The sequence below is a fragment of the Aythya fuligula genome, chromosome 4, assembly GCF_009819795.1.
Source record: "Aythya fuligula isolate bAytFul2 chromosome 4, bAytFul2.pri, whole genome shotgun sequence".
NCBI classification, from domain to species: Eukaryota; Metazoa; Chordata; class Aves; order Anseriformes; family Anatidae; genus Aythya; species Aythya fuligula.
In genome coordinates this window covers 20,771,835-20,916,013 of record NC_045562.1, presented here as the reverse complement: position 1 = coordinate 20,916,013, position 144,179 = coordinate 20,771,835, and the positions used below count along the sequence as shown (strand labels likewise).

General features: G+C 40.2%; 3 protein-coding genes across 4 annotated transcripts; 1 reads left to right on the top strand and 2 right to left on the bottom strand.

Annotated features, from left to right (window-relative positions):
- The first annotated feature begins 22,876 nt into the window (after positions 1 to 22,876).
- WWC2 (WW and C2 domain containing 2) lies at positions 22,877 to 122,734 on the top strand. Of its 2 annotated transcripts, XM_032186397.1 has the most exons (23): positions 22,877 to 23,198; positions 57,083 to 57,192; positions 73,031 to 73,234; positions 74,247 to 74,323; positions 78,877 to 78,956; positions 82,252 to 82,381; positions 83,010 to 83,156; positions 84,107 to 84,180; positions 88,265 to 88,507; positions 92,905 to 92,994; positions 94,716 to 95,329; positions 98,605 to 98,728; positions 101,287 to 101,367; positions 101,451 to 101,537; positions 103,408 to 103,600; positions 105,303 to 105,467; positions 106,213 to 106,331; positions 107,105 to 107,297; positions 109,223 to 109,387; positions 111,795 to 111,887; positions 112,985 to 113,227; positions 118,749 to 118,876; positions 120,154 to 122,734. In XM_032186397.1, exons 1-23 carry the CDS (start codon positions 23,068 to 23,070, stop codon positions 120,218 to 120,220), a joined length of 3,558 nt encoding a protein of 1,185 aa, XP_032042288.1. In that variant the 5' UTR covers positions 22,877 to 23,067; the 3' UTR covers positions 120,221 to 122,734. The 2 variants fall into 2 exon arrangements, with proteins under 2 accessions (XP_032042288.1, XP_032042289.1); XM_032186398.1 differs by lacking the exon at positions 120,154 to 122,734 and having other exon boundaries at positions 118,738 to 118,859.
- Positions 122,735 to 123,621: 887 nt separating this feature from the next.
- On the bottom strand, positions 123,622 to 124,271 carry LOC116488574 (claudin-22-like). Its single transcript, XM_032186229.1, is given in 2 exon segments — positions 123,622 to 124,085; positions 124,088 to 124,271. Coding segments are annotated over 2 exon segments (648 nt in total).
- A 1,219-nt stretch (positions 124,272 to 125,490) lies between these two features.
- LOC116489176 (putative claudin-24) lies at positions 125,491 to 126,144 on the bottom strand. The gene has a single exon (XM_032187354.1). The coding sequence runs from the start codon at positions 126,142 to 126,144 to the stop codon at positions 125,491 to 125,493; it is 654 nt and encodes a 217-aa protein (XP_032043245.1).
- Positions 126,145 to 144,179: the final 18,035 nt, after the last annotated feature.

Sequence of the window (144,179 nt, the reverse complement as noted above, 5' to 3'; positions counted from 1 at the left end):
GCAGCGTGGGTAACAAACAGGAGGAGCTGGAAGCCATCGTGCGGCAGGCAGGCTACGACTTGGTTGCCATCACGGAGATGTGGTGGGACCACTCTCATGACTGGAGTGCTGCAATGTCTGGCTATAGGCTCTTCAGAAGGGACAGGCAGCACAGAAGGGGTGGTCATGTGGCTCTCTATATTAGAGAATCTTTCGATGTTGTGGAACTCGAGGCTGGGAATAACAAGGTTGAGTCCCTTTGGGTTAGGATCGGCGGGAAGGCCAACAAGGCAAGCATCCTAGTGGGGATCTGTTACAGACCGCCAAACCAGGATGAGAAGATGGATGAGGAGTTCTACAGGCAGCTGATAGAAGCTGCAAAATCATTAGCGCTTGTTCTTGTGGGGGACTTCAACTTCCCAGATATATCCTGGAAGCACAACACAGCCCAGAGAAAGCAGTCTAGGAAGTTTCTGGAGAGCATGGAAGATAGCTTCCTGACGCAGCTGGTTAGTGAGCCTACCAGGGGAGGTGCCCCACTAGACCTTCTCTTCACAAACAGAGAAGGACTGGTGGCAGATGCGGTGGTCAGAAGCTGTCTTGGGCAGAGTGACCATGAAATGGTGGAGTTCACTATTCTTGGTGAGGCCAGGAAGGGGACCAGTAACACCACTGTATTGGACTTCCGGAGGGCTGACTTTGAGCTGCTCAGGACACTGGTTGGTAGAGTCCCTTGGGAGGCGGTTCTGAAGGGCAGAGGAGTCCTGGAAGGCTGGGCACTCTTCAAGAAGGAAATCGTAATGGTGCAGGAACGGTCTGTCCCCATGTGCCCAAAGACGAGCCGGCGGGAAAGAAGACCAGCCTGGCTCAACGGAGAGTTGCAGCTTGAGCTTAAGAGAAAAAAAGAGGGTTTATAATCTTTGGAAAAAAGGGCAGGCCACTGAGGAGGACTATAAGGACGTTATGAGGCTGTGCAGGGACAAAATTAGAAAGGCCAAAGCTCATCTGGAGCTCAATCTGGCTACTGCCGTTAAAGACTACAAAAAATGTTTTTACAAATACAGCAACGTAAAACGGAGGACTAAGGAGAATCTCCATCCTTTACTGGATGCGAGGGGAAACCTTGTTACAAAAGATGAGGAAAAGGCGGAGGTGCTTAATGCCTTCTTTGCCTCAGTCTTTAGCGGCAATACCAGTTGTTCTCTGGATACCCAGTACCCTGAGCTGGCGGAAGGGGATGGGGAGCAGGATGTGGCCCTCACTACCCATGAAGAAATGGTTGGTGACCTGCTACGGCACTTGGATGTGTGCAAGTCGATGGGGCCGGATGGGATTCACCCAAGGGTACTGAGAGAACTGGCAGAAGAGCTGGCCAAGCTGCTTACCATCATTTATCAGCAGTCCTGGCTATCGGGGGAGGTCCCAGCTGACTGGCGGCTAGCAAACGTGACGCCCATCTACAAGAAGGGCCGGAGGGCAGACCCAGGGAACTACAGGCCTGTCAGTTTGACCTCAGTACCAGGAAAGCTCATGGAGCAGATTATCTTGAGAGTCATCACGCGGCACTTGCAGGGCAAGCAGGCGATCAGGCCCAGTCAGCATGGGTTTATGAAAGGCAGGTCCTGCTTGACGAACCTGATCTCCTTCTATGACAAAGTGACGCGCTGGGTGGATGAGGGAAAGGCTGTGGATGTGGTCTACCTTGACTTCAGCAAGGCTTTTGACACCGTTTCCCACAGCATTCTCCTCAAGAAACTGGCTGCTCTTGGCTTGGACTGGCGCACGCTTCGTTGGGTTAGAAACTGGCTGGATAGCCGGGCCCAAAGAGTCGTGGTGAATGGAGTCAAATCCAGTTGGAGGCCGGTCACTAGTGGCGTCCCCCAGGGCTCAGTGCTGGGGCCAGTCCTCTTTAATATCTTCATCGATGATCTGGATGAGGGCATTGAGTGCACCCTCAGTAAGTTTGCAGATGACACCAAGTTAGGTGCGTGTGTCGATCTGCTCGAGGGTAGGAAGGCTCTGCAGGAGGATCTGGATAGGCTGCACCGATGGGCTGAGGTCAACTGCATCAAGTTCAACAAGGCCAAGTGCCAGGTCCTGCACCTGGGGCGCAATAACCCCAAGCAGAGCTACAGGCTGGGAGATGAGTGGTTGGAAAGCTGCCAGGCAGAGAAGGACCTGGGAGTGATGGTGGATAGTCGGCTGAATATGAGCCAGCAGTGTGCTCAGGTGGCCAAGAAGGCCAACGGCATCCTGGCTTGTATCAGAAACAGTGTGACCAGCAGGGCTAGGGAAGTGATTGTCCCCCTGTACTCGGCTCTGGTGAGGCCGCACCTGGAGTACTGTGTTCAGTTTTGGGCCCCTCGCCACAAGAAGGACATCGAGGTGCTTGAGCAGGTCCAGAGAAGGGCGACGAAGCTGGTGAGGGGCCTGGAGAACAAGTCCTACGAGAAGTGGCTGAGGGAGCTGGGCTTGTTCAGCCTGGAGAAGAGGAGGCTCAGGGGTGACCTTATTGCTCTTTACAGATACCTTAAAGGAGGCTACAGCGAGGTGGGGGTTGGTCTGTTCTCCCACATCCCTGGTGACAGGACGAGGGGGAATGGGCTTAAGTTGCGCCAGGGGAGTTTTAGGTTGGATGTTAGGAAGAACTTCTTTACCGAAAGGGTTGTTAGACATTGGAACGGGCTGCCCAGGGAAGTGGTGGAGTCACCATCCCTGGAAGTCTTTAAAAGACATTTAGATGTAGAGCTTAGTGATATGGTTTAGTGGAGGACTTGTTAGTGTTAGGTCAGAGGTTGGACTCGATGATCTTGAGGTCTCTTCCAACCTAGAAATTCTGCGATTCTGTGATTCTGTAATCTCTGCTATGCTGGCCTGTTCTAGGTGGCTCTTTGTAGATCCTCTACGTTATAAAACCTTTCAGAGCAGCAGTCAGTATGGACAGTCTTCCTGTTGTTGTTTTTTTTTTTTTTTTAATCATTCCCTTGAATCAGACTATGGGTGCTCTTGCTTAATTCTTTACATATCTCAGATATTTTCATCATCTTACTGGGTGACTGTAACACACAGGTGCTGTCAAACACTCCAATGAATCTTACATCTATGCTTCGTATTTAATATTTTCATAAATAATTTTTCCTCAAAGACATTCAGATATCCACCTTTGGTAGATTTCCAGATTTTGTATCCACACATTAAGATGCAAATTACTCTCCCTCTCTCTCCTTAGAGCAATCTCCTAATGCTTCTTTTCATAACATTGTCAGTTTTAAACTTCTGAACGTTCAGTTTTGCAATACTAATGACCATCTTTGGTAGAATATGCAAAATAGAGTAATCTGCTGTTAGCACCACTGGCATCAGTTGTATTATTCTTGCTCTTTGTGAGTACAGTGATGAATAGAAATAGGCCCAATGCACACAAGAATAGCTTCTCAGGATCCTCTTCTGGACAATCTTCTATTTAATTGTTTCTTTTACAAAGCTTTCAAGACATCCAGAATTTTTTATATGCCTTTCCACTAGATTGGAAGAAATGTAATAATGTTTTTAATAGGTATGTACGTGAATGAAGCTATGAAAATGAAATGAGGGTAGAAGCAGAAATTGAAGCAATCTTACTACTGTACTGTAGAAAAAAAGACAGTACAGTAGTAAGTTTGCTTGCTTTATCTTATTACGTGGAGAAGAATTAATATATCAAATATACTTACTGGTAGCTCATTTATAGCTAGATGGTCACCAGCTATGGTCTATATGGGGACCTCTACATACTATTTTATGTCCTCTACATTTATTAACAGGGGATGAATCTGTTTCATAATTGACAAAAATGATGTTTCATCCATGAAGTTTGTAATAAAAATAATATGGCTTCAGGCATCAGCTGACAACTTATTTTCTGAGCACAAGGGAATCATTAATTTTGAGAGACAATCAACTGCTAAATCAATTTAAAAATATAGGTGCTTTCAGTTAGCTTTAATTGTTCATTATCAGAAGAAACTCAAATGCTTGGTGTAGCTACCTAAGGTACCAGCTAACCAAACCTATGACGAAGTTTTAATAATTTGCATAAAAGTGAATCTGAAATATTTGGGTAAATCTTTTCCAGGAACATATTTATTAGAGCACAGGATGCCATCCCCATCATAGCTACACCCAACCTCTAATAGCCTCCTGATTTTCTTAATTCTACTGAAATTGGAAACACTGAAATGTGTGGTAGCTGCTATCCATAGCATTTACGGTAATGGTTTTCCATAGAGCTGCCTCCCTTTATCTTGTAGCCAACCTCCCGCCATTAGGAAAAACAAAACAAACAAACAAAACAAAACAAAACCCACAAACAAACAGAAATGCAAAGTAAGAAAGAATTAGCTCATGCCTGTGGGACTTTACCAAGTCCCTGTGAAATCCATTGGCTGTACCTCAGCCTGCTGAACAAGAAATTCTAGTTGCTAGAACTAGTAAAGGAATTTTTCCAAGTATTATTGCAAATCACAATATTCCCCTTAGATTATCACTGACAGAATTTTAAAATATTTACATTATTTATCAGCTCCTGCATCTCCTCAACTAAATGAAAGTTGTAATCAATAAATCATCAATATCTCACTTTTTCTTTCATTCTCTGGGATGTAAATTATGCAGCTTTCCATTGTTCCTATACATATACAGGTAATGCCCAGCCTTTCCAAACCCATCGGAAATAAACTTACTTCTAATCAATAAAGGTGCACCTATCATGGGAGTTGTAAGTACTTCTATATACTGAGTAATGAATTTAAATAGCACAGGATAAAATGGCAGAAGTTGTTTATGCATTCCACCTCTGCAACCTTACAGCTTCAGAGTAAAGATGAACAGAATTGGCTCCGATGCTTAGGCAGTTATTAATTTTATTGTGAATTGTGTGCTTATAGCTCTCCTGGTGTATCATGAGAAGTGAGAACGCTCAACATAACAGACACCATTCTACTATAGACAGAGCATGGAGCGGAGCAGGGAGAAGAGGGGAGTTCAGTCAAAAGGGCCCTACAAAATGGCGTCAGTGGCACAGCGAGGCGAGGTGAGGAACGTTCAGTCAGAAGGGATCTACAAAATGGCGTCAGCGGAGCGGAGAGTTCAGTCAGAAGGGACCTACAAAATGGCATCAGAGGAGTGAAGTGAAGAGGAGAGTTGAGGAGAGGTGAGGACAGTTGAGGCAAGGCGAGGCGAGGAGAGTTTAGTCAGAGGGGACTTAAAAATGGTGCCTGAGGAGTGGAGAGGAGCACAGTGAAGTGGAGAGGAAAGGAGAGGAGAGTTCAGTCAGAAGGGGCCTAAAAAATGGCGTCAGAGGAGCTGAGTGGAGCAGAGAGTTGAGGAGAGGAGAGTTGAGGAGAGGAGAAGACAGCTGAGGAGAGTGGAGGAGAGTTGAGGAGAGGAGAGCTGAGGAGAGGAGAGTTCAGGAGAGGAGAGGACAGTTGAGGAGAGTGGAGGAGAGTTGAGGAGAGGAACGTTGAGGGGAGTTGAGGAGAGTTGAGGGGAGAAGAGGGGAGGAGAGGGGAGGGGAGGGGAGGGGAGAGGTGATTTCAGTCAGAAGGGACCTACAAAATGGCGTCAGAGGCGAGGAGAGGTGACGCGAGGTGAGGAGAGTTCAGTCAGAAGGGACCTACAAAATGGCGTCAGCGGAGTGGAGAGAAGAGTTGAGGAGAGGTGAGGACAGTTGAGGCGAGGCGAGGAGAAGAGAGTCAGACGGGACCTACAAAATGGCGCCTGAGGAGTGGAGTGCAGTGGAGTGTATAGGAGAGTTCAGTCAGAAGGGGCCTACAAAATGGCACCAGAGGAGCTGAGCGGAGCGGAGAGTTGAGGAGCATTTAAGAGCATTGAGGAGAAGAGAGTTTAGGAGAGTTGAGGAGAGGAAAAGACAGTTGAGGAGAGGAGGGGAGGGGAGGAGAGGAGGGGAGGAGAGGAGGGGAGGAGAGGAGGGGAGAGGAGAGAGGTTTTTTTAAATAAAATACTTGCTTCAGGAAAGGTGAGATGGTTAATGAGGCAACAGTAAATGCTGAAGATAGAGCTGGCATGCTTTCTGTAACAGAAGTCATGTGGGGCTCAAAGTTGTCCTTAGACTGTTTTTTTTTTTGAGTACAGCTATACTTCACCCACAAACTTAAATAGGAGTTCAGTTTACTTAGGAATTTAATTAACTTTATTTCAAACCGTAGGGAAAAAAACATTTAAAACTTCTTGCCATTACCCCCAAACTTGTTTTGAAGGTGTCTTTTGATAAGAAAAAACAGCCCATTAATCTGAATGACAATTATTACTGTTCTCAAAACTAAACCACTTAAAGAGTCCAGGAGTTCTTATGGGAAAGTTTAAAACTATTATACTTCAAATTAAATTTGAAGGTATTGCATATTGAGTTGCTTTTTTTTTTTTTCTCTCCCATCATTTTTAATTACTAGTGTATTTGCATGAAAATGGAATCTTTATTTCTTGAAAGCTCATCTGCTCCTACTGCTTATTCTTTATTGAGGATGTCACATGCAAAGGGTTAGATCTTCAGGTGAGGTAAAAGCAGGAACAGATGTGCTTAGAAGAAAGTAAGTTTTTATGCAAATAGTATTTTTAATAAAAACAGATAAGGATAAAAAGTGAAAATATATGCTCTGAAAACTAAATCCCAGTATTTCTTTCTGGGAGATACAGTTGTCTCTCCAAACAAAAGTTACTTTGAACTTTAAAACTGAATACAGAATAGGAAAAAAAAAAATATATATATATATATATATAAAGAGAATATGAAATTATAAAAACTTAAAGATTCACTAGATCACTGTTTACTCAAAAAAATTCATGGTTCATTTGTTATTCATGGTTTATTTAAACCCTCAAATTAAGACTTGGTCTATAATAAAGGAAAAAAAATCTAATTTTTATGGTCCTCTCTGAAAAAAAATGACTGAATTCTATCTAAACAGAGGTGTTTGTATTGTAAAATTCTATCAGTTAAATGCTTACATATTAGTGTGAACAAACCACAAATAACACAAAGTGGGAACTACATATTGGCTCCTCCATGTACAGATCCAGTGAAAACACAGTGGTGCAATACTTTGAGAGAGGTTGCACACACATGTGTCTATGCTTTCAGAGAGAAGTGAAGATATTTAACACCTGGTGGTCCCTAATGTATGCCCCTCAGCTTCTATTTCTCAATAACATGGCTTGATTCCAGCTATCAACATAATCGAGTACATGAAAATAGTCATGAGAGCCTGTATTAGAAGTATAAGAAAAGCTATCAAAGTCTCACACAGTAAAATAAAACTGTTATTTGAAAGAGCTTATGAACTCTACCAGATGTTTTGAAGATTAACTGCTCTTTAGATAGCTCCGTGCAGTTCCATAAGAGATGTTGAGGTTAGGTTTGACAGCCATTGCACCTGTGTGCAGCCTATCAGGAAAGCATCCTGAAGTTCATCACACTCTGGGCGCCAGATTGGCGATGACAGAAGATGAGCTGCTACTCGTCGGGTATTACAAAACCACACACAACAACTTGGCTGCGTAAGTAAAGACTCAGAATGACAAAATGGCACCAATGGTTTCCATGGTCAGATTCCCATTCCAGATAGGGTAAACTAGAGGCAGTGCTGCCTCTCTGCTGAAAGGGGGCACCAGTTGATAGGGAAGGGAAGGGAAGGGAAGGGAAGGGAAGGGAAGGGAAGGGAAGGGAAGGGAAGGGAAGGGAAGGGAAGGGAAGGGAAGGGAAGGGAAGGGAAGGGAAGGGAAGGGAAGGGAAGGGAAGGGAAGGGAAGGGAAGGGAAGGGAAGGGAAGGGAAGGGGTTTGCAACATCAATCCTACTAGGAAAAATACAACTCTGTCCAAACTCCAGAAGCGATACCTGACCTCATTTCTTTTAGTACAGAAGTGCCACAGAGGCAGAGGCAAAGCCCACCAAGTACTTCACCTGCGGCCAGGAAAAATTGACAGTGCACTCAGATACTCAGATTCAAATCTACAATCCAAATGAATTGCTACTAATAAAAACAAAGCACAGAGCCCCTTTTACATTGTTTTATCCTGTTTAAAAGACAAACATTTGCACACTGCAAGCCTCAAATGGATAAAAGCTACCATGAGAACTTATAAGCCATCTGCTAGCTTCCTAATGAAGCCAGTAACTATTATTGTTTACAGTTGAACACCGGGGGTCATGTGTATTTGCTGTAATGAAAGAATCAATGCATCACTGCAGATGCTAAAAGAGAACTTTTTTTTTTTTTTTTCCAGACGGCTAATTATAAATACAATAAAATAACAAATTAAAAAAAAATCTGTTCATCTCCTTTGAGAAATAGTGCTTGGCACACCAAATACAAATTGCAGCACTTTTCTGTTTTCTAGTAGTCTCTACTTGACAGACTCAGCATACAGAAACAGAATCACAAAAAAGTTACTCTTCAATTCTTAATGAATAGCTGACCACCAAGGAATGTTTAGTCCCTAATTCTCTAATCTTTACAAACGTCCTGCATTACTTAATTGTATGGTTTATCTGAATGTAATGATGAAATGTGCATTAGCAAGCAGCCAGATAACTGTTGTTGTTTCACTCTGTTTCTCTTGCCTGAAGAAGACACCATGACATGTGAAAACTTGGCTCAGTCAGGCTATTAAACATGTCCTGAAGTTTCTTGGATTTTTCAAATGTTGGCTGAAGAGAAACTGATACACAGCAGTGAAGCCTCCCATTTCTGGCTTACTACATCATCACTCACACAAAAATACACTAACAAAAATACACAAAAAGCTATATAGCAATATGAATGCCCAACATCTAGCAAAAACAAACAAGCCATTCATTCTGAAACCTTGTCAGTGGCCATTACGTGTTTTAATTTCCTAAAGTCTGTAAGTCAAGAGAGCTGACTTGTTTTGCTGAGCTGAAACAGTGCAAATGACCCTTCCTGCTCTACATAGACCTCTGATACCATGGTCTATGGTGCAGCCCTCCTAGAGCCCATACTCTTCTCATTCCACCTATAGCATATGTGGAGGTGTATGTCTATCATGTGACTAAAATGCAGTATAACGTCCTAGCTAGATGGGCTGAGGTAGAAAGGAAAGCTGTATTATTGTATGTACCGAATCAGTAAATACATTAGAAAAGAAAGGGGGACAAACTATATTCCTCTTTTACAATGACGCATACTTGTACCAAGCTGTACCCACCCTGGAGACTGAAATAAAGGAAACTGTCAGCAGAATACCACTTCTTTTTTTTTAATTTTGTTTTCCTATCGTGGTGATGACCAGAGAGACAACACCTGGTGGATCAGCGTGGGCAGTTTATTACTGGCAGCCTGCTGGAAGCTGCTGGCCCTCACTGCAACCCTTTGCTGTGACCCCATCCTTCACCGATGACCAGTGTGCAAAGGCAGACCTACTGCATGAATTCCTACACGAGCACCATCACTGACAGAGCTGAGTGATTAGAGAATGGGAGAGGGTGAGGAGAATAATTTGGTTTCGGTTCCTACTCTGACAGTGTTTCTGTCTTTGTGGACTTAAGTGAATAACTTAATTTATATGTCTTAATTCTCTTGTTTCACAAAATGCCTCAGATAATACTTTCTTCCCTAAACTACATGCAAATGTATACGAATATGCTTGCATCCCCAAATTACAGGGGAGTTGCAAGAATTAATTAGTTAATGTTTGCAAAGTGCTTTGAAGGCAGAAAGCACTCTATAAATGCTAATTATTAAATCAAAGGTTTATCTGACTTTATTACCAAACCACTAATAAAATAAGTTACATTGCATGTACAGGCTGGAAAAGGCACTTCTACTGTCTAAAAGATATAAAGGTTTTAATTAGCAAATGTTTTGAAAGCACTTTGCTGATGAAAGAAATGCTAAATGTTAATAAAGGTTTTCCCTAATGAAAACAGCTACAAAATATGAACTCCTGGATGCTACTGTAACTTCTGCATATATTATCTAAAGTTTTGTCCCATGAGAACAACATTTTTATTTGAGGCACGGTTTTTGTAATATTGATGAAAAAAATTGTGGTTATGTTTGTCAAATGAATGTTCAGATGCAGCAAGAGATTAAAGGTATCATTCTTAGGAGAAAATAGCAAAACCTAATGTATTGTCAAATTATAAATGTACATGCATACTATTGTTCTTACTATTTAACTTCAAATGGTATTTTGCTATGCTTCCAAGCATCTGCTAATTTACAAAGTTCAGCTCCTCCAAAACACTCTGTATGCACATATATGACCTGTTATCCACATGCTATCTTAAAATCTAAGCATACAGACACATTTGAATCTGTTAGGAATAGGCTAGAAAGACTGAACTCTGAAACTTCCTCAGGCCTTCTGAAACACTGTGAATCCTTTGCTTCGCATGATTTTATCCTGCCAGGGGAAAACTTTTGTTCACCTGTTTGCAACACTTTTTTGCCCTCTGGATTTAATAGTATAAACCTGGATATTGTAATTTAAACATATAAATTTATTAGTATTAGTGTAATTAATGTATTAACACAATCGACTCTGATTCATTCCCTCCCTGCACCCGTTTTAAACTTAAACTTGATTTTAGAACCCTCTGGAATAATATTATTATTTTGAAATTATCAGATGGTAATCAGTACTTGTCAAAAGCTTAGGCTAGTGGTTTGGAAGGAAGTTTGAAAGTAGATCTTGGTATGCATAATACCTCTTGTAATGTCTGCAGAAAACATGAAACCTTGAGCAATGAGCAAAGCCCTATTAATCTGCTTTGCTAAGAGGGGAGAGGCATGCCAGCATCCTCCCTACTTAACACTGTGCAGATGGCAGCAGGATGAGAATGCAACCAGTCAGGCCTGCTAAGTGAAGCAATGGAGCCTGGCTGCCAAGGCAGAAGCTGCCCGTTTCCATGGTCCAGGAGGCAAAATATCTAGTGCTGTCCCTACTGCTTCCAGCAGGAAGGAGAGCTCCAGGTGCTGCTCCTCCAGAGACCAACAGGGTCTGCCGCTTTCTAACGTCACAGAATGCTGGCTGAAAAATTTCCCTCTAAAATCCTGTAATAGTACGTGTTCATTAATTTGAGACATAAAGCTCAAATAGGGCAGGAAAATGCCCAGAATCTGACATGCTACAGCAAAGGGTTGTGTTAATTTCTGTGCTCTTAGGATAGCTCTTCCGGGCAGACTGGGTGAGTCAGAGCAGCAGCATTAAGTGATAATCCTTTATCACTACATCTGTTTGTCAAGCCGGCCCTGAAGGAAAGGTGAGCAAGATTTTTGGAGAGGGAGGAGGGTTCAGAAAGGAAGGGTCATCTGGGAATAGATGGGAAATGAAAAGTCCTCAGATTTGGTAAAATGTCAAACAGGTCTTTAGCAGAAGGAACTCAAGATTAATGATTTTCTCTAAGCCCAGCTTTTTTATTATGTTTTCTTGGGTTCCGAAATTACCTTCTAGAAACATGATTACTGTATTTTTTACAAAACAATTCCAGACTAACCAATAGAAAGATAGACCACATTATTTTGCAGTTAGTTTAACATTACACATTGTGAAAAGCAGTACCAATGAGGTAAAGCAAGAGCAGCAGTGCTGAAGTAAGGTCTAAAATGGTATTCTTGATAGTATTATAGCAATTAGCCCTTATTTTTGAAAAAAAAAAAGGGAAATTTTGTGGCCTTCCTGGATAAATCTTGTGGATTTTAAAATTAATGGATGGTATTACACTAAACGTAGTGACAAAAGTAAAATAACCTTTTTAAAATTTTTATCGCTACATTAATTAAATCAGAATGGAATAACATAAAGGTATATACAAATCCTTGCTTGGAAAACCTTAAGACATATGTCAACTTGCACAGAATAATTTTGATGGCATTAGAGCTCAAAAAAATAGGTCCACTTTCAGTCCTGTATTTTGATTTTGTATAGGTCTGATATCACCAATGGTATGGGTCCATTCCTGGATGGAAGCAATAAAATTATAAATAATGCAGGAAAACGCAGGCGTGCTCATGGAATGCTTCTGTCTTGCAGCTGGGGAAAAGGCACATTAAGTATTAATAAATGATGCTGATAAAATACTTCCCATTCTAACAATAAATCAAAAAAACATTGTGATGGAACTGGGACTGGCACTAGAGCTTTGGAATACACTGGTCAAAAGTAAATGATACTGTACAAACATTAAGTCACACATCTGAGAAACAAGTATGCAGGCTATCCTTGGAGGATGGCGCGCTTAGACCTGAGAATCCATATCACAGACAAAGGGCTTAAATCACAGCAGTAATCCTTGGTGAGGTGCTGTGGCAGAAGTTAATCCAATCTGTGGACAAAAAAAAAAAAAACAAAAACATGGAATCTATAGTAGAAGAGGAGAGATGCCACATATCCCTATATTTGACACTAGTGTGACTGTTATTTATATTTTTGATAATTTAAACTGAAGAAAAATCTCCTTTAATTGGAGTGGAGTCAGAGAAGAGAAAATCATTAATGGACTGGAAACTGAGCTATAGAGTGAAATCTTACCAAAGAGAAGATTAGGAAGCAATTTGATCACATTATGTACATTTGTAAAATAGAAACAGTCAGTTTCACTTGTGAAAAAAAGAAAGCTTTAAATAGGTCTGACAAAACACAAAAGTGGAGAATTCTGACGTGGAAATGTTTACCTCTTTTCTACATCTATGTTTAATTCAGCTATGTATGAAGCAATGTAATTAAAATCCAATATTTGAAGATGATGCAAAAATCACTTGCTTGACTTGCTTCAAATAAAAATTCAAGTTAGTAGCATTTAGCTATTTGGGTTTCCTGCAGTCATTTGAAGGCAACCCTAAAAAAGACTTTTTCTATTTGGTTTGGTATTCCATTATCCTTATTTACTTTAGTAATGTAGTTTTCTTCCTAACTGACATGCGTCTCCTTTTGAGAAAACATACTTTTGCGATTTGTCCCGGAACAAGTTGCTCAAACAGATTCACATTAAAAATATTGATAAGCCTAGCTACACTTTGAGACAATCTCGTATCTCAGAAATCCCATGTAACAACCAACGTAGATTAGATGCCAATGCTAGTCTGGAAAAGAAAGGTTTTGCAGAGGTGATGAAACCCTGGCATATCCTGGCGTTGACAGCATTTGCCCTGTACCCAGCTAGATGGCGTTTGGCACGGGGAGTCACGCTAAGGATTTTAAGTCATTGGCCTGACTAAAAGAGGATTTCCCAATGGTGCTACAAAAGTATCAACTGTCCCATAAAGCTGGAGAGGAAATAGAAAGTTTTGACATACTAATTACAGGCTGTCTTACATACATAATTGTTTGACTTTGTTTTTTGCTTTTTTGTTTGTGTTGTTGTTGTTTTTGCTATTTCTTAGTTGTCTGCAGGTTCTTTAGTTCATTATTTGACATTGTTTCCAAAAATATGACATGACAAGACATCATAATTATTCTGTCAGGTTGATTTGGTATATTTGAACATATGAGTCTTCTGTAAATAAAGCAAAAGGGATATGAAAGAGAATTTTAGCTCTGCAGTCTGGTTTAAGGCCTTTGATTTTACTTTGATTTGGAAATGTCATGGTTCACTGAAAGCTTACCAGAGCGAGTTTAATGGATTAGAATATGTTATTAAAATGAGATGGCTAGAGAAGTGTATTCCACAGATGTGGAATATTGAGAAGGGAGATTAAACAAACTGACTTGCAAGAGGCCTCTGCTGCATTAAAAGGCAGTGTAGACTATTTTTTCTTTCATGGCTTTTAGGATGAAGGGCAGGAATAGCAGTAGAGGTTCATTACAGCAGTGTTCTGAAGCCATCAAGTTTTCTCTGTTTGTACCTTTTCTTCATTTACACTGAGACACCAAAAAAGATGTCTCAGAGATATATGCAGAAAAAAGTTAATATTTGATGTGGTGTTATGGACACATAAAATCTGCATATATGTGCTTCTCAGAATTTTCTATGTTCTTTTTGAGATTTTTTGTTTTTTGAAACATGTTTTCCTTCAGGGATTTCTTTGACTCACGGAAATCTCTTTTAATAAGCAACTCCTTACCTTCTTCTCCCCCGCCCCAGCATGTTTCTTTTCCTCCTCTTACCAAAACAAACAAAAGCTTGCATTAATCTGCTCATGACCTATGAAAACAACCTAAAAGTTTAAAAATATACATTTTTATTGTTCAGAACTTTGTTTTTTTTTTTTTTTTAACAGCATTTTGAAACCTATAGCTAGTGGTTACATATAACCTGAGTATAGCTCTTGCCCTGTAACTCTTTTTCTAATTGCCTAGCTAGACCAAAAAGGAAATCAGCACTAAGTCTAAACATCCAGGGGCTCACTTGCTGGGACACTTCTGCTCTAGAATTCAAGAAGCGTATTTGCAGCATAGCACTTTATTTGTTTTGGTATGTTTGAATTATGTGCCACTCTTTTTTGTTCTTTAAAGTAGGGCTAATAGGAACCTCGTGAAGCTGAGCAAAGGCAAGTGCAAAGTCCTGTACAGGGGGAGGAATAATCTCATGCACAATTACGTGTTCCAGGCCAGCTGGCTGGAACACAGCTCTGCTGAAAGAGACCTGGGGGTCCTGGTGGACAAAAAGCTGACCATGGACCAGCAGGTGTCCTTACAGCATCCTGGGCTATGATAGGATGAGTGTTGTCAGCAGGTCAAGGGATGTGATTCTTCTCCACTCAGCACTGGTGACGCCACGCCTGGAGTGTTGTCCCCAGTTCTGGGCTCCCCAGTACAAGACAGACCCGGGCATACTGGAGAGAGTCCAATAAAGGGCCATGAAGATAACAAAGAGACTAAAGCATCTCTCCTAAGAGGAAAGGCTGGGAGAGCTGGGACTGTTCAGCCTTGAGAAGGATCTGGGGGAATCTTATCGATGTCTGTAAGTACCTGAAGGGAGGATATTAAGAGGACAGAGCAAGGCTCTTTTCAGAGGTGCCCAGTGACAGGACAAGAGGCAATGTGTACAAACTCAAACACAGTAGTTCCCTTCTGAACATCAGGAAAAAATCTTTTCACCGTGAGCATCACCAAGCTCTGGCACAGGTTGCCCACACAAGCTGTGGAGTCTCCATCCTTGGAGATCTTCCTAGGCCACCTGGGCAACGTACTCCAGGTGCTCCTACTCGAGCAGGGTGGTTGGGCCAGATGACATCCAGAGGTGCCTTCCAACCTCAACCATCCTGTGATTCCTCAGCTGTAAGCATCAACTGTATATCCTTAGGTTTTACATTCACACCTTTACAAAACAGCTGATTATCAGCAACAGCTCTGATATTTCAGTGTAGTGGGTTTACGTGGCAAGGTTTTGGTAGCAGGGGGCTATAGGGGTGGTTTCTGTGAGAAAGATCTAGAAGCTGCCCCATGTTTGGGAAGGGCCCCATTGTTTTCCAGGTCTGAGCCAATAAGCGATGTTGTTTGCGCCTCTGTGAGAGCATATTTAAGACAGGGAAAAAAACGCTGCGCCAGACAGCAGCTGGGAGAGTGAAGGGAGTGAGAAAACAGCCTTGCAGGTGCCAAGGTCAGTGTAGAAGGAGGAGGAGAGGTGCTCCAGGCGCCGGAGCAGAAGTCCCCTGCGGCCTGTGGTGAGGACCATGGTGAAGCAGGATGTCCCCCTGCAGCCCATGGAGTACCACGGCGGAGCAGGGTTCCACGCTGCAGCCCGTGGAGGAGACCACGGTGGAGCAGGTGGCCCTGCACCGACGGAGGCTGCCGCCTGTGGAAGACCCCTGCCGGAGCAGATTCCGGGCCGGACCTGTAGCCCGTGGAGAGGAGACCATGCAGGAGCAGGTGATCTGGCAGGAGCTGCTGCCCGTGGGGGAGCCAGGCTGGAGCAGTTTTCTCCTGAGGGATGGACCCCGTGGTACGGACCCATATCTGGAGCAGTTCTGGAAGAGCTGCTGCCTGTGGGAAGCCCACACCAGATCAGTTCATCAAGGACTGCATCCCGTGGGTGGGACCCCACAGCACAGGGGACGAGAGTGATCGAGAAGGAGCGGCAGAGAAGAAGTGCTGTAGACTGACCGTAACCCCCATTCCCCCGTTCCCCTGTGCTGCTCAGGGGGAGGAGGTGGAAGAGGGTGGATGGGGGGAAGGTGCTTTTGTTTTTTTTTTCCTTTGTTTTCTCACTTCTCTCGCTTGTTAGTTGTAGGCAATAAATCTTACTATCTCCTTATGCCGAGTCTGTTTTGCCCGTTACAATAATTATTGCGTGATTTTCTCGTCCTTATCTTAATCCTTGAGCCCTTTTCACATATTTTCTCCCCATTCCTCTTTGAGGAGGGGGAGTGAGAGAGCGGCTGTGGTGGAGCTCGGCTGCCCACTCGAGCGGAACCACGACATTCAGTCCAAGGATTATGTTTTAATACTTCAATTTTGCAGACTTTGCCTAGCTTTGAATTATTTTCCTTGAATTATTATCTAATGTAATCTTTTACACTGTTAGAGGTTGTTTCTTTATTACTGCATTTCATTTATGAACACACAAGTATAGCGATTTATGCTTTTGTAATGTTGTTCCACCAAAAAATCCAAAGGAGAGAGCTGTAGGAATAGTGTAATGTGTCTTATATGTGGACATGGGTATTTCATAACATATGTTTTACCATATGGACTTTATAGCTTTTATACACCATATTTTACCTGGGAATTAGATACAAAATAAAATATGAATTATAATCTTTTCCTTGTGATAAGAAAGCTTATCCCAAGTATTTCTGAGACCACATATTGAAATAATAAAAATGACACAGTACAGTTCGACAGATTCAGCTCAGGAGCTGAAAGCATCGTATGTTCTCATTCCTATCCTATTTCGTTTAGGTATTTTTTACTCTATCAAGTCACTTAACACATTTCTTTTGGTATGTCCACCACAAAGTGAAGATAGTAATACTATGCCATGATCTTGAAAACTTTTTATTGGGATCCTGGGTTTTAGATACCAAACTGGAATGAAAATTGCCATGGGATGAATAGCACAACTCAGCAACACCTCTAGCAGTCCAGAAGTGCTAAATCTTGGTGTTGATGCATCAGTCTCATTCTTGCTACAGATTTGAACAAGCTCTGAGATTTCATTTTTGCAACATAGTTTCTAGCCTCTGTTAGCAATCAGACAGAATTGGGGTTTGCTTGGTGTCAGAACAGGACAGAAGTCAAAATACCTTGTATTCATGCAAAGGAACTGCACTTTTTGGAAGGGAAAACAAGAGGTGGGAAGTAGGTGGAAGAGAAAAGAAGCATTTTTTTCGTATAGAAGTTTGCTGGGTTTGTACTGGTTGTGTGTTTCGAAAAATATTTTCATTTGTTATGAAAACAGGTTCTTTAACTGTCTTAATCAGTCAGATCACTTTTTTGTAATGCAAATCTTAAATACTCAAGCAATTAATCCAGTCCACTTCATCACTGCACTATGTTCCTAGAAGTACACGGATGATATAGGAGAGAGTAACACTTGAGAATATTATTGATAAAACATTCCTTTTTGTATTTCATCCATTGCCTCCTTTAGATAACAACACAGCAGACATATGTGCTTTCTTCTTGCCGTGGTGGGAGCTCTTACTCCTTGCACCAGTAGAAAGGGACTGTTAAAAGCATTAGCTCTGTAAATCTTGTTAGAGTATCTTAAATACTTGAAGAAATTAATTGCTGTCCACCAAAGGAGCTGATGTTGGGAAACTTTTTCATTCTTCGTTGAGTCCCTCTACTGCTGGTCTATTTCTGCCCTACATGGCCAAAAGAGAAGGCCAAGCTCTTGAGAACCTCCTTGGCTGACTGGGCATGCCTTTGTGATTCTCCAAAGTCATTAGACAGCAGTGAAAGACACTGCAATTCCAGATACAATGAAATGTACGAAAGTTAAATTTGTATGCATGAGAGAGATCATTTTTAAAAAAATACAGAGATTATGAAGATATAACACCAAGAATATGTACCAAGACTGCATCAAGAAACTTTCATTAACCTCTCTGATTAACCTCAGAGGTTAATTTGCACCTCATCAAGCTTAGGGGCTTTGGAACAACCAAAATTATCCATCTTCTTTTTCCTTTGTCCACAGCAATATTGCTGATATTTCAGCAGCATGAATCAGAGTTCACAGAACTGAATGCTGAGTTAGTTTTAATGAGTGGTTTAAAGAGGGCTGAGTTTAAGATTTTTATCATGAAAACATTACTCACATTTCCATAGTTAAGCTTCGGGCAATCCTATTACCACATAATTTCTACTGTACCTACCCTAAACTTTTAATCTGACTAACAATCAGTTAAAATTCTTCTGTGCACTTATTTTCAGATGTATGGGATTAGAACCATGCCTTCAAGGGCTCAAAATGTGTAATTTCTTGTGATTTTCTTCTACGTCTACCTGAAAGCAAGAAGAAGGCCAAAGTTTTGAAAAAGCTCACATGTATAAATATATGATGAACATATATACATATGTATATATTAATTTGAAGAACCCTGTATGGGCTTTTTCAGTAATACTCTGGAAAGTCTTTGTAGGACATCCTATTTTAGCAGCAAGTGGTCCAATTGAAAATCAGGGGAAAGAGCAAGCTTTGGAGTAAAGAGAAAAACTGAATGAGCATAAGCATTATCAAAGCTGTTCACTGGCTCCACTGCTTCTGCAGAGTTTCATCATAAGTTCAACTAGAAACAATATTATTCAAAGATCTTTTACTCTCAGCTGTATCCATGCATAAGAAGCTGACAACAGTAAAAGTAGCACTCCGCCTTTCCTCCCTCCACCATGTACCCTGTTTTGCTTTACAGGACTTTTAAAACCATTATTAAAAATAAAAATCTTCTGGCACAAAGGAGTCTTAGTTGTTGGGTTTTTTCTTTCCTTTTTTTTTTGGTGGTAGTTTTTGTTTTGTTTTTGAAGATGTAGCCATCTTAGATAAAAATCACTGTGCTTATAAATAAATAAGTCACTATTTATAATGCTGAAAATATTGACCTTTTTTTTTTTTTTTTAACAATTTTATGATAGCTATATGTCAAGGAAGTCAGATTGGCTGTCCAAATTGGTTTGTACAGTGTTTAAGTGTCTAAAAAAAATAGCAACATAACTAATACATATATATTCAAACATTTTTGTCATATGTTTTCAGAGATTAATTCTGTCAGCATATTTCATAATTCATTCTGCATTCAAATTCTGTTTGAAATCAGCAGAGACTGAACTATGTAGATTTTCAGGGAGACAGCTGTGGCTCTTGATTCAGAGCCATTTATGGATAGTATGAGTTAGGGCTGTAACAGCTGTAAATTTCTTCAGGGACATCAGTTTGGAGAATCATCAAGTTAAGGGAGTCTTTTGTTATAGAGGGATAGGGTACTAACATGCCTTTTTTTTATAGTCACAGTTAGTCCCAGAAACAGCTTTACCGTGAATCAAGAAGTAAGCAGGGAACAGCAGGAGATTAACTACGCTAGTACAGACTGGAGTAGGGAATGCTTCTTGTTACATGACAGGGGCACAACCATTTACCCCTTTCTGGGTTCAGCAACCTCTGTTCTTGTGTTCCAAGTTTTCATTTTTTCTCCTTCTAGCTGACAAGAGTGAAGTAGAAAGGACACAAAGTGGTTACAAATCTAATTCCCTTTAACTCAGTCCCTTAACTATGTACTACTTTTAATGTTAACAGGTCTGAAGAAGTTCAACATGCATGCACAAAGCAAAACAGAGGAACAATTAGCTCCTTTTCATTGAGCCTATCTTGTTATTAATCATATTTACAAATAAATACTTAAGTCATGCCAAAGCTACATTACTCCGTGCTTTCAGACAACTCCTACATATGCACCCTTCTGTTTTGAATAAAGCATGCTTACATCTTCTGAACTATTCTGTCTTATGCAATTAAGCCAAACAATCTGTGGTATGCTGTCAGCTGACAATGTCAGCACAACATGCTAGGAAGGTTATCAGTTGAAATGTAGGAGGTATACTTGCAAATCTACTTTTAGTTAAAATTTATAGCATATTTTAGGCTAAAAAGGGTCATTATGAACTTTCTTCTACCTTCTTATATTAAATATAAGAAAGAATATTGAAGGATAGTGGAAGAAACTATTTTCCACCACTTCAAATTGAAAAAAAAAAAAAAAAAAAAAAGCAGGAAACAGGATGATAGTTTGTATCTGTTACCTACAACAAAATCAGACATTTAAAAAGCTAAATGTTCTTCTAAATGTTATGGTAACAATAAAGGTCTGGCATTTATTTACACAAATATTACCTACTTTTTGTCAGTATGACTTCAACTATTGTAATTTCTAAGTAGTTCTAAATTGATATCCTGGACTGTGGACTCCTAACTGCAAATATGATGAGGTACTCCAACAACAGAAAGTGAAGGGGGGACAGAGAACGCCTAACACTCACCATGTAACAGTTTGCATTTAAGTGTAAGCACATCTGTATATGCACCCACAAGCGTAGACAAGTATGCAGTGGTCTTAATACATTTATTCACAAAAATTAAGAAGTACCATTTCTACCTGTTTGTACAAATGAAAGTGTTGATGTTTTCTGATGAGAAGTTTTACTTCAAGGACAGTTAGAAATCAGCTCAACAACCATGTGGATCTCAACTGACCAATAAAAAAACAGATGTGGTTTGGACTGCTGTGGTGGTGACATAGAATAGGGATTAGTTACTACTTCAGATGTCATAATTAACTTTGGGGGAAATGACAGTTCAGTTTTGGCTTGATACTACAAATTTTCTAACTGCATGTGCTTTTTTGTGTGGATTGTTTAGAGGGTAGGAATATAGGAATGTTGCTGTATAACAGGCCTCCTTTTTCAGAATGAAAAAGGCTGTACCATTATAAAAGCCTCTTATTAATGCCAAAGATAAGTAACTGGCAGCTAGGTTCAGAGAAAAGAATATCCTCTGTAGCTTTTTTCAGCTTACATAACAAGAAACCTCATTGATAAAGCAAACTAAGCTTTAAAATGGAAAAAGAAATCCTGCTTATCCTGTCCCATAATTGCTACATGTACTTTCTCACTGCAGGATGTCACCTAAAAGCAAGTTTATAAAATTAGACTATTGGAAGAGACACAAACGTCAATGGATAGTAAAAGTGCTTCTTTACACTGATGGAAAAAAAGACTGGACTTTATGAACCAATCAGCTGACTGAAACTTAATACTCTCAATGAAAATGAATGAGTCTGTTACTTTAATAGGCAATGATCCTGTTACTTTCTGTAGCTGAACTCTGACAGAGATCCAGAGGTTAGGACAGCTCAGTTTTTCTCCACTGTTAATCACCAGGGCCTTATATTGAGTATGTACTTTCATTGCACATCACCTTAATTCAGCCGACGTGAAAATAAAAACTTTAAGATAGTCTGGGGCTTAACAAACACGTGTTTTTTTGGGAAGCATAGAAGCCATTTGCAGAGATAGAAGCGCAGATTAGTATTACAGAATAAAATAATTAGAATGACTAAAATTACATAGGTCTTTACCAGATTGGTAATTAGCTAAATTAAAGTCATATCTTAATGGTATTTTTTTTTCTATTTGGGAGCAGAACCAACAATGGGACTTAGATGCTTGCAAATTAGTTCCTGCAACGCCTAATGGTTAGGTATCTGGCCACTGAAGTGGAATCCAAAACCCTGTTAGGCAGCGGACAAGTCTGGTTCTTAATAAGTATAATTTGTATCAGAAGAATAATTCATAAAGCTGAGTGCTAAACGGAGCTATAATAGAGTAGGCAAGCAGATTTAAGAAAGAAGGAAACGAGAAGACAGATCTGGATTCCAGACCCCTCTCTCCCAGGAAAATTTTGTTTAATCCAGTAACAGCTAGGTGGAAAGAGACAACATATTCTGGAAAATAGAAAAAAAACTTGGGTTACCTAGGACTCCCAGACGCTAAACTACAGCCATACTCTACCACTGGTGTTCCACTTGTGGTACCAAATCTCAGGAATCAGATACACATGCAAATGAATAGAGCTCATTAAGTTACCTTCTATCAGCTGAGCCATGGTAACTAGCCTCACATGCTCTTCTCCTGTGGCAAACATGAGATAAACATAGAGTAACTCACACCTGCTTTCTATACTTAATGCAACATAGGCGGCTGCTTTGCAGGCCAGGATGGCTCTGTGCACACAGTACATAGATATTCTCTGCTGGTGTCTCTGTTTAAAAAGAAAGAAAAGTTTGGATTAAAGGGGAAAAGTTGAAAACTGAAATGAAAAAGAAAACCTTAGGTATTTTAAGCGTCAGCGTCCTCTCCTCAACCCTTGAGCCTTGGCACGGCTCAGAGCGAGCCCACCTGAACGCCCCCCAGGGCTGCGAAGCCCAGCTCGTGAGGCTCAGCACCTCTCGCCAGCCCCGACGGGAGGGCGAGGGGAGCTCCGTGGGGGCGGCCACGACCCGGGGCAGCGAGGTACGGGCGAGGCTGCCCCCAGACGTGCCCTGCGGGGCCGGGACAGCCCCCGGGGCCAGCCCCAGACGCGGGGCCGGCCCCCGGCCCTCAGACAAAGGGCTTGGGGCAGCCGGGGGGCAGAGGGCTCGGGGCGGCGGAGCGGTGCGGGAAGCCGGCCCGCTGGGGAGCCGCGGGGCCTCCCTCTCCGCCTCGCCCGTCCCCTGCCCCAGCCCCTGCCCCACGCCGGGCATTTTCCTGCCTCGCTCCTCGTCCCGCCCCGCTCGGGGCCCGGCGCGGTCTCGGCGGGCAGCGCCGTCAGGGTTAACCGCGAGGAATGCGGCGGGAGGAATGTGCATGCAGATGAGAGGGATGCTAATCTCATGCTAATGAGCGGCGGCCGCGGCCGCCCGGGGCTCAGCCGGGCTCCCCGCACCCGCGCCCAGACGGCAGCTGGGCTCCGCCGGGAAGCCTGACCCGGGCTGCCGCCCGCCCCGACATGGTGGACTGAGAGCCGGCGGCCCACCAGGCTTCGCCGGGCTCCCCCCAGCGCGTCCCCCGGCCTCCCCGGCCCGGGCGGGGGCTTTTCCCGCTTCCCTTCTTTCTTTCCGTCCCTATGGAGCAGCTACCCCCGCCCGCCGACCATGCCTAGGAAAGCGGGGAATGGGCAGCTCCCCTTACCCGATGGCTGGGAGGAGGCGAGGGATTACGACGGCAAAGTCTTCTACATCGACCACAACACCAAGCAGACCAGCTGGATCGACCCCAGGGACAGGTGGGTGCGAGGCCGGGGGGCACGGGCTGGGAGCACCCCCCTGTGCCTTCCTCCTCCTCCTCCTCCTCCTCCTCCCCATCGGCACGCTGTGTGCGAGCCCCTCGGTGCCTTGGTGTTGTCAGGCTTTTACGGACCGGGGGGGCCGGGGCACAGCACAACTCTTTCCGGAGGCAAGCGGGGTCGCTGGAGTTTGGGGAAACTCTGCCTGGATGCCTGGGTGGCGGGGGCCCGGGGACAAAAGGTGGCCCCGGGCGCGGAAAGCAGCCGGGCTTCCCGACAGGTACAAAACTTGGCGGCTCCCTCCCCAGCCCGAGGCGCTGCCCGGTCGCCATCCTTCCTTCCCCCGCCGCCCCCAGCGCGGCGGCGGCTGTGGGGCCGCCCCCCGGGCGCTGCCCCCTCCGGTGTCCCGGTGCCGTCCCCGGTCCCAGTTCTGTCCCGCCCGAAGGGGTCTCCGCTGCTCCCGGGGGGGGAGCCCGGGCTGCCCGAGGCCTCGTGTGTCCGCTAGGCCTCGGCAAGGCTCGTTCCTCTCAGCCCTCCTTGGCTGCTCTCAGCGCTAAAATCGGCAAAAGCTGCCCTAAAACGCGGCGTGAGCCGGGCGGGCAGCCTGCACGCTGCGAGCACATGAGTCGGTGGGGCAGGGCTTTCGGCTGGGGCTGGCTCCTGCCTCTACGGGGGGGCTTCAGGCTCCACAAGTGGCTGCCTGTTAACAGGGTGAGGCTGGGCGCCCCCGGTACCTGTGGTAAACCCATGCACTGTGGCCAAAGTGGTCCCGAAAAGTTCTTAAAAACCCAAACTTTGCCTATATGACGAAATCACGTGTATTCCCTATCACACATAACCTATACATATAACTACATACAAAATACAACACTGTGTGCCAGTTATCAAAACCTTCTAAAAGGCATTATAAATTTATGGGACAAGCTGTGCTGAATTATAAATGAAGGCCCGGCTTTGTATTTCGCTGGTGGAATTAGAAAAGGCCCTTGTGACAAAGTTTGCGGCCCGTGAGCTGCAAAGGGAGGCTTTGACAAGCATCCTCTGCTGTGTCAGGCCTGCTGCTTGTTGTACTCGGTATAACAGCAAATTCCAGCAATGGCAAACATAATGCTTAACGTGTTTTAAAGTGTAAGGGAGTTTAAATACCTTGTAAATATTAGTGAGCTGGTAAAGTATACAGGACAGTGGGTTTTATTACACCTGTAATAAACAGGCCTTTTGGGGTCACTGAGTTTATTTTTTCACTGCAGACAATAAGTCCTGTTTTTACTGTTTCTAGAAATAACATATTTAAAGTTTCGTTTTTAGACTTCTGTGTTTGCGAAGCAGATTAAAAGGTGGTATAACTGAGGTAAAGCAAAAAGAAAATTTGAGTCTACTCATTATAATACTGCCTCATGAGTATATCAGTTTATTTACTTTTTACACGTTCTGTAGCCTTCAATATTTGGTGGTAACATTGGTGGTAATATTTGGTGGTAACACTTGAGTCTTCACTTAACAGACTGTGCAGTTCAGTGAGTAACAATTGTCTGTTTGCCATCTTACAGGTATAGGATAAATAGTGTTTCATCAATACGTTGATTACAGGCGAAAGGGAAATCAAGTCCTGAGACCTGATAGCCTGTAATGAGAACTAAGGAAGTAAAAGACCTTGTTCAGAAAGTGTTTTGTGTGACTGACAAGGGTTAACAATTATTTCCAAACACCACAAACAGAAAGAGAGATTTTGTGCTCAGTGCTTGAGCAAATCTACAATTTAGTATACATGGCTCAACTGTGAAGCTGAATTGCCTGCACAGGAGCCTGACAAGCCCATTTAATCTGCAGTTTACACTGCTTGTATTTACAATATCTGTATTTACAATCTGTTTGTATTGGTGACCTGGTTTGGAAAAGCGTTTGAAATTGAATTGTTTGAAAGTCTCGTGATGACTTTGTTTGAGATTGCATTGTATTTTCCAGGTATTTGGAGAATGTATGTTCTGAAACCATGTAGGACAAAATGAGGGCTTCCTGTCAGAAAAACTGGAAAGTGATCTTCCAAGTTTGTTATTTCAGTAAAATCTGGAATTATGCTGTGTCTAACTTACCTGAAATAGTCAAAATGAAGACTATGGATTCTACAGGAAGACTAGAAACACATTACCTCATTTGATGATACTTGCAGACTTTGTTTTCAACTTTTGTTTTTTTCTGATGGAGTTTTTCATAAAGTTTTCATAATGTACTTGTGGAATATTACAGTACACAGGCTCCTAAAATCTTTTACTGGTAAAGCAAGTGTGGAATATGTATGTTTTTATGGACCATTTTTCTTCTGCTTTTATTGTACAGCATTCTCTGGATATTTTTACATAGAAAAGTGACACTTGAAATTTTAAAATAATTTTTTAACCTCTTTGATTGAGAAGATGCAAATAGTGGAGACAAGCACTGTGAGACGACAGCTGTATGTCTGTGGGTTGTCGGGTGTGTTTGGGCACAACTAGGAGTCCTTGTTACTGGTATAAAATACTCATGTCTAGAAATAACCTGACAGTTGAAAATAACATATTCCTAGGCTTCTTGGAAAATTTTGTGGGGTTTGTTTGTTTCCTAAACGTGCCAGTACTTGTTTCACTCACTTTTCTAGATGTTCTGATAGTACATGTAACTGTTACTGCTTATGTGGTGCAGGTTTGTTGACAATAATGATAACTTTGTGTACAGCTGTGAAGAAAATCTCACATCAGCTTCATGCTTGTGGCTTAGTTTTCAGTTTTGCCCACTTCATTTATCTGAGTAAACCCATTGACATTAGAGAAGCTCACACTAGCAAGGGCAAGAGTGACTTGGCTTGTGTATTTCAGGGAGTGCTGTGAAAGTTATTTGAATTGCTCTGTTCTTTAGATTCTTTTGTTTTCTTTTGTGCTGTTCAACAGTGATTTCTCTCTCTGAACACTTAGGTTATCATATTGGTTTGTTCTGAAGACTGGTGACCCAAGTGAGAAGGCACTCTGAGATGGAAGTGCGAGGAGGAGAAGATGTAATGACAAGAACATGGGAGTTGTAGTAACGTTTTCACTGGCTAAATATATGGGTGTTATTTCTTCTGACTCCTCCAAGCTATAGCAAACTGAGATCTCACTGATCTTATCAGTTCCTCTGAAAAAGATTTATTGTAGAAAGGGAAATAGCCAAAAATATCAATTGTATCATGCTGTTACTTGATAAATTTAGGAACAGACAGCTATGGACTGGAGAAAGTGAGCCAGAGGAAAAGGTGTAAAAGGGCTAGAGGAATTTATACTCTCTTTGAAGTTCCCTTGAAACTCTTGCAAGTTTCTAGGATGCTAAAATAATGTGTTTTTTTTGTTTGTTTCTTTCTTTCTTTCTTTGTTTTTTTTCATTGTTTCCTTTTGTTTGTTTTCTGATAGGCAATTAAGAAGGCCTTGCAGTTGAGACAGAAATTTAGAAAGGAAAACTACATTTTTTTCCATCATGTGGCACATTTTAAGTGGGCCTCATATTTCTTACAGTCCAAGGTGGAACCAACAGAGTAGAGCACCAAAGAGAAACAGAATAGGAGACAGGAATCTCAGTAACCTCAAATCTTCAGCAGTTGGATGATGTTTGTGTTTCTCATCAGGAATGCAGGGCTTCTTGTCTCCTGGTTTCTGCATAATAAATGGTCCATGCTCCACTACTCAGCATCACCGACTTTATATATATATTCTTTATTAATAGCTTACCTAAAATGAATTTTAGGCATAACTACATAAACAACAAGTGCTTGAGAAACATAGGATATGCAGAAACCAGAGAGCTTCTCTACTCAGAAATTGTGGAAGAATTTTCATAGTGCTGACATAAGAAGGTAATGCGGTTTCCATTGGTGCTTTCATCTTTTGGGGAGTTGAAGGCACTACAACTTCTACCATGGATTTCTGTAATTTGTGTGAGATTTGTCTGTCCGAATTAGCACTTTATTAGTTGGTGACAGTTAAACTTTGCATGCCTTTTTCCCTCAGAAAAGAAGGGCACATTTTTCTTTCTTTTTTACTGGAACTTGCTTTCTCTTGTCCTGTGAACATCAGAATCCCTGAGAAGGAAAGATACAGAGGCTGAAGCTACTTGAGCAGGAAGGCTGTCATCTTGTCTCCTTCCTGGACACTATAGTGGCTCAGGAGTGCTTGGTAGGAGACTTAAAGCCATTTCAGGTGGAAAGTTAGAGGAATGGGGCATATACTGTGCCATACTTCTACCTTACTGTGTTGATAGAAGTTAAGGGTAGCATCAGAAACAGGGAGGAAGTGGGAAAGGGAATAGCATGATGGGGATGTACCATTAGAGGTTGAAGAATACGTTTGGATCAGTTCTTTTTGTACAGACATAAGCTGTGTTGGGACAATAAGTAGAATAACTTACTTTCTGAGGTGTTCTGTGTCAGAGGTGCTAGGCAGGCACAGTTCTGTGGGACACTGGTGACTGTAGGTAAGAAACAACTTCTGGCACGTCTCCCCCCTGCCCCAGGAGCTGTAGTGGTGGTGGTGCCCACAAAATTGGGACAAAAATAGGAGGATGATTCACCTGTCCTTTGAAGAATTATGATGTTAAATTGAAGTGTTAGTCATTACATTTTGAAAGGGATGGTTCTTAATTCTCTTTTAAGTGCAAATTTTCACATTGCAGGTTTAAGGTACAACTGGAGCAATGACCTGATAAATCCTTTCTTCAGGGTCCTGATTGCAAAGAATGAATTTAATGGCAAACTGTCCCTGAAAGATTCACTTTCCCATTCCCTTTCTATTTCCCCTTGCTTCTCCCTTGTTGCTAGCAGTGGAGGATAGTGTGAGGCCTTCGCTTTTTGGTGGCATTGAGCTCTTGAGTGATTGCCTCACCGTACCTTAGGAAATAATAATCTTAATATGAAATAGTCACCTGTCTGTTCTGGAAAATCAGCAGAGGACCATTTGATGACACACTGAAGTGTACAACTTGCAATAACTGTGTAGTAAGATAGAACTATTACTTTTTTTTTTTCCCAGCTGTGTTTCCCAGTATCTTTTCCTGCCTTGTTTCAGCCTGTAGCATCTTTACTGTTTGTTCTTTATCCTCACTCCACATAATTCATAATTTGTTCATGTCTGCTTGTCTGTTCAGGAATGTGCATATTCCCTGTGAAACTGTCTGGTATCTTATTCTGGTTTCAGTGACAGGTTGGGAACTGCTTTTATTTAATTGCATATTTATTCAAAATAAAACCTGCGATGCAAGTACTGAACTCGCAATGAGAGACTAGCTGTGTCTGAACTTCTGACACCTTCATTTGTTTATCCGGTGTAAAGTAGCATTCCAGTATTACAGCGCTAATATAGCTGTGATAGCATCAGACAGTGTTAAAATACATAGTGATTGTGTCTGTGGGTTTTTTAACCAGTCTGTCATTTGCTTGAGGATATGTGTTGTTGGTTTTAGCATTAGTGAAAATGGCTGCGTAAATCTCAGATAACACTTTTATTCTTTATTTCTCTGGGAGTGATAGGGCTGCTCTGTATCTTTCATCTTGGAGCATGTAAAGTTAACAAGTCAGGAAATGCAGGCTATTTGCTTATGTGTGCAAAGTAAGTACCACTGCTAAAGCCAAGGACTGTGACCTGTTACGTAAAATGGGGCAAGTGGTCTAGACTGTGGTTTATCCAGACCTGTGTCTGTAGTGCTTACCTACCGGAGCTATGTTGATTAAAACCTATCTTGACTTGCAGGATAGCATTACTGTAGTTCTCACGCGCAATGTAAGCCATGCTCAATGAGAAATTGTATGCAAGAAGGAAAATACACCTTTTCTCAAATGGAGCAGAGCTGTTTGCTAGAGATGTTTTCCTACTACAACTAAAAAAAGGAACCCTTTGGAATTACCTGACACTTTCAGGAAAAGGAAACTGGCTTTACTTTGAAGTAATGGCTGAGAAAGAAGTTTTCATTGTATGGAGAAGTGTCAATAGAGATCAAATAGGACAAGTTATTTACAACTTTAAGGATTTGTACAGTTTTTGTTAGTTCTTGTCTTTTTCTAGCTACATAACTTCTGTTCAACTCTTTGGTTAAAATTCAATACTTGGACGTGTTATTAAGATTATTAGGAAGAATAAGCTTAGAGGATTCCCTGCTTTCACTTACTAATGTTTATAATGGATAGACAAGTTGAATTTTGTGAAATATGTTGTTGTTCTTGGCATTCTTTTTAGTCTAAAAAATGTTACAGATACTTGAGTTTTTATAATTTTTGTGTCACTCAGATGACTAGAAATCAGAAGAATACTAATGGAAATAATGGAAGATGTTGAAAATGGACCAGCATATGGCAATATTTACATGGTGACACATTTTCAGAAAGATACAAATAAAAACAATGCTGAGATTCCCAAACTATTACGCCGGGACATATAAATTCTTATTACCACAACCTGCAGGCAAGTAGAAGAGGTTTGTAGAGGGGTAATGCATCCTTCTGTCTGGATTGTCACGGTCCTGTTTACCCATCCCTCTCCTGACACTGAGTAGTGATCTAGGAGGCAAACAATAATTACCAGGAGGCGATTTGGCTCAAACAAGTTTTATAGGATTATTTTCCAGCAGAATCGACTTGTGTCATTGAATGTATACCAGTGCTGCTGAGAGGGAGGAGACGAGTCCAGAGCTGGGAACAAGAGGGGATGGCTGATTTCCATTGTCTATGAAGCAGATTAGAAATTCTTTGATTTTGGAGTATTTTTTTCTCATTTTTCATACAACACGTTATAAGCTCTGCTGCAAAGTATCACACCCTGCAGACATTGGTTTGCAGTAAAATTAGGCAAGAAGAATGACAATGTAACTCAAAGCTTTTGAGTGTTTTATTGGGTGAAGCATACTGGAGCTGTTTGTCTGTATGGACAAATTGACTTGCCCCTCATTTGGAAGGAGCAGCCAGTGGCTGGAAAGGAGAGTGATGTAGAAGTTATCTTCTCCCATCTGTTACTTGAGTTACTTACTACATGGTTTTGCTTTGTGGATGTGGGATTTTTGTTCTATTCTGTTTTGAAATAGCACATTTAGAGCTTTGCTGAATACTCTTCTCAGTGGTGTTTTCTGATTAAAACCACTGGTTTTAAACTGAAGTTCCTACCCAGTGAAGTCTGTCTCTGACTCTTGTGTTTTTAAAAAGACAATGAGAAGTTGGTTTCTTTTTATCTTATTTTCTTAAAATGTACATTTTTAAGGCTAATTTCCTTTTGGAATTTTTTTAAATTGTTTACGACTTCTGGGCCAAGGCAGTATGTCAGTGATATGAATGTATTCTGTCAACTGAAACAATCATTTGCATCTCATAGAACAAGATCAGATGCTATCCTTTGAACTTGAATACTGTTTGTACTTGAAGAAAGGCAACTTTATCTCATCAACTCTGAATGCATATTGTATTCAAAGTAACTGTTTGGATATGTAAAGACATGTATTGTCTTGGGACAGCAAACAAAGTCTGTCTGCTCTTGATTCATGCTATAAAGTACCGCAGGTTGGACATATTTTGGTGTATCTGTACTATTTTTCTCAACTCATTAAATCAAACTTCAGTCTTTATTTGAAAAAATAAAAAAAAGCTATACTGGAATGCTTTCCATAGTAAACTGTTTGTTCTTATAATCAGGATTTCAATGTCTAGAAATACCAGTCTTGCTTTTGCTTTCAGTATAGGGAAAAAGATCGAGAAGGATCTGTATTTTCAGCTAAATCCTTCTAGGACGTTCTATTTGTGTTAGCAACTTTCTCATGCTGTTAATGATGAAGAGTACTTTACACACCTATTGTTTCTTTTTAAAGTACATTCAAGTGTGAAACTGTAGTCTTGCCCAGATAAGCTTATCTATTTTATGGCCTGCGGATCTGGCTGGTGAAGAATTATTGCTCTGATTCAGTGCCGTGCCCTTCGCTCTTCAGAGCTTGCCTCGTGTAGCTGAGAATGTGTGACAAGGCTGCAGGTATCGCCAGGCAGATGGCAGGTGAACTTTTGGTGTTTGTCAGATTGAGCACAAGCCCATGGTGCTGCATGGCCCTTGTATGACGAACAGCGCCTGTCTTTTAGCTACGTGGCAGGTGTATGTCCTGGTAGCATCTTGTCAAGGAAGGGGACTTGCCTACAGCACAGGTACCCTTTGCCATATCGCTACGTGGCAGTGTCTGTTTTGATCACACGTTGGAGGATGCTCTGGATGTTTCTGTAGTGGTTCTGGAGGAGGAGGCATGGCCCACTTCAGCTGAAAATGCAGGCTTTGTAACCTCTCTTGCTGCCTGTGGTAGATTGCAGAAACATTGTCAGGGAAAGAAATTTATTTCCTCTTAATGAGGAAACAACGGGGTGGGATTTTTCCTTTGTTTAATGTTGTCAGCTGTTAAACTGTGGTCTTGTCCAGAAGCATCTGTCTCATGGCCTAATAATCTGACCAAGGAAGAGTAATTACTCTTACTCAAAGTCTTGTCCTTTCATTCTTAATTTACATTTACTTGATTAAGCTGAAAACATTTAGGAAGACTTAAAACTTTCTGCCTTTTCACTGGTGTTAACAAAATGTCTCTGTGAAAGCTAATTCCTGTTAGAAGTAACCACGTGCAAAGCTTCAGCTGGTTAATAAACAGTTACTGTGCATCAGCTAAAGATGTAATCCTGATTTTAAAACTACTTTGTAAAATGCAGTTATTGAACAAATGGTTACAGTTCCTGTCCTGTGATTTGATTCAGTTTCAGGAGCCAGTCTGGCTGCATAGGACATCCAGGTGGGTGCTGCTGTCCTCACTGTAGCCTTATCAGTGTGGAGCCTGAGCAGAGATTTTGCCTTCTGCTCCACGAAGACCCAGTGGGGACCACAGGCAGGGAGCAGGGTTTGTAGTGCAGTAAGGCTGGAGTAGTTGTGAGCCAAACAAGGGAGGGAATGTTTTGGTTTTGTTTGTTTTGGGAGGGCAGTGGGGAAGTGGGACATGTCATAGAATGTAATGCACTTTGCTCCTCCGATGTACTCTGTGGTTACAATTGCTTATAAAGCTCCTTTCAACTATGTTGTCTTCTGCGTTTTTGTCTGACATGCACATGATATAAACCTTCTTCATGAACTAAATGACGTCTCTTTTTCCTATGTAGTCTGTCACTCAGGTGCACTTCTACTTCTCTTGTCAAATATGTGTTGTTAATTGGAGTTTGAGTTCAATTTTCTAATGTTTTGGCTGCCTTTAGTTAACAGTGAATGTCTAGTTTCAGGTATTATTGTTTTGTATTTGTGCTTCCTTGGTGAAACGCTGACTAATGCAATATCAAATACATATATTTTTTTTATTATTATTTTTTAAGAGGTATGGCAAACATCCTATGAGATACTTGTGAGCTTTCAGAAGCTTAGGAGCTTAGTAGCCTATTTCTTTAGGATGTGATGGCTGTTTGGGAATGTGTTAACACATAGCTTCCCTTCCTAATTTGTCGCTTGTTGTTGTAACTTTGGGGGGAAAAAAAAAAAAAAAAAGTTAGGTCATAGTTCTGCCTTGAGAGCTGTATGGGGCTTAATTATGCTTTTTTGCACTCCTGGGGGATGTATAGCTGGGCATGCCAAAGCCCACTCAGTTCCATCCAAGCTGATCCCATATTCCCAAGACCTATATGGTGTGTATTCACCTTAACAAAGGGAAAAAAATCAAGTCCTTTTTAGCTCTTCCTATCAGTGGCTGTCTTAACACATTATGCCATTTATGATAAATTTTCAAGCATGACCTTGCAAACATTACGTATATATTTTATTATTTTTTTTGTCATTGATTAATTTTTCTCACATTTCCTGTAATGGAGAGTTTTACTGTCTGCAGGGTCTGACCCAAATGGCATTTTGTTTTGGTTTTTATTGTTGTTGCTTGAGACATTTAGTACAGGGTGTAGAGATTTGCATTTGCTTCCCCCTCTTCTCTGTTTTGTTTTGTTTTGTTTTCTTCAGTTTGGACACAACTGAAGAGTGGTGAGAGATTCTAATTTGGAGTGCTGTGGCCTTCTCTCCAAGAGAGATTTGCAAAATAAGCTATGATAGGAGTTTAAGGCACGAAACTATTCAGTACTAAATTCCAGAGAGCGCAGCGATAAACTGCCAAAACTGGAATTGGAATGTCCATAGTGTTGGAGTGAAAGAGGGAAAACAGAATGCTGCTGGGATGCTGCAGCCTCCCAAGGTCTGGCTTGAATTTTTCCCTCTGAAGTAAAGAGTAGCGTTCCCTTTAACATACCGGCTTGGAATGCAGACCTGAAGAGAAGCTCCAGCTACCGCTGTGTTACAGTACCTAATGTTCCTGTACAGGAGGAGGTTGGCTGAAGTGTTTCCTATTTCCCACGTTCTTTTGCAGTTGTCAGCTTTGTTTCGTACAGAAGTGGCAGGCTGAGGTGGTGCTTCAGTGAGTTACAGCATGAAGAAGGATCACTTGGAATGGGAGCATTAAATATTTAAAATACTTCTTTCTGAGACATCAAGTAGTAAATAATTGTTCATAAGAGCATGCAATGCAGGGTAGTCTGACAAGGAGCAAAGACCTTCCTTCTGTCATGTCCCGTGTATTGCAGTGTTTGAAACGAACTGTTAAAGTATTTACAATCATTCTGGTAAATGGGAGAACGCTATGGATGTGAATAATCATCTGAGACCTCTGCGGGACATTCCTGAAATACTGTTCAACTGACTAGGGAAATTATGGGATGCAGCAAAACACACAAACACTGCGTACTCTTTAGTCAGGCTCACGCAGTCAATGGTTCACTACTATACTAAGTAAGGCATAATACAACAGGAACTTAGGCATTAAACGTGATTTCTTCGAGTTTCTGCGCTTCAGATGTTCTTTACTGTTTTTTATTGTTGTTTTTTTGGCCCCCTCTGTTTTTCTATCTCCTCTTTCAGAGAAAGACTTCAGAGAACTAAAGTTTGAGGTTCGTAAAGGAATGTCTCTTAGTTAGACTGCTGTGTTAGCTCATTTACTGATACTACAGTCTAGAAGGTGAATTGCTCATAGCAAAGCAAATTATTATGGTGATGTGCATTAAGCTTTTGGGGTCTTGTTCATGTTGCTTGCTTGTTGTGGTGTTCGGCCTCACTTGCTAGCACTGCTTACAGTGATGTAAAATGCTGTGCTAAGGGAGGTTGTTGATCTGCATTCAGGACCTGGCTGGCCCATTTGCTCAGAATATGTGAAAATCATCAAAACTTTGTTTTTTTCCAGGCAAAATTTTGGCAAGAAAAATAAGCCTTGATGACAAATGTAGAAGAGTTAAGTATTTTTCCTTTAAATAAAAAAAAAAAAAAAACATAAAATCTTTAGAACCTCCTGAAGCCATTATTTCCTGTCCCTATTTGTATTCTGTGGAAGAGAGACCTGTAAGTGTTAAAACAAGTATTTCAGGGTTTTATAACTTGCCTTTTTTGCATTATTGACTGGGCAGAATGTGGCTTTATTGGGGGAGATCATCAAATTAACTAAACGTGATATTTTGGAAAAAAATCTTTGTTTCAGAGAAGTAATGTGTTGATCCTGTCTGGTTAAGTTCAGGGAAAGCACCTAGGACCATTCCTCCTATGAAGTCATTAATCCCAAACACACATACCTTTAATGGCAAAATTCAGTGATGACCAAGGAGTTACAAGAGAAGGACACTAAAATGTGCTGAACTGGAGGGGGAATTATGAGGGGAGAGGGAGGTTACTGGTGGTGCTTTGCCGTGCGATGACATTAACAGAATCATTACCTGCTTCAGCAGCATCCGCAAAATAATGTAGATCTTATTTTGTTCTTGCTATAAGTCCCATGAGCAAAAATATAGAAATCAGCTTTCTTTCTTCATTTGAAGACTCTTTCTGCACTATGTAATAGTGAAATAGATCTCTGACACCCAGCAGTTAGCGTGTACCTTGAATTTTAGAATTTGATGGGGAAAATGTAATATACATCTAGTGATTGGTTTATTAAAGGTACCTGTGTGAGGGCTATGTTATTTGCAGTGTAATCTTAAAATTAGTCCTAGTATATGTACTCAAAACATCTCATTATTATTTTTGTCAGTTCCTCCAAATGTGACTTTGGAAGGGACAACATTTTAAAGTTTGTTCCAGAAAGCACTTTGAGAGATACGGATGATTGAAAACAACTCTCCTGAATGGCACCTTGCTGTACTCCATAGATCATAACAGCTTTTATTCACCACTGTGATTGTTTTTTAAATTACTACCTGTGGATGAATACTTGAAAGAATTGCCCTGCTGGCTGCATATTTGGTTTGATTGGGGGCTATCTTGAAGTTGTCTTTAAATTACATGGGGTTCTTGATGATCCTAGCATTTTCTAATCTTCTTTCTTCTGCAGTTTTGTTTCATAGACTCTTGCAAGTTTAGGGAGAATAATAATTCTCTTTAATTTTTTTCGTCTTAAAAAAAAAAAAAGTCATTTTGAGCTAAGATATTCAGAGATGCTTCTTTCAAAAATGATAAACGGGCTGTTTATTTTGCATTATTCTTCCCCTGAAGATGTAAATTTTGTAATGAATGATTATTTTACTAATAGTTGCTGATGGACTGGAAACTGTTTAATTTATACAAGATGCATTTGTTGCAGGGAGAACGCCAAGTGACATCCATGAGAGCGGTGTACAAAAGCAATGCTGCTTTAATACTTTATTAAAGTATCAGTATGGCAGTAATGTGCTACATGTTTTTCAGAGATGGATGTTTCATTGGACTGTCACTAAAAAGGCAGAAGAAAAGAGAGGAAATGAATGTCACGAGACAAAGTGACAGTTGAAGTTAGCTGAAATATTTTGAATAAACAGCTTTTTTTTTTTTTTTTTTTTTCCACAAAACTTGCAGTGTTGATAAGTCCGTATAAAATGTTACATTTTTCTGTGTTGATGAAAATTTTGTCAGGGAGCTCTTTTGGGAGCATGAAAGGCTGGGAAGGTTTTATTGCTTGTTAGGCAGGGCGCTGCTCTGGAATGTGAAAGAATCAGATTCCAGTCCCCGGCTGGACTCAGAGCGCCTTGGTGCTGTGGAAAAGCCATCTCCCTGCCCCTGATGAAGGGGACGGGGCAGGTACCTGAACACCCAGGTCCGTTTCCTTCACAGCTGCAACCCGAGGCAACAGGGAAATCAGCCTCCAAGTCGGAAAATGGAGCATTGCAAATGTTTTTCTGGAGGGGAAAAGCAAACAGAGGAATAAAAAGAAACAATGCTGTAAAAATTCCTGTGAAACGTAATGGTTGTCCTCTCGATAGCAGTGAGGTGTGCCTATCACTGGAAATATTTAACCAGAGACAGTTCTCAATCTCCATAAATTCCTCTCCGATTTTTATCAACAGCCGTTTCCAGCTGCCGTGCCCCGTGTTCCCTCTGTTCCTGGTGCACGGCCTTCCTTCAGTCACTCAGGACATCACCCCAGCGAACGAGCAGAAGATAGGAGGGTGATGGAAAGAGGGGGCCGTAGCCCGCCCAGGTATATCACCCCGTCTGTGGGATGAATAAAAGGAGGTGAGGGTGATGGCAGCGGGGGAGAGTGACATTTTTCGTTGTGCTCAAGTCCACCGTCTGGCTGAGCATGGCAGCCTAACAGCACAGCTCAGGCTGCTGGTGGCTGGCAGGGAGAGCACGATTTGCTCTGTACAGTTCTTGTTAGGTTGGCTCCTTGGGCCCTGCAGACAGGCTGAGCCAGGCCTTCCTTCTGCAGATCCCTAAAAACCGAGTTCACGAGATTCTAGCTGGGTTTTGTGCTACCTTTGCCCTTGGAAATTGCTTCCCCCTTTCTGCTTTCTTTTTCTGAGGTATTATAGCAGCTGGAGGAAGCAAGACAGAAGGAAACAAGGACACAAAGGTCAGCGTTGAGGTGTTTCAGTCCTTGTATTGTCTTAGCAGGGAGTTCGGTTTGTTATGGCAGGCTGCAGATATCCCCTGTACCTCAGCTGAGGGATTTCTGACCCTTCTCTGCCTCATTCTGTATGCAGCAGCTGCAAACCATGCTCTGCAGGCCCTACTCTGTCCTGCTCTGCTCAGCTGACAGAGAGACTTAGTGGTCTTTCTGCCTAGAGTGACTTTCACAGGAACATCCCACCACATGGATCCCTTTGCCTGTGTCCTCACGGCCCGCAGCAATTACCCAGGCTTATCGAGAACACGGTCAGTCACAACACATCACTGTTACCTGGGCCACCCGTGAAGGCCTTTGGTTATGGCCTAAGCATAGCGTGTGACAGTACGGTAAAGGCCCTTTGGGCATTAGTTAAACTTCCCAGTCAGGTTAGCGAGAGGCTTCATCTTCTCAAAGCTTGCTGCAAGGATCCAAAAATGCCCCAGCCTGCTTCCTTCAGCTGGCACGGTGGATTACCATGCTCCATCAACTGGCCTAATTCTTCGGCTGCCGGTGAGGGTCACCAAGCACTGCTGCTTACCTGCCTATCTCCCCGCGGCTGGTTGCAGAGGGACAGCAGGAAGAACAATCCGGACTTGGACAAACAAGAAGACAAACTGTTTGTTTCTTCACAAACCCTATCTGTCTCTGTTGCACGAGGCCGTGCATTTCTTCTGTGGGCTCTGGTCAAGCAAAGCCAGGTGTCACTACCAAAAACCAAACGTGTTTTATGAAGGTTTTTGCAGGCAGAAGTCACTTCTGGACAGTGCTGACACAGAAATGCTGATAAAGGCTGAAATCCTGTGATGTCAAGAAATGAACTGTGCTTTTACTCAGGCTGTAGTTCTTTGAAGTGATGTTGCTATTTATATAAGCTACGTAAACCAAATTGGAGACCTTGCTACAATCCATTTATTGTTAATTTAAGTGCTAGAAACACGGTGACTTTAACACAGAGGAAACAGTAAAGTGAAGGAGAAAAGAAATGCGATGGGCAAAATGAAACATTTCTTGTCTCTTTGGCCTGAAGCAGTGATGTCAGCAAAAAGGACAGAGCCTAGGCCCTTTCGCCCAGACTTCAATAAAGAGCAGAGTTTTTCCACTATGTGACCAGTGTAAAAACTAATGACCACAGGATTTGGGGTTGAGAGAGGATAAAATTACCATATCCTGAAAAAGTGAGTGCAGAGCTATGCAAATCACCTTTAGGAAGAAATTTAACTGCTTTAGTTTATTGCAAACCCCTACTTTTCTTCCTTGATGTTTTTGCCTATAAAGTTCAGATCTTTACAGCATAGCACAAAAAGAGATGCTCAGTGTACTGACAACTGAAAGCATGAACAGCATGAACTGATCATCCCACAAGCGCATTAAAATGTTCAGAACTAAATGTGAAAGAATGGATTTTTCATTAAACAAGCATGCAGCACTGATGATTCCTCTTAACTTCTACCATTTCAAAGACTTGACAGAAGATCAAATCTCTCTTTTTATGGCTGATTTAAATCAATCATTGTTCTGTCCGGCAAAATTCCAAGCCCACATTTGAAAGCTCTTTTGAGAATTCTCCTTCCCCCACCCTAGGTTATATCTGCCAGATCAGGAAATTCCAGCTTCTTCTCTTAAACTTACTGTGGAATCCCCAGAGTCTGAAATGCAGAAAACAGATTTTTGCTGGACTGCAAATAATCACGATCCTCTTTTTCTTCCCTAACCTTTTCACATGCTCTCTAAAATAGAGCTTTAGCCATGCTGAGCGCTTGCAGATAAGCTAAAAAAGAATTGCACTGAGTGTCAGGAGTTTGGAAGTCTGTCCTCGTTTGGTCCAAGTCCGTGCTCGTACGCATTCTCTTTAAATGTTAATCTTCCTTGTATTTGTTTTAATTGCTTTACTTAATATACTGTAGGGCGTTGAAATGCATGCAGGCACTTAATGGCATTTTTAACAGATTAGAAGTTTGGCTCCTATTTAATTACACTGCTCCCATTTTTAAGCTTTCCAATCCTTCTGGAAATTGTTTTAGACGACTGATGTTTGTAGGAGGAGAGTCAGAAGTCTAGCCTCCAAGCAGATACATTTTATTTTAAAAGCTTGATACATTTTATTTTAAAAGCTTGAATGATACATGAAGTAATTTCCCAAAGGAACCTGAGGATATCATGTAGAATTGGAGGAAAAATAGTATCTCAAAGTATTAATATGTATGTTAAAGATTTTTCACAAAAGCAAGTGATGTAGATTGATTTATGAGAGATAGTATGAGACTTTCATTGAAAAGTTTAAAGAGATTACACAAGTAATTGGATAGTGGAGATTTGTATCTGGACTATCTCTTAAGAGCAATCTTCTCTGTTCAGTTTAAAAGAATAATAAATGGCAAATGGAGATGTAATGCTTATCTTGGCAAGGAGTGACTGCGTACTTCCAGCGTGTGAGCTATTGTTGAGGTTTTTCATTACTCAAACTGTGTAAAAACTTTACATCTAACACAATACTTAAGTGATTTTTATGGAGTAATCATTTAAAAATACAGTGCCTAAGAAATTCCAGAAGTCTGTGAAATCGCAGCTTTCCAGTCAGCTGAATTTACTGAAACATCGCTTATATGGCAACTTGCCTCTTCCAGTACAAAAGATATATACGGTGTGGGAGATTACTGTTTAATCAGTTGTTTATGCTCAGGTGGTGTTTTTCCATGAAAGTGCCTCTGCTCAGTGTTTGAGACAGTATTGTAGCTTTCAGTGTTGTTGGCAATCTTTGAAAACACTTCTTACTGGAGCCTCATTAAGGAACTAGTTTTGGCTTTAAAAATCAAAAAGCTAAAGCTTCTCACTGAAGGACAGAATGCTTCTTAGATTTGTTTTTGGCAAACATGATGGAAGTCAGGTAATATGCCTTTGGTGTAGAAGGAGGCTGTATGTGGAGCATTTCCTTGGCTTGCTCTGGAAAGGTGGGTAGCATTCACAGGATTGGGCTCTTCAGGGATTTACCTGGTTTTGCTTTGAAATTCAAGTAGCCAGGAGATCAAGGTATTGCAATGAGTAGCCATTTTCCTAATTGCCCAAGCAATTCCAGTTCATAATACTGTGGAAATCAAATGCCATTCTCAGTCATTTCTTCCTTTTTTTTTTTTTTTTTTTTTCAAAGCAGGACTTTGCAACCAGTTCCAGTTTGTTGTTAGCCCCAAAAAATCTTCACCTACCAAAAGCAATCTCCTAACTTTCACCACATAAAGACTGCACACTGTAATTAAACACCTCTCCAGTTTTGCATGCTTCATCTTATCTGTTTTAATAGCTTCATCTTAGGGAGTGTTAGTAGCAGTCATGCATATTACAGCATTGCATGCAATGTCCACGAAGGAGCAGGGTTTCAGAGGCTGCCCCATGACTTGTCCGTACCAACCCGAACTGGGGCTGCGGTTGTTCCACCCTTTAATGTAGCATGGGCATTTGTACCAGTGGTGAACTGGTTAGGCAGCTGAACTGGTGTGGAAATTAATAATCAAATCCCTCCACTCTTGCTAGTTTATTTCTTTGATCTGGCTTGCTCTGGAGTCACGTGTGTCAGCATGAGTGGAAGAGACGGGGCATGAACGTGGAGCTGGAAGTGGCAGGAGAGCAGAACCATGAAAGCCAGGTTAGAGCTGACTGAAGTGGTAGGGAGCTTCAGTATTTGGCATGGCACAGGCAAGCAACAAAAATAATTTTTCTTTAGGCAAGATATCTTACGGTGGGGTTTTTAAGCACCAAGACAAAGGCAGGCAGGCAGGAGTGAGTCTACTTGCCTATCTGCGTGCATGCTTTGGCGGCGTGGCGATAGCAAAGATTTAAAAACTACATGCAAAAAGCATGGCTAGCTGTGAGATCAGACCAAGGTACTTGGGCACCAGATCTCTGATAACATGTTCCACTGCCTGCTTGTCCTCATGGTGAGATTTTTTTCCTTATATCCAGTCTGACCCTGCTGTTTCAGCTTCTGCCCGTTTGCTCTCATCCTCTCGCCATGCCCACCCATGTAAAGTGTCTGACACAAGTGTCTTAAATCCCTCACAGGCTGCAGTTGGGTCACCCTGAGCACTCTGTTCTCAGGGCTGGAGAAACCCCAGTCCCTCACATTCAGCTCGCTGCCCACCACGACCCCAGGGCTGCAGAGCAGCTCTCCAGCTGGTCAGTCCCAGACTGTAGTGTTGCAAGGGATTTTCCTTCCTGCGTTCAGTATCTAGCAGTTATCCTCGCTGAATTTCATACAGTTCCTGTTGGCCCGTTCCTACGGCCTTCTGAATGGTGATCATATCCCTGATGGTGTTGATTGTTGCCCCCAGTTTGGTGTCATCTGCAAGGCTGATGAGATTGGGCTTGGATGTCACCTCCAAATTGTGGATATAGATATTACGCAGGACAGATCCCTGCAATAATTCACTTCTTCCAGGTAGACTACAACCCACTGACCACTAGCTCAAAAGAAGGCCAGCCTGGGCTGCAGGCTCCTATTACAGGACTGGGACAGACAAAGAGAACTGGTGCTGCACTTCTGGTCAAAAAGTGGAGATTAGCTATGCCTTCCTGCTTTCAAACCAAAGTGGAACATATTCATGGAAACTTTGTATAAGAGGTACTGCTGAATTAATTTGTAACTTCAACTTCTGGGAGGTGCTCAAGGCCAGGCTGGATGGGGCTTTGGGCAACCTGGTGTGGTGGGAGGTGTCCCTGTCCGTGGCAGGGGGTTGGAGCTGGGTGGGCTTTAAGGTCCTTTCCAGCCCAAACCGTTCTGTGATTCCATGGCTAGGTTAGCATTTAGCTTTTACTGAAATCCAATATTGGCCATGTATTACTTGCTAAAAATGTGATTAATAACAATCTAAGAAATTTGGATTTAAAGCAACATTTTTGTATTTAAAATAAAATGCTTTGTGTGACCAACTCAACAGAAGCTAAAAAAAAAAAGAAAAAAAGTGTCTTAGGAAAAGCTCAATTGGTGTATTGACTCATAAACTATTAAATAACTAAATGCTTATTAAGTAAGAACACATTACAGGGACTTAAAAGATAACTTTTCCTGTAAGTTTGCAGTTTCTCGTGCTGTAGTGTTTATAGTGAGGCAGTTCAAATAATCCTTTCTAACGGGGGTCCTGTTTGAGGTGTATGTGCAAGGTCAAAGTATTTTTTTATTTTTTTAGTCCCAGTGGGGACAATTCTTCCTTTTAATCATTAAGATTTCTCCATTTTTTTTGTTCCTTTACATTGCCAAAGAATGAAGATTGTACCACACTTGTTTTAGCTATGCTAATATATTGGTAGCTATCTTGGATCAGGTATTAACTTTCCTTTGGTCATTAATACAGAGGTCAGCAGCTTTTGTGTATCTTTGTTGATTTTTTTTGTTTTTGTTTTTCTTTAAGCTTACTTTAAGATAAGGTACTGCATCTGACATGGTTTCTGTCCTTGGAATTCTAATTTCCAAAGCTAACAGCCTTAGGAAGTAAAAGAGTAACGGGTTTAATTCATATGTCTGCCAGAAGAGTGAATTCAGAACAAAAATTCCAATAACAAAGTGGTTGCGTATGGATTTCATGTTTATTATCACTGTGGAGCTACTTTTTGCATTTTTGTAAAGTCTGTTTTTGAAAGCAATTACAGTTTTGACTTCAAAATCCTGTGGCAGTGGGGTTCAACTATGACTTTGTTGTACACGACTTTGTTTTGAACCTGCTCTTCTGTAATTTCTGTTTGTGCCTCCTTCTAGTGTGAGATACAGAGAATAATTGCTGCCTGTTCCCTTCCTTGAATGCAATATTTCTGCTCTGTAAGCAACTTTCAAGATGAGTAATTGTAATCTGTTCAGTTACATATGCATTTTATACCCTGATTGTTATTGCCCATTTTTTTCCATATCTTCATCTGTGGTTTTATGTTATAGATGTGTGTGTGTGTGTGTGTGTGTGTGTGTGTGTACAGGGCTGTCAGCACTTAACGCTGTGTTAAAGTGTAATCACAGTAACTTTGTAGAAATTATATGATGATATTTTCTGTTTGGTTTTATACTCCTTTCCTAGTAACTTGTAAATGAGCTGTTTGGCTTTTTGAATTCTGCTAAATGTTAGGCTGCTGCAAAACCATCTACGAGAAGCTGGATGCCTTCTTCAGCAGTATTGGCAAACATAGTTAATGTCTCTTGCTCCAATTAAAAGTGATTCAGGATACAAGATCTCTTTGCTGATTTTTGTGTCTAACCTCTTTTTTTTTTTTTTTTCCCCTATTTGGCGTTTCTAAGTGTTAGCTTAAGCAATTAAATTTGAGAATATGCAAAATAACCTCCTGCTGGTCTCCCCATCTTCTTTCCCCTTCTCACATACACTTTCACCTTGAAAGACAGGATTGGTAAAACATTACTTTTACCTACTCATGGGAGTATTATGAATATAGTTTCGATGTGTGTACACTTGTTTGAAGAAATGATGGTAATTTACTCTGTGCTGGTAGGGACCACAGCCAGGGAATAGGTTTTAACATACTTGGTGATCTCTGAAGTAATTCCTTAACCTGGATTAGAATTATCTTTGTAAACCAGTGATGCAAACTGCTAACAAACTTGAAGGGAATGTTTCCACATGTAGAAAAGGTAGACAGCCCTATTCCAGTCTGGTAAGTAGAGCATTAGCTCTTCTGGCAGGTCCAGGTTGCCTTTTATAATGTCTCGCAGAATTCCTAAGCTATCTTTGCAAATTACTGCCTTGGAAGTATTTCCTCTGCTCTGAACAGCTGTGTGTGCCAAATATACTCAATAAAGAGGGATAAGGGGGTAGAGGAAAGGCTTCTAAGGGTTCTGTGTTTTTTTTTCCTTCCTTTTTTTTTTTTTGAATTTTGCCTTTCTAGGAACTGAAAAGCATATCTGACCTTGAAAGATGTTTAGTCAGTTTGACACGAGAGGTAAAAGCTGGTTTCTTTCTTTATTAAGCGGAGAGCCATGCTGAAGTAAATTGAGTATATGTAGTACTCCTGCTAGTGAGTACTAGAAAGTTTGTTGCATTTGTTTAAGGTTTTGGTATAGCAGTTTTTCTTTTTTTTTTTTTTTTTTTTTCCTTTTTGAAGGCAGTTTCTGGGAGTGGGTGTGCGGGAAGGAAGTCAGAGCAGAACACTTGGATGTTTCCTGTTATATAATCGCTGCATATTTCCCATTCCTCAAATCGTATTGCCAGTGGGAATAAATTTCATCTAAAGCTTGAATTCAATTAATATTGTGAATAAAGAATGTAAAACGGTAGAGGTGCTGAAGGAACTCTATTTTATTTAATGGAATACTATTTTGGGTGTGTCTTGAAATATACAGAGGAAGGCAGTTTAATTTCACTAAATGTATTGATAACTAGAATTAAGTTTTTATTATTAATTATATATATATATGATATTTTTCTTTATCAATAAGTTTTATATATTAGCATCGTTGGAAGGTGGGGTTAAGTGTAGGCCAGGGCATATATCTGAAACCTTGTTGTAACTGTGATTTTAGAGTACTGTGACACCTTGGCACCATGTATTTGTAAGTTGTGTGATTAGATTTGTGAGAAGCAAGCACGTTTGTCGCACTCCTTATTTATTATTTCAGTCATGCAGTTTCACTCTTTGGTCAGGCTATGGTGTCCAGGCTTCTCGGTCAGCTGCAGGGTCCCTCGCTCTGCTCTCATGGATGTAAAGGTTTTCTAGAGGCTGGCTTCTGTGGAACCATAGCCGAAATGATTTAAGGCAGCTTTCTGAACCATTTGCACCAAAGGTTGTCAGACTTTTTTGGTCTGTTATTAATACTAAGATGCAAACGTATTCCCCTCTCTTTCTTTGTAGTAGTGTGCTGCTTGCAGTTGTATAAAACCAGTGGTGTGTTTGTTCCTTTTCTGTGTAAACAATTGTGAGTCCATTTTAAAGACTGCTACTACTCTTGTAGCTTCTGGAAAGAGAGTTCACCAATGCCAGAGGTTGGCCAAGTGTCCTTGGTACTGTTAGAGCTAGGGCAGACTTCTTGCAGCAGGAGCTGCAGGGATACCATCAAGTACCTAATGCTTTCATGAGGTCTGCGGCAAAAATGGCTACAAACCAAGTGATTGGGTGAGAAGCTAGAAATACAGCCACGAAGAGCTTGGTATTGAGAATAATGGTTAGAGACGGTGTAGTCTCCCCTAGGGTGCAGTTCGTAGGTCTGTGTCTGAATTGCGGTGACCTTGGGCAGTTAACTCAAGTTCGCTCTTCCCTGCTCCTGGAATGATTGGTGTACTTGGCTGAAGTGCCTCGCGGTGCTGAAGTCGAATGTTTGTGAGGTTATTTGAGATGTTCAGATGGATGGGACTTTTCAAAAGGGCTTGTCACAGATTTAAGTTTCGTGCTACTGAAATTGGTAACACTCCCGCTGACTTCAGTGGGAGCAGAGTTAGGCGAAGGAGGGTGATAAATACCCTCTCCGTAAATCCAAAGGTTCCTTGTAGTGCAAGCATTCGTCTGCAAGAGGAGTGAAGGGGAGTTCACGGAACAACATTTTCAGGATTATTTTCTGTAGAGCTCATTTGGACAAGCGTGTATATGAAATTACAGAAAGGAAGAAAGGGAAAGGTTAAGGAGAAGGAAGATCTGTTAATGCTGACATTACTGTCACGATTGTTTTCTGGTTTGGACTGTTTCTTCATTGAGTTTCTCTCTCCCAGACTTAATTTTCATGCTGCAGTAACGTCCTGTCTTTAACCCTCCTGTGGTTAGCTATCTGCCAGGAAGTGTGCTTTTGATACTTACTGCCTGACATACCCAAGCTGATAAATCATCCAAAATAGCAAAATAAAAGTTGTAATCCTTTATAATAAGTGCATCTGTCTTGATTTATTCAGATAAAGTATTTCAGCCTGCGGTCATTTTCCTCCCATTGTTTGTTATATCATGCTTCGGTTAAATGGTAAGCTTTTGGGGACAGATGTTGCTTGGTTTTGCTTACAGAAGCTCTTGCAGAGTTTTAATTTCACAAACCAATGCTTGACTTTTTTTTTAGCATGTATTTCTAAGGTAATGTCTTCCCATTGTAGAGAAATAGTTTGGTAATATATGAAATGAGAAGTGAAGTGGGAGAAGCCAGGTGAAGGAAGCATTTCCAAGTCCAGTTTGCAGGTAGAGATTGTAAGATTGTTAACATTTAATCGAGCTAGAAAAGTATCATAGTGCATATGGCCTCAGATTAAAACTAATAGCTAATTTTCTTAACAGGGCTCTTGACAGACAACACGGTTTCCTTCTATCAACAGTGTACAAGCATGTATACCACTAACCTATAGCAACGCCGCACAGAGCAGCCGTTTCATAATGTCACTGCATTCGAGCTTTCCAGGGGAAAAGCTCAAAGGTCGTATCGCTGGTTTATGGCTGTGGAATTATCCCTGCGCGAGGGTATGGTTATCAGACATTCCTGGCATTCCAGGTGTCTAATATTATAGTGCTTACATGCCAGCACAGGACCAACTGCCGTGTCAAAGAAAGACGCAGGAGAAAACATGCGTGGCGTTACCCATTTCCACTCCTCCGCCCCCTGCTCCCCCACCCCATAGCCTTGCAAAATGTCCGCTTTGCATTGACCTTGGCAATGCTGAGGGGATAAACAAATCACCAGTAAAGTGATTTGATTGATTTTTTTTTTTTCCCCCTACAAAATATTGCTCATTCTCCTTTTCATTCTTTTTTTTTTTTTTTTTTCCAGTATCTTCTACTGCTAAAACAATGTAGCAAAACGTATAGCTGTGTTCCCTGTGTTTGTTTTTTTTTTTTTCTTTGCTGATGGTTATTGTTAAGTAGAAAGCAAAAAGCGTTTATCATAATCAAAAGGAAAAGGAAACAAAAATCCATGCCAGCAGGCAGTTTGACCTGGTCCTGTGAGCAGTGGGTGTGGGTCCCTTCCTTCCCAAAAGCATTCTTCCCCTTCTGGGTCTGGGCCATTCAGTCTGTGGGCCTTTTCAGAAGCACCTGTGAAGGGACAGGGCGAGCTGACATCGAGCTAATATTAACCCCTTGAGCACTGGGAAGAGGCAGTTCAGCTCTGTTTCATTGCTGCTGTAATGGATGCTCTGGCCGTCTGGAAGATGCACGTAGCATCTTATGGTAAGCTGGGCAGCAGCACGTTCCCTCTTACGTGCTTTCATGTGTGCCTGTGTGAGGAGGATATCAGTTCCCTGGCTGTTTGGTGGTGGGTGTTTTTTTTTTTCCATCCTTAACTTTTCTAATTTTGGGAATCTGGGGACAGGTAGGAAGTTTGAGCAATGAGGATATGCCTTTTTCAAAATAAAAGCACAGCAGTTCTTGTTCACAGACTGCAAGCACTGATGATGATTCTATAGGACACCTGCGAAACAGTGAAGTGAGGTAGGGAGGGATCTTTTGGGAAAACTGCATTCCATCATATAAAGATTGTGATTTATGTATTTCACAGCACTTTGGATTTGGTCTGGTTTGGTTTTATCCCTCCTAAGTTGCTTGGTGGGTGTCTTGGTTTTTAGTTTGGTTCACTACTTCTGCAGATTTTACTGGGCTTTCTAAGACAAAAACAAACAAATAAATAACCCCAAACCCAACTTTTTGTCTAAAGAGATAGCATTCATTCTGTAGTAGCTTTTCTTCAGTTATTTTTATTATCAGATTGTAATTTTCGAGACTTGATTTGCGCTGTTAAATTAAGCGGACTCATTCTTTGCAGATGTGAGTAGATATTTGTTTTAAAGAACTTGTTGCTCTCAGTGTGCTGTGCCTCCTATCTCTTAACTGCATAGGCTGCATTGTCCTATAGTGGTTCTCTTTGTAGTGGATATCTTATTGGAAACAAAGTGTGTGTTTGTTGTTGTTTTTTTGTTTGTTTGTTTGTTTTTTTAGAGTTTGTTTTTTGATATTATAGAAGTTCAGTAAAAGTGATGTGTAAACAAATTGAATTTAGGATTTTTTTCTGGTGGCAGGTTTTCAGGTAGGTTAGTTGGCTTGTTTTCATCCTTTTCCTGGCAGTTGAGCGTTTCTTGACCGAATTGGGAAGAGTAGTTACTGGAAAACATTGCAGGAATGGAGTACAGTTTCCTACAGCACTTAGTGCTCGTCTCCAAAGCCGTTGATGGTGAGGTACCAGCTTGTTTCTAAGCAGTAGGCACTGAACACTGAGCGGCTGTGTGCCATGGTACAGCGTACGGAACTGAGTTGGTCTTCAGGAAGGCCTTTTGGCAGTAACAGCCCGCACAGATAATGGGCTGCCACGGCCATTTCACATGGTAGTGCTAATGTAACCGCGGCTCTGAAGGGCTCTCTAAATGAGAACTAAGAAAGACACCATTCAGCACACTGCCCTTTTCAGCAAAGCATTTCAAAACAGCCTTGAGTACTTTGCCTAAATTATAGAGAAGAAACCATTTATTCAGTACTCTAAAAAAGATTTAAAAAAACAACAACAAAAACCTATGAGGAAGGAAAAAGATTGTTTAGTTTCTTTCTGATCTTTGTACGCTGCCTGAACACAATATTCTGTTGACCTGGGCTGCTGGCTAGCTAGACAAGTCTTTTAATGGAAACTCTATTTTTCTAAGCCTTACTTAGGTTCCCTCAAACATTTTTGCATGTCGTCTAGTCCTATCTACGCAAATCCATAACTGGCTTGTAATACAGGAGATGTCATTGTAAACCACTGTCAGAATGAATTCAGTACTGGAGCAAAGTGCTTGAGCTTGTAAAACACTTGGGAGAGCTGTTACCCCAATAATACATCCCCAGATATTGTCCAGCCGCTGCTGCAAGGTGGTGAACTTACTTATTCATGTCTCTTAGTATAAGCGCTTACCTGTGTGTGTGTCCGTTTTTATTTACCAAAAAAAACCCTCTAAAACACAAAAAAATACATTTCTTTAGGGCCTACTTGCTGTCATAAGTATTTGGGGGTTTAAAGGAATTATAAGATAGAAATTGCAAGCTATTAAAAATGGTACTGTACCTGTATGGTGTTTTGAAAACTAGAGTCATCTCCCAGTTATCGCAGGTTTCCATTCTTTGTATACAAATTTGACTGTTTTACTCATCCTTGTATTATCTAGGAACAAAAGGATCTGAGATCTGGAAAATGAGAGAAAATGTTCAGTGTATGCCAGAAATACCTGCTGATGGAATTAGTAAGTCTTTTTCAGCTAAATGCACACAACTGCCCTGTGACTTTATTCTCTGCAGTTAGTTTGAGTATGCAGCTGTGGTACAAGCAAAGACAAAGGCATGGTGGTGCTCTCAAGGTACTGCTGGCAGCTACGTGTACAGGTGAGGTGTGAGGCTAGGAACCTTTATGTGCCTATACTGATGTATGCATGCAGCTGTAACGCTGAACAGGCTAATGGTGCACATGCTGTGGTGGCTGTAGGCATAAATCAGCATTATCTGGTATTACTGAGATCTTTTCATAATTAAAGAATGGGATGGCATTTAGTTTGAACTATTCTTATTAATTCTGTATTGGTGAAGAAAAGGTAACATGTATGTTAATGTCCACTGAAAAATGATTGTACAAATCTCGTGAGCAAGACAAACAAGACTCTTGACCCTCTGATATTTAAGGACTATAATAAAACAGGGGCTGCCAGCATGCTAGCCCGTGTTTAACATATTCTCATGTCATGCTGATGTTCGCTGAATTACTCTTTCAAAATAATACCTGTAATGAACTAGTGGTTTATCTTAATAACACCCTTGTTAAAAGAGAATGTACCTAAGCGATACAGAGTTTGTACATAACGTCTTGGCCTGATATCTGAATGGGAGGGACTGTTGTGTTAAGAACGCGGTGTTTAGAAACTAAAATCCTGTCAACAGAACCATGAATGAGATTTGGGAGAGAGAAATTGTGGAGCAGTGTTGGCTAGTTTGTAGACATGAATGATCAAAGAAAATAGTGAAAAGAGTGGTTTATGAGCATGCAAATTCTGCCACTTTCTGCAGGTAAACAGTCCAGTTACTACTTCTTAAAGTTAGGGAGCTGACAACAGAAAGTAAGCTTGTTTTGTTGCAGCTTCAGCCAGTAATTTGTAGAAGAGAAAATTGTCTTCCTGATGTAATGTAACTTCTTTGCTGTCAGTGGATACAGACCTCAGCCATAGTAAGCCTCAGTGCTCCCTTCCTAACCCTATGTCGTGGTTCCGCTCGAGTGGGCAGCCGAGCTCCACCACAGCCGCTCTCTCACTCCCCCTCCTCAAAGAGGAATGGGGAGAAAATATGTGAAAAGGGCTCAAGGATTGAGATAAGGACGAGAAAATCACGCAATAATTATTGTAACGGGCAAAACAGACTCGGCATAAGGAGATAGTAAGATTTATTGCCTACAACTAACAAGCGAGAGAAGTGAGAAAACAAAGGAAAAAAAAAAACAAAAGCACCTTCTCCCCCCATCCACCCTTTTCCACCTCCTCCCCCCGAGCGGCGCAGGGGAACGGGGAATGGGGGTTATGGTCAGTCTACAGCACTTCTTCTCTGCCGCTCCTTCTCGGTCACTCTCGTCCCCTGTGCTGTGGGGTCCCACCCACGGGATGCAGTCCTTGATGAACTGATCCGGCGTGGGCTTCCCACAGGCAGCAGCTCTTCCAGAACTGCTCCAGATATGGGTCCGTACCACGGGGTCCATCCCTCAGGAGAAAACTGCTCCAACCTGGCTCCCCTACGGGCAGCAGCTCCTGCCAGATCACCTGCTCCTGCGTGGGCTCCTCTCCACGGGCTACAGGTCCGGCCCGGAATCTGCTCCGGCAGGGGTCTTCCACAGGCGGCAGCCTCCGTCGGTGCAGGGCCACCTGCTCCACCGTGGTCTCCTCCACGGGCTGCAGCGTGGAACCCTGCTCCACTGTGGTACTCCATGGGCTGCAGGGGGACATCCTGCTTCACCATGGTCCTCACCACAGGCCGCAGGGGACTTCTGCTCCGGCGCCTGGAGCACCTCTCCCCCTCCTTCTACACTGACCTTGGTGCAAGGCTGTTCTCCCACTCCCTTGACTCTCCCGGCTGCTGTGTGGCGCAGCGTTTTTTCCCTGTCTTAAATATGCTCTCACAGAGGCGCAAAACATCATCGCTTATTGGCTCGGATCTGGAAAACAATGGGGCCCTTCCCAAACATGGGGCAGCTTCTAGATCTTTCTCACAGAAACCACCCCTATGGCTCCCTGCTACCAAAACCTTGCCACGTAAACCCACTACACCCTATCATGGAGATACAGTGTGGTCTCCTGCAGTGCTGTATACAGTCTGCTACCTGGACAGTACTGCTAAGTATTCGTCCTGCTTAAATTTAGTCACCTTGCTTTGGGTCAGGAGCCTCACATTTAGATGATTTCCACAGCCAGGTAGAAAAAGAGGGAAACCTTCAGAGTGTTATTCATTCTCAGTCTAAGTAGATGTGCTGAATTAGTCTCCATAGGGAACATAAATGAGTAATTCAGGTTAGATAACGAACTCTTAAAGTTGATGGGATGAATTGCACCCTTGAGTTTTATATAAGAAATCTATCTTGGGTGCCTGAAGTGAGTAAAATCCATGTCTGGCAGCATATTTGGAATGGGAATAGAAGGTTTATAGATCTTTTGAATTCATAATGGTTGTAGCGTTAGAAAGCTGGTTAAGAGTTTAATTGATTTTAACTTTTAATTTTAACAATTGATGTAACTTGAGCACTAAATTAGGAGTTCTAGTAAAGAATTTGAACACTTCTCTTTCTCTATACATTCCTTTGCCTGATGAGTTCATTTAAATATTTACATTTGAGCTACTGCATGAAAATAAGAATGGAATATTTTCAGTTGTGTTTTTGCGAAGTAAGTAAGAAAGTAACTGACGTTGATCATATATGCTTGTATTCTGTGTCCTTGTGCTGACTGGAAGTATTTGCGGTGGTGTTAACCGCTGTATTGTGTGGCTGGTAGGTCACCTGTACACCCTTTTGTAAGTTAAGTGAGGCAGGTTCCAGGTAAGTGTGCATGTGTCATTCCGTCTTTGGGGTTCTTCGCTTATGTTTTAATAGATGTACCTTAAAGTTTTGTCTTCTCAGTTCATAGAGTGTGGAGGAGTTGTGTTTTTCAGAACAGTTGGTAATCTCTTTTAAAAAGAAAGTAATAGAGAGTCCTGCATTGTAAGAGAAATGTGCAATGTACATTGTTATATAGCAGTCGGTGTACAAGAATGAATGGGTATGAAATTTAATCTGTGTAACACTTCAGATAAGTGTCATGCTAGATCTTGCTGCAAGGCAAAGCACGTGAGGGCATTTTGGGTAGGGGATAATTGGGATTTGAAGAAAGTTTTCAAATGCATGTTGAAATTGCTACAGAAGTTGAGCATTGACCCTAGTTATAATTGAATTCAAACCCCCGAGTCTTGACTGTAGGTCAAGCATTGCACAACAAAGGAGGTATTCTTGGAAGTCATTTTGAAAGAGATTAGGATGAACCTGTTCATAGTTCTCGGGTATCTTTTATGCACCTCTTACCAACCTGCATTTTTCTCCTTTCTAATTGAGGAAGAGAAGAGTCTTGGATTTGTTTCTTTTTTGTCATCCTCCTTCAGTTTTCTGAGATGTGCCTTCTTACTTTTCTCTCTTCCCCTCATGCTTTATCACATTTATTATAAATTGCATTGCATCAGTCTAAGCAAAACATCTCAAGCTTTACTCATGTAGTCCTTGCTTATATGGGTAACATCAGCACTTGAAATATGCTAAGGAAGTTAGATGAATTTAGAAGGGAGCAAAGACCAAATTCTGGAGTTTCCTGTTGATAAAGTAGAGTCCTAATCATAATATGGGTAATTTCTGCTTCAGTGTTGTGACTTCATCCTGAAGAGATCTTGGAGAGAAATGAAGTCAGAGAAGGGATGCAGCAGAATGCATTATTCTTGTATCAAATAACACATGGAAATGTTTTTGTGCATACACATACGCATACCCTTTTGAAGAATATGCACACTGATCATCAAGAAAGTGTGAAATACCATGGGTTGCCTGTATCTTGGCAGAAAGACAGCATTTACTGCTACATGTAGTAAATTTCTCATTTTTTTTGTGGCTTTCCTAGGAATAGACGCTTCTTGTGGTATGCACCCACTGCTTGTTCTCTCAGTCCTTGGAGCACTCTTCAAAACATAGGCTGAAATGGCAGCATTGCAGTAGCATGGGGTTGAGTAGAAAAAAAATTGCTATTTATGAGTTTAAGGTTAATGAAGTAGACTTCATTTGGACAGAATTCTAAAAAGGATCAATAAATAAATAAAAATATTGTCCATAGGCGGGAATACTCGAGTTTAATGAATATGCATTTAAAAAACCTTCTGTTAACTGATTCAGCTTCACAGTACGCTAACTGTGGACTTTAAGTCATCCTTGTCTGAGTATTGGCATTCTTTCAGGAACATGTAAATTGATAACCACAAACCGAAGAAGTATTGCAAACTACTACCTTGGAATATCAGTGCCCTGAGACGCAGCACTTAATCCTCTATTATGGTGCAATAAACCTCATTTTTCTTGGGTCATGGTTAATGAATGTAATGGCAGTCCGTCCATCAGCTGTTATTATGTCACAGATAATGATCTCCACGCAGGCAAGATTCCTGCAGCCCCTGCTCTCAGGTATTATTTCCTTCCCAGTTACATCTCATAACTACCTCGTAACTCTTTGCTTTCAACTTCTGTCTTCCAGATTTTCTCTTGCATTTTATTTGTCATCATGTCATATTAATCTCATCCGTTTGCCATATGTATTTTGAAAGTAAATAGTATTTATATGGGGACAGTTTTGAGGGCTCGAACCAGCCCCCTATCTCCTTGTGCTGATTGCTGCTTCATCATGAAAAGTGTCTGGCTCAAAAATCTTGTGCTATTAAAAGACTCTGGAACAAACGAGAGAACCACGGGGATGTAACACTCTTAGATAGTTATGATCTTGTTATATACAAACCTGCCCAAGTTTTAAAAACGTACTCAGGAGCAGTTCTGATGTAGCTTGGATGTGACAGCTGTGATGGCCAAGCATGATCCCGAAGAAAAGAATCTGTCTGGCACTATCTGGACTTTGCTGCTTCTGCCTCCCTCTTCTTTTCTTTGAGGTCTACAGTGGGTCACTTGAGTAGTACTTTTCCACAGTTTTTTTTTGTTTTTTTTTTTTTTTTTTTTTTTGTTGTTTTTTTTTTGTTTGTTTTTTGTTTTTGTTTTTTGTTTTGTTTTTTTGTTTTTTTTTTTAATCACATTAATTTATGGAGAGTGGGAAGAGACGGTGGCTGCTATTCATTCTCACGGTGTCCGATTTCTGAAAGGTGATAACACCTGGGCACTACATCCATATGGCCAGAGTGGTCTGTGCAGCTCCAAACTGCAGAATGAGCTCTAACAATAAGAAGTCAGTATTTGATTAAAAATAAAATTGGCGAGGAGTGCAGATGAAAAGCCAGGATATTACTGGGAATATATCCTTCCTGTAGAGGTGGTTTAGAAGTCACAACTTCTGATTGTTGCTAGCTGTGTTGTGTGTCTTTGGTGAAAGTATTAAATGCTTGTACAGAGTTTTAAGTGAATTTATTAGAAAGACCATCTGTGCATGTTTATGCAAGTTTGCTATGATCCCCACTCTGCGATATTGTGTTTCAAATATTTGTACTCCTTAAATCAAAATGCAAATCTTGCAGTTCAATGCTATAACATTAAAGCTAAGGATGAAGCTGATTATTTATTTATTTATTTATGTTCAGTGTAAGAAATGTTTTATGAAAATCCACATCTGTAATGCAATTCAAGGCAGGACTTTCTTCGCAGCATGCTGCTCCCGCATAGCTGGCACAGGTCCACACGACTAACCGGCCGCGCTGAAGGGCTCTTGCTTTCATGCCATTGATGTTTCCTCTGAGTAACAGCCTGGGAACTCTTTATCACAGGTACCTGGTGTTCAGTCCGCTGCATGCTGTGGACAGCCTGACTGAAGCCACGATTGTATTATCCCAGCTTTCAAAGGCTTCCCCTGCTTTCCTAAGATCCCTCTCTTTCTGTCTAGCTGTTGCTATTTGCAAACAAGGCAGTAAGCTTTGCTGTGATGCTGGTAACCGCTAATGGTAGCGTTTGGGCAGGTGCACTTGATCTGGCAGGGCAGCTGGTAACCCCAGCAGCTTGCAGCTTTTTCCTGTAGAAGAGTTGCTCCTGGACTGTGGCAAGGCAGAATGCGGTGGGTTACGACAGAGAAGAAGGAAAACAGGTACTACAGAAGCTACGTCTTTTCACAGTGCTGTGAAAAGTGGCAGTGGCTGGCCATTCTTGTGGATAACCTCTCCTAATAAACTTCTCTCACTGCTCTCTTGTGCTGTTTATAGTCTGTAGTGATCCAGATGTAATTTCACATTGGCGTTTTCACCTGAGTTTTGTCATAGTTTTCAGTGTGTTTAGTGGTTTTGCACAGCAGTTTGTAAGTGGCAATAAATTAGCAAACTTGCTTTGTGTTTGCTTTCTTTTGTTTGTCAAAAAAGTATCAGTGACTTTCATGGGATTACATTTTAAACTTTAGAGAAATACAAAAACATAGATCCATGGTTGCAATTTAAGAAAAAAAAATCTGTCTACTCTGCAGAAATTTTGAAGTATTAGAGCTTGGTTATTTGTAATTTCTACATTCCTAATTTGCAGGAGCAAAGTATTGCCCTACTTTAAGAATTGATAGGTCAAATCCATCAATATTTTTTTCTGTGGGACAGTAATTATGAAATCAGAACTATGCTCAGCTACATGAAGAACTTAGTTCAGTAGCTTTTAAAAGTATTTTCTCTGTAGTGTTTTCTGCACAAAAAAGCCCTTTCGTTTTGTAGCAGGTAAAACATGCCAATCTTCTCTCTGCCATTCCTCACAAAAAGTGTTGATAAACTGATTTCTTTTGGAAAATTTGGAAATTTGCAAATAATTATTAAAAAAAATACTAACCCCAAAAATCCCAATGTGAATTAGATGGTTAACTTTTTATTTATTTGGAATTTTCATGATGAGATGAAAGCTTCGGTGAGCAAAGGAGGTGATACTTGTGTGTCCCACAAACTGCGCTTGGTAATCCTAGTGTCAGGATTTTTATTTTAAATTCTGAGTATGTACTAACGTTACAGTGATAATCTTAAATCTTTTGTTTTTCCTATTAAATATATCAGTAAGTGACATGGCTGTGGTTTTATCAACAGGAAACTCAATAGTCATTTCTTTCCCCTAAACCAGCAATAACATGATGATGCAAAGCTTTGCTCAGCCCCAGTTGGAAAAAAATGCATGTATTATTGTTACCAAACTATTTCTTGTTGCAAATAGGTTTTTAAAATGAAAAACTTTAATTATCTATCTTCCTAAAAAGGATCCAGGTGAACATCGGAATGTCCATTGAATGTTACTTATGTCTATTCTATGCACTCTTTCTCCAAACTGCTGCTAATTTTGTTCAAGTACATGGGTTGGTTAAGTGCTGCTAGCAGTATCTTAGATGGTTATATTTTCTTTTCTGTGTTTTCTGGCTACACTTGTTAGAAAAGATGACCTTGAAATCCAGTGTTGTCATCACAGTCTCAAGGTTGAAGGGTCCAGTTCTTCTGAGGACAAATTGGGATGTAGATTGTTCTTTTACAAGCTATTGGTTGTTGTTTAATTTTGAACTGTCAAATGTGAAAGATGTTGCAATGAATTTCTCACTTGAGTACCTGTGCTGGAAAATGTTTGCAATAATTTATGTTATGTTCTTGGAGTTAATGAATTCATAAGGATGGAGTAGGGGGAAAAGAATCAAGAGCCTAAACTGTAAGGGGGGGCTGAGGGATAGCTCTCCTTACTCCGTATTGTCATTCTTTAGCTTTTGTCACAATAGGAATTCATACAAATAACAAACATGTAGGGAAGAGAGAGAACCTATACCTTGAACTTGTTTCTTTTTCTATAGGTTAACGAAACCCTTGTCGTTTGCGGATTGTGTTGGGGATGAACTGCCATGGGGATGGGAAGCTGCATATGATCCTCAGATTGGTGTGTACTATATCGATCACATCAACCGTAAGTATTTTTCAGTTTGCCATATTGATTTTATAAGAAGGCTTATCACAATTAGACTTTCCTGAGAAGCTCCTGAAGTGTAACTAGGAGTAGGAAAAGATTTCTTATATGGTGGTTTTACTCTGCTGGGCAGCCAAACTCTACCACAGCCAGTTTCTCAAAGGGAAAGGGGTACAGAATGAAGCCATCAGGAGCTGGCTTTTATCTGACATAGGGCAGCTTCTGGACTTGTCTCACAGAAGCCAGCCCTGCAGCCCCCCTGCTACCAAAATCTTACCACGTAAACCCAATATAGAATTGTAGTTACAGTAATGATTCAACATGTTCAATAATCAAATTATCACGTTGCTATGCCTGGTTTGGGAATGGTTGCAAGACTACTCTCAGTTATTCACAATTATTCACTCTTAATCATTTTCTGTGGAAGAAGTCCATGTAATGTATGGTAAATAAAGATGGTTTACATCTGTTGGTACCTGTAAAGTGTAGGATGTTGGATGGCTATTACATATTCAGCAATGCACACTGGTGGGTCTGAGTATAGTCAGACATGAGTAACCGAAAACTGGCTTCAGTCAGACTACTGAAAGGAGCTATGTAGAACAGGCAGTATGGAGTGGGGGGGGTAATTTGCAATTTGTATGTGTGGTCTGGCACATGTATTGTAGTTTTAAGAATGTTGTAGAATACAGTTCAAGCTATAAATAATGCTGTATCTTGTAGTAATAGGAAAGGGAATGGGGATCAAAATGCTAGGGAAAAATTGACCTTTGGTATATCATTATTGGCTTCAGAAGGCTTACAAGCAAATCTGTTGCAGAATGACTACATCTTCTTCTACATATACTTTTAATTGCATAGGAGCTATAGCTAAAGCATACAAAACTACAGCAAAAAAATTTGAAATGCAATCCATGTTAAACTTAGCCAAATGAATACATTACTGAAAGCATTTCTGTCTTCTTTTTATGTCTTCATTAGTCCATCCTAACTGATACCTTTCTCTCTTTTCTTAGAAATGCTCTTTTATAACATAATAGAAAGGATTCAATTTAAAATACCTGAGTGTAAGTGCCTGTGTATGTGCTAGCAGTGCTGTGTACTTAAAGAATAGTAAGGTGCCTCTGCCTGTGGTGGTTTTACCCTGCTGAGCTCCACTGCAGCTGATCTCTCACTTCTGCTCCTCAAAGGAAAAAGGGGAGAAAATACAATGGAAAGGGCTCAAGAGTTGAGATAAGGAAAGGGAGATTGCTCACCAGTTACCACCATGGGCAAAACAGACTCACTGTAGGGAGATTAATAAAATTTATTGCGTATCACTAGCGGACTAGCACGCTGAGAAACTAAAAGCAAACTAAAAACACCTTCCCCCATCCACCCTCCTCTATGTCCTCCCCCTGAGTGGCACACGGGAATGGGGAATGGGGGCAGTGGTCAGTCCCTGCAGCTTCATTTGCACCACTCCTTCATGGTCCCTCCCTGTCCCTGCTCCCTGTGGGGTCCCTCCCACGGGATGCCGTCCTTCCCGAACTGATCCTGCAGGGGCTGCCCATGGGCAGCAGCTCCTCAAGAACTGCTCCCACATGGCTCCGTACCACGGGGTCCATCCCCCAGGAGCAAACTGCTCCATGTGGGACCCATGGGCTGCAGGGGGACAGCCTGCTCCACCAGGGGCCTCTCCACAGGCCACAGGGGAACTGCTGCTGCATGCCTGGAGCACCTCCTGCCCTCCTGCTGCAGTGACCTGGAGGTCTGCAGGGCTGTCTGTTAGATTTTCTCGCTCTCCCAGCTGCTGTTGCACAGCAGTTTTTTTCCCTTTCTTAGCTCTGCTGTCCCAGAGGCCCAACCAGGGTTGCTCCCTGGCTTGGCTGTGGTCAGCGGCAGGTCCCTTTTGGAGTTGGATCTGATCTGACATGGGGCAGCTGCTGGGCTTTGCTCACAGAGGCTGGTGAGAGGTTGTCTTCAGAAACAGCCTCCTCTTCAGCTTTCACCCAGCGGCATCTCAGATGCACGTGCAAGTGAATCAAGCCCAAGATGTCTAAACCGCTATTGTAGTCGATAGCTATGTAATTAGTATAGCTGGTATAAAGAACAGTGCGATCTAAATGACTGCTTGGGTGTTTGCTTTGACGTTGAGCTGATTTAAGCTCCTTTGGTTGGTTTGGACTGGAGCTCTGATAAATAGAATGGGGCATTAGACATCTGCTATGCTTGTTGAACACCTGCAGGTAGACCCCTAATCATAATCTCGAACTGAATCCCATCCAGTAACCTCTTTTGGGGTTTTATAGTCCTATTTTATCAGAATAACAATGAGAGACCACTGATCTTACATGTATTAAACATTTCTGAACTTAAATAAATAAATGAGGACATACTTGACTGAATTTAGAAGATGAAAAAAGAAAAGGATTTGCTTCTGAATCCAAATGCTATTACAAGATGAAACTTGTCTTATTATAAAACTTAGGCTGTAAAGCAGGTAATCAATGTTTTGGTGTGCTCAGAAAGTGCTTTCAGATCACTGCTCTGATAATCATGCTCTTTTATTCTATACATGTTCAAAATATTTAATCACCTCTAAAAATGTCAGTCTTACAGGGTTTTTTGTTTGTTTGTTTTAGAAATGAGCGTTTTTAGATTTTTTTTTTTTTGTCTGTTTAAATGCTATTTCTGTGCATTGACTGTGACTTCTTGAGTGTTAGAAGTTTCTCATGGGTTAAAGTTCTGTTTCACACATGTAAAGAGTTCAGGCCTGGACAGCATTGTCTTGGAGTTATGTTGAAAATAGTATATACCACAAACAGTAATGCTTCCACATAAGAGAGAAGAATAGTGTATGTATATCCATCTGAATATGGTCGTCTTTCTGAGGCTAGTAGAAACAAGTGTGATTAGCTGGGTTTCTTTATATTAATATATTAATATAAATATATTAATTAATAATATATTAATATATAAAATATATATTAATATATATGATGGATGATAAGTGGTGTAGTTTGGGCCTTGGTGTGGTTAAACTGTTTTCCATCCAGTGTTTGGCAGAGTATTTGGTTCCTGTTTTATTAATACAGGTTCATTTATAGCAATTTTAGTGAAAATTATTATTTTGTAAAACAAAACTATGTTTTATTTTTGTGCACTGTATTTTGCAATGTTTGGGTGAGGATTACTCAAATTGCTGGGCAGTAAGCTGCCTCAGGGTCTTCTAAGCGGGTCTAATGTGCCAAATGTGGACATTTGAACTTTTACTTCATCTTACTGGAGTGCAACATACTGTTTTGATATTATTGACATCTCTACTATGGAGCTCCTGCTTACTGCTTTATTAATGTCATAATTCAGATGTGTTGGATATGCTTTGTGGTTTTGAACTGGTAAAATTGTGTGTCAGGCCAGTGGACATGTTAGAAGACTCTCCTTCTTTTAACTGTATCAATTCCCATTTTGTTAATTCTTTTAGTGGACGAAGAAATTCAGTGAGGGAGAAAAACAAACTGCATCCACTGCTAGGAGGAAGACCAAATGGGCAGATGTAGGTTTCAGGTTATCCACAGAAGTTGGAGCAACAGTAGTAAAACTGGCCAATCTTGTTAGGTTTCCTCAATCAAAACCATTAAACCATGAGCAGCAGGATGGATCTTAGTGGGGGGGGGGGGGGGGGAAAGTAAACGGTTTTACTTCTGGTTGTTCCCTCCTCTTCTGTTAAAAACTTAAGGCTGAAAGTTTCAATGGTGGAATTTCCATTAGTACACGTTGCTAGACTTAGTCTCATCTTTTTGAAGATGGATAGAGCCAAAAGTCCCGTTGATTTCAAGAAAGAAGTGCTAGGCTGGAATTTGCAATGTTATAAAAAAAAAATCTGCCAAATTTATATAATGAAAGATTAAATTCTTCAAATATTCATATCAATAGATCTTAAAATAAAACCTTGTAAATATTTTCCCCACCTGTGTGATTACCTGTCCTAGTCCTTTACCTTCCCTTCTCCCATACAAACCCAAGAAAACCCTTAATTGCCAGTGGTAACTCAATTTCTCCTCCAAAGAGGGGTAAGAGTTGGCTGCGAGCAGTCTGCGATCGTAAACACTCCTTCAAACTTGAGGAACTGCGCATTTGGTGTCAATATGTTTAAGTATAATTTGGTTTTATTATCATCACACATTTTGTGTGTTTTTATATATTTCCGTGGAGTTCTTTTCAAATACAATTTTCTTCTAGCTCTTTGTGATTGCCTTAGAGCTTTCTCATGATCCTCTCTGATGATGTAACCCACTTTGAGAAACACTGACTGAGGTCATTACTTTATGAATATATTACCCCAATTAGGAGTCTTAATGTGATACTTCCAGCCTCAAGGGAGACCAGATTACAGGCCATCTGTCACAGCAGAACATGCTTGCATATGATGTGGGTAGCTAATACCATAAGAAACTAAATGCTTAACCTGTGGTTCAGTAGCACCCTTTGTTAGAGGGCTGACTGAAGGGATATTATCTGGTGATCAGGGACTGAGGAGTTCCTTTTGCACAGGATCCTTCTTGCTGTGGTTTGGGAGAGATCAGAGATTTTTTATCTTGTGCTGTTCACACTTAAAATTTTTGTTACCCATGTGTATTTGTATTCAGCCACTTTAGATGTCTAATTTGCTAACATTCACTAATTTTGCTAAATAATATGGTTAGGAACTCACAGCAATACAAAAAATAACACTAACCTATTATTCTGCTTAATTTCATATATCTGCAAGCAAAGATGTCACTTCCACATTTTTCCAGTTTTTTTTTTCCTGCAGGTTTTCCATCATCAGACTCCAAGTGGCTAAGGTGCAAACGTTTGTGCTCATAAAGATTGGATTTGCAAACACTTTTAAGCTGATAGAATCTCTGAAAGAATTGGTCCGGCTCTATTGTTACCTCTGGCCTTTTGTTCTGCCCCTGCAGTGTTTTTGCTTATACTGGCATGAATATTTGCATGGCCAGACAGTGAATCAGATCAGGGAGCTGATTCGAGTTGAAACTAATCTGGCACGGCGAAAAAAAAAGTTGCTGTTTGTTCTCCTTTCCACACCCCTGTTTATGCAAGGGAGGGAAGGTGACCCGGGAATATGAATGAACGTTCAGGTAGATGAGACAGGGGACAGCAGTTTCTTGCAGTAGCACTGGTTAAAGGCATTTTGAAACTACACCCCTGAACTTTCATCTGGTCTGTGCCCTGTGTGGGCTTGCCAGGAAGTAGTTTTGACTCTGAGGCTGTGATATCCAGGTGCAGTTCTTAAATGGTGGTGCCAGCTGCAGTAATCCTTGCTTACTCTGGTTCCTGCCCCATGTTGTGTCAGTGTGACCATGTAGGGAGCAAGGACGATGGGTGAGCATTCTGCTTCCTGAGGTGTGTGAGTTGTCACCCCCCTCCTCCACTTCCTTCCCCACTGCTGCTCAGCTTTTCTGACCTGGATCACTGCCTCGGATGTGTGTACACCAACAGCTGCAGAAAGGTGGCGGTGGGAGAAGGTAGGGTGGGAGTCCTTCTAGCTGGTGGAACTGGCTCACGCCTGGGAAACGGTCTGCAAAAGGGAACTCAAGTTTAAGGATGGCCACCACCACAGACATTCACCCTGTAGACATGCTTGTCTACAGATTTTAGGTGCAGAAGCCTGTGGGAAATGAGAGCTTCATTGAAATGAGTGAATTAGATTTAACTATATTGTTCCTCTTTTCTTCAATAAGTGAAGTTAGGAAGTTGAGTCAACATATTTATATGTAGGTGTTTTTTTTTCCTATTTCATCTGCAGATAGCATCAATTAGGAACTCTGTATTTGGCACGAAGAGGGAGGGATCGCTAAGAAACGATAACTGTTTGCACACTTCTAGGTTTCTTAGCACTTAGTGGTTGGCCAAGTATCTAAATATCTTCTATTTCAAGTACTGTGCTTTAGTCAGTTGGGATACAAAACAAAAGCCTAAAGTTTCAAGTAACACAGAGGTGAAATAGATAGGTAGCAGACCTGTTTTTATGAACGTCTTTATTTCCATGCTGTGTAAATAACACGTATGTACTTCCAAAATGATGGGCAGGGTTGTTGTGTTTTGTAATTCATTGGTGAAAATTGATGCTATGCAGATTTATACTTGGACTTTATTACTCAAATTTTGTGGATTCCCATTGCTATAAGCCACATTTTTTAGACCCTAGCTTTTTTCAGCAACTTCTACTTTGGGCTTAAATAAACAAATAGTAAATGTGTCATTTAGTATGACAGCAATTTGGGCTTTTTGTTGACGTCATACAGTGTTAAGCAACAGTTGCTGTAATTGACAGCAAGTTGAGAGAGCCGTGTTTTTTTGCTATGTGGGTTCTTTTTTTTCAGTTCTATAAGTGTGGTCATCACAGTTTAGCAATTGTTCAAAGTTTTTTCAACTTTTCCAGTTAACTAGAGAGTTCAACTTTATTAAAAATGCTTAGAATCACATTTTATGAAGTTTCTCAAAACAAACAAACGAAAACCTACTGTGAAAGGTAATTACGGTAAATTAACATTTGTTTTATCATGACTGAACTGATGAACTTCAGTGGATTTGTGGTTTTGGTGGAAGGAAGGGTGATAACTGAAATCCTTGCATGGATCTTTGTGATCATCAAGATTGTGCTTGAGCTGTAAACTTCCAGATTCATTTTACAGAGTCTGTGTCTCCTTGTGGTGAGTTTAATTTGTTTCTGGATGGGTCTAAATAACAGATCTCAGTATCTAAAGACAAGCAAAAGCAAAAAAAATAAATAAATAAATAGAAAAAGCTAGCAAGTATAGATACACAGGGATGAAAGAAATTTTATTTTCCTCAACATTGCTAAAGATATGAATGTACTATTAGCACTTACTATAATAATAGATTGAAGTGCTGAAATCCTGATTTGTTTTCTTAAATGCTTGAAACTTGAGAGATTACTTTGTAGTGTGACTAGTTGATTTCCATTATTAGTGTTAATGGTACTCAAGAAGCCTGTTTCCTGTACATTTGGGGAATTTACAGAGTTTGGGGAATAAAGTCCTGTTGTTCTAAACACTCTCTTTGTGAGACCTTGGCTTATCTGAAAGATTTCTACTTCTGGCTCAGCATGAATAGTCTGAGGGAATCATGGGCTGGAACAAGCTCTGCCATGCTTTCAGCACCTTACATGTTCCTAAATAACTCGTCCCCTTCCGGATTTATTTTCAGGCTGAGGAATAACCAGGCAGGAGGTTGTTTTCCTCATGGCATTGTTCTAGCCAACCTAGAAAACAGGTATTCTGCTGTGGGTAGGTTAGTGGCAAAGGTATTAGAAAGGAGCTGAGTGACAGTATTTAAAAGGTATGAATGGGAAGGAATAGCTACTCTTAGCCCAGTTGTATTTCAATTCATTGCATCTCCTTTTTTTTTTTTTTTTTTTTTTTTTTTTTTTTTTTTTTTTGTAACTCATTACTTTGTATTCTAAGTCTTTTTTGTTTTTTGTTTTTTGTTTTTTTTCTCCCTGCCCTCCACCCCTCTGCTCCCAGCACTTTTCTTCAAAGAAGAAGTTGAGCATCTACCTTCTCTGCTTCTGCAGCTCCTCCCTACTTAGTTTTAATTTTCCACTTTGGAAGCATGAATGCACATTTTGGTTCTTTCCCAGAGGCTGTTTTCTGCCACTGATTCCTCCGCAGAGAAAAAGAAAATTAAGTCAGAGTGATGCTAAAAGGTCAGGAAGCATGGAGTTACAGGGATTTGCGTCTACTTAGCTCAAGACGAGAATTCACTGAAGGTCTCTGCTTCCCCACTTGGTTTCCTTCCTTCTTAAAATTTCAAAGCCTAGCTTTCGCATACACTGTTTGACAGTCCTAACAATATTTTAACTACAGGTGCTCTTTTTCTTGCTGTAATCATAGAGGCTTTCATGCCATTTCATGCCTGTGTGGCTGGTTTATCTGTCACAAGGACTTTGTGGATACAGTGACACTTCTCCGTTCCAGCCTGGGACTGAAGTTGTACTTCATACACATATTGCCAGACCATATTCTTGGGCAAGGAAAGAATCTGAAAATCCCACCATGAGTCTGCAATTAGCACTAGCTTGAGAGAGTAGGATTGTGTATCTTGTAAGCGTGTACTGTTTGTTCCCACGGCACATCACTGTCTTTTAAGCAAGTGGTGCCATGCAGGCATTTGGGAAACAATTGTGAAGACTCCTTACTGTCAGCAGACACATGGTGAAAACCCAAGAGCAGTACATCTTATCTCAAATCTCATTTATAGGTTGCTATCTTCCCTGCCCCCTGGCTATAGAGAGTCCTATGTAATAAGAAGGGATTAGAGTAATCTGGTCTGTGCTGGCTACAGAAGGCAATGAAGGCTCTGGATTAAAGATGGTTTTAGCTGCTGACTTTTATGTAAAGACTATACGTGTTTTTTAGTGTTGTTTTTTTTTTTTTTTCTTTTTTCTTTCCCCTCATGTCATATTTCTGATAGCCACAGCAGTAGAACATTACCTGCCTACCTATGAGATAATGTCTATAGAACAAATGCTCAGAGTTTCTACTGCTCTCATCTCTAGGATGTATAAGCATATGCAGCCACAATGTCTAGAAGAAACTAAAGTGCCATAAGGATAACATGTTGCTCAGTATTTCTTAGTAAAAACCTCTGAATAAATATTTCTTGGAAATCTGCTCATGCTTGCACGGTAGAGCTGGAAAACATTCTCATTTTCTCTCATTTCTCAATTCAAGCACAGAATAATTTTATGGAAAAAGTGAAGAAGGCATCTGGAAGGGAGGAAGCATTGTTCTTGTGCGAGTTCTACGGCAGGAAACAAACTGTAGAGAGCTCAGTTCAAAGCATCCTCTGAATAACCTAATTTTCCTTCATGTCTCTCTTTAGAAGCCATATTCCATCTTATATAATGTGGTAGAATGTGATTTTCTTTGAGTATCCAGCAATGTTTTAGATCATTTTAAAGACGCTGCATATGTCACCTTGTTGGGCTGCACAGTCTTCTGCTTCTCTGTAATGTGCTGCTCTTTATTTTATGTACCTATTGAACAAATACATCAGTTTGAAACAACGCAATATTTCTTGACTTTGTCCTCAAATTTGCGGGTGCAAATTGCTTTTCTTATTGTTTGAGTTTGACTACAAAGTATACACAAAGTATTTTGAAAGGAGGGAAGTGAAGAGAAAAAGGAATAAGAAAAAAGTCTTTCAGAAAGCCTCTGGTATGTAAACAATGAAGCACATTCCTTACACTAGTCCGGGAACACTTTGTTATGCTCCCTGAAACCACTGCTAGTGCATTTGTTCCCTTGCTGTTGGTTAGGGTTTGCAGCTCAGTTACCTGCAATATTTGTTATGCCAGCTGAAGTACGATGAAGTAATATTTACACTCTTTTTTTCCCACCTGTACTTCTGTCTGATTGCAGGCAAAAAAATGGAGATTTGAGAGCCAGTTTGCTTATCAAGAAACACAGGATATACCCGTAGAATAAACATATCCATGGTGGTTACATAATGGTGTTTATAAAATTGCTTTCACCACCCACCATTAAGCTAGGTTGAATTGCCCTGTGATGGTTGGTATCAGACACCCGTGTTCCGCTCCTGATGTAATATATCAAAGGGTTGGTGGTGGTTTTGTGCCTGTGCCATCGTGAGGTGGTTGTGTGCGAGATACACTTGAAATCCCGGTTCTCTCTCACCACGGCTACCCCCGCTTTGGCTTCGCTGCAGCCGTTCTCCAGGGACTTGCCCTCAGCAGGCTGTGGGCTGTTTTCCAGCTGTCCCCTCCTTCTCAAACCACTTCTGTGGAACAGGACGTAACGCCACCGCAGCAGAGGCAGCGGGGACTATTCAAAGACCAAACTGGATTTACTTTAAACACTTTCTTCATCTGCTGTACTTCAGGAGAAACTCCAGGGATGGAGGAGTCCTGAACATAGTCAGTTACTGGGTTTGAGTTTTTGAGGCCTATGCTGCCCTCTTAAAGTTGGGATCTGTTTGGTTGGAGGTGGTAGTCACATAATTGGGATGCAAGATAACCAGAAATGCCAGGTGTGACAGCTATCCTTTCATCAGTTAACTTTTCAGGCAGAGAAACCGCCAGGACACGATACACTTGCTTTTATGTAATAGTTTTGGCTGAGCGAATATTTGGGTGGATTTAGTGTGTCAAATGGGCTTTGTGCTGGGTTGGGTGAACACCACAGACTGTGCAGAAGAGAACATGTGAATGTGCAGCGTGGTGGAGACAACATGGTGGAAACTCCCCCCAAAAAAGGGGGCTTCTATTGCAGCTACAGCTGTGACAGATGAGACTCCGCCTGCTCTAGCATGCCTGCTGCTGTACAGGTCTTGGGGCTTTGGTCTGCATTTCTACCCAGGTCAAGTAGTTTCACTTGAAATCCTGAAACCAGTTTCAAGTGAAAACCTGTACCAGAAAAGTGCAAATTCTGTCCCAGAGTGCTGAGATTCTGGTACCCTTACAAACTGGAGTACTACGGGCAAGTGATTAAACAGATGAGAGCTCTGTCATCTGGATGAGAAGTGTAATGTCGCAGCGTTGTCCCCACCTGCTCTGCATGTGTCCTTCTCAAGTAGCAGTCCAGAACCTCCGGCATTTTTTTGGTGGGGCCCTTTCGGAGTGATTGCTGTCTTAACTGTGGTGCCTGAAAGCAACCTGCCGGACTGAAGACAGCTTTCGTACAGGTCGTTCTAGAGCCAATTGACACTATTATTTTATTTGGCAAAGGGAGATGCTGGAAAAACTATTGCTTCCATGTATTGTTAATCCCGTAGTAAAACATCCAATTCTCTCATGTCTAGCAGTAGGGCGTCAGGGAGCCGTTCCCTTCCCTGTGGGATTTTCTAGTGGGATTTTAATTCCATGTATTTTAGAGAAATACGATCTACTGCTGATAAGGTGATAGTTTCCTTCTGTTGAAGTAGACTGTAAAAATTTGGCAGAGTGTCTGGGTAGCAGACAGAAACATAACATCTGACTATCTAATAATAATTAAAAAAAAAAAAAAAAAGCCTGCATATCCTGTGTGTCCTCTATATAATACATATCTTGTGTATAATTACATGGGGCAAGTTTAATATTATAGCTTGAAAAGCTTGGTTTATTTCTTTGGTTAGAACTCGCTTCAAGGGCAGTAAAGTCCTGGAATTTTGGCTCCGAGTGCTTGTTTGGGCCAGATCCTTCACTCGGTTTAAGTGCATCAAACCTGGCTGGCAGTGAGCCAGGAAGATTGTATTTCATTAATAGCAGGGTGATCAAAGCCAACGCAGCTCGATCTTCCACGCTGCAGGTCTGTGATAACTTCAGTGCTCGGGAACGTCCTTGGGTGGAGCATGCCATCCTGCTGCTTGTGCGGTTCCGCCCGTCCAGAACTTCCCCTCAGCCAGGGTAGTCGCTCAGATCATTAAAAATGGAAGGAAATAAACTGCTGGTTTGTAATTTTGAATAAATTACTTATCAACATACTTGCAGTAATTTATTTAAAGTTAAATTAATTGGTTTCAAATCGAGATCTCTTAATAGAATCAAGTAATTTTGATTCACAAATGGCTTTGCCAAATGATGTTAAAACCAAGTTACATCAGGAATGTGCAATGTAACTATTAGACATGTCCCCCCCCCCCCCGAATTCTGTTACTAGAGTTTATTATTTTGCGTTGTGATTGGACTGAGAAAGTTGATGTATATTTTTCTAAATTTAGTCACTGCTCTTGACAGAGCCTGATGTACTGCTCTTAGTTGTTTAAAGATCCATTTTAAGGAGATGCCTTTTGTTCATATCCAAGTTTATGCCACAGAAAATGATGAGCACTAAATCTTCATTTTCTCTGCAAGAAACAACTGAACTAGAACAACTGAACTAGTGAATTTAACTGGTGATGCTGAAAGGGTTGAGAGGGGTGATGCCCAGGGAGGTGGTTTGTCTGTTCTCCACTGATGATGATGGGAGGAAGTCCAGTTGGCATTTTCTAGAGCAGATATAACCATAGAGTTTCTTACAACTTTGTCTAGAACAGATATAAATCATGTAAGCCCTGTTGCAGTCACCAGTGGAAACACCTGTCTGCCCTAAAAAAAAGAATGGGCCTCTCTAAAGTTCGTTCTTCATCAGCTGTTGAATTATAAGGGTAGGAGACTGTTGGGGACTTATTTGTGGTTTAAATCCCACTGTATAGTTTAAAGAGAAAGGGTTTCACATCTCACTTCGAAACGTTCAGCAAGCTGTGCCCTCAGTACCATGCATGTAACTGCCCCAATAATACTGGTGTGTACAAATTTGACCCTAACAGCAGGTGCTTGAGACACCCTCTTTCAAGGAAAAAAAAAAAAAAAAAAAAAAAAAATCTTATCTTTCTGAGGCTTTGAGAACTATAAATATTTGTTTTTGAAAGGAGAACTCTGCCTTTTTCTTTTTTTTTTTTTTTTTTTAATTTACATGTGCTCAGATTACATGTGCTCCATGAACATACTTCTCACAGCGTAGCATTACAATACCAGAACTATTATCCATAGTTCTGTCAATGTGGTTTTTTTTCCCCCTCTGTGGGGTAGAAATGCTGATTACAGTTCAGATGACTGAAAATTATAAATGAACAAGTGTTCATGCTGCTACACAGACAAGTGTATATATATATGAACATCTTGCCAAACAAGTAATTTAATTTGGGGGGGGTTCCACTTCATCATATTTGAGAAGACGTGGAGTGAAAAATACTCTGGAGCCTTCTCTGCGTGGTGAAAGCTGACATCAGTATCAGTTCTGGGATAATGATCCCAATAACGCTTTGCCTTTTCCAGGATTATGTTTTTCTTGACTGAGCATTTGTTCTGGAATAAAATACCCACAGATAGACTTGGCTGAGCATGGTTTGGCCAGCCAATTTACCTTCCTGGGCAGTTACCCAAACCTCGGTGTGCTGAAGCTGCACTTCTTAAAAGGCAGGGTCACCTTTAGTTCATCTACGACTGTCTGAATAAAAGAAGTTAGGTCGTATCATCAGAGTTTTGTTTTGCACGTGCAGCTGTGAGAGGCAAAAAGAAAATGTATGGTCGTATTTGTCAGCAACAAAAAATCATCTGCTCTTGATCAGCTTTGTCCTTCTCTTGCAGTCACAAGGACAGGGCATCTGTAGGCCACATTTTAGGACTCTGCAGGCTACATTTGGTCTTTGGGCTGCATGTCGAGCAATCCTCACTTAAAACCTACAAGGCAATTACCTACAACACGCTCGAAGATGAGACCTTCCAATCTTGTAAGATTATTCAGTGGCTGCTGGTTGCACTCTTAAAACACAATCACATCATTACACTCTTCTAAAAAAGCAACATAACTGCATTTATCCTATTTGATCGCTGACCCATGAGAGTCCTGCTTCATGCTCTTCATCCCGCTTCACAAAGAAGGACACCTCTGGAAACAGGCACTTCTTATCTTGGGTAAATAACTGGGAATGTGGAGGTGCCTTAAAGCACAATGGCATTAAGTGGCCACAGATAGGGACATGTGTTGACTGTTTAGGAAAGAAAAGCTATTGATTTGCTTCTTTGTGCTCCTGATAGCTTTGTGGAAAAGAGCAGGTGGCTGTAAACACGATGTGTGCGGCTGCAGATAGAGGTAGTTTTTTGGAGAATGTTCATGTTGGGGTTATTGGGAAACCAACTGTGCATAAAGCTTCTCTATGTTAATCCTTTATGCACCACACTTGGGTTATGTGATTTATGCTCTCCATGCTTCCACTGTGTGCGTGTAGGAAATACGTTCCCACATATAAACACAAAAGCTTGACGTGTTTGTAAATGGTGGGGGGGTCACTAGCATGGGGTGGGGGTACATGAATTGGTTTGTTTGTCAGAGCATCAGGAATTACACAGACATTGTGGGTTTAGGATTCTACACAGTTGGTTCTGTGGGAAGCTTCTTTTATTTCCATATCTCTGGTTTATGGGATGTTAGCACCAAGAAGAGCTTTTGAAAACTGGTAGTTAGTTGTTATGAGAAATTGTTATTAACCAGAACCTGTCCTTATCAGCAGTTTAAAAAGTCTTTTCAGTGCTTAAAAGGGACTTGGAAAAAAGATGGAGAGCTACTTTTGACACAGATAGATAGTGATAGGGCAAGGGGGAATGGTTTTAAACTAAAAGAGGGAAGACTTGGATTAAAGGTCAGGAGGAAATTCTTCACTCAGAGGGTGGTGAGGCCCTGGCACAGGCTGCCCAGAGAAGCTGTGGCTGCCCCATCCCTGGAGGTGCTCAAGGCCAGGCTGGATGGGGCTTTGGGCAACCTGGGCTGGCGGGAGGTGTCCCTGCCCATGGCAGGGGGGTGGGACTGGCTGTGCTTTAAGGTCCCTTCCAACCCAAAGCATTCTACAATATGATATGAAAATGTGTAGTTGAGAGAGTGCCTGCTCCCCAGGAGAGCAGTTCAGGTAGGGGCTGGGGCAGTGGGGTGCTGCAGTTCTTTTCTCCCCTGTGTCTTCAGCCACACGGTCCCGTTCCCCTCTCCCACCCTGCCCCGGTGCTCACAGTGAACCAATTTAGGGAATCAAAGTGGCAGAAAACTTAAGCCAGAGAGTAACCTTTTCACCTGCTTTTTGAAAAATAAAAAACAACAACAACAAAAAAACGGAGTAAATACTTTGTGCTTAAATACCTTAGTACTGAATGTTATGTTTCTGTCAGTGTGGATCCACATAGATTTATAGCATGTAACTTAGAAAGAAAATGCCGTGTGGTGCCCAGCTTACATTCAACTTTCAAACTTTCCATGGCTACGCCTTACGAGAACACCAGTTTTTCTACTTGGTACAGCCTTAAAGAAAGAATATTCATTGGACAGCTTCCAAACGTGCTGGGCTAAGTCTGGAAATCTGAATGATAAGGTTGGACATTCAGCTTAGCTCTTCCGCTTTGCATGTTTAAAAAAAATAAATTAAAACCTGGTCCTCATTAGATTGATAATCACATGCTTTCTGTAGTATCTAGCACTGTCATGTGTCTGGTGGGTTTCTTGGTGCTTTCTATGCGAGTCTTACTTCTGTGTAGCTCCTTGAGTTAAAATGTTTCACGTAAAATCTTCCTAAAGGCCTGTTCCAACCTTTTTGGTTACATTACCTGGTAGTCAGTGGAAAGGAGGAGACTCTTCAGAAAGGCAGTTTGGTCCTGTGTATCTTAGGGACATGTCTTAAGTGGAACGACGTGCTGTTCCTCTCTTGCTGTTGACCGTAAATAAAGCAATGTTACATCGTCAGTTCAGTTGCAGTGGAAAAGCTAAACAGAAAGACTGCTTTCATAGAGGAAAAGGAGTGAGATAACCACAATAAAACATGAAAAGGAGATGGCTGCAAAAATTAATGAAGTGGGGGTTGTATTTGTGTTTGTTTTTATTTTTTTTAGTGCAATAGCTAAGAATAAGTTTCATTTTTTTCTTCAGAAATGCATTTAATTTTAAGGTGTCATTCGAAGAGTTTTTATTGATCCTATTATTTCCAAATGCTTGGATGCAGAAAATATGGGTGAAAAGTTTTCATATGTTTTAATTCAGTGTTGTGGGGCGTAAGAATGATCTACATAGAGCGTTACATATTGTGCACTAATAGCTAATTTTACAAGTGATCACTGAAGTACTGTTTCTGAAGCACACTATCGTGGCAAAGAGAAACTTAAATAAAACCGAGCATCTGCTTAGTAAGCAAAGCCAAGCTATGGTTTAGACTTCCAAAACTGTGGATTGCAAGCAGAGAAACAATTCAGTTGTGACCAGATTTCAGCATAAGTACCTTTAAATTCTTTCTTTTTCCTCCCATACAGAAACAACACAAATAGAAGATCCCAGGAAACAATGGAGGCAAGAGCAAGAGAGAATGTTAAAGGATTATCTTATGGTAGCCCAGGATGCTCTCAGTACTCAGAAAGAGCTGTACCAGGTGAAGGAACAGAGGCTAGCACTTGCACTGGATGAGTATGTACGGTTGAACGATGCCTACAAAGAAAAATCAAGCTCTCGTACAAGCTGTAAGTACAGTAGAAAATACAATGTAACCTCTTTGATCTGTGCCCTGCAGGAGATCGTGTTTCGCTTTAGGATGAGTTTTCAAGGTTTGCTATGAACACCTTGTACTTTGGCTTTTTTAAGAGATAGCATCCCTCCTTTTTTTTTTTTTTTTTTTTTTTTTTTAATATAAAGATATTCTGCTGGAAAGAACTCTCTTCTGTCCGATACAATTGAACTCCTTTGAGCCATGGTTTAGAGTAGTTGGCTCTGAACTCTATTTTGTCAAGCTGTTTGTCAGAAAAAAATTCTGCCAAATCTAGGTTCAAAGTAAATAGGATCTCCTGCACTTCATGGCTGCATACTGAAATGACCCCGCTGTGTGACAGGTACCTGCAGTAGACCAAAAAGAGAATTTGTTGCTGCTTCATGCAATAATCTTGCAACATGTATGAAGTGTTAAGGTGTGAGGCAGAGATACATGTTACAGTAGCAGACGAGGAATTAGCCTGTGGTGAAGTGCTCTCAGAAGCCTGTATTTGGTTTGTTGGCTAAATATCTCTCTTAGAAATGGATGGTGTGATAAAAGTAACATGTGCAGCTTGGGAAGAACTGAGCAGCAGACCTCTGAGACTTCTGAATTAAATCTTCTGCTTTCCAAAAACCTCCTTAGAAGCTACGCCTTCCACGAGGAGGTGATTGCATGATTTTGAGATGTCTCAGCTGGAAGAACAGGAACAGAAAGCAAGGGCTAGAAAGCCAGGGAAAATGAGATGCTTCTTATGGATTCTGCAATAGAATGAAGGAGGGAAGGTACAAAATAATGACAGAGGAAAGAAAGAGGGAAATTTTGATTGTTCGTTAATTATTGCCATGCTGCAATGCTGACTATCCTATAAAAGTATATATATTTGTAAAATATTATATGTTTTTTGGTACTTTGTAATTTTAGATCAATGTGGTTTTGTCAAGGAAAGGAGTAATTAGTGATTTAAACGTGCTTAAATATTTGTCCTTTTTTGTCTTTTAAAAAAGTGTTCTCAGGCTCCTCATCAAGCACAAAGTATGACCCTGACATTCTGAAGGCTGAAATCTCCACTACAAGATTAAGGGTGAGAGTTCTTAATTCATATTCATTTGTATTCTGTATGCAAACTTCCTGACTGTAGAATGCAAAGTTTGAACTAGCAGAGGTATCTTGTACCCCGATAGTGAAACCTCCTAATATTATGATTAAATATCAGTCAAGGGTTTTTAATGAATTGTAAGTGGATTTTTAAAGCTGTCTCAGCTACTTCTAGAGAACACACTTTGGTGAAACTTTGACAGATATTCTAACAAGATGTGGGTTTAAATAAATTTGAGGTCTATTTTCACTTCTATGCTCCTGCTTTTAAAAGGAAGAATAAAAATAATTAGGTGGAAATAAAGTAGTAGGCAAAGATGAGGTGCAACTATGTGACTTTTTACACAATCTTTCTTCTGCGAGAAATGGACCATTAGCTACATGAACTGCCTCACAAATATCTGTTGGTTTAAAAACTCACCAGTAATGGTGTAAAATTTTGCTTTGATTTGTCAAAATGGAACAGTTTAGGTCAAGATTGAAAATTATTCACTTTTTGAAATTGCTAACAAGCAAAAACATTATTTGGTCAGCTCCTTTCAGTATGATCAGTAACAGACTCGGTACAAAGAACTTTCATTCACAGGTTAGTCTCTAGTGAATTCATCTTGAATGAAGAGGAAATGGTGTGGAAGACATTTAAAATCCATATAGGGAATTCGTTTATTTAAGCTTTGGCGTATAGTGCTCAATGGATAACCTGGACTTCCTGTAGTTAGTAATGAAAAAAAATCAGATCAAACCATGCAGGATGAAAAAACAGCACCTCACAGCACAGTCCTTGAGCGAGGGCTGGGATACAGATTCTGCCTGAGCAGAGACAGCACAAGCGGTGCCAGTTACTCAGCTCCTCCATTGCCCCCTCCTGGCTTCTGCACAGAGCAGCACTTGCAGAAGCCTCAGAGACTTCGCTGAGAGTAATGAGTTATGATTAGGAGTCTAAACAATTCATGTTTAAATGGAGTTGTGGAAGATGGAATAGCTCATTAAAATTTAAAAATGATATAAATGAGAGATGGAGTTCACTGTAAAACCGGTGTCCAGATGTTGCCCTCCTGGCTGCTTGTACAGCCTGCCCTTCCTTAGAAATACCAGTCTGTAGTCCCTTATTTTTTAAGCAGAAGGGAAAGTTATTAGCGAGAAAACCCATTTCAGCAGTGAGGACATTGGAGAAAAATGTTGAAGGTTCAGAGGGAGAATCTATGACAATAGGACCCTGGCCAAGAACAAGATTGAAAAGACAAGGGCAGAGCTTCTCTCTGAAGCCAGCACAGCAGTAAAAGAGGTTCCCTGTTGGCAAGGGGACCGCTGGTGTATTTGGGAAATTAATGGTGGTGTTGAAGAACAAAACACATGGCCAAAAGTAAATACAGTCACCTAAGAGTCAGGGGAGAATACTTAAACGTGGTCCTATGCTCAGTTTTTCCTGTTACAATACTCTGGTCAGCTCCCAACTCAGAATGCACAAACACTGAATCACCTCTTGGCTACAGTTCTACAAATTGTCCATTCACTGGTGAGAGGCTAATGTGCTAATCACTAGAGCTAAGTTTTTGGAGGTGCCTCCCTCTCTTCATTGCTTGTTGGAGTCAATGTAAACCTAGCATCCTGCTGGTTCTCAACGCAAGGTTTAATGGCATTGCAAAGTCCAAGTTGCGTATGTGCCTAAAATAGGTGACCTGAATCTTGTCTGCAGAGTTTAGAGGGGTGCAGTCCAAGAATATCTGTATCAGCATAAAGTGTGCTGTCATCCAAACCCACTGGATATGAAAATCATTGAGATAACAAAAAGTGGAGCTCTGCGATGCTAGGGCTGAAAAGTGGTTTTCAAGGAAGATGGCAAGAGAGGTATGACTGCATTATATCATAGTTCACCCTTCTTTGAATGTTTGAGGATGCTTTGCTAATATTCAGCCTTTTGGCATTCTGCAGTACGTGCATGCATGGACTTAATGGGAAACAAAGTTAGTCATTAGCGAGCTGCAGGCCAGCTAGTTAGAATTTGCACATTGTTTAGTGAACCATTAGGTCAGATGTACTAAACCTGTTTCTCTCTCTCACGCTGGCTGAAGCTTACTGGCATCGTCAGGTTAATGGTGGCTGGAGGGGGGGAAACTCAGCATTCGAGGAAGTTCTGAAGTGGCTTTTGGCCTTTTCCTTGTTAGCTGGGCTTAATATATGCACACTTTTGGGTATGTGAATTGCCTAGCACACAATATGTCACGGAGAACACATGACAGAAATATGAGAGCAGGGACAAAAATTTGATGTGTGATCAAAGTCTGTTTTATGCATATGCAGCAAGTAGGGGATGAACCTTTATGAAATAACGAGATTTTTGTTGTTCCATTAAGTTTGAGTGCTGGGGGTTGAAGGGGTTAGCACAGAACCCTGATTGAAGATACAGTTAGGAGGAGCGAGCAAGAGGCCTGCCAGGTGCCTTAGGAAGATGTACAGAAGCAGTAGGAAGAGGGTGAAGGATAAAGCACGTGAAGAGTTGTAAAAAAGAGGGGATTATATAAAAGTTATGAAGGAGAAGGCGAGGAGCACAAGAATAGTTTAATGCGACTACAGTGCAGTAAACACGGAGTCTCTATTATCATGTAGGTCACGTCCTTCTATGATAACATACCTAACTCACATTTCTTGATAATGAAATGATGATGAATTGCAGAAGAGGACACTCAAAAGATGATCTTGAGAAAAATGGAAGGGCTTCTGAGAGATCCAGTTGAAAGTGAGCGTGCCTTCTGCAATTACTATAAATTCACATTTCAGATTTAAAAAAAAAAAAGTTCAGTCATTCTTCATTTCTTCAAAAAGTTGGGGCTTTTTTCATATTTTATACATTACTTTACCTGAAATCCAGTGGTGGTATGTTTGTTTTCTATAAACCTGACTGAAACTCTTGAGAGAAATTATTCTTGCAGTTTAATATTCTCGCTTAGTTCTCTGTTCTGCTTAACTGCAGGAAAGCGTCATGCTAGTCAGGGAAGAAATAGTTGAAGAGAGCTGAATGTGTAGTTAGTTAGGGACATTGCCAATTTATTACACTAAATATTCAGTATAGTGAAAATAAAAACAGTTTTCTGTCAATTAAAGCAACTAGTGATGATAGCTTCTAAAAGTCTGAGTGTAACCCCTAATAATCTAGGTAGCTGATTTGCTTTGGATAAAATGGAGATTGTAAGCATTTTATTTCTGTCAAGGAAAATGCATTAGCCAGAAGATACAAACTTGAATGCCAACGTGTCATTTACAAACCCATGTGTAGAAACACTCAAATCACTGATTATTTTAGACATAGGAAGCATTTGAAGTGTCTTTGAAAGCTACAGCAGCTGCTTCTCATGCTTTTCGTCACATTTATTGATTTGAAGAATAGCATGAAGTAGGACATCTAAAAGGAAATGCTTGCAAACGGTCTTGGAGATGTAATTTTGGAATTATTAAAGTGGTCAGAATTACTTATTTTAATACAGTCTGTTTTTCAAAATGCAGTTGAGCATCTGAAGACCTACATGAAAACAAGCAAGAGTTTCACAGTGATAGTGAGAGCAGAGGACTTCTAGCAGGCTTTTCCTTTTTTCACCTTACTGATTCAAGAGATTAAAAATAAATAAACATCTGGCTAGTATGTAGAGTGCAAGATGTAGAGGCAGATGTAGGTGTATAAATACCAAAATTTGGAAGTCCATGTTTCATGTACACATTTCTGTCTCTGTGTGTGCTGAGGATGAATTTTAATTTATGTTAGAAGTACGCTGCTTTATGGGTAGTCCAGAAACTTTGTTTTAGTGTGTTTGGGAAGGGTGACATTAACAAATAAAAAACAACCCTTCATTTAATTTTTAATATAATCTTGGTTCATAAATATTTTGTAGTGTACTCATCTGCTAGCCTCTGGAAGAGCAATATTAGGGTTAAAAAGCAATTGAGCATGCAAATTTAGAGAAAGCAGGGAATGTTTTGCCAAAAACACATCTATTGAATAGATGCATATATTTGTGATCCAAATGTGCTTAATTAATGTTGTTTTGGAATTAAATGAATGTGAATTTTTTTCATAGGGACCCAATGCTTGTAAAGCTTTCTAAGAAAGGATAATTCATAGAAAACAAGGAGAGTCCACACTTTGTCTTTTACTGTGCAAATGACTTGAGAGCTTCCTGGAATGAAAAAGTGAAAATATAATAAGCTTAAAAATAAACAGGAATGTCCCTGTAGGACAGTTGGAATGCATGCTTAACAAGTGAGAAGTAAATTACTTGTTAAAGTTCTCTCAGGTTTAATAACACAGTGTGGTATCAATACAAATAAGGAATGTGATTTAATCTGCTTGTGTCCCTTTAATACTAAAGCATGTTGCCCATAGACATAAGGAAGAGAACAGATCCTTTTGTTTCTAATGTGTGTCAGTAGAGCAATTTACTTTCTTTTTCTCTCATCTGATGTAGAGAATACATTAATTGTTCAAAGCCATGTGTTATGCCATTTAACAAGAGGAATTTTCTAAGTCTTGCTTTGATTTAACACAAGGTTAAGAAGCTGAAGAGGGAACTCTCTCAGATGAAGCAAGAGCTGCTGTACAAGGAACAGGGCTTTGAAACGCTGCAACAGTGAGTAATAAAATAGTTGAAATTGACTTAATTCAGTCATCTGATTTCTTTCTTTTTTTTTTTTTTTTTCTTTGTCATGGAATTGAATACATCTTATGTGAGATAATTATTGGGGGAAAAATGAGAATATAACAACTCTTTTTGTTGCACTTAGGAAACAGGAAATCAGTAGAAATAGCAAACCTATTATGCAAGTGTTAACGTGAGAAATCTCTTCCCCCTTCTATTTTTTTTTTCATGAAGGAGCTTGTGTTGCAAAGAAGCAGAAAGAAGGTCATACACACACATACACACAAAGTAATTAGGTCTGTCTTTCCTCCTTCCCCAGATCTCAGCTCAAAAGAGAGAGGAGGGTGCAGATCTCAGAGGTATAAATGGTGCCACAATTGTGCAGGGTTTGAAGTGAGTCACAATTTGAGGATTAGAGACCTGACTTTCTTTGTTCCAGTTGCTGGAATGCCTGGGCTCCAAAGGGCTGATGCTGAACTGGGTGAACATTCTGGGTATTTAACCAGTTGGAATATTAGGAACTGATTTTTTTTAATTATTATTTCTTCCCAGTCAGAGCAATCCCTGCTGCTCTTGACTTACAAAGTTGGGCCAGAAAGTATTAAACATTACTCAAAACTATCACCACAGAGAACATGGTGGTTCACTGTGGGACATGAGTTGCTGCAGAGGAATCTTTACTAACAAGTATGTTTTCTTAACTAACGTGAACAAAGAATTATTAATGCTAGTCATTAGTATTGCAGTATGTACCCATACATTAATACAGGAAAATGCTGAGCTGTGTGCTCTTGCTACACTAGTTCCAGTAGCAAAAGCAATGTTGCATTGTTAATTTAACGCTGTTTGGATTCTTTTACCCCTTTCCTCAGGACCTCCTGTGTATGTTAGTGTAATGTCATATAAGTAATAACCTTTATTCTGGAGAGCTCGCAGAATATATAGGGAAGATGGACAAAATGTAGGAGAAGGGAGGTGTACTTCTATCTTGCTGGTAGAGTGCTAAAACACAGAGAAGTGATTTGCTCAGGTTGACAGAGTATCTGTGTTTGGAGCTGAGTGACTGGGGTTATTTCCCACTTCTTACCAAAGCATGTTGTAGGTTGTTTAATGTTGTTTCCTTTGTATTGTAATAGATCAGTTTGGGACAGTAAGGTTTTTGTTGTTGTTGTTGTTTTTGAACTGGGAGAAAGAAATTCTGGTCCCAGAAATGGCCAGGAAAAATGGTGAAAGCAAATGTTGCTCCGTCAATGCTATTGTAATTACAGACTTGTCCAAATGGAGCAAATTATTTATTTTTTCTTAGTATGAAGAGTTTGAAGTTGATTAGGAACTGAAAACCCTTGGCACCTTAGTAGGATACCAATCAAATCCCTACCGTCTTTCCTTTTGACTAAAACAGAAATGTAACATTTGTTGTTATTTAAATATATAAAGACTGGAGTGGAGGGGAGAAAAAGATAATTGACTGAATTTAATAAACAGATTAATAAATTAGATTTCATTTGAAGCAGAGTTTAGAAAAGACAGACATACTGATTCTAAAGTTTAAGGTAATAAGAACTTATGCTGCTGTCCCAAGATTAAAGGTTAGCCAATCATGCTGGTTTTATTATATTAATTCAACAATGAAGTATTGTTTTGAGGCAGCTTGCTCACAAGCCATTTTGATAGGAATCCAAAGCATGTTTCAGAAACTGTCAACAGCATTCCACAGCAACACAATGGACATTTGTTTTAAAAATTCAGTCAGCAACTTATGAACAGTACTAATCCCATTAATTTGAAACAGGAAGATGGAATATTGTATATGTCAGAGATCCTTCTTGTCCATCTTAATTACATACAGAATAAAGTAGTTGCAATTTGAAAGTGACACGTTGTATTACTAGGCAGCATGTGGCGTATTACCCAGCTGTTCATTCATGACTGCAATTGTTGGCATATCCTCTATCTCTTTGACTTTAGCAACCTGATGAGTTACCAGAAATTGGGTGCTTGCAGAGAATAAGTCTGTGAAGTGTGTGCATACCTACAAAAATGTTTGAGGATCTTTCAAGTTGAAACAAATATATTCTTGAATGGGAATCTTGAGTGTTGAGTCGTATTTTTTAATCAAATTCTCATTAAAAAAAAAATAAGGCTGTTCTGTTTTGCATAAAAACTGAAACATGGAGAAAGGAAAAAAGATGCTGTCACATCTTTAATGACTGCATTAGAACCTTGATATCTTTGTGCATAAATTTAGAAGAAAAACAGAATACTTTGTTACCGGTTTTGTGTTCTTGCAGGGGATGCTTGAGATCACTTCTGATCACTAAAGCATTTGTTCAGTCTTCACTCACAAGGTTAATGTCTTGTAGCAAAGATGATGGGTGATGATTAAAAAAAAGAAAACCAATTGCACTATAAAAATGCATTCTCTACTAGATGCTCGACTTTTGTGAAGATGCCTGTTGTTTTTAATTTTGCAAAGCACAGCTGCAATCATTTATATGATGCTATGAAATATTCAGTTAAACTAGAGGTTGGAGAAATGTGTTTACAAACTATACTTTTAAGTCAAGACTGAAATAGCTTTTTTTTTTTTTTCTCTGAGTTTGGGAACCTTGTTATTGTTAAGTTAAAATTTTGTAAAGTTAATGATATTGCAGGTATTCAGTAAATTGTCTGGTGTATGACATGGTATTAATTATCCAGAGTTTTGCTTGTCTGTTGGATGCCACATTGTGGGTCTGGGTGGAGGAGTACTGCTCAAAATAAATTCTGATTCTGTAAGGATCACACACAGTTAATATTATAAAAGTTGTGCCCTAAAGTTGCTTCTCTGCTGCAGAGAGTTAGGGTGGGGATGGGATTTTTGATTGTGTTGTCAGCAATACGCTATAATTCTGGTAGCATGTTAGGAGTATTATTTCAGATAGTGCTTGCTCTGTGCCCCACATGTCCTTAAGGCTGGATCAACTAAAAAACGTGGAGTCTCTGCTTTTGGTAAGGCCCCGCTAGTGGCCTAAGGTGGTTTTAATGCCAGCACTAGGTTTTTCCGTAAAATTTCCCATGTCAGCAAAACCCATCCACTGTATGTGCGTTAGACACCTTGACACTTTTGCTAAGCATTAAATACTAAGTATTTTAATGCAGATTTCAATGTCCTTTTTTCTCTTTACGTGTCTGTTAATGGAAATAGTCTCTCCTTCCCTTCTATTCTCTGACTATGCTTGTCAGAAACAAAACAGCAGAGGCGTTATTTGCTGCATTCAGTATTAATATTCTTTGTTTTCCACAGAATTGACCAAAAAATGTCTGGAGGACAGAGTGGGTATGAACTGTGTGAAGCCAAAGCCATCCTGAGTGAACTGAAATCTATCAGAAAGGCAATAAGTTCAGGGGAGAGAGAAAAACAAGATTTAATGAAGGTATTTCCTAGGGCTGACATAACTTTTGTGTGGATTTATTTTATCATAAGGAGCTTTGATGATGCTAAATACATGTTAGACTTTTTCAAGGGATGCTCAAAACTGTGAGTGAAAGTAGCATTAAAATCACTTTTCAGATGCAGAAACTGAAGCCTGTGACTTTCTTAATTCAAAAAGTCACTCTATGGCAGTCAGAGAATATAGATATCTGAATTTATAGGTAAGGTGCAGTGCATGTTACCTCTAAACAACAATTTAAAATATTAAATGGACAAAACTTGAGAGATACACATTTAGATGTGTAAGTGGTACAAGTCTTCCAAATCTAAATTGCACTACGTCAATTTCTGAAACCATATCTTTTCTTTTTTTAATCATCCAGTTATTTAAAATTGTTTGATAAAAGGAGGGGAGAGAGAAAAAGAGAGAGAACGAGAATGGCATTGTCATACTTAGTATCATCTATGAACTGCTTGGTTAGAAGGCTAGTTTGCTTAATGTGAGGAATGAAAACTAGAACATTTATACTGGAATCTTTTAGGTGAACATCTTTTGAAGAGGAACTAGTATAAATGCTGTAAAGTACAAAGGCACTTTAACACCATCTCATTCTCTGTTTCCTGAACAGAGTCTTGCAAAGCTGAGAGAGAAATTCAGTCTTGACCAGACCATTGGGACATCTGAACCAGACTTGAGTTCGAGCTCTGTAAACTCCCAGCTGTGTTTTTCTAGACAAACATTGGATACAGGGTCTCAGACTGACATTTCTGGTGAGGTGAGCTTTTTTCATTTTGTCAAATGTAAAGAGAAATTAAATCAGAATGCTGTGGTTAATGGAACTGGCTGTTTCAAATGGCTGTTTACTGTTGCTGATAGGTGCATATATATGCATGTTTAAAGAGAAAATTCCTTAGTTAACTGATTTTCCCCTTAAATTTCAAATCAGGATTCAGATGAAGTTTCTACATTTGGCATGAAGCATTTATCTGGCATCTTATTTAATCAAACAGTTCCAGTACACTGAAGTTCAGCATAAGTAGGTAGTATTGTGTGGATCTGTCTGTATGGTTATGTTGCACCTTACAGACTTGCTTTGATCTGAAGATGTTTTTAATTTTCAGAAAGAAGATCTCAGAATTTAACTGTGCAATTTCATTTCACACAGCTGAAATGCTGTTAATGGAACTACCTCTTCAATGATTCATTAATAATTTCTCTGTTTCACTGACAGTGTATTTACAGTGACAGAAAGCTGTGCTTAATTTTGGCACCTTCTTTGAACTTCCATGGGCTAGATTTGTAAGGAAGAGTAGTTTGGCACTACGTTTGCCAAAGAGCTACACTTGTCTATGTTTTTTAACAAATTTTTTTGAAGTCTTACTTTAAGATGTACTGACCTAACCCTGAATTTTAAGTTCAGTGGAGTTCAAAGTTCAAATTTTTGGGTGCAATCAATGCAAGACTTGTTTGAAAATGCCCTTGATTTGCTCTGATAGAATATGGTAGTACAGTAGTTACAAACACATGAACTTTATCAGAAGAAAACAGCACCGTTGTTTATCTAAGTATATTCCTAACCGTGCATATAGCAGCAAGCATGTAGCTGAAGGCGGGTGTGGTTTTATTTTCTAAGTAGTAATTTTTCTACCCTGTGCATTTGTTTGGTGTTGTTGATTCATTTTACAGTTTTACACAGTAATAAGGCTAATATTTTTTTCTCAACAGGTTGGAGCAAGAAGTAGATCAAATTTAGCAGAGAAGGTCAGATTAAGTCTCCAGTATGAAGAGGCAAAAAGAAGGTAATGGGGTTAGTTGCTTTGTTAAATTACAGTCTTGAGCTGGGAGGTTTCCGACCTCTCCAGTACTAACATTGTGCTCACAGTGACATCTAGTGGACACCTCTCTGGAAATACCAGGCATTACTGTAAAATGTTTCTTCAGAATGCAAAGCGGGCTTTCAGGAGCCTTCAGTGCTGTTGAGCAGTAGTTTTCACATTTAATGCTAAGTTACATATGTTAAGAAATAAAATGCAGCCAGTGACAAGTTAACGGCAGATTAAGGGAATAGAGTGAAATGGCATTCCACTGACAGGGGTTGCTAGTCTGTTCACGTCCGTGTAAATCCTTCTTTGGGGTCATCATTTCAGTTCACAATGCCACTGAAGGTTCTTCAGGTTTAGAGTTGCCTCAAATTTTCAGCACACGTTTGGTAGGTTTAATTATCTCTCTTTCCCTGAGATTTTGAATAATTTAAATACTTGTTATCACTGTGGGGTTATTTTTTTAATGAGTTTAACCTGAGGAGAGAAGAATTCAGGAACTGTCCCACTGCTGAATGTGAAATGCTTTTCAAATAAAGTTCTGCAGTAGCTGATCTTGAAAGCGGTGTCATTTTGATGGATTGCCATAGCTCTGAAAGAATGGTCGTCAGCAAGCAGAACATTCTGGGTTAGAGTGACATGCCTGCTGGTACGCCAGAGGAGTAGTGCTGCATAATACTGGGGGAAGGTTTATTCTTTGTAAAAAAATAAAAATAAATAAATAAATCATGGATATGTTTTTATTATTAATGTATTAATTGTGTTGTATTATTTTCTAATATTTTCCACAAAATTAAGTATCAGCTATTCAGAAACCACACAGCTTTTGTTATGTACTTTAACAGAAATAGAAGTCTCACACCCAGGGTTCCTATTCTATGTTAAAAAACAAAGCAAAACAATAAAATAAAAACTAGCACTTTTCCACAGATGAAAATTGTGATGAGAACTCCATTTATGCTGTGACTTAATTATTAACTCATTTGGAATACTGTGGCATGCTCAGTTAGAAAACCAGGAAGAGATATTGTAAGCCTTTACTTTGTATTTATATGTTTTAAAGGCAGGAGGTAGCACAACTGATGTTTTCCTGTCTAATTCCAAATATATGTCCTCTTCATGTATGTTAGTAGCTATGATCCTTGCTGGAAACAACAGTAACTCTTTATATCCTCATTAGGGATCCTAAAAAGTTATTATATAATCAATGCAGTCAACAAAGAGTGCTGTGGCTGTTGTGTTTCTTCAGTATTGAATTTGGGTGATTTTGCCTCAAAATCATTGTGTACATAGTATTAATGGTCAGATGGTGTTTTAGGTGCATATAGATGGCGTTTTCTGTCAACTTCTTTCATCCAAAACCAGATCATCCTCTCTTTTGTCTATGTCTTGATACAAGGAAGTCCCACCATTGTGTTTTATATCTCATTTGCAGGAACAAGAAAGTACCTGGCAGTAAGTTGGTATATTGCTTCTAGCTAATAGAAAAGCACAGTGCACAGTGTTTGAGGTGTGTTCTGCTGCAGCACAGGATCTTACTGTCTCATAAATTAGCCAAGAATGTGGGTCAAAATTGCAGTAGCTCAAGTACTTAATCTTTACATAACTAAGTAATTGTTCTGTGCAACATCAGTGTGTTTCAGGCTTAAAATACCTTTTAAATGGTGTCTTTATTCAGTTTTGTCAGAGAACTTCCAAATAATGGGTATTCCTTTCCACTTTAAATAAGGCAGTCAGATTACTTGAAGACACTGTTGGAATGGTTTTATCAGTGATTGTAGGGTAAACTTAATAAAGTGTACATATCTCAGAATAACAAAAAAATGTACTAAAATGCAGTATCTAATCACATTCCCCCTAATTATTATGGCCATTGTAATAATCACTGGAAGTTAATAAATATTGGCCATCTTTTCTGAAATATGAAATGTGCAAATTCTTAGTTGCTTTGTATTTAAAAAGAGGGAGAGACGCTCTTGTGAGTGAAGTTCTTTACTTCAAAAAGTTATTTCCAAAATTATCAGATAATTGTGTATGTTGCATATTTTATGTTGTTAAGCCAGCAGCCTCTTGAAGAGGAGGAATGTTGTCTGTGGAAAAGGGTATCAGGATAGCAGAGAGTTATCTGTAGCAGAGGGAGCAAAAGAACTGTTGGGAGACCATTCCGTTAGCCATCAAGCAGCTGTCAATAGCAGCTGCTTAGAACAAGGTTAGCTACAGAGCCAGGGTTAGCTGGAGCTAGTGACCTGGAGATTGAAATCTTAACACCTCATTATCCATCTGAAATGATGCAGTTGTTTTCCCTCTGCATACAGCTTCTCCAAAGGACTGTTAAATTGTATACATAGCGGCAAAATATGTTGAAATGCTTCATTTCATTTCATCCTGCTGTTTGGTTATGGTAACACTGCTGATGGTATTTCTGTTTATTTTTGCATTGTTGTTTTGTGAAAATGCTCAAACTTGTTCTTGCAGCACTTTGATGGGTGTATTTTTTATTAATATTTTTATAGCTGTTGTTTTTTCATTGAGGTGCAGATGAGATAAATTTTACCCATGGAACAAGAAAGGGGAGGTTCCCCTTAAGCTTCTAGTATGAGCAACAGGATAGTTAGATTTAATATTAACTATTCTTAGCTTTGACCATAAATAAAAACCTTAATGTACTGTAAAATTAATAGTTGAGGTGCAAAATAAGCATGATATCATTAGTTTTGTAAATGACAGAAAACAGACTGGAAAGATGAAACGTGTTTTCCTAGAAATCTGTCGGGACTACAGAAATATGACACAAACCAAATTGTGTGTGTGTGATGATGCAACATGGCATGGGTCATTACTTTAGGCAGTGCCTGTTAACACTGAAGTTGCACAGACTTGGATCAGTTTGTGAGCTAACTTAGGTGTATTTAACTGTGGTAGTTATATATAAACACAACAGATAAATTCCTCTTGCCCTAGATTGTCAGGGAATGTCTTCCTATTTTGACTTTTCCTTTCTCTGCTTTTTCCCAGCCCACAACAAAGTGATGAGGAAGGCTCAGAGCCATTACATAGATCAGAGCTTCCCATAACTCTCTATGCAGTTATTTCAGGCATAGCTAAGGCTGGAAGTGATTAGAAGTTACCATCTGGCTAGATATGTGGCACCTGTAGTGGGAATTTTTATGCTTTATGTAGTTTCCAGTGGACAATGAGTCTTTATTGCAAAACCTGCACTTTTGTGCTGTGCTGCTGAGCCCAATGGCAGAGCGGTTCTGGAGACTGAATACTGGCAATAACCTTTCTTGATCAGAATGGAGCCATCGTACAATAATAATGTAGGGAACTTCCTTTGCTATCCCAAATCTTGGGCTCCTAACGCCGTGATCAGACATCTACAGTGGAATAGCAGTTGCACAGACTTCCAAGCAGATACTTTTCCTTCAGGCGTCCACTGTCATATTGCCTTTTCATTTCATCACATAGGAGAACAATGCTCCTACCTTTTAAGATTTGCATGCGCATCTGCTGCTGAAGTGAGCACCTTGATATTGTGTGTGTTCTTTAACGGTGGTCCTTGCTGCTTGAGAAGCAATCAGTCTCCAACAGCTTGGAGAAATAGATCATACTCCTAGATGAGTAAAGCAAAGTAAAGCTTTTTCAGTAAAACTTTTATTAACGTTGAGACTTTTAATTCAACTCAGGAGGAACTCACTTTTAATGCATATGCATATTACTGTGCATTTTAGCATTCTTCCATATACGAAGCAGGTAACTTTAGAAAAGGCACCACAGTTCCAAGGTTTGGCATTCATTTCTTCATTCTCAGAAGTACATTCTTCTGAGGTATTTAGGGCAGAGAGGATTACACAGCCTGTTGGCCTGGATAGGTGGCTTGCTTCTCTGTCAAAGTCTGCGTTCTTGTGAAGTAAATGTAATTAAAAGTATGTTAAGTAAGAAAAGTTGAAAGTAGAAAAAGTAGTTATATACTCACACCTTTCAAAATATTGTATCATTTCTGTCTTTCCTCATAATTGCGTGCTGTGCTGGGCTCAGACAAATCTGTTATGTTTTATTTTAGCATGGCTAACTTAAAGATCGAACTGTCTAAGCTAGATAGTGAGGCCTGGCCTGGGGCACTGGATGTGGAAAAGGAAAAACTGATGCTAATCAATGAAAAAGAAGAGCTTTTGAAGGAACTCCAGTTTATTACACCACGCAAACGTACTCAAGATGAGCTAGAGCAGCTAGAAGCAGAAAGGAAGAGGCTTGAAGAGGAGCTGCATTCTGTAAAGAGCACACCCAGTCAAGCACTTGCTGAAAGGTAAGGGGTTGTTTCTGCTGGTATTAAATGCCTCTTTCTGCAATCTAACCTTTGTACTTGTTACAGACCCTGAACTGTGCCTTGATGGGCTGTTTTCCTTCAGTAACTGTTCTATGTAGGTCTTAATTAAATGTGTTATTAGCCCACTGGGCAGAAACACAAAGAAGTCTTCTGTACTCTGAGAGAATGCGAACACCCTGTATGTGCTCTGCAATATCAGTTGCTCTGCATTTCTTACCAGCATGAAAATGCCTGTGACAGATGTTAAATAACTGAGGAATGTCAACAGACCAGCAGGAGGGCAATACATCATTCACTAGTGTCTGATAATAGCAGCAAACTATTTGAACTCAGGTTACAAAGATTATCTTGATTGTTGCAACATCTGAAGCCTTTCATTGTGAGTTTTATTACATGCAAAAATGCAACCGAAAGAGAAAAAAAAGAAGAAAAAAAAAAAAAAAGTTGAGAGGAGAAGCATAATTGCTGCAAAACTTTCCTAACTTGTCGCTTCCTAACTGGCAACTGAAGCAACTCCCACGATAAATGGTATTAGCCAGATTCAGAGTTGGAGAAAATCAAAGGTGACTGTCACAAATGGACTTTTCATCAACTGTAAGTGGAAATAAACTTATGGGAATCTCTAGCACACATAAAATGCAATAAGCACAAAATGTCACTTTATTTATCAGTGCAGTATGCCTTACTGAAGTAATATAATCAGCATTGTAAGACTTTCCTACTTCCCGCTGTGAGGAAACACCTGCTGGTGCTCCGTTTCCACTCAATGGTGAAATTCTTATTTTTGACATTAGAAGGCGGCTCCTAAATTTTAACTGAGTAGTGAGGAAATTCCTTCTCGTTTCCAAATAAGTGTGTGTGAATTAGGCATGGTTTTTAAACGTATTTGTATACATCCTAATATTTAAAACTGCACCATACTAAGAATCCAAAAGTGTTATAGGATAATGGTTGTGTCCTACTACCCTTCTACAGGAGAAATTACCAGTCTGTCTTGATAGTATCCAAATTACAATGGCTCCATTGCTTTCTGTCCATTAATAAATGGACAATAAGTGGTAAATAATAAAATCACATAGACAAAAAATTTGAAACTAAGGTTTTGATGATAATGCTGTTGTAAGTAATAGCTGAGTCTTGACTATTACTGTGAATAATTAGCTTATTACATACTTAGTCTTTGGTTTTGGTTTTGAGTGTTTAGTGCCAAATAAAATTGTGCACATAACCTTTTTCCCACACATGCCAGATGCCAAACTTGGAGAACGGCAAGAAAAAACTGTTTCCCATTCAAGTGAAAATGAAACAGCACCTTTTTGTTTTGTTTTGTTCTGTTTTATTTTTCCAAGGGTAGTGACACAGGTAGTTATTATATCTTAAGATTCTTTTTCCTCTATTTTCTTCAAGTTATTCTGCTTTGATTTTTATTCTGCAGCTGAAAATGTGGAGTAGTCTTCTGCGGTTACTGTATGATTTCATGTCATACTCTGCTGGTTGAGGCAGTATTTATGGTGTTTTCTGGCTGGCTTCTGTGCCATTCCAGTGAAGCTCCAGTGAATCTCTACCTGCAGCTCTTTATCATATTAAAACTGTCTCCCTCTTGATGACTTCAGAGCAAGTCAGTTCTTTCACACCAAGCTAATTTGGAGATTGTTTCTGGTGTGTCTGCTATGAATTTAAAGAAAATCCTATTTTTTGTAGAGGAATTCAGATGATGAAACTTTTCCTGAATCTATAAAAAGGTTACAGTTAATTGTGTCAGATCAAACGTCATCATTTTATTCCTTAGAGACGAGGAAGATTCTGCTTTCCATTTTCGGTGGAGTAGCCGCACCACCTTCAAAGCGCAGCACTGTCATTGCATTACTATTTTCTTTCATAAAGTTTCATGAATACGTTAGGTTTCCAGTCTTTCACTGATACTGATAATAAAGCAACAGTATAAGAAGCTGTGGATTGTGTCAGGAGCATGATATGACAAGTTGTTTTTCCTTTTGTAAGTTGTTTTTTTTTTTTTTTTAAGGGGGAAGAATAAACAGGAAACTTGCTCTGACTTACAAACATTGCCAGTGTAGCCCTGGGTTATTTTGGAGAAGAGTGCTGAAACTGCCACTAGTAGATGTACTTGGAGTCAGTTTACAGAAGCAGGGTATAAATCGTAACATATCAGCTTCAAAAAAGCAGACAGGGCTTAGTCTAGCTGCCCGAAGAAGCCTTCCAGCAACTGCTCAGAAATAGCTGCATTGTGGAACTGCTGAGAACTGTGTGCTGCTTTATTGCCTCTGCATTTGTGTTAGGGAGAGACTCCATTACTTCTGGAGTCCTTGGCAGAATCTCGGTAATCACAGGCCTTTAGATGGATGCATGTTAATCTCCGTGATTGTGCTGCTGCCTGTAGTACTGCCCCCCCAGTCTTGTGTCTCGCAAACAGACGTGTCCACATAAATTTCCACTGAAAGGTGAAGTGTGTACGTGTTAACGTCTTAATGTTTTTGTTTGCTCGTTAAAGATTTTAGGCCTCTGTCATCAGTGTTACAGTCTATGATCGAAATGGGAGAAAGGTGTCTCAAATCACTCCTGCGATGAGCATTGGATGAATTCAGATCCGAGGGTTGCAAGGGGAGTTTACCCTGCTGATGGTTAGGGTGTTTACATGGTCTGTGGCATGTTAAAGATCCTGTCAATGCTATAAAGTAGGTTTCAAAGTATGGAAGTTGGCTTGATGTAGGAGGGAAAAAATAGCTTGAATCTCAATTAGTTGTGGGATAATGAATTTATTTATTGAAAAGTCACAAAAGAGTTAACAAAGAGTGCTGTTGCTTGAGAAAAGCGGGATAGATTGTGCTTTAAAAGAAGGCAGAAGGCACTATATAGTTAAAAGTGCTGGGAGGGAATGTCTGATACCCCAGTTGAGCTTAATTCTTGGCTGGGAAACCTGTGTGCATGAGCAGGGAATGAAATACCGCGTTATGCTTTTACCAGCACCAGCAGGTATTGGCAGATGAAGGCGTTACCGCGGTGTAGGAGCACACGCAGTGTGCGCAGTGAAGTGGAAGTTCACACCCTGGCTGACCTCGGGGTAACTTCTTCACCTTTGCATAACCCAGATTCGCTCGCTGAATGAGCATGGGTGTAAGCAAGTGCTTTTCATGCTTTGTTGAATCGAGGACTTAATGCCTTTTAACTGGTATCTTGCACTGGGGGAGCGAGTTCTGGGAACTCTGGAGTATTTCCTTCAGTTTGCATAAGAAAGCAATGGTTGATTTTTGGTTTTGTTCTTTGAAGTGTTTCTCTGCAGTTGAATTTTAATTTACACGTCTTTGAGATGCCAGAAAGGCCAGAGGAAAGGTTTCTGAGAATGGACCTGAAACCTTTTTAGAGTAATTTTTGTTGTCCCTCAGATTAGTTGCTTAAGAACTTGTTACATGTATCAGTTGACTGAACAGGGGCTAGAGAATACACTAATCCACAACTACAGCAGGGTTTTAGCTGAAACCACTGAGGGAAAGCAATTTATTTGGTGTTGCAAATGGAGTGATAAAAGGGAGTTATAAAAGGAAAAGCCACTGTAAGGGTTATTGAATCCTTTCTGTTAGCAGCCAGCCGAAAGGGGTGGGAGAACTCTACCGTTTGGAGCTGTAGAGCTAGGCTGGATGGCAGTGCAGGAGGTAATAATCCTGCTTTGTAATAAAGGTGAGCCTCAATAATGAGCATTACAATGCTGTGTTGCTCAGATGTGATGAAAAAACAGTTGGGAATGTAGATATTTTTACCAAGGACTCCTAAATGGGATCCGCCATCTCAGAACTTTACGTTTGGATCCGGCCTATTTATTGTGCTTTGTCTTTAGGAAGACTCTGAGATCAAAGGGAGAGCTTTAATATTAAACTCCCTGCAGCGCTACCCCAAGTTCTCAAGTTGTCAGTGTCAGTAGTGGTATCAGTGTTCTTTTGCTGTTTGTGGTGCTGCTGTTGTCTTCCCCTGAAACTATACTAAGTGAGGAGCCAAGCTGTAGCGTGGCTTTTTAAGACAGTAGTAGTGCAGATCTTATTTTCCTGAAGTTGTAGCTGTTTTCCCAGTGTTTGTGTGTCAGTCCTAGTTTCACTTGGTGCAGTATGAACGTACCAACGTGCTGCTCACTTGCACGCTTAGCAGGCTCGTTGCAGTGCTTAGTATTCTGCAGTCAAAGTCACTCTGCTGAAGTGGTTGGGGTTTAATGATAGGATTGAGAGCTAGTGCAGCCTCTTGGATTTTAGTAGTCAGCAACCAGATGAAAATGAGGGATGTTCACTGTGTTTCTGTCTTACCATGAGGTATTTTAGCCTTGTGACTATTCAGTAATGCTTTTCTCTACTTACGTGTACCTCTGTTTCCAGGTTGAAACTGGAGGAGAGAAGAAAAGAGTTGGTACAGAAACTTGAAGAAACTACAAAACTGACTACTTATTTGCATTCGCAGCTTAGGAGGTGAGGCTGTACTGCAGAATGTAAAACCGGGCTTCAGCAACAGGCTGGTGGACTTGGTTGTCTTGGATTTTTCTCTTAGCTGGAGGCTGAACAAAATTTGTTTAATATTAAAGTAAGAAAATGCAAGTATAATAGCTTCAAGCATTCTGCCTCTGTGTGAACCTGGTGTACCTTCAGATTTTTAGTAAATATTCAAGACCGGATTAAATGGATTTATTTTTGCATTGCTTCTATAATTAAACAGAGGTACATTTTCTTGCTCCAGTGTAAATAAATAAACAAATTGTGAATTCCCTAATTGGTCAGATCTCCACAATGCTGTCACTGAGGAGACAAAATTGTTCCTCAGGCATCTGTGTAAAATGAGAAGTGCAGCCTTTGATCTGCATAATGACCAGAGAGGCTCAGTGCATGCATGTGTACGTGTAAATACTTGTGTGAATAGGTGGTTCTGATTTCATTCTTCAACTCTGACTTGTGCTTTCTGTAGACAGAGAAGTACCCTCTGCAGGATATATTTTCCTCAGTCATTGTTTCAAAATATGACTGTGGGTTCATGAAATTCATAGTGATAACAAAGTAGTAATCAGTTACAGCAACTGTGAACTCAAACTCAGTGCTCTGATGGGAATTCTCATATTTAACAGCTCATGTATGGTCCTAAGGAAGAGTTTCTCCCATTTCTGGACTGCACCCTGGGCCACCAAACCATGTGTCCATTACGTCTATTTACAAATTCCTGAATTTGGTCAAACTCCGTATGTATCCCAGTGGGATACACCAGTCAAACAGCTGCATTAATGTTTGGGTACTGCTTGAAAAATACAAATGGGTTTTTAAGAGGAAAAATGTTTTAAAGCATTTTTAAAGGTCCCCTCACAATAAGCCATACCATCCTATTTTGGGGGTCTAAAATGGCTTAGCAATTTCAGACATCTCAGCCAGATCCTGTAAATTGCGTCTTGATTGGTGATCAGTTAGAGAAAGAGTCTTCTAGACTTCTAAAAATCCACCACCCCACCCTTTTTTACTGTAGTTTATGATCTTGTTTCTTTAAAGGGGATTGCCTTGAATTATTTTTCCTGCTGTTTTTCCCCCATCAGAGTCCTCCTGAGCCAAGTCAGTGGCACACAGTTTCTCTGGCTTGGCAGGGCTCCTTATCTTCGCTTATTAAGAGGAAAAGATCGCGTATTACAGCCTGTGCCAAGCTTATGTATTTCCTGTGCGTGCGGAGTGTCTTACAGACATGAAGTAGTTCTGCTGTGAGTCCTCTGCTTCTGAAAGCTGCCATTTCTCCCATGTGCTTCGGCAAAGAGCAGGCTGCATATATTTCTCTGGAGGTGGCAGCAGTCTTCTGCTGTCACAAGCTCTTTCTTTTGCTGTGACATTGACCCCCATGAGCACCCACACGAGGGTCATTTGAGGGAGCAGAGCAGCTGAGAAAGCTGCTGTCACTGCCAGACCAGTTTGTCAAACCCGCAGCCTTCTCCGGAAGAAAAGGGCCCTGGGAACAGGCCATAAAGCTGTTTAAAGTGCCCTGATGGTGTGCAGGTTGGGCACACTGAGCTAAACCACGTATGATCGCATAAAAAATGCCCTGAGCAGCATTCAGTGTAAGAAATCGTTACGGTGCAGCTCCCAGTCAGTCTTATCTCTGCTCCTACTGTTTCTGCTGGTTCTGTTTAGTAACATCAGTGTATGTTTTTGTTCTTTCTTTGCAGCCTCTCAGCTAGCACATTGTCTGTGTCTTCAGGGAGCAGTTTGGGATCGCTGGCATCCAGCCGGGGGTCTCTGAATACATCAAGCAGAGGGTCGCTAAACTCACTCAGCTCCACGGATCTCTACTATAACCCAGGCGATCAGATAACAGACTTGGACTATCAGTATAAGCTTGACTTCATATTGCAGGAAAAAAGTGGTTACATTCCTTCGGGGCCTATCACTACTATTCATGAAAACGAAGTGGTCAGCTCCCATGGGAGACTGGGTTACAGTGACTCTCCTTCAGCTGCAGACCACCCCAAACTGACTGAGCCTCCCAAATCTGTGACATCGCTGTCTTCCAGGTCCTCACTCTCCTCCTTGTCCCCCCCGGGCTCCCCTTTGGTTTTAGAAGCTGCATTTTCTGTCTCAGCTCAAAATTCCCCTCTGCATCACCTCACTACAGACTTTGAAGACTGTGACCTTTCAGGTGATTTTGCAGGCATTAGTCTCTGTGAGAACCAAATGTTATTGGACTCTGAAGCCAGAGCAGGATCTCAGATTCCTACAGACGATAAAGATCTTAATGAAAGCATTAGGCAGCCTCTGCCTTCTCTACATGAAGGAAGTTCAGGTAATTAAAAAAAAATGTAATGTCAAATGTATACGTAATGTGAAGATTTCGTACTAACAGATGACTTTTGAATAGAGATATCTCCTGTAGCTGAGGAGTAGCTTGAACATATGTTTGTCATTGTGGGCAGTAGTTTAAAAGGACACTACATAACTTCTAGCTTCAGGTGCAGAGAGCTGTGATCACCCCAGTTCCATCTACATTTGTTCAACAGCTGTCTCAGAAGGGAAATTTATGTGTTACAGACTTTATAGCCTGAAAAGTAATAGAAAAAATGAAAGCTGGATCTTGAAGACAAGGAGGCAAGGTGTCCTTATGTATTGACAGAATGTGTGGGGATAGGGCAAAAATACCTTGTGGTATTTCTTGGTAACTTGAAATCAGACGCTTTGTTTCTCACTGAAGGGTAAGTTACAAGCTGGCACCCTCAGTAAAAGAGATTTCTGGACGTAGAGTTTGAATTTTTGTGTGTATTTGAACCTGCTGTCACCAAAAGATCTGCAGTTCATTTTGGATGTGAGCTGAGGGACAGGACAAGTTACCATGTGCCATAGTGATACTCTCTGCCCATTTTTAACATGGATTTCATAGCTTTCAGCTTTTTATCCACCTGCGAGTTAGAACAGAGCACCTAAGCTAGTCTAGGTTCTCCCTACAGTCTGTGGGTAACTTCCAAAAGGATGAGTTGTCTGATCCCAAAACTTGCTTCCCTGTAAGGAAGATGGATGAATTGTCCTGTGAGTTATTGAAGTACCCTTGGTAACTGGGTAATGTTAACTTTGAGATGGCAGATTTAGGTGTAATGAATTCCGCTCCTAGTCTGTAGTAAAGGTAGTGCAACCCAGGGTTCTCACATTGTCACAGCCTTTCGCAGAGTCAGAACTTCAAAAATCCCAGCTGCCAGGACTCAAAGGCTTGTCCTTAGAGCGCTGACTTTGCTGCCAGTTGTTGAGGTTGACAGTACGTTGTGCTTTCTCTGCACGTTTACTTATTGACTTTTCCTAGTGTCATGCAGCAGATCCATTTTGCCAATGAAGAACCAAAGGAGCCAGATTTCCTCTAGCACTGAGCAAGAAAAAAAAAACACAACATGAAATGTATCTCATCAGCACGTGATATTCCCAGTTCTGCATTTTTGGGGCTGAGCTAACAGTGAAGTATCTAACAGAGAAGTTTGGGTGTCTTAGAATTAAACTATAGCCTAGCTAGAGAGTGCATTGTCCAGATAAGTTACCAAGTTTGAACTCTTGTGCCTGGAATTTGCCAGTTTGCCAAAAAAGAAAAAAAGTACCAGGACATAGACACATTTTAACGAGCAAATTATTATTTTTTTAAAATATCAAGGAATTGTAACATCTTTTGGTTCATTAGCTCAGCTTAGTGCAATATCAGAGAGGGAGAGGAAGTGTCATTTTGTCCTTTGTCCTTTCAATATAATGTAACACAGTAGTTATTTTGTTTTAGAGCTATCTTACAGAACATGGAACAAATAGTTAATTTCCCTGTGCATATTTCAGCAGCATATCCTTTCCAAACTACCAACTTTCTGTCTGTCTTTGCAATCTGGCTGCAATCCATCTGGTCTGAAAGCTGAATTTAAGACTGTTTGGAATTTAGGAACACAGGGCTGTGAGGAATCATTTTTTTGGAGAAATAATGATTTAAAGAAATACATTTTTCAAAGGCATTATGTGGTTGTCTTTTTGAGGACCTGTAATTCTGGGTAATGTCAGGGTATCTTTTAAGTCTATAGACAGTTACGATTTTAAAGTATAAATTCATCCTGGTATTCATCACTGATACTTTCTTATATAGGGTCCCATATATTATTTTAAAATCTGCATTTAGATTGCCAAAATGAGTACTCAGATTTTGAAAAGCCAGAAATGAATGAATTAAGCTTCCTATACTACAAGTTTCCACAGTAAAATGGGCCTCGTGGTGAGGCTTCAATACATTAGAAGTGAGGTATGGAGCTGGGATAGGTTCAGTGCTCCTACTTTAATTTCCCTCTTGGAGCTGCTGCAGTGGTGAATGGGAAGGTTTACAGCAAACTCAGCTTGAGACATAAAACCTGCACAGAAAATCTCAGCCTGATAGTACAAGTTTTACAAGACTACGAGTCTGAATACTACAGAATCTGAATTTGGGGGTAGACTAACAGCAGAAGACGGTATAGGTAGTATTTTCATGTCGTAAGCTCCCATGGCTATTTAGATGCAGTGCTCACCACCTTCTGTCTGTCCCTGACTTCTCTCCACAGGTGAACCATACACACATTTGCCCCTCTGTACATGTCCCTGCTGTCAGAAACCAAGTTGGAATATCATGTAGTTCTTCCACAGTCAGTCTCTGTCATTGTCAAAGTCAATTCAGGCTGCTGTGGTAATTCCTAAGGGTAATCAATAAATCATGTCATCACCTTCACCCCTCGTGGGGGGGGGAAGGGAAAGAGCACTTCATCATCAAGGAAAAAGCATTCCTACTGCCATAAATAAAAGCACAAATGCAGCAATCAATCATCTAATCTGAAGCCTTAAATTTTAAACATCTTAACAAGATGTAAAGTCATGATTCAGGTGGGGACGATAATGCATACCAACATCCTCACCCGTCGGCAGATAAAAGTACTGCACAGGCCCTCACCATACCACACTGCAGAGCGTGGCTTTCACTGAGTGCTGCTGCCTCGCTCTGTGAGCCTAGCAGATGAGTAGGAGCTGAAGATTAAAGGTGAGCAGTAGCTGATAGTAAAGACTTCATAAAATAAAATAAAAAATTGATGATAGTAAACTAGAGGGTGTTTTTCATTTCTAGTTGTTAAATTGCTGGGAAGAGAGCTTCTGTCTGACTTGTGAATATTTAATAAACAGTCAGCACTCAGTCACTTTGCATGTAGCTGAAGTGTTACAACAGTGCAGAATGTGAACATGGCAAATGCAGGTTCAAAGATCAGGATAATTGGAGTTAATATAATGAAGATAATGAAGGATAATAACTAGCTCAACTGATACAGGTGATGATAGAAGCATGTATCTTTGGAAAGGAATAGTAGTTGTACATTTTGAAGTTCATCAGTTTGGAAATATCCCCTAGACAGAATATGCGGTAAGAGTAATACAGTCTCAGAATGTTTAATGATGTGGAACAAAACCAGTCTGTGATACTCAGTTAAGGGTCACTGCTTTCAACTTGACAGCTTTCTAAGCTATGCACTTCTCTTTTCCTGACTATTAATCTCTTTGACTAATTTTCCTTCTTCTTTCTTTTCTTAGGTGTTGACTTACCAAGAAGAGCAGCTGGTCACCTGCTTGCGGAGAAAACAGCTTGTGTATCTGCTGCCGTGTCTGATGAGTCTGTAGCTGGAGATAGTGGTGTATATGAAGCTTCTGTGAAACAGTAGGTTTGAGAAATAATGCAAGGTTTTCCACCCAAAATTACACATTTCCATAAGCAGTTATGTAGTATCAGCGTAAGGAGCTTAGACATTCTGTGCAGGTTCTGCCATGTGGCTGTATTGACACTGCTCAGAGCGACTTTTGTTACTTATTGTTTTATCTGAATTTTATGACTGCAAAGCATTTTGCTTGAATATTTGCTTTGTTAAAAAGTGGGGATTGGAAAGATGAGAAGATCCCTAGTTGAAACTTTAGTATAAAAATAATCCAGGCTAGGGTTTAATATTCACATTGCACTGTGGTGGACAGCATACAAGAAGAAAAGTATTTGCTGCCATTGCTTTTTGACAAGACATGACTTCCATGGGATTCTTCACACTTGTTTCTGTGGTATTTTCACTCTTCTAGCAGCAAGAAGAATAAACTTTAGACTGGATAACAGAAGACTGTTGCAAACTGTGAGAGAAACTAAAATCTTTATTTTCTATCTCAGTGTTGGCAAATTCTTGACATTAAGAATTTTTTGTCCTTTGAGTATTCTGAGGGGTATTTTTGCAGGATGCTTACAAAGATGTAGATGCATGTCTTCTGTTGCCAGGCTAAATGCTTTTTTATTAGGACAGATAAAGGTGTATTATGGTATCATAAACAGGCTTTATTGGCCTCTGGTGAAGGTATTTCTACTTGCGCAGTCTTCCATAAATTAAAAGGTAACAAAAATGGATTTCACTAAATAGAAAAGCACAAATAAAAAAAATAAAAAAAGGATTTGTCATGAAGTATTACAGTGGCCATTCCATCCCAGCGTAGATCACGGACCCACCCTGAATTCTGAATCCTAGTAGTTTGCTCCCTATGTTCAGTTAGACATAAAGCATTTTCTTACACTGAAGTAAACTTCTGTGTATAAAAAGGACAGCACTACTTCTTTCAGAAAGCATTTCCTTGCTGTATGGGTGATGGAGCTCTAGAATAGGTTGCCCAGAGAGGTAGCAGAGTTCTTCCTTTGAAGTGGTAGTGGAGACTTGCTTCCTTCTTTGAAGATCTTGGAGATCTTCAAAGCTGCCAGGATATGGTCCTAGGCTGTCTGCTGTAGGTGTCCCTGCTTGAGCAGGGGGATTGGACCAGATGACCTCGAGGGCCCTTCCAGCCTCAACCACTCAGAAAATTCAGCCTCCACTTGACTAAGTGACTGTGATTGTTTGGTTTAATTCACTAGCCATTCCATTATTGTCTTTCCACTTTCAGTTCTGAACCACTGTGATCAGATCACTTCTGCTCTGGTTATAAGCGCAATGGATAGAAATGAACAACCATGAAACTAAAAGCCATGGATGTTCTGTGAAGCTCTTTAGCTGTCCTCTCCAGTGACTGGAGGGATAGCTGGAAAACAGACAAAATTCCTGTCTTCTCCCTGGGGTTATTCAGGAAGAGACCTGCTCTATTACTCAGGAAGAGAGAAGAGGGGACGGTTGCATCCCCTCAGCCTGTACACAAAAGCAAACTCTTGCCATTTGTGCAAGCCAAGATTTACAGGTACTAAGTTTTCTGTGATAGTTCCAGGTCTCAGCATTCTTAATTCTTACTGAGTAGGAAGTAGTGAAGAGGTAGTAAGTGCCTCTGTGTGGTTCACTTATGTTTAGTATCTTTATGAGCACTCCGTATGGAATAACTTAAAAATTCTTGGTGTGCTCCAGTTCTGTGATTTCCACTATATAGACCAGTCCTTTGTGTTGAGTAATTTAAGGCAGGGGAGGAAATAAATACACCCTATCATATTAGCCAGCTGCTAGGAAATGAATAGGAACGGGAAACCTCTAGATGTAGAGTCTTAAAATAACGCTTGGTAACATATGGAATATCTGCATCATTCTCCACATTTCCTATTTTGACCAGCATTTATTGATCCCAACAGTCTGTTTTTAAAGATCATTGAAGCACATTAATACCACGTCCTCATTCAAACCTCACAGAAAATTACTGTATTTTGCTTGTTTGTTTGTTTTTGTCACACTGATTCTCTGTAATTCCATTCTGTACTGGAGTTGCTCTTCAGCTGCAAGGATTGAGTCCTTTTGGTTCTTTGAATGGCTTTGAAAACAGGCTCAGAAGAAAGATCTTTCTTGTTTGCACAGAAACCTCTTCATTATAGAGTTCCTCTTAAATGTTCTCTGAAGCCGTATTTCGTATACAGCATACATGTGGTCCGATGCTTATCAGAAACCGTACTTTCCAATTTTGTGTCCAGGGGGATAAAGAAGTACTAAACGTGTATAAAAAGTCATCAGTTTTTCCCTTGCCTGTTAGTCTGGTTTGCTTCAGCAATCATTAAAAGGCCTTTACAGCTCATTACTGGAGTTGTCAAAACATCCAGGCACCAACTATCTTAAAACAGGAGTTGCTATTGTGTAGGCCGTGAAATTCTCATTTGGACTGCGTGCTGCAATTAAATCAGCCTGGTTAGGAGAATACATATACGTTCTGTGCGTGCGTACCTCAATTATTGCTGAATCTAAGTACAATTTTCCTAATGATTGAGTATTTGCTTGTTTGCCCTAGACCAAACGAAACCGAGGACACTGTATATAGTGAAGATGATGCAACAACTCTCGAGGCTGCCCAGGTACAGATAGGACTCAGGTGAGTGAGCAGCAAAGGGAGTATTTGTCTTCCTATGTAAAAGCAAACAATGAGCTTTCCTCACGTTGTCCTTTCTTTAACAGATACGACCACAGCAATTCAAGTTTTGTGATAATCATAGGCCAGCTTAGAAATCTTCCAGCGTTTTCTGTCCCCCTTGGCTCTAAAGTGTAAGTCAAAAAATCACTGAGTAGTAGTGTTGAAATATGAGAGTATAATAATACATTGTGTACATTTTTCAAAGGAATGGATTGATTTACTGCTTAACAACACTAAAATATGTATAAAACATTTCTAACCATAGTAGTACTTAGCTTATACAGATTCTATCAATGCTGCAGGAAAAAGAAGTTACCAGAAAATTTGTACATTAAAGTGGAATACTTAATATTTATGTCAAGGGCATTTATGTTCACCTGGGAAGATAGAGGTTTGTCACAGCAAAATCTGAGGCATTGATTGACATTTAAACTTTTTTTTTTTTTTTTTTTTAATTAAAATGAAAGTTAGCACTTAGGCTAAACAAAACTGGTAAGCACTTCATCTTTTATTTGTCTGTTTACCCATCATTCTGGCCTGATGCCAGTAAATTGGCTAACAAATATTAAAAAGAATGCTCCAGTGAACTGTCTTTTAAACACAATTTTAATTTACTTTATCTACTATTCCTACTTCTTTTCTAAACGTTTCCTAATTGTATTTCTTAATCTACTAAAACGGCTACTTCCAGTAGACCATACAAATTGCTCAGCTACACTTAGGTGAATACTACAGCAGCATTACTGAAATTACATTACACTGCCACTTAACTTTGGGATTGGTTTGTCAAAAGGCTGTACGCCTGCTCTCCAGGCTATACTTGATAACCAAACAACTTAGATCTCACTCTTTATCCCAAAAAGCTGAACATAATTGGGGAATAAAAGATATGCCTAAATTCAGAAAGCAAAATCAAACTTCTCCCAGACCTAATTTCTTCTGTTTCATTTCATATAAAACCAAATTTTTAATAATACTAACAGTATGTACAAAATCACTACCAAAAGATACAGTAATACTGCTGTAACTCTGGGGAGAATAATTTATTTTTTTCTCAGTTTTTTGCAGAATACTTTTCCTTGACCCACTTTTTCTTCTTGCTTTAGATAGCTTCATTGTATTCTGTTCTACAGTGAGTATCAATAATATTTAAAGCCAATACCAGAAATAGGTTAGTGCGTAGGCACAGAGAAGATGCAGAACAATTACTGGTTCTCTATTTGTGTGTATGAGGTGCTGTGCACTAGGTAAATAACATCGACAAATTGCATTAGGAATGTCTTCGCTCCATCAAATCACTATTAAAGTGAGACTTTCAAGTTAGGTGATAACTACCTTTATTCACACAGTATCCATGCGTATTTGTTAAATAAATAGAATGTGGCTGCCTAACAATTTCAAGATATTTCCTAAACTGAAGTTCAAGCTTTCAGGCCACATTCTTCTAAGTCTCACTTCATGTCTTACGAATTAGTCTTAAGCAGCTATGACCCTAACTATTTTCTTCCACATTTTTCTTAGTTTTCTGTTTTCTTTGAAGTTTTTGTATCGTTTGCTTTTTTAAAAGATTAAAGGACATGTTGCTGCTTTTCAGTGCTGCTCCCACAGTTCTAAGACTTTAGTTTTTACCTCTACATTTTTATTTTTTTTTGGTAACTAACATTAACATCATTTTTCCTCCCGTCTGTGACATGGTCTTCACTGTTCCCAGTACTACACCAGAGGATAAATTTGGTTAGGGACAGAAATAGCTACCTCTTCTGCTACTACCATCCCAGATGCAGACATTCCTTTTGGGGAAATGCTTGTGGAAGGCATGGGGTGGGGGAGTAGTTTTTTGACCCCTTCTCTCTTTTTCACCTATTTGATTCCACCTCTGATTTGTTGCTGTTTCATTTTCTTGCTGTGCAGTCCTTTAGACGATTGGGGTCAACTTCTATCACACATCACCAGCAAATGCTAGTTTAAATACAGGTAAAGGTTTTGTTTTGTTTCCGGCAGGTACATTAGAGTAGCAGTACTTCCATCCTCAGCCGATACCAGCTGTCTGTTCCGCACAAAAGTCCATCCGGCCATGGAGACCATTTTATTCAACGAGCTATTCAGAGTGGCCATTTCCCAAGTAACACTGCTCCAGAAGACACTGAGAATAGACGTGTGTGCTGTCAGTAGAAATCGTCGGGAGGAGTGCTTGGTATGCAGGTTTACTGCTGGCTTTTTTTGGCATGCATTTGTTTATTGTGTCTCCTCTAATTTTTGAGGGTCAGGGCCACTGAAATTTCACAGTACTTGCTTCAGATTTTTTTTCCTTTTCATGCTTATTGATTTAATACTTAAAATACTGCCTTTCTGTTAAACTCCAGATACACAATCTAAGCCTGGATGGATGTTTTAGGAGGTGTTTTGATAATTCTAACACTGCGTTACCTTAAGCCTTTAGCTATAGACTGGTACTGCAGCTTTGCAGTTTTAGATATTAAGAAATCACATATTTAATGCAACATTAACACTAGACTGTAAAAAGCTGAATGAGAGCCACAATACATCCAAATAAATCATTGTGAACCCTCCTTACCAAACCTTGAAACCTTATTACCAAAGAACAAAATTAAGCTAAATAAAGTTTTGCACATTGTTGTAGGTTATATTAAGTCCACTTTTTTAGTCTTGGTGATCTGTAGAAATAATAATAAAGCATAACATTCACAGACCAGCCTATTTCAAACCAGCTTTCTTGTATTCTGTCGTTAATTGTTGTCATTGCCTAATCAGTGATGCTTCATTTACTTTCAGATTGCTTTTGCACTTTCTGGTGCAAATCAGCCTACTTTTTCACCACAAGTCTGACTTAGTAGCACAGTGAGATTTTCAGTTAAAACGCCCTGAAGAGATGCTGGAATTCTGTAAAGGTTCATCAGACCAGATTACTGAGAATGGCCTCTCACTTTCAAAAATGCAGAAGTTAACTTACTTCCTGGGGGATGTGTTGGCCTTTCTCAGTGTGTTAGCAGACTGAACTCATCAGCTTGACTGATGTGAAGAAAACCAAGAGGTTTCCCCTCAGGTGGAGGAACAGTCAAAGACCAAAAATGCAACAGAATGGAGGATTCAAAGGTGAAGGGAAAAAAATATAAAAAAAAATATAAAACAACAAACCAAAAGACATAAGGGCTAATCACAGGATCAAATGAAAGACTTTGGAATATGACCCCCAGCAGAAAGCCCTGGGCAACATGACCAGAGTCTTGGCAAGAGCTATGTACTCAGCCCAGTAGCTGTGAGAATAATTTGCTTTGCCAAAGAACGAAGGGTTGTAATCTCCAAGGCACAGCCCCAAACCAAGTATTTTATAATTTCCCAGAGTGCCAACTCAGTGGATGTTAGTGCTTGTCCAAATGAAAGGGTTTCTTAATCTCCTTTATATAGTGTCTTTTCATCTGCTTCCTCACTGGTTAGAGCAAACAAGGTCATCCATTATTGTTTGCTGTATTGATGATTTTTGTGGTAAAACAACTGAAAAAATTGACTAAAACTTGCTGCCCCGTGAGTTGACGCTGCAGGTTTCACTGACACAGTTTTCCATTATTGAATGCTATAGAAAGCAGGCATATGATATGTTGATAGAGAGGGATTTGTGTGCGTGCATGTGGGGAGAAATTCCATATACTGAAACAAATGGACAGCAGAATGGACAGTTTGGGCCTTCCCATGTATTTCTCTTTGTTTAATTAGCAAGGGAGGGAAATAGAAAAAATGTACAGTTAAAAAGAAAATTAAGATCCGTGTCAAATTTGTGCTGCCTAATTTACCTGATAAATTCTGTAGAATTTATTTTCAGCTGTCTCGCAGGAAAATGACAGATATGAACTTCTTTCTTTCCCTTTATTTTTGCGCAGGCTGGAACTCATATCAGTCTGGCAGATTTATCGTTTTCTGATGAGACTTGTACTCTGTGGTACAACCTTTTGCCTTGCAAGCAAATTCCTGGCAAAATAAACAAGGAACAGAATGAAGAATCCATGTTTCTGTTAAGCAAGCAGTCTTCGGACTCACTGGACTTGGTGAGTGATGTGTTGGCTATTACTGTAATAACAAGGAAAAAAGCCAGAGACTCTACTTGTCATAGCACTATGATTTTGTGCATATTAATTGTCCTCCCCCAAGACCTAGTCATGCAGTTTTGTTCATATTGACTTTTTGTGTGAGTGGATCTTATATGGTGTTACAAGCTTGTTGCTAAATGTGGCTAGGGATGAGGCTTCGTAGTGGATTACAGAACTGCGCTCCAGTTCACAACACTTGAGCTGTTTCTTCTTGAAAATAATCTTAACAAAGCTTTTATTAACATTACCATTGGCTTTCATATGCATGTATTAAAAATTACTATTCATTATTTGAATTTGTATGCTTAAAAAAAGCCATTTACGCAAAACACTTGCCAATTTTTCTAGTTAAATAAGCTTTTCTGCTTCAATGCCTCCTTAAGAGAACTACATTTAAAAATGTGACTCTAAAGAGCAATGTGTTTTTTTTTTTTAACCTAGTGATATTACAAGAAGAGAGACAAGGTACTACAGGAAGACAGAACTATATTTGATTCCATTATCATTTTACAAATAATCTATTTTTGATTGAGATTTATTAGTTAATGTGCGATACGGTGACAATTCAAAACCCTTGTATTTGTGATCTAAGTCGCATTTTTGCTGGCACCAGGGTAATACAGCTCTTGTGAGTTGTGATTTTCTTTTTGCTTATGTTATATATCACTCCGTTCTGTTTTTCCCTCTCGTTCCTTGTAAGCAGGATGCTGTGTCAGCTCTGCTGGAGAGGACATCTGCTGAGCTGGAAGCAGTAGAACAAGAGCTGGCTGAAGATGAGGAGGAGGAGGATGAACAGGAGCAAAGGGGCTCTGAGGAAGACTGGTAAAACCACTTTTTTCCCCTTACTGTTCAGGCCTGAGTCTGCTCCTTCTCCCTTTCCATAGACAAATGGAAAGGCTGTACTTTCAGAGGAGATGGTGGGGAGGAGACTCATTCTCTTTTGTGATCAATTCATTCACCTTCTTTTAGGTTTACAGTGTCTTGGCTGCTCTGTTAACTCCCATTGCCAATGCCCCTCCATGCGCATCTTCCTGTGAACCCATTTGGGGTGTCTAAGCCACTGGAGGTGTACTAAATGTGTTCTATTAAGTGTTAGTTGCATTAATAGGATTTGAAGGGAGACCTGCTGCCCAACAGAGTCAGCTTCCACTGATCATCTTCTTTTTGAAGAAGCTGTGAACTTTCCCCAGAAAGAAGCTTCTTGCTACATTGCTATGTTGAGTGGTGTTTCCATGCAATTTTTTAGCTACAGTGTAAAAATAAATACATACTTTTTTGCGGGGGAAGAAGGGACTTGCTCATTGGTTTTGTGGCCAAAGTCCTTCAATGTTATCAGCACACAGCTATAGTATATAGCACAGTGCTATTGTAATGATCCTGAAGGTGATCTGTAGTAGAACTTGCTGGGTTTTATTGGTGCATATAATAAAAAGTGCTTTCATGTGAACTTTTTGGAAACATTTCAGTGACACTCATTTTCCCTGTCAGGAAAACATGTGCATTATACATGGGTGAAGGCCTTCCAATACCTTTGTGCTGGATATGGTGGGCTTTATCAGTTCAAGAATAAACCTGGGCTACTTTTGTTTGTACAGGTTAGAAATGCTCGTAGAAGCATCTGATGAAATAGTTGACGAAGAGGAAGATGGCATTAAGCTGGCAGTAGAAGGCAGCTGTCCTGATGACATGGGGTTATTCACTGATGCAGCAGAAATGGAGGAAGACAAGGACAGAGAGAACGATGATGAGGGCCATGAAAGCCAGCAAGCTGCGGTAATACTAACACTGGTGAGTATTTTGGAATATGCATTCCTGTGGTATCTTTATATGTCTGAAGACCTGTTTCTGAGCAGTTAATCTAGAAATCTGTCACATCTGAGCATTCACAATTTGATGCGGCATTTACTGTAGGACTTGTATGTATTTTTAACAAAACTTTTGTGGTCCGTTCTGAACCATACAGAAGGCATTTAACAGATATGCTTCACAGAGCTTTTAAGTTAAAGACGATTAATTAAAAATGTCAGTTTTCACCTTTTTTTGTTGCACAGAGAGAATATTTAAGGTACAGGTGCAGTTCAGTAGTTAAAATATTTCTGCATGCCCATTTCGTTGTTGCCTATTTTCTTCTGATTTATCTGCTCTGTTTCGCTTCTAATAAATAGAGGGAGAAACAGAACAGGGATCAAGATCTTTAAACCAGTGAGGGGATTTCATTATTTCTTCTCTTTATATTGGGGCATGAAATACAAAAGCTGCTTAGCAGAGCAGAGGCAGAAAGACTAATTTAACATAAAATTCCAAAATGTGCATTAAACTGTACTGTTGAACTACTCACACATTGCACATAGCAAATCCCATGTTCTTGTCAACTGTTTACCTAAAATTATACTCTACTATTTGGAGAGCACCTTTAGAAAACCTTTCATACAGATATGCTTGATGTGGTAGCACGAACTCTAGAAATAAAATTTTAAGAATGCTTTTTAGCACCTTACTGAAAATACTGGTGCATATATTAGACCTACAGATTCTGTAAAATAACAAGGTAAAAAGACGAGTAACAGCTTGATCCTTCAAGTTTGTGACAATACAAAAGTTTGACGGTGGACTTGCTTGAAACTGTAATTAACTTCCAATTAATGTGCAAAGATGTCAAATGAACCGAGGCTGTGGTACAAAAGGACTGACAGTCTTCTGGGTAGCAGACAAATATAGATCAGAGCTCTAACTCAGCAAGGGGAGACATCAAGGAGACCATCTGAAGGTTAGACACACATGTAAGTCTTTTGCTAAGCCAGGGCTAGACCTGGACAGTGAGTAAAAGACAGAGACCTGATTACAAACCAGCCACACAACAGATGATCTTGTGCCAGAGCCTTTCAGGACTGCAGTTGTGCTATTTAGGCCCTTGTATTTATCACCCGTGCGCTCAAAATCATGAAGCTCATTAAACTACCTGAGTTGGAGAAAATGCCCCAACGCACATCAGTAATACCAAACGTGCCAGCTGCTGCAGTGCTCGTTGTAGCCCTGCTGTCAAGGTGATTGCTGTGTGTTAGCACAGACTGCGCCACCTATGGGGATGCTGCACCTGAGGCTCCCCGTGACACGCTTGGGGTAACCATACTAGGCAGCAGCCCCTTCTGAGGGCCAGCAGCTAGAAATGTCTTCTGCCTGGGTTTCACAAGGCTGGCAAAGCTCTGTAGAAGCCCCACTGCTGGGCCTTTGGGGCTGTGTGACTGTATGGAAGGGCCAGGGCAATGCAACTTTCCCAGCTGCTGCTTGCAGTGCACGAGCACCATCTCTGGCATGGCAGAACCTCGTTTTTCTGCAAATGCCGAACAAAGCCAATATAAATACAAATGCAGAGTCATAACAACAATAATAATAATCTCTGCAAATGGCAAACCAAAACACTTGTTGTACCATGGCTGTATCACACCATCTGCAGGGCAGCAAAGGCAAAAGCCTTGGTTCTGTTGGATACACAGGGTACCTTCAAAGACTCCCCCCAGTGCCTCTACACATTTGGGAGTTTTGCTTTTCTTTACTTGTCGTAGTTTCTCTGTTATGTGCAAGATGATTTTTGCCACTTGTCTTTTTCCATCCCGTGTAAGGTGACAAGAATGCTTGTAAAATCTGAAGACATAGAAACTATGCAGTGGCATGTGTCTGGATACACTACTTATAAACCTCATTTCTTTTGATAGGTTGATAAAGAGACTAACACTGAGGAACCAGTTAATGAGAATGCAACAGTCCGACCCAAGGACAGGGCCAGCTGGAGCTCCAGACAGCGTCCCTTTGTCAGGAACAGCATGATAGTGCGCTCACAAACCTTCTCTCCAGGCGAGCGGAACCAATACATCTGTAGGGTAAGAGGAAAAACACTTGGAATGAAGAGCTATTAACGAAAGAGTCATTTAACTTCTTGGGAATGATGCATTAATGACAGTGAGTCATGCACCAATTTTCCCTGCAAGAGGCAGAGCCTGTGCTTTCTCTCAGTTTGTTCTTTCCCTAACTGACCTGATGTGTAGGAGAACTGCCTTCAGCAAAGTTTTGTGCTCTTGCAAAACTCCTTTACTAGGGCAAAAATAGATCCTATTGGAGAGAAGTAGCAAAGTCCTGTCCTGTGCTGGCTGTCTGCAAAAAGTGTTTTGCTGCACATGAGCAGCTACAGCTCTCACACGGCAAAATAATTTGTTAAAACAAAATAGAGTTCACTGTAAATTGCCATTACATTAACATATTTTAATAATATAACCATTTAAATGTAACAGTGTGGAAAGAGCTCAGTCATCAATTGTAAATATCACTTTGTATCTTAACTGGTTTTAAACCTGGGCAACCCGAATCCTGCTGTAATTACCTCTTTGAAGGATGTGTGAGCACAGCCTAGGGGCTAAGTTTTAAGCATGGCTTTAATGACAAAGTTATCCAGTCTCTATAATGGTAGTATGGGGGGGGGGGGAGAAAAAAAAAGAATATTTAAATTATCAACTCTATTGCTGCTCAGCTGAGAAAATCATGTGTTTGAAGATTTAAAGCATGGACTACCAGCTCTATAGATTGTCATTTACAGATACCCTAGAAAAGGCAGGTTATTTTGATCTTCATTTTCTACAGGCTACTCACACAAGTGTGACTTTTTAAAATACTTGATGCTTTAAATCTTCTCCAGTTCAGTTAGAGGTGGTTGCATTTATCATTTGGAAATGGTAATGTTGGTTGCCTCTTTATAATTCTCATTGGCCTAAAAATCTATCGTCAGTATGTAAATATTTAAATGACTATTCATACATATGAATGAAAAGTAGTGGATAGTATTGTAACAATCTGTACATGATTTGGATAGATCATTGGCTGAATTCAGAACTTAGCCTTCATTTTAATTCATTTTAATTTAATACTGGCAACTGTCTATAGTGGCAAAAAAAAAAGGAGGGGGACCATTAACTGTGGAGGTCATCTACAGGAAGTGACGCTAGGTGCTTTGATGGCTTAGTTAGTAAAAACCCATGAGTTTTCTGCATCCATAAAGTTCTGCACTTTTGTAGCTTAGAAACTTGCCACGTACCTGCTGCCTGAAGCCAGAACCTGAAATAACAAGCTGTGACCAAAACACTGTCTCTGTCATCACGTACAGTATAGTATGTCCTGGAAGCAAAGTAACCAAGAAAAAAAAACACGTTTGCACAAATCCGTCTTTTGCAGCTTCAGAAATACTCATGGTCCGTTGCCTGGGCTCAGGAGTGGGCACTGTAGCTGCATCCAAGCCTGTGGATAGGGCTGAGCACTCATGTCTCCGCGGTCTTAAGAAAGTACCTGTTCTCATATGATGCTACAGCAAACAAACAGAACTATTTTTGAGGCCTAAAGGACAGACCCGAAGTCTGTTGGCACCTTTGAAAAATCTCCCTTGAAAAGTGCTTAAAACAGTGGTCAGTGATGACCTCCACCTGTGTGTATCCAGGGGTGAGTTCCCAGCAGCATCTCCGTGGTGAAAAGACAGACTTCTCTCTAGAGAAGTGTATTCATGTTGCAAAAGTAATTTATTTCTCACCCCAACTCCCAGTCGGTCCTGTATAAACATGCTTTAGGGCTCTGGCAAGTTGGTTATTGAAATGTTAGCAGAATGATTCTTTTTATCTGTCCTTTTCTGAGGAGGTGAAAATAAATATTTAGATAGATGCTTCTGTTTTCTTTGAAGATTTACCACCACGCATGTTGATGCATCTAACAATCAGCCTGTGTTGATGTATGTGGGACTGATGCTGTAACTAAGAAAAAAAACCCTGTTGTTCTGTGGTGGATATTTGAGAAGGAAAAAGTACTTCAGAATGAAGTTGTACACACACCTGTACTTTTTACAAATAGTAATACAAAACAAAAGGTGTATGTCTACAGAAATTTTCCTTCCCTGTGGTAAATTTGTTAAAGCCTGCCCCAAGTAAAAGAAATCCATAATAAATGAACTCTGTAGTATAGTCTGCAGTCATACAGAAGCCAGCCAGTGATTTGGTGGTACTTAATAGCCAGTTATCTTCCTTGATTCCTGAACAGTCTACTAGTTAGTTCAGTAAGATCAGTGATTGTCATGGCATAGGAGCAGAAATTTAGAGTAGATGCTCTAGTTATTTTTTCTTGTATTTTACATGTATAGTAAGAATGACCTACCTGTATGATCAACACTGAGGCTTTTGGACTGTCTTCATCAATACAGATGTATTTGTATGTGAAGATGCTTTATATCTCTGTTCATTATATACATTTTGACAGTTGAATCGAAGTGACAGCGACAGCTCAACACTGGCCAAAAAGTCTCTCTTTGTGAGAAACGCCACAGAAAGGAGGAGCCTAAGAGTTAAACGGGTGAGTGCTGCATTACCTGTGCGGTTTAAGGGAAAGAGTTTGGAGATGAGGAATAGCAAGTAACTTAAGCCATATGCTTTATTTCAAGTATTTGAGCAAAAGTGATGCAAGTTACCAGATGTAGACTCTATTTTCAAGTTGAGACCTCCCCACAATGGTCTTTATCCTTCACTATCCTCCACTGACAAAGCTTATGTTGCTCTAGTTGTGGCTGGAGCCAGCAGCAAGGTGCTGGCGCTCAGCATTGCAACATCTACTGTTGGATTTTAACATGTTACCGTCAAAGCAGTCTGAGTTAAAGAACCGTAGTGTTACAAAGAGACCCAAGGCAGCCTAAGCTGCACAAATGTGAACATCAGCAGCATGCATCTTGAGCAAATTTTGATGGAAATTTCAAGGATTCAGATATGCTTTTAAAGTTGATTTACTCTTCTCCAAGAGTGTATGAGGAACAAAGTGACTGAAGGAGAAGAGAGTAAGATTATTTTTATTTTACACAGAGTTCATTCTTATAAGTTATGAGGTATATTTTAATCCTGACTGCAACTAAAAATACGCTTCCCCAGAAGGGTTGTTACCAGGTAGCAGGATTACATTTGGCATAAGAAAGAAGTATAAAATAGCCTAGGACAGCTTGTACTGCCCAATTTATTCATGTGAAAATGCACAGTGAAAGGATAGTAAATAAATGTGAAATATACTAAAAAAGTGCCTGTTTACAGAGTTCATAACATCATTTGCTTGGGCCTTGAAAAAGCAACCGTTGAGTAAAAAAACAAAAAATATATAGTTGAAATCTGTGGGGAAGTCTGTGTAGTTTTGGACTACTGGTATTGTGCTGTCCTGAGGATCAGACCAGGGTTTTTTGGTTTTAACCTGTCAATATATCATTCTACAAGTTTTTGGTGAATCTTTTGCACTTATGTTTAATGACTGACCGAAAAATAATTGCAGAATAGATGGATGTTTGGATGGGGATCTTATAGCAACTTTCTGCTAACAGAAAATAGTTGAGCTTTTCTGAATGTATTCTGTCAAATTCTGCACTAGCCTTTCTGGATATTAATTTTTATTTTTCTCCTTCCCAAATGATTCAGCCTGTTTGCCAACCGATCATGCGAAGAGCTATGCAAGAGTGCCCTATCCGCACTTCCCTGGACTTGGAGCTGGACCTCCAGGCGTCACGCACACGACAGAATCGACTGAATGATGAGCTTCAGGCCTTGCGGGATCTTAAACAGAAGCTTGAGGAAATGAAAGGTAGAGGAGAGACAGACCTTCCCCTGTGTGTGCTCGAGGATGAACGATTTCAGAAACTCCTGAAACAAGCTGAAAAACAGGTATGAGCAGCATACAGATTTTGTGTGATTGAACAGAGATATGCTCTTGCCTTTTTTACAAATACATTTACAGATTTTTCCAGAAGTTCAGAGTTGACTACTTATGCTATGTAATTCAGATGTGTAAATGCTATTTCCTCTATTAGTCAATACTACAGTATTTACACCTAGAATATGAAGCAGCATTGTTGTAGCACCCCTATCTAAATGCTGTAGTAATTCAGAGTAGAAACTGTTATTTGAGGTAATAGGTGTGGTTGGTGTAGTAAAATAGCAGAGGTGTCTACTTGAAAGTTCATTTAACAGTTGCATCCCAGCCATATGTCTACAGAGTTTCATACGCTTTTTGTCCTCCAGCATTAGCTGATTTGCAGCCTTCACAGAACTGGTAGCCAAAAGATCATTTTATCAGGTAGGGAGAGGCAACAGCCATTACTTACAGTAGTGGGGGTGTACAGGAAGGGTGGTACTTCCGCTGTGGCTTAGTTCTTTAGGCAGGACATACTTGTTCTAATTTTGGCAGATTAAAGCCAAATTCTGCTCTCCATGGGATTGTCTGTAAAAGAATACAAATATATATTCAGTCTCTAATCTAACAAACTAAGATGGGATGCCCTCATGTGAGTAAAGACAAGAATAAGGATAGAAGGGATGAGAGGCAGCAGTGACAAGCTGGACCATGGGAAATTCTGACTTAATACGTGAAAAAAGTTGGATTTTAAGTGTTTTTTGTTTTGTTTTAGGGGGGCATTTGGTTGTGTTTTTTAAACTATGAGGGTGATCATCCTCTCCTGGACACAAGTTATTCAAAGTAGTAAAAATGGAAACCCATTTCAATAAACTGCAGAGGACCTCTTAATATGTAAATAACAGTTTTAAAAATAGTTAATAGCCTTGTGTAGGGCAGGGAAGGGATAATCCTAATATTTACACATACAAAGATGGGCTCTGAATTAGCTGAATTAGGAATGAGATACTGCAGATACAAGAAACAAAAACATCACAATGCTCTGATGCCAAAAAGCAAATAAGACATTGGGAATTAGAAAGCTGGAACAAAACAAGTCATCATTCTTTAATGATATAAATACATGTTCTACCTGCAACTTAAACATTGTTCAGTATGGTTCCCCATCTCAAAGCAGATAATAAGACTACAAAGGGTGAACAAGAACGGTCAAAGGAAGGAAACAGATTCTGTGTTAGGAATTGCCAAGTAGCTACACCTAAAGCTACAACTGTAAAATCATGAGTGTTGTGGAGGAGAGCACTTATATATTCATCATCTTTTAAATATGAGAAATAGGGAAATGAAGGGGTAGCAAGTTAAACAAACACATTATGATGTTTAAAAGCTGTAAATATAAAAATATATTTTATATTTATAAAACTATATAATATTATATAAAATATATAAATATATAAAAAGATTTTTGACCAAACATTGTGAATAGCACAAGTTTACGTAGACTCAAAAAGCAGAAAAATGAAAGAAAATGGAAGAAAAATCCAGCAGAGGTCATTAACCAGAGTGATACCACCTACTTCAAGAAGGCCTTGACCATCAGCTTAGAAAACAAAGCATTTTCCCAATATGTTCTCCCACGTCTGTTCTTGACCAGTGCTGTCCTCTCTGTCTGTCTCTTCCTTGGCTTCTGCTGTTGGCCATACTTAGCTAAGTTTTAAAATGGCTATAAAAACTAGCACAGTTCAGGCTCAGTGTTGAAAAGTATTTTGAAAGACCCTTGATTAAAATGGAGTAAGACATCACAATGTTTAAATATCACATGATGTATCCATGTTTTATCATTATTATTTTACTTCATTGGATGTATTTGACCTTTGAAAAATTTAACCCATAAGAATAGCAGTTTATATAAAAGAAATTTATCTACATTTGTTTGTAAGTTTATAGGTTGTATCTAATGCTCAATGCAGGACAATCATTTTAAATTGTTTGTTTAATTTAAAACAAAACCCACAAGCTTATTCCCACTAGAATAGAGTACTGTTTAATATTCTTTTTTTAATATTCCTTTGGATTTGTGCATTCTTATTTCAGCCAGCTCTTCCAAGGAGATAGGTGTCTGATATCTTATATTTCTGGAGTCAGTTATCAGCCCAGTGACACATGCTGCGATGAGGAATAAGGGCAGTAATATACATTCTTAAAATACATGCAGGCTGCAGCACAGCATTTAAGTCCCTCTTTCCAAGCTAAAAGTGAGATCAATGATCACAACCACTCCACCTCTTTGAACAGTGCTTACCAAGTTTCTAGAAATATTTCTGCCCTTAGTATCATTGCAGCCTTCCCCTGCGGAACAAAACAACCCTGAGAATGCTGTACTCTGCTGTCAGTGTTTCCTCTTGGGTTAGCAGAACACAGCAGTCCACAGAACATCATCATACATTATTTTTGAGATCCTGCAGGCATTATAATGGCACAGACTAATGCAGCAGCTAGAAGTGCCAGAACAACTGAGAGAGTCTCAAGTGGAAAAAGAAATTGCAGATGTAGGGGATATTGAAAATCAGTGGCTGCTTGCTAGCAGGCAGTTACTCTGCTTGAAGCCCAATGCCCAGACTCCATTCCTTCCCTGCCTACTACACATTCCTAAGTATAGCAAGAATGTAAAGCCCACTAATAACTGCAGATCAAAACCAGTAGGTAATTCTGTGCAGCACAAACATTGTTTCTGTTTAGGTAGCATTTCTGTGAGAAATCATCCAGGATTTCAAAGTTTGTCTTAAATCCTCATACAAGTAAGTTTTCAGATACCTAGCGCCCTTTGAAGTACCTCCTCTTCACACGTGTCCAAAAAAGATTCTTGTGTATGGCCACAAATATCTTTTTTTTTTCCAAGATACAGTCTATGTAAAAGTAATCTTAAATTGTGTCATTAATAACACAAATATGTCCTTGTTTCCAGTGTTTTGGTGTTTAGCACTTAACAATTTTTCTTTAGGCTCGCTTTCATTCTCCTACACAAAAAAAAAAAAAAAATGAATGTGACAGGAGTTAGCATTTCAGCTTTAATTTTGCTCATCTTTTCTTATTCTTTGTTATCTCATGCTTAAGTTAAGCACGGATACTGGGATTCCTCTCTGGCTGAGGTCAGATTTTTGGCACTTAAGGAATGCACAGCCAAAGTTTGTGTGCCTCTGTGTTTTAGATGGATGGAGGATTGACTGGCTATAAATCAGTCAAGAACCATGATATTAATACAGTCCCAGTCTTGTACACACCTTCTCATGTGCATGTTCTCATACTAGACTGAAATTAAAGTCTACCTGAGAGCATCCTGAAACTGTCAAGTTCTGAGTCCCAATCCACGTTCGAGGTAGCTGTGGCAAATGGGAGAGATCACTTCCCTCAGTTGTCTGCTCCTTCCTTCTGCTGGAGATTGCTGCTCTGCACTAGCAGGGAATGTCTCTTAGCTTCCTGCAGCCTGACACGCTAGTTCAAAATAAATTTGACACCTGTCTGACAGAGATCACAAGTCTGTAGACCTTTGGTCTCTCACTATGTGTTGTTGGCTCAGAGTAATTTTATGCATATAAAAAATTAAAGGATTTTTCTGATAAAAATGTAAGGAGTGCAATATCAGCACAGTGAATGGCCAGCGTTAAGAAAAAAACCGATGTGTTTATAAAACGATTATAGCCTGAAATGCAGTAGTCACAAAAATCTTGCATATAATTAGGGAGAAGATACAATTTTTTAAAACTTACTAATTTTATGTTTAGTGTATTGATGATAAATATTAGCTGTGGGATCTGATAAAAACATATGGCCAGTGACATACGTAAAATTAATTAATACACTGCCAGCTGTAGATTGCAAACTTATGTTCACTAACAAATAGGGGAAACAATGTTTACAGGTTAATTTCACTTTAAAATCTTTGCTCTTTTGGAGTTGGGAACTGAAGTTAACAGCAGCACAGGTTTACTGGTGGGTAGGTATTTACTGAACTGCATTCATATCAAGAAAGATCCTTGAAACCAGGCCAGATACCTTTGTAGAGGCTGGTGTTCTTGCCTTGGCTTTGATACTGCTACAATGCAAATGAAAGAATGCGTCTTTATCCACATGTAAAATCTGTGTTTTTTAAGCAGCTTACGTGAACCTTCCCACTAGGTCTATGATTTCACTACCATTAGGACTGAGAGAGCATTGATGGGTATCACCAGCTCTAGGGAGAAGCAAGTCAGCAAGGGCTGCTGAGATGGAAATCAGTGTCCATGGAGCAAAGATACCCCTTGGGAGTTCTCATCTTTCACCTGTTTATTCCAAAGCTTCTGTTCCCTTGAGCTCTTATTTGCAGTCTCTAGTAACGGATTCATAGAATAAGGAAGGGGCTACCTTACAGAAAATGCTAAGCACATCTGTTTTATACAAAATGCCTTTGTCTTGTATCAACCCTTCTACCAGTTTGTTTTTAATCCCTTATTAACGTCATAAAAGAAGGACTTACAGTAGATTTCACTAGAAAATTTGGATGTAGTAAAATTAATACATTTGTTAATAAGTGACTGTATTTCCCACTCATATTTGTTTGTGTGGTACTGGGAACTTGATTCCAATGCATTTAGCATCAGCTTAACCTCATTTTGGTTTATGCCCTCAGTGCCTATAAAGCGTTTTAATAGAAGGCGGTGATGTGAAAAATGCATTGCAGAAGAAGAAAATTATTTTATGGCTTTGTTTTTCCCATGAACCAGTTCAATATATAGTAAGCATCGTAATGTTCTACAACAGGTATTTTCTTACATAAAATTACAGAACACCTCTAAGCTGAAGTGGATACTAAAGCTAGATTTTCAGTTGGGTGAAAGCAATTTGAAAGAATGTGTCTTTAGTCTCACATTTCTTTCAGACTAGCATTTTTAACTGAAAAAATACAGCGTTATTGCAAGTATTAGAATTGACATGCATTTGAGTAACGGTAAATATGGTTAATATGGTTTGTATATAAATACAAACATAAATAGTGTTGTGTCATGAATAAAAGTGTAAGAATTCATGAATATTAACTTTGCAAAGGTTAGCAGAACTTGAATGTGTATTTTGAGAGCTCTTTCTTTTTAGATAATTTCACCATTTAGTCATTTCAGATTAGGTATAGACAATTTTCCTAACAGCTGACATTAGGAAATAAAAATATTTTACACAGAAGGAGAATTACTGTTTCTCAGTTCCAAAAAGACATTTGGATAGACAGCATTTGTTTGTACAAACTTAAGAATTGTTTAACTGTCTAGGTATTGCCCGAAGAAATATCAAACTTTACAGTACTTAGTAACTACCTGTGATGGCACTTCTTTTTGTTTTTATTGTATTTTTAGAAAATGCTCAGTTACCTTACTGAGTGCTCATTGCTTAGACTTCGTAACATCTTCTGTCTTGCTGGCCCTTTGTGTAGAGATTTTGGTTGACAGAAGAATTTGTCATTTCTGTGAAATAAGCAGTTGCTCATTATTAGCAAAATATAGTTATTTTATAGTTATTTTACAGGCTGAACAGTCAAAAGAAGAGCAGAAACAAGGTTTAAGTGCTGAGAAACTGATGAGGAAAGCTTCTAAGGATGTATGCCGGTTACGGGAGCAAAGCCAGAAAGTGCCGCTGCAGGTGCAGTCATTCAGGTATGGCCTTTTATGCTTTTTCACATTTTTTTTTAGTGTAGTTAAGTAACATATTTTTTTCCTAAATATAACTAAACATGACCTGCAATAAAAGTCCACACACCTTAGAATTGCAAGACACATCAACCGTTTGTAACAAAGCTAAAAGTTGGAGTTTGAGAGGGCTGGGTAACTTGCTCACAGGACAGAAGCTGAGCTGTGGTGGTGGTAAGAAAGCAGAGAGAAGCAGAAAGGGTTCCTCAGCAAAGAAGCGTTACAGTTGCGCTATTTAACTTCAGTATGAAATTCAGTGCATCTTCATAGGGTTTTCATTTTCTCAGCAACACTTTTTGAAAAGAAGGGGGGGGACAGTGATGGAAATTTAACAGTCATCACAGAAATGCTGCTGCATAAGTTTACAGAAACACGTGATAGTGCTTAAGACACAATCATTCCTCTGCAAGAAGGGTATAGTAAGCCTCCCTTCTCCTTTATCTCCTAATCACAACACAATTCACCCAGGAATCCCATTTATGTAGTTGATTTTGCTCTGGGCTGCTATTTTTGATCAGAACTTAAGCTTACCAGTGAAAAAAGATGGTTTAGTCTCTTGGACAACTAGTTACTTCCTAAGGCTGAATTGTAGTCGTCCTGCTAGTTGGACTTGGTACAATGATGTGGCCTCAGACTAATCACACAGAGGCATTTTGAAGCTCTCAAGAAGAGTGTCTCTTCTGAGCTTTGATTTTTAAGCCCCCAATATTTATCATCTGCTTTCTAGCCTTCTGGCAGACAAGCATGTACAAACTTGTTATGCTTCAGTAATCTCTCCGTTTGTAAGAGACAGAAATGGTAACAGCACAGGGGAAACAATTGGAGACTGGGATGACAATTCTGCTGCTTGCACGGACCTAGTTCTTAAGTTTTCTTTTCCCTTTTCCCAAGTCAGAATTAAATGTTTTGCCTTTTCTTCACTGCCCCCCCCCAGATATCATCATAGGAAATGCAGTGACTGTATCAATATTTTTGTCTTGTCATTGCAGTTATTACTGAAACATTGACTTTTTCTTGTTCAATATTGGAGCTGCTTTTTACATAAATCTGCCTAAGAAAGGAATTACAAGATATTCTGGCAAATGCAATTGTAAATAAATTCACTGTGTATTTTCCTCACTGTGTATTTTTCCAAGCCTGTATTTTAAAGAACTACGCTGTGACATTAGCAACTCTAGAGTAGATGACATTAGAGTCATGCCATAAATGGTGAAATAACAACTTGTTTTTGTTTCTAATTTCAGGGAGAAGATAGCATATTTCACAAGAGCAAAGATCAGTATACCAGCCCTTCCAGCTGATGACGTGTAATTATGCATTTTCATTGAAGTGTTTTCCCACTTGCTCATCTCTTTTTTAGATGAACTTTTTAGTTCTAGTGACCTGCTTTTAAAAGATCTTCTATTTTACATTCACTATTGATATGTTTATTTGTAAAATACAGTGAATTGAATTGTATGCCTGAAAAAGACAAAAAAAAACAACAACCAGAAAACCAAAGTAGATTAATTTTGGTATACTGATGCTGATTTTGTACAGTTTGTATGTAATGCATGTGTGTTTTTATTTTGTAAAGATGGAACAAAGGAACAAAGGCAGTACTAAGCATGTATCCTGTTGAACCGCACTGTGTTGAGAAATATTACGTTCAACAGAAGATTGTTTATCTTTTCACTATTTTCATGTGAGCAGACTGTGAAGATGGCTGTTTTGCCATGCAATATTTTTGTATAAGAGTGTGACTTTCATAGTTTGAAGTTAACTACAACTGTAAACTCCTTTCCAAAACATCAAGGCTGCCTCACAACAGCTGCTAATTAGATTCATCACCCATATTGGAATTTTGTTTCTGAAAACAAATATCTTCTGTTTTTGTTTTTAATACTTTACAGGAAGAAACAGAGCCCAGAGTTTAGTTTTGTGAATGTACAGTACTTTAACCTGCACTAAAAGGTTTCTTGCATCTGCTGGAGAGTGAGGAAAGACAAAGCAGACAAGTAACCCTAAAAACTTATTATGAGACTACCAAAAGGGCAGCTGCTTTCTGAACTGGAAGCTGAATCAGATTTGTAATACCAGCATTGAAATCAGAATAGTTATAGCCACTGTACACTTAGTGAGGGTTTCCTCAATATGAATCTTTTGTCTTTAAGGCTCTTATTGCTGACTAGGAGAATATAGCAATGTTCACTAGGCTTACAAATACATGGAGATTATTTTTTTTTTTTTTTTAGAGTATTTGTACCAACAGAAAAATCTAGTCAGATTGCTGTTGGTAAAGTAAACCCTTTCTGATCTGAAAAGATCCTAACTAGAAGGCTTTGCCTATTTTGATACAGAACATTGTTAAAAATACACAACTGACCCTGTATGCAGTTGAGCGTGCACAGGTTTAATAACTAGATATGAAGAACATATTTCAAATTTGTTTTATATGGAGAAGCCTCCTAGGAAGAAACATCAACTTGTATTCATTCTGTTAGAAGTCCAGAACATCGGATGTTTACACAGCCCTGTCTGGGTAAAAGCAGTTGGGGTTTTACCTTGTTTGGACTGCACAAGTAGACAGACAGCGTAGACAGAATTATTTCGTTTTCTACTTAGTATGTTGCACTCACATGTATTTAATGCAGTGGCTGAGGTTTTCTTCCCCAAGCAACAAGCCGCATATGCATGGTCTTAATCTTTCAAAAAGGCTGTAATTGGTGAGAAAATGGAAGTGCCTATAACCACAATATAGTAGCAGCTGTCTGAAGTTCAAAGTGACAATTCTGTCGTGAGAGGTCTGTATAAGCCTCACCCAAGGGTTTTCTTATGCACAAACGCATCAGTTCACTTCAATGTATAGCAAAACATGCTATTTTGGGCATTATGACTGGTTGAACATCCTTTATGAATGCCCCATTTGTTTTTTGTTTCTTGGGTTTGAGATAACATTCATATTCGAAAGGTCAATTTTAAAAAACAAGTCTGGAATTATTTAATGTAGAGGTGAAATGAAGGTTGGCAGTTTCAACTTCTCAATTTGATTATATAAGATGTTTGTAGAATAATGTTTAGAGGTATACTTTATGATTTTTCTTTTATTTATTTACAGTCTTATTTATGTTCTGTTTAATATAGTTCAGTTCTGGCCATAAAAATAAGGATGCTGTTGTGAAAAGTATTTAGAGCTGCCTAAATTCTTGCCAGCTTAGCTGTTTTTTCTCACACATTGAATAATTTTCAAAAAAGTATTACCTGATTTGTAAGCACGGGGTAAGGCCAAAATGTAAGTACTGCTGGCTTTAGCTTGCAAAACTCATTTAAAAATGAGAGACTTATTGCTCCTCCCTTTCCACATTGGTAAGGCTGAACATATTTATAGGCAGCTTTTAACAGTTCTGTTTGTTTTGTTTTTAACTAATTCAAATTATGCACACTCAAAACACTCAATAGAATAAGCTAAAATAATACATACAAATAACCCCCATCAGTTTAAAATTATAAATATTACTCCAAGTAGAACTTACTCTGCACAGCAGGGTATAACAAATGTAATTAGTTCTGTTTCCAGGTACCAATATCATGCAGTTGCATATATCAAAATCTAAATATTACTGGTACAAGAATATTTAGCCAAATGAGCAAAGGTAAGCAGAAATTGTAATAGAACAAATCATTTTTTTAAAAAAAAAAAACTATTGCTATGTTTATACTGTATTAAATATCAAATGCTCAGGACTGAACTAAATATTTAATCAGGTTATATTCTGAATGTGTTTCTGTTCTAATTTTGTCTGTAAGAGTATGCAAATACATCACATAGATTAACTTGTCTCTGCACTTTCCATGTGTTTCAGTGATTGGAAAATACTTTTTTTTAAACAAAGCTCTTTTCCAGACCAGTGTTTTATTTCTTTTATTGCTGTTCTATGTCTTCATATGCTCTTTGCAGAAACAGATGGCTGCTACAGATTTGTCAATGTAAAATCACTGCAATTTATAGAAAGTTCACATCAATCACTGACAAGTCTTAGGATAAGTTATAAAGAAAATTATTCATACACTTAAGTTAGTTCTTTACGTTCATTAAATAAGAACTTCAGTAGCGATGAGCACAGTCAACTCTCCACCAGGCAGCATCTTACTATTATTCAAAACTGCTGGCTTACCAGAGATCGTGCGTGTGTGCTGGAATATATTCGATCGTCCATGTGCACACACACACGGTCTGGATGGAGAATCTTGTACTACATGACATTGACAACATTTAGTTTATGCTGGTGTAAATGAATATAAATCCATGGAATTTCATTTAAGGTTATACCTTGTATTATATTTCTGTATTGTGTGTTGAACTAGCACTACAAACTGTTTCAGAACTTGAGTATTTTTTGTAAGAAAGACATTCTTTAAAGCAGCCCCACAACATCAGTACAGCTTCTGCTATGTAAAATATGGTCAAGTCTCCATGCATACCTAGAGATCCAAGATTTTATACTCATTTATCATTTAAAAACACACACACAAACACTGCAATTGATCAGATTTTGGAGAAAAAACAACAGGGACTTGGATCTGCAGAGCTCATCCATTAGTGTAATTAAAGGAACTACACAATAAGAAACAATCCCTGCCCTCAGTCTTGTAAACAACAGCCTGTCCGTTCAGCAGCCTTCCCTTACTGTAATGCAAGAGTAAGAAATCTGAAAGCCCAGCATCTACCCTTTTCAATGTCCTCTATTTCCAGTTTCCACATACTGATGGGTGTCTTGCATATCTGCCATTGTATGCTGTTCTGGTAATTGATGCTCAGATGACAAGACGACTGTGGAGAGGAGTAGGGAGCCTTCTAGAATTACAAAAAATCCCCCAAACCAGCCACTGAACAGTGCATCCCCTATTTCCCATCTGGGTACAATCTCCGGGATCTGTTCATCCCCAAATTCCTGGATTATATTATGGGCAACACAAGAAACAAGGACTAGGACCAGAACTCCAGCTATCCACATGAGTATTCCTCCAAGAAGTAACAGCTGTTTCTTTAGCTTCTGCTCTGTGCCCTCCATCATTAGGCAGTCCAAACCAAGACTAGAGATCACAAGGCTCAGAAAGCTTGGTCCATTTGATGAAGATACTAAAATCCTGGAAGTCCTGAATTCTAGAGGCAAAGCTAGGAAAGAATCAAAGTCTGTGTTCCTCCTACATCTCGGACTATACATGTTTGCCAGAGTCCCATAGTCCAAAACTCCAGTTCGTTTAAGTCTAAGTTGAGATCTTTCCAGTCTGGTAAATAGTTACAGGTACCGGTTAAAATCCATCCTAGTGTAGACAACAGCAATCCAACTAACTGCAGCCTATGTCTGTGGACTAAGTTCATTTTTAGCAGTTGTAGAAGTACTGAACTGCTTGCTTTTGCAGACAATACATACTGAACATTGACAAAAGTTAAAACAATGCTTTGTAAAGCATGAAGTACTCCTCCCCCTCCAGCCTTATGTTATGTGCAGCGTTTGGGGGATTGGGAAGTAGTGTGGTAAACCAGTAATTGAAGGGTGTGACCACAGCTAGGCTCATCTTTCATTAGTTTGCATTTATAAGTTAATTTTTTTTTAATTCTATACTTTGCTGTGCATTGATTTGCTAGAGCATTACAGCAGTTCTGCTAATTTTGGCATTTCATAGTTTGTTTTTAAATTAAACTAAGAACCACAGATACAAGGTATTTTAATACCACATTGGTATATTCCCACTTAAGCGAGGCCGTCTGCTTTGAGGCCAGTTAAATATCATTTGCTTCAAGTTAACGGCTACACGTTGAGAGCAACATGTTGCTGTAGGTGAGCAGATACCAAGAAGCCTTTGACAGAGCACATAAAACCTCAGTGCACTATTTTCTGACACAGGCAGGTATTTTGAAAGCTGTGTATCTCAGCCTCTTTTTGGTGCATAAGGGATGCAGATCTTAAAATTGAGTTATTCTATGTGCTAGATTGGGTAAACAACTTCTTGGGTATGAAGCACCCACACCGTAATACCCCATGCACAAAAAGACATCCACAACTCTTGGTAGCACGCCAGAAATCTACAGTTTTCTTAGCACTGCGATTTGCTAGTACACTGAAAAACAATTTGAGGCAATGAATTCACGTAGACTGTTTGGGATGAGGAAAAAAACACTCGAGCTCATATGTCACTGCATTAGGCAAGTGGAAAATTGCGACAGGGAATCAAGCTTTGCGGCTCAGTTAATTGGGTTTGTATGAAAAGGAAGCGTACGTATTTTGGTTAAAAGCCAAGATGTAACAGAACATGCATATTCATCTTGAGGATTTTACAGTGCAGTTGAGAAAATAAAAGCACCTTTTCTACACAGTCTATGAAAAACTTGAGCGTTCTCCTGTAAAACAATATTTTAAATAGTTCTACAGGTGAGAAATTACACCACTTCCAAATCCCAGTTATGAAGAAAACATGAAAGTTTAGGAATCAGCTAAGTAACAAAGAGTCCTTTGAATTACTACGGAACAAGCTTCTGGCTTGTACTAGAGTTTGGAAAAGATAGAGCAGTTTTTCTGTACTACTTAAAACTCCTGGTTTTAAGGCCTGGTTTCAGTTTCCAAGTGTTGACACTGATCTTGCTGTTCTGCTACTGCGTAATGGCCTGAAGATGGATGGACTTCAGTTGAACAGATTGTGCAATTAAGTAGGGATCCTCCTAATATCAGGCAAAATCCAGCAAGCCAGCCAACAAATAACGCTTCCCCCAAATCCCACCTGGGAACAATATCTGGTATATTCTCATCCCAAAATTCCTGGACTGTGGAGTGGGCAACCCAAGAAACTGGGACAATAGCCGTAATCCCCGATATCCAGAAGAGCATTCCTCCAAACTGCAACAGCCGTTTCTTTTGATCCTGTTGTCTTTCACCAAGTTTCAAACAGTCCAACCCAAATCCTGAGAGCAAGAGGCCCACAAGCCCCAATCCATTAGAGAAAAACATCAAAATCCTAGAAAACCTGAGTTCTGGAGGCAAAGCTAAGAAAGAATCAAAGTCCTTGCATTGCATTCCCCCTTCTTCCTGGACAACACAAGCTTGCCAGAGTCCCATGGTCCAGATCTCCAGTTCATTGAGTTCCAAGTTCAGGTTTTTCCACTGGGGTAAGTAGGTAGTGAGGCAGGACAGGACCCATCCCAACAGAGATAACAACATGCCACCCGATTGCATCACCGGCCGATAGGCCAAGGCCATTGTAAGAGCGCAGTCCTTGAGGTGCGAGGAGGAAGGGGAGGAAGGTCTCCCCAGGCGCTCTGTAACAACTGCTGCCGTCAGCCGTGGTGGACGCTATGATGATTTTAGTTCTCTGCTGCCCCGAATATAAGCCTTTGCTGTTAACCCCTTGTGAGCTCTCAAGCACTTTTTTGTTCTTCACGAATATAATGTTTCACATAAAGGACGAAGGACTTCGCTAAACCATGAGTTAGGCTTTCTGATAAGGATTTGATCTGTTACCTTCCAATTTGCTTGGTAAAATTATATCCCAATGCCTGATGATTACAAGCCTGAGGATGAACAAAGAAGGCTCTATGACCCCTCACCCTAAAACACAACGGAAATCTTTGTGCTTCAATACGGATTAATTAGATTTTAAGTGGTGATAAAAAGTCAGCTCTGTGTGCAACAGGACTTCATTGTAATGGCTAAATTTGAGATTTCAGGGATGTAAATCAAGGCCTTGCAAAGAAAGGTAGACTGTTTGCCTATAATCTTTATTCTTAGACTTCCTCAACATACATAACGGCTTATCTTCCACTGCTGTTTTATGTCCCCAGCACTGTAAAAGACGCTTTGTAAAAGATCCTTACGTTTCACATTTTCTACATTCACTTCTTTTAAAATGGGCTTTGTTTTGACCGACTCTTGAGGGGAAAAGGAGACGGCTATGGTCAAAGTACCGTAGAGAATGAAATCCTAGCCATCCCGCCCCATAATGAACTCAGGCAGATCATCAGACGGGGTAAGCTGTACCCGCCCCAGGACCTCAGCAGCACCACGGTAGCAGCTTACACCAGCCCAGTGTCCCCTTTCCTACAGCCCATGTCCCAGATGGCACAGAGCATCCGCTAGTGTCTAACAGCTTTTGGCACTCAGAGCTCCGAGGGCCGGGGGATGTCTAGTACCTTTCTGATCAAAGCAAAATGCCACTATGACATTACCCCGTTAGGAACCCCTGCTTTTTCCTGCTGTCACGTTAGCTGTACTGCTGCTTGCCTGCTGGGTCAGCAGGGAGAACACTTGTCTGTTATTGCCACCCACAGGCAGCAGCACAGCCTGTATGGGAGAAAGCTGAGCAGAGCAAACATGCACACATGTACAACCCTGAGGTTCTCTCCAGCCTCCCTTGGCTTCATTTGCTGGATGTGATACAGAACCACGTCTGACAAATCCGCGTATTTTCTTTTGCAGTTGTTCAAAATGGGTTACTGGGTGATGGAAGAGCATGGCACTGCTTCTGAAGGTCTCCAAAACTTCCTAACCCTCGTGTTTTTACTGCCACAAGTTGTAAAGAGCCAACACAAAGAAAGATGATCTGTTTCCCCTGTGCTTGCGTGCCAACCCAGGCAAACAACTTACACCTGGTCAAAAAATTACCACGTACAAGAGCAGGGTATCACCAAGGATATTACTGACAACACTGGGAACAAACTGATGCAAGCAAGGCTCTAACTTTGGCCACCCGCTAGGCATAAGAAATAAAAATTCATTCAGACTCCAGATTGTGCTTTCAGATTTGGCAGTGTTGTTTCTCTCCCCTTTCTGTTTTCAGAGCAGGGAAACTAGTTCTGGAAATCATCCTAACATTCAATGAGAAACTCCATAATGTCATTTGAATAATTTTTCAGATAAACAGCTACACTTCAGGAGTGCTTCTGCTCATTCAGGGGCTACATGCTTATTTGACTTCTAAATCATGGTCACTGCCAGACTATTACCAGCAGCCAGTTGCACTTCCCTTATCTATGAACCTTTCACATTTCCTTCCCTGCTGCTAATTCCAACAATCACTGCAGTGTGGAAGCACAAGATCAGGCACGTGAAAGCCATTCATTCTGCTAACGCTGACCATAGCAGCAGCATTATGCCAGCCTTCAAACTGTAGCAGTCAGAAGCACTGAGACCGCAGCATCAGTAAGAGCTGCCAATTCCATTCTGCAGCTTTTTGTTAACCGCACAGTAACTCGGGGCAAGCAAAAGCTTCCTTATACTATCCTGTGCAAGATTATAAAAGAATCGCTGTTTTTCCAGAGGAAGAAAAAATAGCTAAGATTTGCCTTGTTACCAGGATAGTAACAAGGTCTGAAATGCCTTCACTTGGAACTTACCTATCTTAGGAAAATCTCAGCAAGCCCATGAAGAAACAAAAGGGCTTCTAGCTGAACCTAGATTAGGTGAAATCTCAGGTTGGTAACTGTCTTAGTCCTATCTCCCTTGTGATTCTTCTACACTTTTCCTCCCCACCATTACTTCTTTCTTTCTCTTGCATCTAAAAATGTCTTACTCTTGGAAAAAAATTATTTTGGTCAACTTGTGCGTACACAGAAGGAGCTACTGCTGACCCTAGGGGTTAGAACCAGGCGACACACAGCAGCCAGAAGACACGCGCCACGTGGGGCTCTGCCCCAGCTGTGCTCAGCAACGACATGAAGCAGATGCTGACAGCCGCATGGCCCAAAGCACCACAGGCTGCACCAGCCCTTTCATCTCAAGGCGTTTCAGTGGAGATGGCCACTGCCCCCCGAGCCAGCCAGGCAGGGTCGCTGCCCCTGAGGGATTCCCACAGCTGAGGCCATGGGGCCGCACACTGGTAAGCTGCTCCAGGACAAGCCCCTTCTGCTTCCCCTGCCAGCCCCTGCAGCAAGGATGGTGTTTGTCTAGCTGTCAGTGAACAGCATGCTTTCAGGTGGGAAGGGAGAGGCTGCATTTAGAAGGGCTTCTGATCGCTTGGTCTTGGAGCACCTTTTTCTGTAGGCTTGCAATAAAGCCCAATGTATGCAGCGTTCAGAAGTACCATCCTACAGGATCTTATGCAGCTGAAATAATGTCAGCGTGAAGAACTGAGGCAGCAGGCTCAGCATAGCATCACACCCTCCCAAAGGCCGGCACTTGCCACAGACACCCACATGGGTACATTTCACATGGGCTGCGGTTGCCATTTGAGTGTTTCAGCAGCCAGTTCTGTGAGACACGAAGCTTTCGTAGCTCTCATTACAGTTGATGCCCATCAACATAAAGCACGGGGCACAACTGGGTTCCTACAATTTCTGTAACGCTGTTTTAAGTGCTGGAAATCACACCATTCATTCTCATCACCTCCAAGCATCATTTGCAAGGTAGACTAGACTAGATTTTGGCTAGATTAAAGCAGAATGAGGATGTTCAGCATGTATATTGCTTTATGCAGGTGAGTGCATTACACTCTTTTCACCCCACAAACCCTTTCAGGCTGAAGACAAGGATTCTGAATCACATTGCAAATACATATCTCCTTTGCAAGCTTTAGCACTACCTTAACTCTTCTGGGAACCTCACGGCCAGAGAGTACACTTTTACACTAGGTACACTGATACTTTACCCCCTGCAAGGAGCGTTGAAGAATTGTTGCCTGTACACAGCTCTGCAGCCCACACAGTTAACCAAAGTTTTCTGTTCAGCATAAGCAGAAAGAAATAGCAGGTGCAGCACTTTGGGAGCAGATTAGAAATTGAATCCCACAAAAGCAGTCAGCTCATTGTAAAAGACTGACTCTTTCCTACACTTTCAGTTCCTATGTAAGACATAAGCATGTTCATGTTGAGGGTTTGTTTATTCTCCTCCAGCAGTCCAGAAGCGTGCTCATCTATGAAGTGAAAGTGTCTCCAGTAGCATTCCCCAGACACTGCCATAATTTTTGCTAATTCTGAAGACTGCACTGAAGATAGGGAACTGAGTTCCCTAAATATTTTCCATGGCTCATTTAAATATCTAGTATTTTCATGAATCATTTATGGGTGTCTCTTATCTTTGGATTTCCATCTTATAAATGCATATGCAAAAGATGGAAATATGAGCCAGTGTGTAGATTTTTCTATAACTAAATCTTATATAAGCCAGCAAAAGACAGCTACTGTCAGAAGCTGGCATGGTGGTGCCTTCAGCATCTTGTTACAAGTGAGTTAGTTCATTCAGCTTGGCAGTCTTTCGCCTTCCACCTTCCTGCTTGAACTGCAAGTTTTGGGAGTTAGTATTTGCTTACCCAGCTAAGCTCCCACTTGGTGATGCTGGAGCATCTTTTGGTTTTGGTGCCCTTCAGGGAACCAAAGAATCAAGCAAAGAGCACAACTCATGCTGCCAGCCAGATTGCCTTACTCCAGGCTGCATTTAAGTGAACTTTGACATCAGGGCCAAAAATAATTATTTGTATTGGTGGATCTGAAAATTTCAGGGGGCTTCACAGAGCACCACAGTAGAAAAAGAGAGTGACTTCTCCCTGAAAAATTAACTATGTGCTTTCACTTTTATAGTGATAGCAGGAATATTATAGCCTTCTAATGAAGTGAAACAGACTGATCTGAATGTTATGTATTACTGAAGTTGTTACTATTCTTCTTTTGTTTGATTTCTTCCTTGTCTCCCCCACTGAAATTAACACTACCAAATTAGATAACACCCTCAGCCATATAATCCAGCATATGAACAGCATTAGTTGCCACATACACATCTGATCCACAACAGCAATACTTCATTTTGAACACTTAGAAGCTGTCACAAAAGCACTGAAGAGAGGCAGCAGGGAGGGGGTTATGCCAGTGATGCAGATAATGAGCATTTCCATTTCAGAAGGGGAAGAGAGGCTATGCTTTGAAGCACAGAGTTAGCTCATGGTGTCGTTACACTTTGATAAAATATCTAACTCGATATTTAGAGGTGGTGACTTGAGACTACAGTACTTCTTTCTGTATTACATCTAAAGAGAGCTTCCCTCAGTGAGTGCTTGGATGCTGCTAGAGCAAACAAGCCATGACACACACAGCCAAATATTTTGTGGAGAAGTTACAGCAGAAGAGGACAGGTCAATAGAGGCAAAGCAAATTATCACAAAGGCCTTATCACCTCTTCTGATCCTTGACACGGGCAGAGAGCGTACCCTAGCAATCAGCGTGCAGCTGCTGGGGATGGTTTCACAGCACTACTGCACCATGGCTGGCACACAGAGCGCGAGGCAGAGCTGGGGCGAGGGCAGCAGGCTCAGCACGCATGTGCCCCCCTTAGCATCTTCAGGAGAGGCAGTAAGGAGCCGCAGAGCCTTTGGACAAAGGGCCTCCCTCCTCAAATAGGCATATTCTCAGCTATTCGATATTGCAAGGGCTGCCCAACCCTGCATATCTTTCCTCTTCAAACACCGGATATAATTCATTAAGCAGCTTAAACAAGAGCGTATCACATAAGCAACAGAAATGTACTCCTAGAAGTGAAAAGCCTTGCTAAAAACTGCACTTTTGCAAGATTAATCAAAATCTTGGAATAAGATGTCCTGTAGGATTAACAGCAGTTGCACAAGACCTAGAAGGGAAAGGAACTAAAAGGGTTAAGCACAGCGAGGTGAAACTGCCTCTCTCTGCTTTAGGAACTTACTCAAAAGATTGAAATGAGAGAGGGTGGATTTGCCGTCATTATACTGGAAGAATAAAGAATGCTTTAAGGCTCAGTACTTCAACCTTTGCAGGAACTTTTCCATCACCATCCCAATCCAGACTTCAAAGTGAGGGCTGACTGGGTAAGGAAATTAGCCTTATCCTTCAGGGAACTAGTTCTGGTACACTGTTAATACAGGAGATTACTGTAAGTATGAAAACTCAGGTCACTTGCAGTGATTGGAATGTGATTTTCTTGAATGACAGAAGTCTAAGAAATTAATTTCTGAGCTGTGAAACGTACAGGCTTATCATTATCCATCTCTTATTACGAGACTCTGGTTTAAGTGTTACACACGTATTCCTACAGCGCTCTTCATTTGACACCTGCAAACAATTTTTATAATAAGTTTTCCCTCTTTCCTTAAGACTTGTTTCATATTTTCAGTAAACTTATGAGAAATTCGTAGCACCGAGTTGAACCTGCACTGGGAATTGTTACTGCATGACAACAGGGATTTCAAAGATAATATAGACTTGTTAACCATAAATTAGAAGATTGCACATATCTTATAACATTGAGCTAGCCAGGGTGTGAAATGAGACATGAGAATGTCTGACAAGTGAAGGAGGCGAGGGACACCTGTGGCGTTTTGTTCATCTGCCATAATTGGGACGTGGGGAGAAAGAGAGAGAGAGGAAGCTAAACAAATTCTGTAGCAGTTTGAATTTATTTTTTTTCCCCATTAGATTCTACTGGCTAAACAGTTTAAGTGTTGTACCTCTTAAGGTGCTGGGAGCTACGAGATACAGAAAGGGAAGGTCTTTCCTAGCAAGTGACTGTTCTCTCTAGTGCTACAGAGCTTTTTGCTACAAAAAGAAGTTTTTCTTCCCCCACAAATGAAATCTTAGCAAGTTTATACTTGAAAGAGTTTGTGACATCACATCATTAACAAACTAAACCACTAATATTTATCAGTATTATTTAAAACCTATTCATCCACCTCTTACTGTCATCTTCTGTAACATTCGTTCCCACATCTTCCCTCTGCTTCCTCTCACCTTCCATCCATTACACACAAAAAAAGCCCAAAGCTCTCTGTGTATTCATTCAACTCCCTTCAGGAGGGCAGTGAGAACTCTCTATTTGACCCTTTTCTACAGGGCCAAATGGGCTCCCTGAGGAAGAAATGGGTGCAGGGGGAGAAGAAGCAACAACAGTTTCCTCCCTTCACTTTCCCCTGGCCCTCCCACTGTTCGCTGCCACTCAGCAGCATCCTCTGATGTCAAATACTGCCCGCAGCGGTGAGAAGGATGATGTGGAGAATCCACTAACACATCCAACACACCACGTACTGCAAAATGCTGTATAGCTGAGACAGGCGTCCTGATTACATCTGCATCAGGAGATTGAGGTAATGCCTGGCTCTGTCCAGTAGCAACCCAGAGAGAGGCAACTGCTGAAGACTTCTAATCTTAGACCTCAGCAACAGTTACATGATGATTATTTTCCTTTTACCTAACTGATGATCACTACATATTGGAAATAATCCTGCAAAAGTGCTAAGTATCTTCTGCGGAGTACCACACACTTTCTAAACACTACTTGCACAGAGGTGAGCGCTACCTCTGTACCATAGGTTTAAACACTTAAACAGAGAATGCTTTACCACAAATGAAAGGCAGCAAAGAGGCTTAGGTTCTGACTGCAAGAAAACGATTGTGGAAATGATTACAGTTCATATATTTCCCAACATAAAGACAAGCTGTGTTCACTTGAGCAGACATCTGCTTTGAATTCTTTTTCATTGGTCACACAGAAGAATTGACTTTTTCTCTTTCATAGTACACAGCAAGTGATCCTGATAAAGTGACTAATCTGCAATGTACTCAAATCCTTGTATTATTTTGTAAAAATAAATAAATAAATAATCCAGCAACTGCATGTGTTAAAGAAATATATAAAGTGCACATGTGCACATCACTGAGCTTAGTATTAGTAAATGTAGCTGTGCAAATATATTCAAGTGAACACAAGGCTATAGGACACTAGGCCAAGCCAAAGGTCTATCTGGCTCAGCAGCAGATAACCAGGAAGGAATAAAAGACAAGAATGTGATAAGGATAGATTGGTACTGTCTTCTTCCTACAGCGTAAAGATTTCCCAAACTTGGACTTCAAGTATACATCTTTAAAAACCTTTGATGGATCTTTCCCTGGTGAATTTGCCTGAAAAAGTACACATTTACCACATCCAGAGCATCTTACAGCTTCCACAGTTTAGTTTTGCCTTGTATCATGTTTTCCCCTTTAATTGTAAACTCGCTGCTAGATCGTTTTATTTGCTAGCACCTCATTCTTTTGACTGCTTGTTCACAATGCTTCCTAACATAACTCATTACCTCAGAACAATTCATTTGTTTTCATACTTAATACTTCTTTAACATCCTTACACAGAGGTCTTCTCCATGCCGAGGAGTCCTACCTATTAAATCGTCACCTCAAAATAGATGAGAGTGGCGATCTCTTGTGGTGAACCCACCTGCCTACTGTCATGAGCTCAATAAAGCACACACACTGCCAGCTACCACACTGTCAGAGAATTCATTTGGGAAAGTAGACCTCTCTTCTTTCACACCACTATTATTACCATTGTCAGAGTTATTTTTCTGTTGACCGTACACTTCAGGACAGAAACCTCTTTCTTGTTGAAACGTCTCCTGAAGATGGGAATATTGTGAACAGCACTGTGCTGGTATAGTTGTGAGCTGGTGACACCATTTTGAGAAAACAACTCCTCCAGCCCAATAAATAAAAATGGAAAAGAATTAATCCTCTCAACAGTATTCTGCTTAAAAACTAGTATCTTTCATCATATGATATCATCTAAAAGTGGTGGGATTTTTTTTTGTTTTTGTTTTTAAATAGGAAGGGTACACTCCCAAGTGGATGTACAAATGAATTTCCTGTAATATTCTGCCAGATGCACAGATGGCATGAGATTAGGAGAGAGCTCCTGGCACCAAATGCATGATGATTTTCATAAAGTGTAGGTTCAATGGTTGGGAGTAATGCATCTGTATTCATGTGAAAACCCTTTATGCTACATCATATTATCATGCTTTCTCTTTACCTAATTATCACTTCTCTGCAGGACAATGATCACAGATTTTGCTGCTGTATTGCTAGAGAGAAAAATGGGGCATTACATCCCTCAAGGAGTGCAAGTTCTCTACCTGACCCGCGTCTGCAAGAACCACAGCTCACATGAAGACCGCTGACAGCAGGGTGTAGAAGTGTGCTTAACCTGTGGAGTTTCCCCAGAAAGGTGGGATAAAGTTACCTATTGTTTTCAGATAAGTTGACAGAATCATTACAAGTCATTTTTGCCCATCTTCTTACAAGACAAAGTACAGCAAGCCTAGACTAACAGACATGTATTTAGCTTATCTTTAAAAGCCTCCAATGACAGAAAAAAAAAAAAATCCAGCATTCTTAAGCAACCAATTCTAATGAAGCCCTGGAATACAGATCATGTCTCCTAAGGCCATTGTTCTTGTCCTCCCCTTTTGTTCTTCTTTCTTAAGCAATGTCACAGAGGTGGACATTGTCTGCCACCTTGCATACAACATTCCTGATGGCACAGTCCCTAAACAAAAGTAGTTTTTCTTGTTGTTGACACCATCATAAAAATCTGATTCAGTTTATGATTTACTACAATTTTTAATTCTGGTACGAAGTTCGTGCTCCTCGCAGTGCACACACACTTGGTCTTCTACTGATGTAAAAGACAAGGACCTTTCCCAGCTCCCAGCACAGCCATGGACGAAGATGGGGGCTGAGAAGCATCCCCCTTCCCCTACTCCGTGCTAGGCAGGGCGGAGAGCATGCAGGTATCCCTCCATGAAACTCCGACACAGAAACCTGTCTCCCACCTCCGCACACAGTTTGCTTTCAGAAACGTTTGATCGCAGAGCTCCCTGCTGGACTCTTAGCACATCTCCACAAACGCAAGACAAAAGCAGCCTATTTCATATTTCTGCTAGGAGTCAAAAAATGAAACTACCACCAAACTGTGAAAGGCTGGAAGTGAGGTGGCTTGAGAAAAGGAAAGGGAAAGGATATAGCTTGGGAGCACCTTGTTAAAAATTGGAAGCGCAGTTCCTAAATACCAAGTCCACCTGAGGTGTAGTATGTATCAGAAAATAATGCAAGTCGGTTTACAGCTTTGGCACTTTCTCCCTCTTAATTATGGAACTCCTGGATTATTTTCCAGGGCACAGAAGACATTAGCATGCACAGATCATCTCACTGGTACCACACTGAACATTTACCTTCCTTGCCTTCAAAGCACGTGCCACAAAGCCTACCAATTAAACTGGCTTCTCAGACTTGTACAGGAAAACACAGCTCAGTCTCCAGACCTGAGGGAACCCAAACTGCAAAGCCAGTGATCCTCATGGATCTGAGGAAGCCAGCTGTGACCAAAGCAGGAGTCCCATACACAGCAGCAGTGCTGTACTACCATGCTGAGCCCCCAGCACAACAGCATCTTCTCACCTGCTGGTGGCTGTGGAGCTACATTATTTGTGTGAGGCCAGGAGAAGTGGATCAGGGAAAAATGTAGGAACTCTCCTGGCAAAAAGATAACGAAAACCCTGTCTCCTTTGTCTTTTATACAATTTAGCTTTTTGTATCAGAGCACAGTAGGAGTGAAAATATGCTGTTGGGGCCTAGCAAACAACCTAAACAACCAATAACAGATGAAAAGACCTTGCAGCGTGATGGAAGGAAGACGCTCAAGTTTCAGTAGAAGGATCTGCAGTGTCAAGTACTGCAGCACAGTCTGGGACTGCCACAATCCCCACTGCCAGCTGGAACAGGAATTAAGGGCAGAAATGAATGATTCTTGCAAATGAAACATGAGCTACAGATGTATAATTTGGGAGTTTCCAACAGCTCAGGGAAGAAGCAGTAGTTGATAGAAAGCTGAGAGCTGCACAAGAGATGCCTACTAACATTCGAGCAGTAAAGGCAAGAAAGATTTACAGTCAGCTGGGGAAACTGGGACAAGAAGCTTTCTTTGATAGCATGCCTCACAGAAACGCTGCAAACTAAAGCAGATCTTTGAAATGCTACATGTGTATATTCGGTATTAGATAATGATTACAGAATATTTGACCCTGCACTGCCACGAGCACCTGATATATGTATAAAAAACTAATTTATAAAGACATTGCTAGGGCCCTGAAGGCAAAAGGGAAAATAATTCAGATCATAAAGCAAAGAAACTCCATTGTTAGGATTTGTATGAGAAGCTGTCAAGGAGGTGGGTTGATGCAGGATTCAAAAGGCAGTTTTATATCTAACTACATTGTGAACCATCTTTGACTACCTTGCTTTGCTTTTAAATGAGGGGGCAGGGGAATCAGTCTTTTAGGAGAGCTCCAACTGAAAACATACTAACAGCCCCAAACAATAAGAAAAATCTTCTGTTGCCCAGAGTCTCATAAATCTCGCCAAATCCACACAAGTAAACACAGATCATGGGCACTGCGTGGCAGGCCCCAAAGTGCTGCTTAGCTCAAATGCTATTTCTGTCAGTGACCAGCAACAGAAGCTAGGGAACAGCCGAAAACTGGGACAAGCAGATAGCGCAGCTTCCTCAACATATTTACCAGCCTCCACCTAAAGGCAGGTCAGGGCCTTCCGAAGTCTCGAGGCAGTGTCTTTGCATTCAAAGCTCTTCGCTGACTGTTCTTTCATCGTTTCGCCCAAGCACTTACTGAAATCTTGCTCAGCTTCAGAAAACCTGATCTTGGGCCAAAGTTAGAGAAAACTCTCGCCAGTGAAGCAATGTTCCCTTCACACACACACACACACACACCCCTTTTTCAAAGTCAGTACTGAAATCAGTTGTTTTTCTTGCCTATTCCCTTTTGAGGGAGTACAATACAATAGACAAGATACAATAGAAAGGGTTTCCAGTTCAGATATCCTAGCATGCCTTTGCTAGCCTTTAGAAAAATAGCCAGATCACAAAAATATATATTAAATAAGCGTCCACACAAATTAAACGTTTAAACATATAACAGTTATGTATTCCTTCTGGTATTTCATTTAAAAAATAGTGCCAAGCTGTTCCAAGTTTCATTTTCTGTGAATCAAAGCTTATGCTTTACTTTCAGAAATTGAATGCTGTTCCCAGTAGCCTCATCTCATCCATCCTTAAAGCGTAACACTCACAGTGCAAACCATTTCTTGGGGTTCTGCAAGAACTGAGTAGTGCTTTACTCCCTGTCTTTGTTACGTGCAAACTAAACACTAATCTCCTCCAGGCACAAACCAGACTTACTGGCTCTATGGAAGTGACAAGGACCTCAAAGGTAGCATAAAGCTATTCTACAACAGTGATCCCAGTGTTAATGCATTGAAACAAGCAGACAAATCCCAATAAAGCATTAACACGTACAGCTAACACAAGTGGCCATGAGAAGACCTGAACTCTAAGTTTGATTTCCATACAAACTGTATGGCAGACAAATGATGGCAGTTCAGTTTTATAACCAAGTCTGGATTCACTGCAGCTCTCCAGGTAGCCTAAGCAAAGCAGTACCCAAAACAAGGAATAGCATGCAGAACAAGGAAGAGGACCATAGGCTGGAAGTCAGACTCTGGTCTTTTTCTAAACTCATTATGGACTTATTTTTAAGAAGCAATTTACAGACATTTTCTGTAAGTACTTTGTTCTCTCTCACCTGTAAAATGGGATTCAGAGCAGACAAAACCATGGGTTCTTACTGGCCACCTCAGATGTGCAAAGAGATCCTATGTAAGATACTTGTACATAAAGCAATCTAATCTTGCATAATTATTAGGCAAGTCATCTCACTTTCAAAAGGAAAAAAAAAAGGCTATAGTGGATTTTAGTGCACAGCACATTTAGGAATAAGTCTAGAAGTGTTAGTATTCTGATAAAGAAAGTGGTCCTAAGGGTTGATGCATCTTATGACTGTAGGAGAAGTGACGGTAGAAGAGAATTCTTTGATGTTTTATTTAAAAGTTGTGCTCAATAATTCAATAAAGAGTTCCATTATAAATCAGAAAAGAGTAAGAACGTGTCATGAGTACAATCCAGTAATGAATAAAAAACAAACATAAGGATAGCAAGTATCTGTAATTTAGGAAGCATATAGCTTGCTATTTAACCCTACTGAATTAAGTCACCTGGGGTGGAAATCAGCACGGAGTCTTGGATCTGAAAAGTGACCCTACTGTAACGCTCTCATCCTGTGAGATTGAATAGATGAAAATTACACAGCAGCTCCAGTGTTTTTACTACCAGACATGCACTGCTCTAGCTTTTTGATCAACCATTGACACCAGATTTTTTTTCATGCTTCCAGGTGAGGCAAACATAAAAAAGGAAAAGTAAGACTGATGGTATGTGTTTTGTTTCTTAGATCTTTCCCTCTTATCCCAGAAGAAGTACTGTCAGGTCAGTTAGATACCCCAGTGCCTACTACTTAATCAAAACTCTGTTATGCACAAATCCAGAAGAATTTAATCCCAAGAATAAGATTTACCTTTTCTTCTGAGAAAGATAGGAGGCCTCAGTGCTCCTGAGTATGTGGAACAAGAGGATTAAAATTCCAGAATTTCTGGTGGACTTGGCTTCATGGACACCTCATTTCCCCCTTCAAGGTGCCTTTATTTAGTCTCAGATGCAAAAGGCTGAAAATGCTAATTTCTTATGTTCCCATAACCCCAACTCAACTCGCCATTCTGTATTTTCTAGCAAGTAGTACAAAATTATTTCATATAACCTCACAAGCATCTGCTGGCAGCAAGGAGGCCAAACCAAATTAGGAAACACATTTCCATGAAGAGTCTTCCATCAAAACACAGCAAATATGGAAATTTCCAACAACTCAGCATGTTGCTACATCGCCATTTGCCCATAAATTCCAATAATACACAGCTCAGGGATCCCATTAGCATCCTAGAGAGTGAATAATGAGCGAGCTATAAATCTCAAGGCCTATAATCACAGTCAGGGCTACCTATCCCCAATCTTTGAATCCAAAAATATATTTTGTTAATTGCATTAGCTATTTTTTATGTTATTTTGTGCCAAAATAAGCAATTCTAAACTGAGTGACACCTTTTATCAACTTCAGCTGTAACTCTGTCATCTATCACCACTTTCTACCTGGATGTCTTGTTTACAGAAGGAAAAAAACTCAGCTTCAGGATCTGTTATTAGCAACAAACTCACAACCAGATGTGGAAGGCCAAGTACCTTGTCTCTTCTTCCTTGCCAGGAAGTAATACTTCCACCTGTTGGTATTCCTGCCTTACCTCCTCCCCCAGTCCTTCAATAACTATTATATTACAGCTGGTCCTGATAGCCCCCTCAGAACACACCACAATTTGCCCAAGATACTCCTCAGCACGAATTGATTTTCTATATATTTTAATACATTTCCACCTTTCTTCTTGACTCAGGCATCTCTGAGGCACCCAAGTCAATATCAGTGACTTGACCCAAGTGACTATCAACCCAAGCCCGTATTTAGCAGGACATGACAGCGGTAACATTTTTGATTAAAGCAGGATCTTGTTTCCTTGCTGTCTCCTGCTGCTTTATATTCCTAATATGAAGGCAAATGCCACTAGTTTGATATGCCTTCAGGTGAAGAATAGCAGCCTTCATTTCATTACACTAACAGGATTGTAGAAAAAAAAAAATCAATTTAAAGAAAATCCATGATCTCTAAGAGATTATTTAGGAACAAGATCTGAGATTGATATAAACCTTCCTTATGCTATGGTGTCAGGCATAACTGGAAAGACAGAAAAAATGGGAAACTTAAACCTGAGGAACGAAACATGAGTGAAGCAGAACTAAACCTTCTCCCCTTAAGCCTCTACATTCTATTTCTCTTTCTTAGTTTTGGAAAGCTGTAGCAGAGCTCTGTTCTTTTAAGGACATTACATAAGCATTCAAATGTAAAATTTTTCAGATTCTAGCAAGTCTTCAACCTGAGGCATGGGTTTACATATGGCAAGTACAGCAAATTCTAATTTCCATTGCCATATTATTTACATTTTTAAAAGTCAAACCTGACAGTCATCAAAATTATGTTAGGAGCTCAGTGCTAAAAAGGTGCATGTTGTACAAGGTTGTGGTGGCATTTTAAAAATTACTTTATCTGTGCAAGAGAGGATTTTTTTATGCTTATGCTGCTCTTGTGTCTAAGTATCCAATTTCTAGAATGCCAGAATCATTTACTGTAACATAAACTAGCCCCGACTTGCTAGATTTACCTCTATTTAAGTAAAATTTGTTCTTTTAAACAAATCACATAAGAAGTTATTCACATATACAATGTTTTCTGTTGTTCCATATACTAATACCTTTTAAGACAAATACAATTTTGAAACAAGTAAAATATAAAAGTTTATTACTACCTGACCACAGGTTTGCAGAAAGGGATGAACAACAGTTCCAGACAGTTTCCCCATGGATAAATTCCCTCTCCACTTAAACGTGAGACATTTAAGGGGGTTATTTCCAGATGGTTTACGTGTATTCATAAAGCAAACCACTTGGTTACATACCTCAGAGAAAGTTACAACAGACTATTGATTAACATTATACTTAACTCTTATGTTACTTCTCTTGTGTTATGACCTGAGCTGACAAGTGTTTTCAAAGATTGAGTTTTCAATTAAATGCAGCTTGAGTTCTTCAGCCTCCAAGAGACGTGCTGCAAAACATCCTTATTACACAGCTTACAAACATTTTAACACTACTGCAATAATGTACTACAACTTGATTGTTATTGCTCTAACATAAGAAACAGCATATGGTTCCTGTCAGACTATTCTGTTTATTTCATTCTTACAGCTGTTGTGGAAGCAAATAGAAATTTTAGGTAGACCTCTCCAAACCTTAATTGGTTTCTGTATGCATAGCTATTTATGCTAAAAGCTTTCATTTAAACAAATACCTTAGTGCAGTTAGCGCAACGCAAAAGCAATTGAGAGTCATTCGCCATTTGTTTCTCTGTTCATTATACAACTACTCTGATCCTAGGCACAAATGGAGCAGTGCTGGGAGACATGCTATGACAGCGTACAAAATGCCAGTGCCTGGTCCTGAAGGACTTTCAGTCAAAAAATAAATAAAATTAAAACTTTCAGTAATAGTTACCCTGCAGGTCTGATGAAAAGGGCCACATCTAAGTAATATTATTGCAGAAGTTCACTGAGACTCCGACCAATGCAAAATAAAACTAGATGCTGTACTAAGTAACAACACTTGCCTCAACTTTCTTTCTCTGCTCTTAATCAGGGCCCCCATCCTTCCCAGGAGCACAGCCAATAATCAGATGGGAAGCCTGGGGCTAGATAAAAAAAGAATTCATTCTCCTCAGCTTTATGACAGCTTTCAAGCAGACAGTTGTTTGAAACTGCTTTCAATTTTGGAACATTAGAAATGGCCCCAGCAAAGACAGATCTGTGAGTTAGGCACAGAAGACTCCCAGCAGCAAGAAACAAGTTGTCAATGAAATTTACTACCTCCCCATCTGATGGAAGCTAACATGTCTTTGCAGACGGTAACAAATGCATGAAAATATGCTTTAGTCCAACAAAAAGTTTATTTTGTCACATCTGGAAAGAATATAGCGTTGTCCCTTTCCCAACCTGCAAACAGAGGAAGCAGCCTGCTAGTACAGGTAGACCAAATTCATGCCTGAAGTACCAGCTTCTGGAGTCCTTGAATTGCATCCAAATCTGAGCTTCCAGTTTTCTGTCATCAAATACATCAGTGCAGGCCTGAATCTGCAGAAAGCCTAATTCAATTGCTCTGGCAAACACAACTCACTTCTTGACTGTGCATGGGTTGTAACCTCACAACTCACTGCTAGACACACACAGCTCGCATGCCCCTCAAACCCCAGCTGTACAAACACAGTGGGCTCACCCCGAAGAGTTGCTGTACAGCCTGTATATCATGCTCATCTACCATAAAGCCTACTTGCTATTGTTCCTAGCAGCACTCTGAGGGAACATCTGGAAACACAGCAGGGGCTCAGTGCTTGGTATATAACCAAGTTTTTAGGACAGGACAGCCTGATGAATTTGAGCATGTCCAGCAACGATTCTGGGTGCTCTTGTTGTCTGCACGTGTCTAGCCAGCACATAAATCCTATGAGCACACAACGTGTGCCACCAAGACAGTAATATTCACAGCCAAGAAGAATAAGTGTGCCTCACGTTTCTATTAGTACGGTATTATCATGCTGTAAATATTAACTTTGCTGTAGTTTAGAACTCTAACTGTAAATTAATGGAAAGCTGATGGGAACATAAGGAGACTATGCTCTTAATGATCTTAATAGTACCTTTCAGCACGCCAATGGGAATTATGGGGAGATGCATTTTGAGATATTATTTCTAGTGCCATTAGAGCCTTAAGACACACAGATAAAAGCGTAAGATGACATCAATATACTTAAGGAGGATTTTAGTGACTTTTTTAATAACTTCTTAATCACAAAAGTGCTTCTAATGCAATTGTTTCCAGCATGTAATTCAAACTGAAAGTTAATGTTTAACAGGAATAGATGCAATGAAATAGTTTTAGAAGGATTTCTTGTTAGAATATCTGTTTCTCCAATTAGCAGAAGCTAATGTTTTAATATTGAACACTGTCACTGCAGAAGATGAAAGCTCTGAATGTTTCAAAGATAAGCAACACTGCTTCTTTCAGCCCATTTTGCGACAGAAACTAACCACTTTCTGATACATGCCACTTAAAAATGCTGAGGGTGACAAGAGATAAATCTCACACGTTATTAGGAGAGCAGCAGCTCAGAACATTTTTACACTGAGACAAAAATATGTATGAGAGAGACTATTCTGGTTTTGCAAAACAGACATCTATCCCAATCATTCTCTAAATGAGTTAAATGCTTCCACCTGAAGCAAAGAAACTTCTCAATGGAAACAGGACAAGCTACTAGAGCTCTGCTGGATCATGTACGTGTTCAAAATGGTAGCTCCTGAGCTGACCTAGGGACATTCCTCAAGTTAGCCCTGTCCTATGGAAGAGTTCTACAACAAGATCCAGCTCTTACCACCACACAGTGTAATGTAAGTCGGCAAGACGTGTTCTGGGTCACCATCAGAGAACCCTACTGATACTAGAAGGCCTCAGGTAATGTACAGATTTCCTCACAATTTCAGTATAAATACAATTAACTGGATTAAGAAATAAAATCTTGCACCATTTGGGTCTCTTTCTGAGGGGTGAAACTAGTTGGAATTCTACAGGGAAAAAAAAAAAAAAAAAAAAAAAAAAAAGCTTCCTTGCTCACATTGACCGATGGGGTATACATGTATACCACCAGCCCTTTGAAGTCCCCCATTCCAGATTCAGGCAGGCCTCCAGAGCACGCAGGCTCTACAGTGAAGCACCCCAGCAATAACAACCAGCTTTGCAACCGTGCTGCCTGTAACCTCTCTGGAAAGCAGTTTCAAGAGCCTCCATCACAGCCATTATAGGGAAGAAAGAAATCCATAAGCACTCATGCAATATATCTG

Coding starts and splice junctions, on each gene's coding strand:
- WWC2 (XM_032186397.1), top strand. CDS start 23,068: ATGCCTAGGAAAGCGGGGAATGGGCAGCTCCCCTTACCCGATGGCTGG. Junction 101,368..101,450: donor CAGGTACAGATAGGACTCAG/GTGAGTGAGCAG, acceptor TTTCTTTAACAG/ATACGACCACAGCAATTCAA. Junction 109,388..111,794: donor GGAACCAATACATCTGTAGG/GTAAGAGGAAAA, acceptor ACATTTTGACAG/TTGAATCGAAGTGACAGCGA.
- LOC116489176 (XM_032187354.1), bottom strand. CDS start 126,144: ATGGCCTTGGCCTATCGGCCGGTGATGCAATCGGGTGGCATGTTGTTA.